The following is a 127,094-nucleotide window of genomic DNA, read 5'->3' as shown; positions in this document are numbered from 1 at the left end:
AAAGCACATGATTTGTGCAGGTTAAAGGTCAGCCTCGTATAGGAAACAATGCCTACACGTGGTACGAACGTGCTTAGGTCGTACGGCAAGGTCATTATGCCTTATAAGGAAGAAACGTAAAAGCAAATGGGAGTAATAGTTACTGAAGGGAACTCCAGGAGAAAGGTTGTTGTAAAAAAGCCACTCCCTGGCGTGGGCCAATGGAGTGGCGGGAAGTAACTCATGAATATGTCACAAAGTTAAGCAACCGGATAGTCGAGATGGGCAAATAATGCTATAAATAAAGGCAAAACGTATCTTCATTGTCTTTGCCCTATACAATAAAGATATAACAAAGGAGAAAGAACTTTACAACAAAACCAATACGATGTTGTTTTCATCATGTCATTCAGAAGTGGGTCAAGATGCAACTATTTATCCTGACACTGCTTATAGAATAAATAATTACCTTGGAAATGTTTGGCCAGCCCTGTCCTTCCCTGCGTATATAACAAAGCAGGGCAGGTCAAGCAGTTCTTCTAGGCATCCTGGGAACCAGCTGTCAGCGTTGTTTTGGCCTTGAACAAATCAAGATAAATAACTTAATAAGAAAACACCTTTTAATAAGAGAAGGGAATTGGCAACACTTCAACACTTCAAAGACTGGGTTTGTCTATCAGGAGTGGCATTTTGGTTATCATTAAAGATTCAAGAAGCTTTAAAAACCAACAACTGTTTCCAAAGCCCTTGATTCAACACATCCAGTGTATGCTGTTAAAAGGAAATTTGCTAAGTTCTAATAAAGGCGAAGTCGATGTCGCTTCCGATTTGCTCTCTGCTTTGTTTCATTAGCAGTAAAATGTTTTTGGCAATAAAATCATGTAGATTAAATCACGCATTTCATTTTCATTTCATTTTATCATATTTATACACAGAAACCCTATCAGCTACTAAGTTAAAAAAAGAAAAAGTAAAGATTAATTTATATATGATGCTGGTCTTCCTAGGGATCGTGCTTCGGGAAAGGCTATGGCAATCCTTCAACATGGCTACGTTTGTTATGAAAATTACTTACAACGAAATGTCTCAAGCATTATTGCTTTTTAATTCGTGTTTATATTATCCCCCACCAAAGTATCGCCAAAGAATACGTTACCTTGAAATCCACAATGTATACACTCTTTTTTTATAAGAACCAGTAAATCTAAGTTCAGACTGATTGACCTTAATTTGTTCTTAATCTAATAAGGTATGAGCATTACCATTGCTAGCTTTATCGCTACAGGGAGGTGTTCAGGCCTCATTTGCCAACAAAGTGAGTGAGACAGCCTTAATTTGCTGATAAATTTGAATATTCACCGAAAAAGCACCCACACATGGCTATATAAAATCTTCGATTTTTAAAAACGTTGTTCAAAATTGCATTTTGCAGAAGCTCACCCTCAGCTTGTTCTTAATTTGTTTTTAACTTTTGAAAAATTTTGAGGCTCGTGTTCTTATAAATTGTTTTTATAAAAAAGAGTGTAATGTACCTTGGCTGGGGGCCTACATGACAGTGGAACAATACCCGAATACAACTAAACGACAAACAAATGACGTCATACCACTTAAACGCCTCCAAGCCCTCATTCTCTCTAGAAAATGATGATCCAGTTCGAAATTGCTCTGCCCATCATCGTATATCACATCAAAGCGATACTGAAATCCAACTCTGTGCGAAGAAACGGTTTGTTTGGAAGTCAAGCAAACAGAATTTTCAACTAAATTGAATTAAACAGAAAATTATACGTAAAAAGTAAAAACAGTGAGTTGGCAAATATGTTACTTAACTACTTTATAAGGAAAAGCCGAAAAACCATCTCATTTCACATGAAGTTTTCAATTAGAAGTTATGTTATGTCCTGCTAGGTCACGTCATGTTACGTCTGACAACATCGCGTTGAGATGTGCAGCAAAAGAGGGTTTTAAGACAAGGCATCATACAACAAAAGTGCAACAAGCAAACAAAATAAAAACGACAATCACTTGTCTCTGGTTTGTTTGATCAAATTGTAACAGTATTTGGCCACGTCCGTGTTCGGTACTCTGATCAGCAACATGTATCCGGATCCGTCCCTCTTCTTGAGCGGAGCTTCAACGATGTCTCTGGTCATTTGAATGGCAGACAGCACACAGTACTGTTCAGCTGGTTTGATTCCGGCTGCGACCATTAGAGCAGCTCGGTACAGGCGGGTCAGCAGAAAACCGTGTACCACATTGTACGGAATATCATTATACCTGCATTTATATATAATTGTCTTTAGTATGTGCAAAAATGGTCTAACTCCTTATGATAAGCTAGTTAGGTACTAAAGAAAAGAAGGTATGAGGAAATACGTTCAAAATCTACTTGTTGTGCCGGGGAAAACTCACTTGGAACGAAATCTAATGGTGTTCCGCTCATCATCGGTCTAACTGAAACCCGGTCTCAATATAACTGCGGAAATAATAACGAATGGCATGGTTGTCAAAGCTTCCACGTGTATGCAATTCTTATGAAGAGCAAGCCTCTGAATGCAGTTTAAGGGTTCATTAGTCCTTGCTAGAAATAAAATTAATGACAAGTTTACATCTAAAAACTGATGCACGCAGCTGTTTGCAACAACGGTTTGCAATCCGCCGTTTGCAGCTATAGAATGTAAATATACAGACGTAGAACTGAGACTGGAAGTGTATTTTTCCAATAGAAGAAGTCCCTTCGGGGGCAGGCCACTTCGACTATCTCAAACATCCATCTCCGACAAAAAGGTTGATCACACTAGTAAGCTAGCAAACACCCGGCGGGTTCACTTTCATATGACCCTATACACCACATGAGTTCCAAAAATCTCTGAGAAAGGGTCATAAATTTGACACACAACTGGGACATAGATTTCCAAAAAAGGGTGTTTCTCAAAAACATATTCAGAGATTTTGGAAAAAAGGGTCAAAAATCTTGAGTAAAATCTACATTTTACTTTTTATCAAATTAATTGCCAAGGTTGATGGGGCTGATTCAATTTAACATTTTTTGTGTCAGAGAAAAGGGTTGTAACATTCCCAAATTTTCAGAGATAGGGGTGTGTTGCGATGCCGGTTATGTCAGAGATAAGGGGGTAGAAATCCATTTTTGAAACTCACATGGTATATATATTCTTATAGAAGTGAACCCGTCGGGAGCAAACCAGAATGAAGCCAAGTTATTTACCTATTTGCTCTTGGAACGCAAAGGTCAAATGTTTCTTCATGCCTTATCAATGGATACTGTTGACACCACTTGGCAGAATCGGCGTACTCCTTGATCCCAAAGTAAATCATTTCCTGGTCGTTTACTTTAATGTATTTGTTTTCAATCACACTAGGTTTGTTTCCTACAAGCAAAAAAACAAACTGAAAGACTTTGATTATCAATGAGTTTGCGATAAATGCTTCAAGAACTTTCTGACGACTCATGAAAATGTTTCTACTTGATTCTATAATCAACGGCTAGCCCCAATACTTTCATCACATCACAAGTGTCAATTGTAAGTTGGTTCATACTTGTCTATTATAAGATGGAACTTATGTAAGATGTGTCTTAAGGTTACGGTGAACGTTTTTGACACAATATTTGGTTTTCTCTCCCTAAAAGCAAAACTATTAATGAAATCAGATTAAACGTTTCATCGTTCGATGCACAAGAAGATTGTGTTTCCAACCCTATAAGAATAATTGGCAAATATTGTAAAATGATACTTTCCAGTCAAATTTATTGCTTAAATGAGTGTACCCTTTGCGTTTGAGGTATCAAATCTGACTTATATCAGCAGAAAGCGCAGCTACCAAAGTGTGTCTCAGAATTTTCAAATTCCTCCTCCCCTTGAAACTATACCCTGTCAAAAATTGGCAAACAACTTTTCTCCCCTCTCATAGCTTCGTTGAAAAAAAATTACCGGCCGGTTGATTAAAAAAAGTTATTAAAGATAATTTATATCCGAACCTATTTAGTCGCAGTAGAAAGAAAACACGTAGTCTTTAAAAAGGTTACAAAAGAGTTGCGTATGCAAGCGTGATAGTTACTTCAAGTTGTTTTTGCACGCGAAGTTGTGTCAGTATGGAATCCCTTCCCATCCCTCCCCTGAGGTCTTTAGAGTAGCTGTACTGTAGAGGCGATTTTTCATTCTACTTTATATAGAGAAGCTTATGATTTAGCTAGAAATGATAGACTTAGCGATCCCTTGCTAGGTTTGACGATATTTTTCGCACTCCTTGTACCTTATCCGTTTTATCTTAATCGATTTATTACATGTTTGCCATGCACACGCTTATTCGCAAAGTGCTAAAGTGATTAGTACTACTGTTATGAAAGACTCTTACAAGTAAATGTAATCAACTTCTAAATAAATGTTGTTATTATCGGTTGAATGAAATGAATTAGAAATTAAGAAGTCGCTATTAAAGAGCCCTTTAATCTAGGGAATTATACTGCCAGTTTTGTCTTGCTACTTTCCCTTTTTAATATGCACAATAAGTCTTGCTGGGTTCTGATCAACAACAGCTTCATAACAAATCCTATATCCCGCAGATATATCATTTGATACAATGATTATCAATGAAAACTTTTTCAAAAATTCAGGAAGAAAATCTCCATGCAAACAAACCTGCAATATTTCGGGCATCGGTCCAATAAACTTCGTTATCCGGGTCAATAAACGATTGCCTTGACTGAAATATGTACGGAACTGCAGTGACAAACAACGGTATGACGTTGATCGATTCAAACACTTCCTTTAGACTCGGCAACACGTCCGGCATTCCCTGTGGTAAGCAGTAGCTTTGAGATTGGTCGAACACCAGCATAAACAGTGTGTGACTTTGCCGCATCACTTTCTTTACAAATGCTTCCCACTTCTTCAAACTTGCTTGCCAATCCGAGTAGGTGAGGACATACTTTTCTCCTACTTCATGATCATCCGAAGCTTCTTCATTTTCTAGCCCAAGGTCAAGAAGAATACCTGATTCACAAAGGCGTTTGATGGTTTGGTGATAAAGTGACATGTTGTGTGGCACAACTATCAGCAGCTCGACGCGCGCGAATGAAGGCAGCTCAAGGATGTCAGTGTTATCTGCGATGTTACAAAGTTGAGACAGCAGTTGCTCAGCCATTGCAGCTTGGTTAGCAAAGATGAATTTCGTGTTAACAGCACGAAAATCTCCTTTGGTTGGCGTGGAGACCCGGGCATTGTCTGCAGAAACCCGCACTTGTGCGTAGGCATAATAGGGTGCAAAGCACTGGCTTCCTAAGTTTTTACTGAAAGCTTTTAGGTGCATATTGAGAGCATCCTCTGTTTGTTTGAACTGAAGAACAAGCTTTTTAAGATCCTCATCGAAAGGCGAGTTCACAATGCCTTGAAGCCCTAGTGCTTCAGCCAAGAGCTTGGCATGCGTAATGCCAGTAACAAGAACACAGAATTCAACACTGCCCTGACTAGGTGTCGATAATATCATGAGGAAGTTCGGAATTGAAATCTTTCTAGCTTTGCCTGATTTGCTTTGCACAAAAGTATCATGAACCCATCGTAAAGCCTTAAATATCCCATTTTGTAACGAATACGTGGAATTTATGACTTTAACTCTGCCTTTAGAGGAGCTCGCCAAGAGATTTGCCATAACATTTAATTGGGAAGTAGCCACCGAGGCGAATTGAGTCAGGGACGTTTGCTGCCGAGACGGCATCATTTCCATTCTCGCTCGCTGTAACAGCGCTTCGATTTCCTCGCGGCATATGTTATTGTATTCATCAAGGCCAGATAGATACTGTATCAATATTAAAACAGACGCTGCAACAGGCAACTTCAGCAATCCACACGTGTCAGATTGTTGATATAATGCGCTACTGGTTGTGGCTTGAAACTGAAGAGTGTGTGGCCTACTTCCTGGCTGAAACATAATCGAAGAGTTCGTCAAGTTGTTCACCGAGGTGGATGTTGATGTTGACGTTGAGGCAGAGCTCATGCTTATTAATGTGCTTGCTGCGTTTTGCTCTACGCGTGAGTGTATGTTTTCGTCATTTTCAATCCGTTTTGATCCGGTAGCCATGATGGAACCTCGATTGACAAAAGTCGACTCAGTGGAGGCGGGTATGTTTTCAATAGGACTAGTGCTATCAAAACATCCATGCAATAAATCGCTTATTATGATGTCATTGATGTTGTTTGGCAATTTGAAGTTGTTGTTTTGGCACAGAAGTAGGACGGGCCTAACCCCACAAATCGCAGAAATTGGCATTTTGAAGGACAAGAATATATCAGGATCAGGCTTTGGTGAAGTTCCCGGCATCATCGCTGTGAAAATAAAAATAAATGTATTTAAACACAGTTCACCATCCTGATGTACAGTGGCCCACAGGTGCACACCGAATTCAAATTTGTGACAAAAAATTCAAATTGCTCCCACCAAATTCAGATTGCTCACATCAAATTCGGATTGCTTACACCAAATTCAAGTTGCTTACACCAAATTCAAGTTGCCCAACCAAATTCAAATTCATAACACCAAATTCAAATTCACATCTCGTTGCTGGAGCGAGTCAGTGTGCCAAGGAGGGTATGTGAGGAATAAATGACGAATCAATAAGCACATTTTTGACCCAAGCAAGTGACATAGACGACACAAAGCCGGTTTATCAAAACACAGGAAATATAAGTTAGTTGAATTACCCACATCTCAATGGAAAAATGCAGTTGAAAATCAATCCCACCGTGAATGTTTAAGAATACTAAGGCACTTTGTATTGTAACTATGTTAGCACTTTTCTGGGCAATTAAAGCGGTTTTAAAAAGGTTCGGACCAACTCTTAGCGATAATCCGGCAATAATGTCTTCAAGACATTCGTGATGCACATAAAGTTTATAAGCGAAGCACATTTATATTGGGTATTTAATCCTTCTTGGAGTAAACTAAAGGTGATTGTAACAGTTTGTTTTCATTTGTTTTCGCTGGCTCTTTCTTACGACGGTTGATCGCACACATTCAAGAAAATTTGATCAAAAGACAAAAATAATATCTAGAAGCTTGATCAAGCGCCTATAAACAAGCTTCTAACATTTTCTCATTTCAGGGCCTGGTTCTATCTAAATCTTGCATGAATCAGCCAGATATTTAAAAAAATTGCTGTTATCGTGAATATATTTTACAAAGGGTCTTTCGTCCCTATGTATGTGATTGTTGTTTGCAATAAAAATGACCACGTTTCTACTATGGCGCTAAATAGAAACGTCACCAAGAAGGCACTCGAGAGGATTTTGCCAGTGTTTTCCGTCTCTAGTACTTCGGAGAGAGAGGCCCTATCAAACAGTCTAGCTTCCTTCGTTTCAGAGCAATATCGAAATGTGGTTCTTAGCCAAAACCTATTTTTAATGTTTATCTCAAACAATTTAAATCAACTTCATTGTACCTTAGGTAGATGGAAAATTTAATATATACAATATTTTCAGCACACCCCAGAACTTGTCATGGGCCCCCCTCTAAAAAGTGTGAGAAATTATTGGACATTGTGGCTCATAAACTTGCCCCCTTCGCGACCTATGTATTCCTTAGATAAAACCCCAAGAACTGCTGGGCATGCTTTTGGTTACCAATTACGTGTATGTTAATATCTGGAACAGTTCAGAATATGAGTCTCCAAGGCCACGTCAACGGCCTAAGTTTGCACAGAATATGATACTCGTGATAACAGCATCATTTAAAAAAAACTGGCTGAATCGTGCATAAACTACATTGCTACAAGTTCCTTTTGGTAACAATTATCTCTTGGAAGGTGCTATATGTCATTAACTTCCTTGGCACACCAACTTCCTTGGCTCTACCTTCTGTGGCACAGTGTGCACCCAACCTGGCTGCAACAACAAGGCTTGAATTTGAATTTGGTGTTGTGAACATAAATTTGGTGTCACAAATTTAAATTTAGATTGAGCAAGTTGAATTTGGTGCAAGCAATTTGAATTATGTATCACAAATTTGAATTTGGTGTGCATTTGTGGGGCACCATACTGATGCATATTACCCGTTTCCAAGTTGGGCAACATTTCAACCTAGATTTGATAGGAGTGAATATCGACAATGTCATTATAAATGTAATCAAAGAGTACAAACCTTGAGCCTGTGTTGCATTGGTGGGATTCAGCACCGTTGCATTGGGATCTGATGATATGTCGACATTTAGGTCCAGGGCCACTCGAGGCTTCTTGGCCATGGGGTATGATGTTGCTTGGAGCAAGACCTGGTCTGACGTCAGCAGCATAGACATCTTGGCATCTTAACAGAAACGACAATACATGTGCAACAAGGATTTTATAACTTGCCTCTCCGTCTTACTTTGATACCAGATACAAATTTGTATTTAAATCAAAATAAAAACTTGCATAAAGTGGTTGTTAGTCCCTTAAGGTAGCAATTTGAAAACCTTACTGAAATGCAAATGATTGCAACTCATACAGAGATACTGATGTGTCACTTAAAAATATCTGAGCACAAAATTCTAGGAGCACATTTGCTTTGTTTTCATGATTCAAACTCCAGGTAGACCAAAGGTAAAATGTTGAGAGCTGGCGAAATAAAGCAGGATCGGGAAAACAGCACAGAACTCAATGCTTACCTTTTCCTGAATACATTGTATATGGTGGTAGAAGCTCTGGAGTTCTCCCAACAGTTGTTATGCTGTTGTATAGGGGTAAGTTTCTCTTTCGTGTTTCTTGAAAATAAATTAACACATATTGAGAAATTTGCAATATCAAAAATAATTAGTAGTATTAATATATTAAAGTATCAAGATAGCATTTACCAACATTATGTCAAATATGATGTTTGACACAACACTGTGCCACAAATGGCAAACATTTTACACTTTGGCTGAATATGCAAATGATTTCTTTGGTTCAGTTCAGGAGGAGGTAAACACAAATTTTCCGTTTAATATAAAGTGTGAATGTCAGCGTGAATTTGCCAGTCCTAGATCCAGATTTTCTTTAAAGAAAAAATGACAGCTATGGTCGCATCAAAGCTAACTGCATGAATTTCCCTCTGAAATTGTTTGAGTTGGTTGAATTTGTGCACTTCAGAATCTAGAGTACTTTGCTCTTACAATTTTATTTTCATCTATCAAAGAAAGTAACACACAACCATAGCGGCTCACCAAACAAAGAGTTATGTTTTCACCTCATAAGATAAACTTTGTTTTTTGGAGTCTGGGGCTCAGGCTACCTAAAACAAGCTTCTTTGCATCTCATTGAAAACCCTTTCTGCATAGGGAAAAGGCCCCTCTTACTGAAAACTGGCCCTAACTAGCCCCCCCAGACTTTTAAGACTAGATTCACCACTGGCTGTCCAGCGTCTGGAGTGGAAGTGACATTAAAGATGACCAATTGTAAAAATGAGCAAAGAGCAAAAGGAAATTGAAGAGCATAAAGAAAAACTTTCAGCGACTGTATTGTAACTGTTCAAGCCTGATACTGAACACCAACAGACTGACCGCAAATATTCCTTGCGTTTGAAAGATTTTGTTACACAAAAGCGAATTTCTGAAATCTTGCCAGATGAGTTTACATTATCTGTAACCTAATAGGCTTAGAAGAATAAACTGGATTCTGGCTCAATTAGCAAATGCTTTCTTTATAGTTTATAGATAATATTGTTAGCTTATGAACCTCCATAAGCTACTGTAAACCTTGCCTTTTCTTTCATTAATTTGTGCTCTACAGATGGCAACAGTAAAGGCAAGGTTTAGGCTTGCACAGCCTTCCATGAAGAACTGCCTACATCCTTCCATGGTGAATTTTCCACTCTCTGAATTTCAAGAACTTTTAACCCCATCCAAAGGCATTTAGTAACCCCCTCTTTTGGTTGATTTTTGCTAATTTGCTTCATCTCCTGTTTGCTAGCCAATAATCAGCTTTTGTGGAGTCTATTTGTTTTCAGGTGCTCATTAAATCACTGTCTGTGGTTATATTGAGGTCTGCTCTGTCTGTTTTCCTGTGCTGCAATGTTAACTTAATGGAAAATGGTGATTAAAATAAAAACCCAGATAAAGGAACAATAGAAAATTAAAAGAACTTTGGCATACCAGTCCCTTTCCACGGTATAAGTGCTCCCTTCGTCCATTTCCCATCTTTGTCTTTCAAAATATAATATTTCAGATGCTTCTGTTTCTTAGGCTGTGTTGCAAGTTTCAGGTTGATGTGAGTTGAGAATTCAGTGAAATACCGGAACCCTGTAGCACCACAGCCAATACAGTTACCACTGAAACCCAACATGGCTACGGAATTTCCTTCACTTGGCAAATAGCGTCTGTCAACAGCAGCAACTAACGTCATGCCTATTAACATGGGAGATTTTGCCCCAACAAGAACAAAACCATCTGGTAACTTTAGATTTTCTAAGTGATCTGCCAAATAAGTCAGTCGCACCTCTCCTCCAGCCTGACACTTTCCTGAAAAATTCAAAAAAGATGAAATTTAAAAATTTAATGTTTTAAAGAAGTGTGAAAAGTTACATAAAATAAAAATACTCTGAAGAGTGTTAGACGAAAAAGCTTTTTGTGAAATGTTTGCTTTTTTCAGAGCCATTTTTAAGTTCTGTACTGCCCAAGATTGTTCAAAAATAAAAATCTAAAAACCAGCAGATTGAAATCAAGATTAGATAAATAATTTTGATGACTTTAAAGACTACCAATCAAGTTGCAAATACTTTTACTCTATGAATAAAAATTACCTGGCTCATTACAAAGAGGCTGCTCTTGCGATGATGGAGATATTCTTGATGATGATGTTGATGTGGTTTTTGTTTCTGTGTCCTCTGGGCCAAGATTACTGTTTTCATCTTCAATCAGAGGAGGGCTATGGGCTGGGCCACTTGGATGATATCTTGGAATGCTGATAAATGGTGAGTACTGAGAAAGTGCATAGATAACACCTGAACCACCGTATTGTACTGCATCACCTCCTAAACAAGATATCAAGGTGAAAACAGCTGGCAAAGAAAGGGAACATATACATAAGTTGTTTCTTGAGTAGCAAATCCGTTGTGAACCTAACATGCATATTTTTTATTATTAAGTATCTCGACTGGGACAAGTCCACATAGAAATTTTCTAAATATAAAAAACAGCATCTGATGTTTTAACCTCGTCATACAAGTGGAAGGAAACAAGGCAAGGAAGACAATCCAGCTCAATTGAAATCTAATTTGTAAGCACATAAATTTAAAAACTAAGCCCAATATGCCAGGTCAAAATAGAAGTTATAAAAACTATTACCATATCATCTCCTGTATTCCTGCAGCAGGTTTATTTATTAAACCTCATAATTTGATGCAGGATTATTAGAGAGGCGGGATTATCAGAGAAGCGGATTAATTTTTCAACATGCTTTTAAAAAGCGGGCTTGAATATCAAACAAGCTCTTTTGTGTTTTCGCATGGAAACTTCGCAAGTAAACTGCAAAGAACGCAGAGGAAAGTTGGTTGGAAAAAATGACACTGATTGGCTAAAACTATTCACCTTGGCTGTCATCAAATAAGAATGTCCACAAATCATTCAAAACTCTAAGCGCATTTGCAATCCATTGATTTTTGTTAAATCAAACCCCGCATGCAGGGTTGTTGGAGAGGCTGGATTAATTTTTCAAAGTAGAGAAAAAAGGTAGGTGTATTAGAGAGGCAGGAATAGTAGAGAGGGTGTGAATACAACAGAGAATGTGGTACTTCATTTCTAATTTTTGGTTTTCCAAATTGGACTCCATTTATATTTGATTAATCCTTGCCATTATGTGTTGTACCTACCTGTCATTCATAATTTACATTGTCGTTAACATTTATATCATTTTGTGGAAGACCTTTATTTGCTTATCCAGCCTGTCTTATTGATTTACTGGCATCATCATTTACCAACACTTTTTAGCAATCATTTCATTGCAACAAGAAATATAAATTACTAGTAACCTCCCATGCCTCTTTATATTAAATTGTATGTTTCAACTCAAGAAATAAATTTCACTGGCATGCTATACTTCTAAAAGACAGGCAGTCAGACAGGTGCTTTTGAAAATTCAAACATAGACAAACCAACAGAGCACATACCATCCAAGATCGGCAGTTGTTGTGCACCCCCAGCAGGTATGACTGCTACAGCAGAATTGGTACCAACTGGGACAGCTGGAACTGCACTCATTGTTGGGAGAAACTTGCTAAGTACAGCAGCACTGGCATTGTTCACCAAAAGTGGCAACTGGTTTTGAGAGACTACAGTGGATGTTACAGTTGATGTTATAACGAACTGCTGGATTGGTAAATTTGTTTTAATTTCATCCCCCATCGTCTGATACCATAATTGTGGATAAAATCTGACTGACTTTTGTTATCTTGAACACTGAAAAGCAACCATTGATGTCAGTGGCAATAGACAGTGCAAATTTATCACTATACACAAGAGCCTTTTCATTCAATTTCTTACACTAAATTTGTTGTCTGCCTGTAAAGTGTGACTTGAAGTTTTATCTTTCCAGTATCAAGAATGACTTTCTCTTTAATCTGCAACAGCTTGAATGAAAAACACCTCTTTAATTGAAGGCTTCTTGATGCTACAAAGTTTAGAACTTAATATTTGACTATGTGATTAATGACCCCCACCCCCTGCCTCCATAGTTAGCATTTTAAAAATAAGCCCTGCCATTTTACATGATTTTCTTGATAAGAACACTTGGCTCCAGTTTAATCCTGGTGTTGAAGATTGTTTTTTCACAAAATTTCAGCGTCATGTTTCCTTTTTGTTATTATTTTTGTAATGGAGCTCCCTGTGGATAGTATTGTCATTACATAACTTATGCTTGATAAAGTAATTAATGTTATTTGCTTATTGCTTCTATCTTTCTGCACCTTTCTTTCATTTTTCAATTTTTCCTGGTATCTTATTGCTTGAGTTTTGTTGAATTTCAGCCTGCCTTGTTTCTTATGTTGTTCTTATTTCTTGGGCAAATTTTAGCCTGATGTTTCTTACAAGACTTGTCCTTATAAAAAATTCAGCTCAATAACCGGCTGTGTAGTGAACAAAACTGGCAAATGGCGAAAGTGGTAGTGATTTACAAAACGTGTAATCTGGAAAATCTAATGCAAATGAGTCTTACTACCCTAACTAATTCTTTAGTCCACTCTGCACACTCAAAAAATCTAGCCAGTCTCGCAAGTCTAAGCTTAACACAATTTAAGTTGGAAGACGAAACTGCGACCTGAAATTATACACGTACAGCAAACAAAGAATCCACAGAATCTCATTAGCAATCTTTAGTCAGCATTTTTGACAGCATTCAGGCCGTTAATCTTCCGCCGACCCTGCAGAAAGGCACCTTCTTCCGAAATACGTTATTAGGGTCTCAGTTTTAACTTTCACAATAGTTGCCGAGCTCGCATTTTGGACTGGCTCCATAACTTAATTTAAGAAAAGAACTAACATCCGCATGGTAACACGATAAATGGTTGGGCAAACAAAATATTTCTACATACATTACTCTTGAGAGGTCGTTCCCCATACTAGCCTTCTTTGGTGTTTGGTTGAACATTGAAAAGGCAGACTAGGTTATGCCTGAAGGATTAGCGGACATCATAATAATCGTGCCATAAAAATTCCCAGATCACAACAATCATATAGAAAGAAGAGGGTTGCAGGGTAAACTTGAATTTTCGTTGGTTCTCGTGTAAGTGTTCAGAATACAGGTATTTTGGTGGCCTAAAAAGAGCATACCGCAGACTCGCGACCGATCAACCCGCCTGTTGGAGGGGCTGCCTTGAAAGTTACCAATTCAAATATGAATATTGTAAAAAGTCGCTTCCAATAAAAGTCAGCAACCCTAGCACAGAAAATAGCATTATGATCAGCTATTAAATTATTCTTGAAAAGTAGTAGCCATAATTCCATTCATGAAGTCCACATGCATTACGCCCTCCTTCAAAAGTTAGCTATAATGTGTGTGTAAGAAAATTATGATTGATGATTAAGACTGACCATAACTATACATCTGTTACACTGGTACAGATACAGACAGTAATATTCTAAAAACTCACCAAACTTTAAAATCTATTTGGACGATGTTATTTGTGACGCAAACCGACTAGCCCTCTTTGAAGAGGACGTCGCAGACCAGACAGCCAGGTTTGACGAGTTTTACTGCGAAGGAAGTGACCTCATGGTAGACCTTTCTGTAGCCAATCAAATCATTAGAAGCGCTGGCAGACCTCAGACCTTTGTGCTATGTCAGCCAATCAAAGTCCATCGCATAATAGGACCATCTGCCATTCACCATGTGACCTCCTGCTAGCCAATGAAGGAAGATTTATAGAGAGGTCTGGGAAGAAAGCGCTTCATTGGCGACTAAACGCCCATCCCAGGAAAATTCCCGGGAAGCTACAGGTTCATAAAATGATGTTAACAATAAAGTCTAGCAAGCTACTTTATACAAATGTTCTAATAATAACTGCTAAAGTTTTTCTTCGAGCAAAACCAAAAAAATTGCAGTCATTTGGTACTTCTTTTGTCACAGGCGTGAGAAAATCACTACAATGCCTCAGTGGCGGCGCCGCGGCGGAGGGAAGGGGGTAGAATTTAAAACCCTTTTCCTTTCATAAAACGCCCTACTGCTAACAGGGAATGTTAATTTTCAAAAAAAGGGAATACCCATCACTACCTTCGGGCTACGTAAAGACTTGAAAAATGATGACGTCAAACGCATATTTTCGATTTTTTTGTAATTTTGAGCAAATCATCTGGAAGTACACCATAAAATTCCCGCAAATGCAAAAATAAATAAGATCTTATACAAATAAGGCAACATGAGAATAGGCTATCTCCACCAAATTCCTGTAATTTGGCCCTGGCTCCTGCGTGGCAACCAAATCTGCGTGGGCCCACTCCAAATTACTTGTTGCATCTGGGTCGTCTATTTTGCATATTTAGCGGAAATGCAACGTGTCTTTTTTGCTCATGCAGTCAAAATTTACGAGTTCAAAGATATTCATCACGTCCAAACTTTTCCACACGATGAACGCTTTCAAGCAGTGGTGGGCTGGCCAACCGGGATACCGGGAAATTTCTCGGTGGGCCCTTGTCAAAATATGACCTTATTATGATCTCTTTAATGGCCCTTAATGAAAATTGCTGTTTCAACTGGCCCAAGCCCGAAGGAATCAATCAAGAATGTTTATAAGAGCCATCTGGTCAAACTGAGAAGTATCAAATCCTGTATCATTGGTACCTGTGGCACTAAATTCCCAATGACACCATGAAAACTCATATTTGCTACGACTGTCGTTTAGTTTCTTTGGCACAGATATCTACTTCAATTTACTCTTCTTCTCCTGATTTCTAAGTATTAACTATCGCTATCTATACGTTTTCTTCATCATCGAGAATATTCGAAAACTTAGTAATGCTTACATAAGTTAGCCAGCATTTGTTCTATTCTAATCATGTTGCATAACATTACGTCACATTCCAAAGTCCCACAATTTTCTACTGAATTCTTAATTCTCAAAACGAGACTGAATTACAGTTCCGGGCTATTTAGGAATTGTCTAGTTTACATACTGCTCGACCTGATAGTCATAAATAAGCATGATTAATTATTTCAAGTAAAGGGTTAGGGTTGGGGTTAGGGTTAGGGTTGTGGTTAGGGTTATGGTAAGGGTTAGGATTAGGGTAAAACTAATTACGTCATCAGATCGAGCAGTATGGAAACTAGACAGCTCCGGTTATTTAGGCCTAATCGATACTCGGATAATAAAATTTGTAAAAGTCAACGATTACTGGAAATTACATGAAGTCGAGGATTAAAATTTATTAAAATCAAGGTGAGTATATCAGCGTTCTCAACATAACAAAGCCCCTCAAGAATGAAATCGAAAAGCTACATATGAAGGCGTAGAAGGTAAAAACGTAACAGAAAACGGAAAGCAGGGCCGGCGAAACCAGGGGGACCGGGGGGCAATGGGAATTAGATTGAAGAAATCGGTCATTGTCTAAGTTTTACAACGAGTAACAGCTTGGCTTAGCAGATAGATCGAGAAACCTAGTCCAGAATAACTTGGTGCTAGCACAAATTGACGGAGTTTCGTTTTTTCCATTGCTTAAACTTGGCACACATGGTCTATTTGTTAACAAAAACTTTCTCAGAAATATAACAAAAAGAGAAAAATCAGCTGTTGAAGGAAAAGAAACAGCTGGAAAGAACATTTTTGAGGATATGAGAAATAAAGTACGGGCGGATTTGTTCTTAAAAAGTATCATCAAGAAAACTTCAGAGTTTGATCGTTTGGATAATCCATTCCTACTAAGAAAGAGAAAATATCGCCGCAATTATAAATTCTACTTAAACTCATTTTGACAAGCCCAGTTTGAAGGTTTTTCAAATTTTTGTTAAAGCGCTTCATTTCCGAAAAAGTTAAGATCAGGTGTTACAAAGCTATATCTTAACTGTACAAAATTGCTTAACTTTTTATTTTTAGTTGATAGTTCTTCTGTTGATCTTTCAACGTTAATGTTTTTTATTTAATTAATCCGTGTTTCATTTATTTTTCTCCCCCATCTTATTTCAGGTAGTTTTAAAATCTAAAAAAGGTTTCATTACGAGCTATATGATAGTGGTTATTCTAAAACTTTGCAAAACTTTTCTATTTCAAGTCAACATCACAATAGACGCGACTATGCGTGACCTTTAGTCAAAATTCACTTTAGATACAAAATAAAAGATGCAACAAAAGGGGAACAAAAGGAAAGGACTCTTATTCTCACATTTTATACTCTGAGGAGTGTCAGACGAAAAAGCTTTTAGCCAATATGATATAAAATGTTTGCTTCTTTCAAAGCCATTTAAAAAGAAAGGAGTAGAAACTACCACCTGGTTACAGCCTCGATCCCAGATAGCGGGTGAGAGTGGGTACCGGGATGTCTTTTGAAAGTTGAAGCAGAAATGGCTTGAATAGGAAAGAAAAACATATGATGGTATATGGAAATAAACAAGTCATAAGCAGAAACCCCCAAAAGAGATTTCGAGGCATTAATTTTGTGTGGCCGTTTCTCATGGGCACCCTACACATTCCTTCATGAAGGAGCATGGTTGAGTTTGTATTATTTTATAAACTTTGTCATCAACATAGGGCACTCATTGCAGCGTTGTTGTGTTATATATTAAGGGCTCTAGATATACTAGATCCATTTTCCGACAATCCCTAGAATGTCTACCGCCAACCGTCTTAAGCTAGACCTCTGAACAATGTTACTTTGTTGTGACCATTGCCGAACGTAATAATGGCTGTTAAAATCTGATTTCTCATCTAACCGAAATGATCTCGATGGTTTTATATACTTTCGAGTTTGGAGATTCAGAATCCAAAAAGGGACAATAAAATTCTGCCTCAGTATCACGTGATTGATGACGTCATCGACAACGGCAAAAAGAGTCATAAATCCGCTATATATTCAGAATAAATTGTACAATTTAGCAATTCTAGGTTTTATGTGAATGCACATTTCAAGAGTTTTTATATGATGTATCATTGATGTATCAGTTTGCTGATGTTTATTTATTTTGTGACGTCATTAGTGGATTTTCCCAAGTTCTGCCGCAACCTTTGTGCTGATTGATAACTAAGTGAGTTGGAATTCACTGCAAATGCGCTAAAACTATGTTGATCTAAATATGCTTGATACTTCTTGGCATTTTTAGACTATGCTTGACGCTAATAAGTCATAATAATCATCATAATGCACTTGTGTGGTGCGATAGCAATGACGAAAAAGCAGTTTATTTTCAAAGCGACTCTACACCTGGTCGTTGCAAGCTTTTTTACAAGCATTGAAACATGATTATCTAGTTAAAATTATTTGAAAGCTAATTTGATTTAAGTGTTGAGCTAAAAGTCTTCTCTTTGCTTCTATACATAATTACATGCGCGTTGGTATTCAAAATTGAAAAGTTCCTAGAGGATTTTGTCTTTAGCAGTATAACTTCTTTATCTTTTACGGACCTCTAAAGTTAGATCCCTTATAAAGTGGCTCCTTATGCCTAAAACTAATGTTTTCCACCCAATTATGAAAACATTCATTAAAGATGCTAAGGAATATCTCTAAATATCTTCTATAGAGCTGTTAAAATCTGAGTAAATCCAAAAATTTCGATTATTGCTTTTTTCGTTGGTCCCTACCCTGTGTCCATAACATTCACAATAAAATGTTTGTTGGTGCCATGAGCCACTGCATACTATATACAGTTGACATCCGCTATCTCGACTGCCCGCTATCTCGAACATTCGCTATTTCGAACCAATTTCTATTTCCCTTGGTTTTGCTATAGGGTTACGTACAGAAAAACCGTTCGCTATCTGGACTGCTCGCTATTTCGAATATTCGCTATGTCGAACCGTTTTCTGTTTCCCCTGGACGAAAAGTGTTCGCTAGCTCGAACTTTTTTGTTTTTGGTTATATGAGAAAATTAAAAATACTAGTAAAAAATCTGTTTCAACGGCAGATGACAGTTACAAGACTTCCAAGCAAGAAATCCAAAGCGCAGAAAAGCAAGAGGTGGAAATCATGAAAACGTAGACAAGGCAATGTTCCAGTGGTTTCTTTCTGTTAGAAGTCAAGACGTACATATTGAGACGCTGTTTTTAAAAGAAAAGGTAAAGTTCTACGCAAAGGAAACGGTGTTATACGACTTTCAAGCGTCAGATGGTTGGATTCGTTGTTGGAAAGAGCGATACAGTGTCACACTCAAGAGGATTCCTGGTGAAGCAAGTTCAGTCACTACAGAAATGGAAGCGCCATGGAATGAGACATCATTGCCCACCCGGCTGTCACAGTACAAACTTGAAGATATTTATAATGCAGATAAGTTTGGACTGTTCTATCAGTGTATGCCTCAGTGGCGGATTCAGGGGGGTGCAAAGGGTGCTTGAGCACCGGTCAGATTTTCAAAGTACTGTTTCTTGTACCTGTTCCTGTGCGTGTTTCCGAAAAAAGCTAAAGATTTCTACTGATTCGATGTTTTCATCTATTTTGCATGAAAAATATCCTCTTATCCAAAGAATTTTCTTTTGTCGCGTTAATGTTTATAATCGTGGCATATTCACCGGAACGAAATTTTGGTAGAATGCAAGTTTTGACCAATTAGATGGCGGATGACAAAATCATCCTCCAATGAAATCACATTATTCTATGCTATTCCGAGCACCGGTGGGTTCGTAAATTAGAATTGTCACGAACAGAGCTAGCCAATCAACTCTTTTCTCACCGGTGCTCAGATCCAGCATTATCCAATCATTTGCTTTTTCACCGGTGCTCAACGTCATCTGAGCACCGGTCAAGACGAAATAGCCAGGGGTGTGGTGCCAGGAGGGCTCGGGGGAGCTCAGGGGAGCTCAGGGGGGGCTCAGGGGGGCTCAGGCCGAAATGTTAATTCTGAAAATTGGCAAATTTCTACTTTTGCTATTGTTTTTCGCAACATTTTTTGCAAGAGCCTCCCTTGTTATTTAGCTAGCACTACACCACTGGAAATAGCCAATAAAAATTCAGGGAAATTGATGGATAGGGAACTGGCATAGACTTTTGGGATTTGCGGCAACTCTCGTTGGTATTACGGGATGCATGAACAGAAACGTTGCTTTAATATTTATGGCAAAAGAAAAGCCTAGCAAAGAAATGATATAGAAGAGGCGTTGCGGAAGTTTTCGAGTTTTATTGGGACGACAATAGCGCTGACTCGTTCACTGATTCACAGCTCTTTTCCGGAAGTGTAGCAAAGCTACGGCCTAAGATACCTATCTATCAGGTAAGTGGTAACATACAAACTTTGTGAAAAATTGCAAGACATCAGAAAGTATTATATGCATCTGGTTGAGGAAAAGGGTGACATGCCAGGTTGCGTTTTATTAGCCATGTTTGTTATTAGTTGATTTGAGTTTCGCAAACGAGAATCAATGTTGTTTGCTTTGAGGTAATTGTGATACTACGACAAAGCGTTAATTGAAGTGTTGAGATATTCGCTTTGTTTTTTACGCGAGTAATGGCATCGCAGCCCCCCTTTGTGATTTTTCTAAAGGAAGAATAGTTCAAAGAGGCGTGTAAATGCCTGTCAAAGTTCTTGCAACATCAACAAAATTTTCAACTTAATATATAAAATGAAAGAGAAGTAAATTTTTTTTTCTTAAGAACACAATTCCAAGCTGCAAAAGATAGCTTTCAACCAGTGTAACGAATTTCGTAAAACATTTTCTAAATTTTCATGAAATAGATTGCCTTATTTTGTACAATACTTTCCTTGCTTCCATAGCCACTCTTGTTTACCGTATTCTATCATATTCTTGGTCCCATTAGAGAGTGGGGCTTATCGAGAAAAAGATAAAGATCCACCAATAAAAAATTGAGCTTTGGAATTTAAACAATGATTATTTTTAGAAAAATCAATCACACCTGTTATGGGTATAATAATTACAAGATTTCAATTTCATCCGAGTCGAAATCCTAGTAGATTTGTTAAAAATACTGGTGTGGCATCTTGAATATTTAAATTGTTTATACCCTCAAATATATTTTTATGTAATTCTGTCAGTAGTTGCAGAAGATTTTCCAAATTTAAACTGATTACTATTGTAAAGATTTGCTGGTCTCTATATGTTTTCAAAATATTTGGGGGGCGCTCATTGGAGAGTGGTTGTTGATTAGAGAAATTTTGCTCAAAAGGGGGGCGTGCATTAGAGAGGGACGCTCAATGGAAAAAATACGCTACTTAGCACCGGTCAAAAAATTTCCTGGATCCGCCCCTGTGCCTGACAAGTCAATGCATTTGAAGTCTGAAAGTTGCATTGGAGGTAAGCATAGCAAAGTCCGCCTGACTGGAATGGCAGCTACCAGTGCTTTTGGAGAAAAGCTTCCCACGTTTGTAATTGGGAAATCAGAAAAGCCAAGATGCTTCAATGGGATTAGGTCGTTGCCATGCCGTTATAGACATCAGAAAAAAGCTGGATGTTTCAGGAATGGGTAGAAGAACTGGACAACAAATTTTTGGCACAGAAACGAAAGGTTGCTCTTGTTGTCGACAACTGTCCAGCACATCCAGAAATAGAAAACCTGAAAGCAATCAAGCTTGTGTTCCTGCCGCCAAACACAACATCTAAGACACAGGAAAGTTGGACACAGCCAATAGATCGAGGGGTAATCCGAAGTACTAAACAGTTTTGGTGCAGAAATACATCAGAGCAATTGATCAACAAATGTCTCTACCAAAAATTAGCATTTTGGATGCAATGGACATATTAGCCGCATCGTGGTCTATGGTATCTGCTTTGCCAAAGCTGGCCTTTCTTCCAAAAATCAACATCAAGCAGCATCAGATGAAGATGACTCTTTTAAAGACTTGGTAGAAGAATTGACGAAACTGCAAAATAAAGATCAGGAAATTACTCCAGCCAACACACAAGTGCAGAGGAATATATTGACTGCAACGACCAAGTCTTAGCAAGAGCAGCATTGTCAACTGAAGATGAAATCATAGCTGAGCTAATTGGTGAAGAAGTTGTTGAAGTTGAGGACAGCCAAGAAGACAGCCAAGAGGACAGCCAAAAAAGCAACGACAACCCTTTGACAAAGCCAACAATGGACTAAATAAAAGATGCGATGGAAGTAATATCAAGATATTGCCTATTCTGAGAGAATGCAGAGGTGCTCCGTGAGAATTTCGTTGAAATGAATGGTGTTATAAAGGAACTGGTTAGAAAGAGAAAACAAATGATATAGATGCTTATTTTTCTTAATGATTTAGTTTGACAGGTAATTTTGTATTAGTGACTACATATCCATTATTGCTCTTTCGCTCTGTTGACAAAATGACCAGAGTCAGGAAAACATTACGGTTGCACGGCCACTGACCGGAGGAAGGTCCACGAAAAACAATAGAAGCTCCTAGGACACACCCAAGCCACGCCCACTTTCTATTGTTTTGTGAGGAAGGTTTGCCTTCTGGGATGTTTTTGTCTGGAGGAAGGTTAACAACTTTTCTGGACTCTGAAAATGACATGAAGGATTTATGGCCCTGTCCTAACCCAACAACGTGTTATGACACAGGGTTCCCTTACAATTGCATTATTGTGCTGTGATTGCATCAGCGTCTGTAAATGTTTTTCTGTATTACGTAATTATTATTTCTAGGTTCTGTTAAGGGTATATAAAAAGTTCTTTCATACGTTTAGTCTTGTCAAGCCTTTGCTGTACTGCTAGAAGCTCTGTCGCTAGTTTTGTCATGCCTGTTAAAGCCGTGCCTTTATTTTCGAACTTGTTGTTTTCCGTCGTTAGTCGAATCATTGCCGTAAAAAGAAGAATTTTGATTTCATCCGCAGTTACCGTATTTTTGAGCTTTTCTGCCTACAACGAACTCACGTTGGTAAAACCTCCTTTTAAGTGGTTTTACATTGGTTACCCCGTGTGAGGTTAGCCGTGCTGAAATAAAAGAAGATGAGCACTTAACCTATCGATACTTGCGAACAGTGGCGGGCTTGCAACCGTTTGACCAACCGGGAAAAGTAGCCAAAGGGGTGCCAATAGGTGCTAAAGTTGCATAACTTTGGGTCTTATAAAACTGGCTCGGAAAAACTTTGCTTTACCTGAGAATCAGTTTGTTGCAAACACTGTCATAGGAAACGAAAGGGGGGGGGGGGGTCAGGGGCTGGCCCTCGGAAATTTTTTTAAATCGCCCAATTTAGAATGTCAGAACATGCCCCATGTCGAAAATCAAAGTTTTTTATTCACAATTGGCATTGGCACGAAAAAGACTCTCTGTCACATTGACTGTATTTGAAACGTCTACACGGCTGGTCAAATTTGTAGGCATCAAGTGACGTATTGTCCTCAATTTCATGTATGAAATGATGTTATCAAATGATAGATTTCGAAAGTTGGACCAAAGCCCAAAGCCATTTTTCAGCTAGCGAGACACCTTTTCCCAAGATTTAACAAAGAAAACAACTTCTCTGGCCTAGGAGACGAGATTTTTTTCGATTAAACTCGATCTCGAAATCTTTCAAAATTTGACGAAATACATGACTTCATTCTCATAAATTTTCGATTTTTTGAAATCAAGTTTTGCAGCATATCTTTGAAAAAAAGTAAAGAGGTGCCTCAACACCTGCTAGCCTAACGACTGTGTTGCTCCTGCCTCCACGCTACAGCTACAAATCATTTACAAAAGATATGATTTATGATCAGGTATTGAACATGTGCTTAAAACCGTAGACTTGTCCGAGAGATATCTGATAACATATCTTGGACAAATGGATTTTAAGAGATCTTGCTGCCATCCGTTTTGCTCAAATTGATGAGTTTGCAGATTGATGGCTCCTTCGGTATGACAAACTGTGCGTAGACATGGTAAAATGGATAAAGAATTTCTTAAGAAAAGACAGAAAAGACTCTATTCCGGAATACTTTAATAATAAAATTTGAAACCAGTATCGAAAAACGGTATTATTTGAAAAATCCCCTTCTCCCTAAATTATTATTTTAACAAGCTTTAAGAAATAGCCTCAATGACTGTTACCGTTTGTGAAAAAACCCCTCCCCAACCCATCTTTGATTATGTAATATGGGAACGTTACCATACTCAATGGCCAACACACCGATAATTTTATCCAGTTATAACTTTTTTGATTGATTTGAAAGAGCACAGGGTAGTGCTCAATTAATTTTTCCAATGTGCGAGCCCTCTCGGTTATTCGATATCAGATACTGGAAATAATTCGCATTAGTCAAAAAACTAATATGGTTAGTCAAAAGTCATGGGTTTCACAAACAGTGTGCTAGTTAGCTGGTGAAAACCCCTACTACCCTCTCAACAGATATCGAATTAGTTCAAGTATTGCGCACTTGCTTGAAAAAATTAAAAGCTAATGAGGGTTGGAAGTGAGAGTAGGCTTTCTGGTACCCTGGGTACCAGACTCACTATATATGAAATAAAATAGAGAGTCTGGTCTAGTGCGCCCCATTCTCGTTCTGGTGTGCTGATATTAACCAATCAGGAGCGAGTATACAGATTTCTGTACGTTCAAAGGTCACAGCGAAACAATAAACTTAGCTCTGGTATAAAACATTGAACAGAACAGAACATAAATAAATGCTAGCGACCGTAACGATTGAGTTTGAAGATGCTGTTAAAACTGTACTCAAAGAATATTTTCCGCATGTTGTGGAACTGAACACAGAACAGTATTGAGAGCCTTGTTTGTAGAGAGAAGAGACACCTTCACCATATTGCCAACTGGCTTTGGAAAGTCTCTGATATTCCAGGCTGTGCCTCTCGTTGCAAAGAAATTAGGCCTTGTAGTGAAATGCAGTAGATAGGAAACACCGCAAGGTGCCGAGAACAAACAACAACAAAAACAGTAAATCAGTTATAGCTAATATTTCGCCCGGCATACGGGGCTTCGCTTGTCATATTGCCCATATTTGCTGTGGTGACCTTCCAACGTGATGATTCTAACCGCCGCGGTGTCCAAGCGCGCTGCCTTCACAGTTAGGAAGTAGACGTTGAAAGTACACACAATTTATGAGGAAAATTACAAAAGACTATGATTAACAATTTGATAATGATTAACATTTAATAATGGTTAACATTTAATAACTGCATTGTGCTAACTTTGATTTCATGCTTCGCACATGTTTTTTGCTGCCAAATGGCGTTTTAAACCTGATTTGATTGTTATCTTGAGGCAGAAAAGTCTATTACCACTGTATTAAAAATTTCGACTTTAAAGAACTAAATAAAACCCATTTGCTTTAAAATTTCTCAAAACTCCTCTGACTACTGAGTTTCTTTGTTATTTATCTGACAGTCTTGTTTTACAGGCCTAGTCTGTTAAATAGACTTCAGTTCTTTCAAGTAAGTTCACCAGAACGAGAATGGGGCGCACTAGACCAGACTCTCTATTATTTTATATAGTGAGTCTGGTACCCAGGGTAGCTTTCTGGCTGCTACCACATTAACTGCTGTCAATAAAAAAGTATGAACAATTTTTTGGCGCTACTAAATTTGAAAATGGCTTTGAAAAAAGCAAAAATTTTAAACATACTAAAAGCTTTTAATCTGAATATCTTAAGAGTAAAAAACGTAAAAATAAGAGTCGGAAAGAACAAGATGGAGAATAAATACCCATTTGTAGATCGAATTCTCCATCTTGTCCTTTGGACCTTTATTCTAACGTTATATGCTCTGAAAAGTTTCAGACTAAAAAGACTTAATATGTTTAAAATTTTTTGCTTTTTTCAAAGCCATTTTCAAAACAAAATATTTTTTCCTCAAGGTTTTCAAAAATCTTGCAGAAACTGCTGATGAAAACATCGTCTTCAATGAATTTTCTAAACTTTTCATGGAAACGTACATTAGATAGGAGGTCAATTTATGATTGTAATCAGTTATAGTTTTATCGGAAGGTTAGTTGCCTTTTGAATGTTTTCAAGTTTTTGAAAAAATAACTTAGGGGCAAAGGGCGCACCGGGAAATTTCCCGGTGTCCGGGTGGGCCAGTCCGCTTCTGCCTGCGAACCAAAGACGACCAGCCGATTTGCAATTATTCAAAAAGAGTGGGCAGGGGCGGTCTGGCGTCAAAATCGCAGGTTGGCTAGAAAACTCAAGGGCCCGGTATAGGGCGTGGTGGGAAAATTGAGCCACACCCACTAAAAATGTAGCTTAGAATACGATTGATTCAATAAAAATTGATAATAAAGTAATACGCTAAACAGCAGCAGTATATCGACTTTAATTCGTAAATTCGGACCCAATTGGATCCATACCATTTCATCTCGTGTAAACAGGCTTAAAAATCCCATGTAGAGTTAAGAATCAAGATCAAAACTTATTAAAATTCTCAAAGTTTCAACTCTTTTCGAAGAAGTGCCAATGAATCAGCAAATTGGCCAATGACTTGCTCGTAATCAAGTGGAAAGTTTTCTTTTCTTTTGAAATTATCAGTAGCGCTGAATAACCTTTCAAAGGAAACTTGGGTGCAGCTAAGTATCATCAAGCATTTATGCGCGTTGTAGAGGGAAGGGTATGCTGCTAGGTGCATGTTGTATTCACTAATATTTTTAAAGAAATCAGTACTCGGGCCGAGTCAGCCCGGGTCGAGCCGAGTCAGCCCGGGACGAGCTATTGCTGCATCAAAAAGTTCCCTTATCTTGCAAGGAGAACATTTTTCTGTGTGCTCAGGATTAATTCCATTTGCACTTTCTTCTCTTCTATTTTTGGACTTTTTGTTAGTGAAAATATTCTGGAAGCGATCTCTCACTGCTTGGTAGGATACATCAAATTTTGGCCTTCCTACCTGCGAAAAGTTATCCAGTTTTTCTCCACCCATCGCTTCTTGGCCTACCAGGACACTTCGAAATTCCCAGTAAGCCCTTGCTTCGAGTTATATTTTTCAAAAAACTTGAAAACTTTCGAAAGGCAATTATCAATATTCGCACAAAACTAAAATTGATTACAACCATCAATTGACCTCTCGAAAGAACGTTTGCATAAAAAGTTCGCCGTGGTTATTGTCTCGGTGTCATAGAATTTACAGTTTAGTTAGCTTCACCATTAAATTGAGAAAAACTGTAGCAATGATGGATCACATTTCTACCAGTTTTTTGCCAATTCCTCATAATTGTATAATTTATTGAACAGTTTTCCGATATCGTCGACAAGAAACAATAACTCCATCAAAAAGCGACAAGAACATAAAAGGACAATAGGGTTAACGAGGTACGATTGGTGCAATTTAAGATCAAGTGGAGACAGCGCTTAACAATAGAAAACGATTATTGGATCGGTTCGCTCCTGTCTATGAATTTTTTTACATCTGGTAAAGACTTTTACATCTAAAATCCCAAAATTCCTTAAGTTTAAAATTCGCAAGTTGTGTCTTAAAAATAAAAAAATTCCAAGTGAACTGTTACGTTTTCCAACTGTAATTGGATTTTCCAACCTTTGGGGGGCGTCACGCCCCCCACGCCCCCCTATTATTTACGTGCCTGCTAATGCGAATTATTTCGAATGCCTGATATCGAATAGCTGAGAGGGTTCTCACTTTGGAAGCATTAACTGAGTACAATCCTATGTTCTTTCCATTCAGAATGGTTGTATCTGGATAAAGATTATCGATGCGTTGGTAGTTGGGTATGGGAATGTTCACATATTACCTAATCAAAGATGGAGGGAGGGGTTCACACAAATATTTACAGTCATAATGATCAATAAATGATGCATTTAGATGATAATTTAGGGGGGAAGAGGATTTTTCCAATATTGCCTATATTTAGATAAATGACTATGTTTCTATTCAGGTTTTGTAGCTTCTGTTTCTTTTGTTGCTGTTTTGAAATGTTATTATTGATTGTGTATATTATCGTCTATCTGTTTGTGATTTCTCCGTCATGGCCTATACACGTGTTCAAAATTCGGACCATTTCCTCGCTCGCTTGCTACTAAGATACCTGGGGTTTGCAGGGGTTTGTGCTGATTGCAACAAAAAAATTCCCTTTAAACAAATATGATTATAAATGTGAAGTATTGAAAATTTCTTAAAAATGTGCAGTATTGAAAATTTCTTAAAATAGGCCCTGCCTCTTTCCTTGGACCATCAAATATCGCTTAATAGTTAAGTCTGCTCTAGGAATGATAAAGGATAAAATTTTTTAAGCGTCTTGTGACAGGCTATTTAATTTTGCATTTCATCTAAGAACTCAAAGGCATCTTGATTTTGCATTTGAAGCGCTAAAACTCCTGCGTTTTGTACTAAAAAGAAATTTTGTCCAACTTTATTCAAAAGTCGTATCTAGTGACAAACGGGGCTTTTTATTCCCTGACTAATGACCAGCCGTACCCCCACCCCCCTTCTCCTTGTTTGGAACATGGCAGAAACACCTCAAACCTGGTATTCTACAGAAAGAGCTTGGAAAGTATGAAACTCCTGCAAGTATTAATGGAAGATTAAGCCGTATGTTTTGAAAATAACCTGTTTAAGTATTCCAATCTTTCCTCAAACTTGTATCATTTTCGTTACTGAATAATATCTGTGTTTTTTCTTAAGATATTCTTTGTTCTTTTTACCATGTCTTTCTCATACAGAAGGAGCCCATCAATCTGCAAAATTATCAATTTGCACAATCGGGTGGCATGAGGATCCCTTAGAACCCATTTTTCCAAATGATGTTGTCAGATATCTTTCTGAAAAGTTAAAAGTTTTACAAGCACATATCCAATGCCTGACCATAATTACGCATAATTGTACGGGCATCATACTAGGCTAGTAGGAGCTAAAGCCCCTCTTTATTTTTTCAAAGAAATGCTTTAAAACTTTCAAAAATTCATAAAATTACCGTTTGATGAGAATGAAGTCATTATTTTGCTAAATTGTAGAAGATTGCGTGTTTAATCAAAAATAATCTCGTCTCCTACGCTGAAAAGAGAAGTTGCTGTCTCTGTAAAATCTTAGAAGATAGTGTCGCACTAACTGAAAAATGGCTTTAGGCTTTGGGCTTTAGTCTAACTTTCAAAATCTGCAAACCACTTTACATCATTTGACACCTAAATATTTTGCAACCCTTTCAGAGTTTCAAATACAGTCAATTTGACTGAGAATCTTCTTCCCAAAGCAAATTGTGAAAAGAAAAGACAATAAATTTCGGCATTTTCTGAATTTCCAAATAGCGTGATTTAAAATATTTTCCAGGGGACAAGCTCCCGTTTTGCTTGCAATACAATTCCCCATTCCGTAATACACTGCATGAGGTTTTAAGAATGAATTATGACATAAATATACTAATTTGATAACGGGCTATGCTCGAAACGTCGTTTATTTATTTGTTGATTTTCCCCAGTATAATTCCTAGTTTAATTGAATTATGAAATAGTTTGCAGTAAACTGATTCCCTGCTACACAAATTTGAGACACACCACACTTTGCTTACCCGACATCTGTCCTGGCCGTGTGCAAATTTTTGAGCCATCCGATTAGTTCCTTGGGTACAAAATAGCTTTTCCGTACCTGTATGTAAAGGAGTTCTAAGTTCGTAGAATTTTGCTGATCGCAGTTGCAAGTACACTCGTAAACCACAGTGAAATCCAGGTCAAGTCACTTGAAGCTTTAAGATAAATAAGCCTGTTTGAATCAACACAGTCATACATTGGATACATGGACCTGCCATGCGATATTGTAAATGAGACATGCGACCACAACCGCAAAGCAATGATAATCGGCTTAACAGGTCAAGAGATTTTCAGACCTCAACTAGTAGCTTTGATAAAGAAGTTGTGGAAAGTTTCGTTTACATCGAATTTTTTGCGTTTTCAAAATTTCTGCTAGTTTCAAACATGGTTATAATTGTTTGCCTTAAAAGTTCAGCTCTAGAAAGTGGAGAAATCAAAAAATGGTTTCGTCCAGAAAACGTTTACCGTAACCTTAAAGTCTAACAGAAAGCAAAAGCTGTGTGAAAAGATGCAGAAAAAATTGGCGAATTTTTCAATTCGCAACCTTATTCCGCATGCGCAGTAGAAAAGTTAACAGAGCTCAACCCTCTTTCGCATTAACAATACATTATTTCAAACCGCCGAGTCAGCCCGGGCCGAGTCAGCCCGGGCCGAGTCAGCCCGGGCCGAGTCAGCCCGGGCCGAGTCAGCCCGGGCCGAGTCAGCCCGGGCCGAGTCAGCCCGGGCCGAGTCAGCCCGGGCCGAGTCAGCCCGGGCCGAGTCAGCCCGGGCCGAGTCAGCCCGGGCCGAGTCAGCCCGGGCCGAGTCAGCCCGGGCCGAGTCAGCCCGGGCCGAGTCAGCCCGGGCCGAGTCAGCCCGGGCCGAGTCAGCCCGGGCCGAGTCAGCCCGGGCCGAGTCAGCCCGGGCCGAGTCAGCCCGGGCCGAGTCAGCCCGGGCCGAGTCAGCCCGGGCCGAGTCAGCCCGGGCCGAGTCAGCCCGGGCCGAGTCAGCCCGGGCCGAGTCAGCCCGGGCCGAGTCAGCCCGGGCCGAGTCAGCCCGGGCCGAGTCAGCCCGGGCCGAGTCAGCCCGGGCCGAGTCAGCCCGGGCCGAGTCAGCCCGGGCCGAGTCAGCCCGGGCCGAGTCAGCCCGGGCCGAGTCAGCCCGGGCCGAGTCAGCCCGGGCCGAGTCAGCCCGGGCCGAGTCAGCCCGGGCCGAGTCAGCCCGGGCCGAGTCAGCCCGGGCCGAGTCAGCCCGGGCCGAGTCAGCCCGGGCCGAGTCAGCCCGGGCCGAGTCAGCCCGGGCCGAGTCAGCCCGGGCCGAGTCAGCCCGGGCCGAGTCAGCCCGGGCCAAGTCAGCCCGGGCCGAGTCAGCCCGGGCCGAGTCAGCCCGGGCCGAGTCAAAAGCTGTAGCAGCCCGGGCCTGGCCGAGTCAACCTTGGCTAGGTAACTTTGTGTTCGCACTACAGAAAATATTACTTGGGTTCACTCTACCCCCTACCCAGGCCGAAACAAGGCTCGATAGTATAGTGTGGACAAGACATTTGACATTCATGACAGGGTCATACATAAATGATATTATCTACAATTTAAAGATTTTTAGGCCCCCTGCTCCCCTGTGTCACCACCTCTCTGAACCCCTCTATGATAATGCCAATGACATCACTTTTCACACTCCCCCCTTCCTTCCAGCCTATCGCTATACATTCATTTGAAAAGGAGAGCAAAGCAAAAATGCATAATTTCTTTTTGATCAAAAAATTTTTGCAGATTTAAAGTTGCGAAAATTATATTTTTAAATAGTTGCGTACATTAAAACAATTCGAAAGGTACCTTCTTATGCCTGCCTAGTTCGGGATTTCTCCAGGCTCCGAATTCCCAGGAATAAAATTTAACTGTATCGAGGAAAAGATTGAATGGTGTAACCTGTTGTTTAGAATGCATTGAGCATATTCTGTCTACGCAAAATTGAACTGATAGAATGACTGATAATACATTTAGAAAACTACAATATGAGTACAAGGAAGAACTATAAATCATCTATATAGATCAAATTAGCTCGGAAAAGTGGAACAAAATTCACTTGAACCCTTCGTCCGACGCTGTATAATGAAAGCAAGTGAAAATATTTCCAATCGAAAGCCCGGTTTACATTACAAAAAGCTACCCGGGTTTAAAATGTGTTGAGTTCACCCTGTTCAACAAGGTAAACTCTGTTCAATTTGTATTCTAAACGGAAAGTGGGTCTAAATTGGTTTCCAAACGCAATTGTGAGTCAGCTTGGATTGAGTCAACTGTCAACTCTGATTCTTTCTTGAATAATTTTGAAAGGTTTTCTGCCGAACGTTACGTTTCTTTTCACTTACATTTTTTACCTCCCCTTCCTTTCTCTTCCTGCTTTATCCGATTGTTTCTGCTGATTTCCTTCTCATTTCTTCAGCTTTTTCCATTTCTGATGTTTGTTTTTCTTTAACTTGCTGGGATGCTGCTTGCTGATCATCAATTGCTGCATCAAAAAGCTCCCTTATCTTGCAAGGAGAACATGTTTTTCTGTGCGCTCAGGATTAATTCCACTTGCACTTTCTTCTCTTCTATTTTTGGACTTTTTGTTGGTGAAAATATTCTGGAAGCGATCTCTCACTGCTCTGTAGGATACATCAAATTTTGGCCTTTCTACCTGCGAAAATTATCCCAGTTTTTCTCCACCAATCGCTTCTTGGCCCACCAGGAAACTTCGATATTTCCCGGTACGCCCTTGCTTCGAGTTATATTTTTAAAAAAAACTTGAAAACTTTTGAAAAGCAATTATTGATAAATTAGTTTCTTCGCTTATGACTAATGCGAATTATTTCAAATGCCTGATATCGAATAGCTGAGAGGGTTCTCACTTTTGAAGCATTAACTGAGTACAATCCTATGTTGTTTCCATTCAGAATGGTTGTATCTGGAAAAAATTATCGATGCGTTGGTAGTTGGGTATGGGAACGTTCACATATTACCTAATCAAAGATGGAGGGTTCACACAAATGTTTTCGGTCATAATGATCAATAAATGATGCAAACTAGATGATAATTTAGGGGGAAGAGGATTTTTCCAATGTTGCCTATATTTGTTATGTAATTTGTGCATGTTCCTTTCTTGAATGATAGTGCTCTTTCCAGGGCCTATTTTAGTGTGCTGTATTACACACTTTGTTCAGTATTAATTTAAAAACGTACAGTATTTATTTCGAAAATGTGCAGTATTGAATTTTGGGATTTGTGAAAATGTCTATTTGCGGCTATCCCAGATTCCTGCTTTGTTCAAAAAATATGAATTTTCCTCGTCACTTCGATAAAGAGTTCATGTATTGTAATTTTCGTATAACCACCGGAAAGACTCTCTTGTCAAAACTTAAAACAAAGCGAAATTCCCAGAACCAAAAACCAAAACATCTCCTGTAAGTGTCAGCATTGCTGTAAATTTCGTAATTTGATCTTGTCGAAGATAAAACATTCAGTAATAATTTATCAGTTGCCTTTGATGCTCTGGGCATCTAGCAGAAGCTCATTTAACTTAACTAAAATAAAGATAAAGAGCCTAATAAAACTTTTTAGTTAATAGATCACCTTTCTTCAAACAGACACAACAACCTCTGTAATGTATCGGTCGTAACAATCGGTATTACAGACCACTATATGACATACAGTATTAGAAAATTAAACGCTAGAGTTCATGTCAATGACGTGAAATTTAAGACAGAATCACGCAGTTTGAAAAAATATGACCGTGACTCTTTCCTTAATGACTTGCGTAGTATTGACTGGGAGATGGCTATGTCATGTAGATCGGATGACCCTAATAGGATGGCTAGCAATTTCTACGATCTTTTTCTCGCTGTCTTGGATGTGCATGCCCCGTTGAAAAAAGGACCGCTAAGACGGGGCATGCACATGTACCATGGATTCCTCCAAGCATCAAGAATTTGGTGTGCGAGAGAGACCATATTAAGAGACGGGCTGAGAGAGATCCAGCACTATGGCCAAGATATAAGCAGCTTCGAAACCAGGGGCGGTCTGGCGTCAAAATCGCAGGGTGGCTAGAAAACTCAAGGGCCTGGTTTAGGGCGTGGCGGGAAAATTGAGCCACACCCACTAAAAATGTAGCTTAGAATACGATTGATTCAATAAAAATTGATAATAAAGCAATACGCTAAACAGCAGCAGTATATCGACTTTAATTCGTAAATTCGGACCCAATTGGATCCATACCATTTCATCTCGTGTAAACAGGCTTTAAAATCCCATGTAGAGTTAAGAATCAAGATCAAAACTTATTTAAATTCTCAAAGTTTTAACTCTTTTTGAAGAAGTGCAAATGAAACAGCAAATTGGCCAATGATTTTCTCTTCTTTTGAAATTATCAGTAGCGCTGAATAATCTTTCAAAGGAAACTTGTTGCGTTAATCGTGGCGCGATAAGCACGATTGTTTTTAAAGATTTCATGTTTCCATTGGCTGATTATGACGATTGTCGCGATAAAAGCGAAAAGTCTGTTGAAGTTGTCGCCTTTATCGCAATAATCGCCCAGTGGACATTAAGTTAAACAATTTTCTCCAACGAGGAAAGGCCTGTAAATTTTTTGTACACAGGGCCCGGGTGGCGATCGCCATTTTGCCACCCGGGCCAGACCGCCCCTGAGAGTGGGACACGTGGTCAAATATTGCAGATGACGCCTGTTGAAGCAACCATTGCAAAAAAAACTTCTATGGCCGTAGACGCAATGAGCCCAGTTTTTGAAGCCAAAATTCAGACGAGAATGACGACACAAAGCACCCCTGACCCCCCTTCGTTGCTCTGTGCAGGTTGTTCCGCCAGTTAGAAGCGCCGATTCTAAAACGAGGAACAAGCGGAACAACCCAGTAACAACCCAATACCAAGCGAAATGTGAAGAGGTCGTCAAACACTTTTGTTGCGTACATTTCTTTTTTGATAGTTCCCAACCATTTCCCCTCCTTTTTAAACAGGGAAATTGTTGTGACAAATTAATAGGATGAGATGAGAAACTCTATCTTGTTTAAAAAATGAATTCCGTTGCACAAATCATGGAACTTTGCAATTTTTGCATGAAAGTGAGCCTCATAGCGCCCAGAACAAAGATCAAAAAGGCCCCAAGCGATAAATGTGCACATTTGGCAAAAATTATTGATTGAAAATACGATACTGCGATGACGTCATCAATAAGTTAAAGTCGTGACACAACTGCTTTGGCCTTCTTTAACCTGTAATTCACAGACCCCAAATTTTTTTCCCTAAAATCTCAGACCCCAAACATTGACATGGACCCCCGTATAGAAAAGTAGGGAGTACCCCCTGGGCTTCCCACATCTAAATACAGCATCAGAACGGAAGCGAGTCCCTTGACTTCCACAATATGCACAATAAAAAAGAATAAATATCAACAGAATAAATAAGCCGTTGCGAATGCTTCAAAAATTACTTTGTGGAAGAATGAAAACTTACATACATTCATTTTTATAAGAAAAAAAGGTTGATGTTAAGTACGCCAATTTCTCAATGTTCTGGAAATTTCAATGCTCACTGTTTCTTAATTATGATATCATGAATGATGTTATGAAATGTTCGTGACCTTTTTCATAACATCAAGAGATTCGCTTACATTCCGATGCTGTATTTAGATGTGGGAAGTATATTTTTATCCCCAATGTCTTAAATTCTAGGCCAACAGGGCAATCTTGTTCTTGGATTTTACAAAATTTCGTTGTTCTCAGTTTTATCACGATTTAATAGTTTCTTAATTTTTTCTTCGAGTACTTAGATTTCTCAATTTTTCTGACTGTCCAGTACTCGTTTCTTCTAGACAGTTTCTTATGAAAAAAAATGAGTGTATTATAAAGAAAACATACTACAGTTTGACAACTACTGGAGGAGCGGGGGAGGGGGTGTGTGCAGCCCGGTTCCGCCGGGCCTGTCTCCAGAGAAAAAGAAAACAGACGATCTCTAGGAAAACGAGGTTAAAATTTTTCCCGGAATGTACACTCTTTTTTTTTATAAGAACCAGTAAATTTCAGTTCAGGCTGACTGTTCTTAATTTTTTCTAAAATCTGAGGCTGGATTGTTCTTAATTTGTTCTTAATCTAATAGGGTGTAAGCAGTGCTATTGCTAGCTTTTTCGCTCTAGGGAGGTGTTCAGGCCTCATTTGCCAATAAAGTGAGTGATACAACCTTCATTTGCCGAAAAGTTTGAATAATCGACGAAAAAGCACCCACTCATCGCTAAAAATCCTCGATTTTGAGAAAAAACGTTGTTCAAGATTGCATTTTGCAGAAGCTCAGCCACAGTGTATAGGCCTACACCAACGTCTTGCTGTTTTTCAAACGTTTAGCAGTGGCGTCGCTTGACTTTCAAGACTAGGGGGAGCGGGGGTTGTGGAGGGTCATCAAATGAAAAATTTACCGACAAAGACATAGATAGAGAAGAATTTAGGTGCTATTTCATCTACTGATAGATGATTTTACCGACAAACTAAGGATTTTGTAGACAAACTGAAGATTTACCGATGAATTCGTGAAGTATTGGGGGGTGCTTCACCCCCTACACCCCCGCTAGCTACGACCCTGACGTTTAGTAAAGGAAAGGTCACAATAGCAGCTGCTCGACGGACAGCTCTGATGAAGCCCCGTTTGCTATATCGTTTATCGTTTGATCTGAAGAAAGACGTTTGAACATTATCATTGCGTCTATTTGTTTCTTTTCTCATGGATGGAAGAACCATTTAGTTTCGAAGATAATGATAGGGTGTATGCATTCGTTTTGACAAAAACAACCCTATGACATGTTAGCAAACTTCAAATCTTCTATCGGCCATAGATCACCCAATTTTTGACAAACATAGCCGATTTTGCATATATGGGCGTATTTTATGGCGTTCTTTCATGTTATATGGTCAAAATTCGAAAATTCTAAAAATATATTTTTTGTGACGTCACACTTGAGAACTTTATCTCACACCATGATAAAATCAAACTTAGCAAAAGTAAGCAAAAATAAAGTAATTATTTGCTCTGCCAATTATTTGAATCATGTCGTCCTTATAGTTTTTGTCTAAAAGTTGTTGCCCGACAGGCCCGTCGGAACCGGGGGCTCCAGCCCCCCCCCCAATAATTGTCAAACTGTAGTATGTTTCCTTTATAACAGTGTACTGAATGAGGAGGAAAACAATGGGCAGCCCCCCCCCCCCCCAATATGAAATTCGTTCCGACGGCACTGTCCGCTGGCAGAATCACAGAACCTCTGTTTAATGCCAAAAAAGAGGACCGACGAAGGATTGACGGCCTCTTGATAGTTGGCCACACGAACTTGAGACAGTTGGTTTGAATTATCAACGCCCCAAGTATTTTTTGCTAAACAATTAATTCACATTTCCGAATGTTACTGGGTTGTTCCGGTGGTTACTGGGTTGTTACTGGGTTGTTCCGCTTGTTATTGGGTTGTTCCGGTTCAAAGGTCAGTTCGGACAGACAATACAAATTGACGAAGCGGAAATATTCCAAACCCCGCTCTCAGCAGTTTTCAAACATCTGACGTCAGTGGCACAGAAACTTCTCACCCCACCATGTCAGTGTGATGCCAAGTCAGGAGATCTGTCTCAGGGTCTTAGGGTCCGGTTTTTACGGTATGCCGTTTACTAAAGAGGACACGATGCAAGAATTGGTTCAAGCTGGGGGGCCTGATTATAAAGGAGGGAGCACTGTTACGACACAGAGTTCCCTTACGGACAAAATCACATGACAATTGCATCATTGTGCTGTGATTGCATCAGCGTCTGTAAATAGATTTTTGCATTACGTAATTATTATTTCTAGGTTCTGCTAAGGGTATAAAAAAAGTTCTTCCATAAGTTAGGTTTAGTCTTGTGGAGCCTTTGCCGTACTGCTAGAAGCTCTGTCTCTAGTTTTGTCGTGCCTGTTGAAGCCGTGCCTTTATTTTCGAACTTGTTGTTTTCCGTCGTTAGTCGAATCATTGCCGTAAAAAGAAGAATTTTGATTTCATCCGCCGTTACCTTATTTTTAAGCTTTTCTGCCTACAACGAACTCACGTTGGTAAAACCTCCTTTTAAGTGGTTTTACAGACCGATTTAAGCAACAATGATTAGGGGGATAGACAATAATTGGATTTTGGTACCACACCCTTCATCCGGTTACTGGAAAAAGATGGAAACGCCCATTTTCGAAATTCGGTTTTCAACTTGAAGGTAAGGAAGGTAGGAAAATGGCGTTATTTTGTAACAAAAATCTTGGCGTTAATTTTTTGCCTACCAAAAAATGATTTTTACCGAATGGAAGCAAAATTTACCGAAAGACACAGAAATATTGGGGGGATCACACCCTTTACACCCCCACTAAATCCGTCCCCTTTTCGCTTTATCACCTTAATTAACTGCGTAATGAGGTGGAATTTTTTGTCACTCCTCTCTCGATATTGTGTAATCTCTGTTTGACTTTTACCTATCGCTTTTTGTTATCCATTATTTTCATTTGATCTCAAATCTTCTCTAATTCTGGTCTCAAATTCTCGCAGTATGCTAAAGCTAAAACATTACATTTATACGATTCATGTGTAGTGCAGCACGCGTAAAACAGCGTCGACTTTTCAACAGATATGCCATCTGTACCTAACTACAGGCGGTAGTAACATCTGTATCTAATGCAGGGGAACTGTTTGCTGCCCCCCTCCCCCCATACTTTGCGTGATGCATTATTGGCCAAATTTACGTGTGTGAAATCGTGAAATCTCGATTTTTTATGCGTGATTTCGTGAATTAAGATTCCTACGTGAAACCTGAAGCTTGTGTTTTCCTTGCGTGATGTCGTGAAAGGTTTTACTATCCGTAAATTCGTGAATGAAATTTTGAATGATAAATTAAAAAATTGCCTCAATTTGGTGCGTACTAAACAAATAATAGTTAAATCTCAAATTAGTATCTTGTTGAGTCATATTATATTACACATGAGTCTCTGTAGTCACTATTAAACTTCCTGTCGTTTCTGCTGGTTTGTAGCGCTAGCAAAGTGTAGACATTTAAAGTTTTTGAAAGTAGTGTTGTAGTCCTTCAAACAGGGCTCTGATGAGCAATAACTGATCTTGCATTTATTGTTCGCGTGAGCATGAAAATTCAATTTCGCAATGCGTGAATGCATGAAAAGTCAGAAAATTGTGCGTGAATCACAACCACCATCATGGGGGGCCCCTTTGCTTATTTTGGCGACATAACTTCCCTCGTCAACCTGTTTATTTTTAGTTGGCAATTTCTTTTATAAACCCCAAGATGCTAGCAAATTTTTTTTCCTCAGAAACCGTCTTATTGTTATCACCATTAAGATTGAAGCCAGTCTAGAAAATCTAGAAGCCAGTGTGTGCAGGAGGCAGTGTATCTCGAACATCCGGCTCTCCCATACTGCGTATACCCCCGTCTATCTGCTATGAAGCCCTAGGTTACCACCGTCCGACGTGGTGAAAGCCAAACACTCCTTCTCTACGCAAAAGACGGCTAGAACTGTTGATAAACTTCTAGCGATGGGAATAAAGTTAGGAGCGCTTGCCTTCAGCCTTCTGATCCTGCTACTGACTGGAATTCCGGCCAATGGGCGTTTGACCTACCAGCAGAAGATACCAAACGGTGACAAGGTTCCTCACCCGTGTAAGAAAAACACAATATGGAATGGAGTGGGACATTTGAATCAAATAGGAGGCGGCAAGCGAAACCCTTTTGGGGTGGCATTCAGTGATGCTGGTTTCAAATGGACCCGTTCGTTGTGCCAAGCGGATTCGGATAAAGACGGTAAAACCAATGGAGAGGAACTAGGCGAGTACTTACACTTAGTTATAACGCCGTTGCAGGTTTGTTTAAAGCTTGATACAGACCAGGGCCTCCGACGAAGGGGGGCCGGGGGCCATGGCTTGCCCCCTCACTTTTTTTGCAAAACAATAGAGCTTTTTTTAAATCTTTTGTCATGATTGTTACATTGTCTCTTGGCCCCTCTACTTTCCAACCTGCGGCGGAGCCCATGCAGACCCTGGTCATTAGATAGCAAAATTAGCACAGATACGCTTCCGTTTCCTACATCGAAAAGACCGGTTTACACGATCATATTCAGGTCACATTTGCATCACATATTATATGTGATCATAGAATGTGATCGTGTAAACGACCTTATAAGCAGTAGCGGCGCCACGGGGGGAACTGATTAAAAAGGCGTGGCTTAAATTTTTTGGTTTGTCTCCCCCCCCCCATAGCTTAGTGGGTGGCGCCGCCATTGCTTATAAGTTGCTTGAAGTTGTACGAAGCTGCATAAATTAATCCTTTTTAATTGCCTGTTAAATCGATGTCACAGATTTTTCATTTGACCAGCGATCAAATGGGAATGTCTGTGATGCAATTTTTTCAAATGCACCGACAAGTCTTTGCTGTCCTGGGTAGATCGGGAACTGTTTCGAGTTCATTTGTATCGACGTATTTGAGAAAAGTGACCTACGTTTCTAGACTCTAGAGAGATAGGCAAAATTGACGTGGAATTCAGGACGTGAAACACCTAGTCTGGTTTAGAACAGCAAACCAGAAATTGGCAGTAGAAACAGACAGATGGGGCAAAATAAGTTATGATCAAAGAATATGTACTTTGTGTTCATCCAACGAAATCGGTGACGAGTTCCCCACACTCTTGAAATGCCCTACTTTTTCGCATGTAAAAAATGATTATATTCCTAGCCATTTTGTTAAACACTCGTCTAGATTAAAATATCTGGTGACAAAGACAGACAACAATAAAAGACTCTGGGCCAATATTGCAAGACTTATAAAGCCCTGTTTACACTACAACATTTAACCTGGGTTAACTCTAAGCTGGGTTGAACCCAGGTTGAACCCACTTTCGTTTACAGTGTAAACGCAAAGTTGGGTTGAACCCAGGTTAGATTTGTCACGCATGCACTTCGTTGTGAAGGACGCTTTCTGGGGGTTTCTGGTACATGAATCTAGCTGTTGCTGGATGTCTTCGTTCGCCCATATTTCGATTAACGACATGACTTTATCGTCGCCCCATAGTTTACCTCTTTCAGCCCTTGCTTCATTCATTTTCAATATATGCTGTTTTAAATTGAAGGACCTTTTTGCACCAGCGTTCCAAGACGAATTTTGTTTTTACTTGCGCATGCGCGACTTAAATCGTTAACCTGGGTTCAACCCAGGTTTGCGTTTACACTGCATTTCGAAGTTCTTAACCTGGGGTCAACCTAGGTTCAACCCACCTCCAAAGTAGGGTTGGCTTAACCCGGAATCAACCCAGGTTAGCTGCGTTTACACTACAAAATTTCTAACCCAGGTTAACGTTAACCCAGTTTCAACCCAGGTAAAAAGTTGTAGTGTAAACGGGGAAATTTTTCAGTACCAAAAGCAAATGCAGGTCACCTCCTGTAAAGCAGACTAAGTTCTTTTTTGTAGTATTGGCTTCTTTTTCCTTGATCAATTATGTCTCATCGTGTTCGGGGTGAAGACCCTTCTGGTGTTAAGGGTCCTTTTTAATATTAGTACTTAAGGGTCCTAGGTCTTAGGGTCTGGTTTTTACTGTATGCCTTATTTGACTGCATGATTCAGCATGATACCTGATACCTCCTTAATTTCTCACATGCAAAAAAATGCCATAAGGTAAACACGGTTGTTACATAATGCAGCTATTTTAAATATTTGGCCTGGTTCATATTACTTCGAGGAGCAAAAATCAGGCACGTGAATAATCGGGGGCGTGGGTGGCGTAACGCCCCTAAAGTTTGGAAAATCCGGTTACAGTTGGAAAACTTAACGGTTGACTTGGATTTTTTTCTTAAGACCAAACCTTTGAATTTTATATTTTAAAGACTCATTGCTAACAATGGGCCTTTGCGAGCGTGGCGAGGATCCCAAATTACCCAAAATTGATTTCAGACTGCCTGAAAATGCATTATGGGATGCTTGCGTAGCGCAATGGCTCATTGTTAGCAATGAGTCTTTAAGAATTGTAGGATTTTAAATGAAAAAAGTTTAAATCTTGTTAAAATTCATAGGCTGGAGCGGACCCATCCACTAATCGTTTTCTATTGTGAAACCCCGTCTCCACTAGCGCCGTTTGATTTCTTTCTGACGGGAGTTAAGTTGAATTTAATTATGAACAGGCCAAATAGATTTCCGGATAAAAAACTTGAAATTTTACAGTTTGGAATAATAATACCTATGTTGATCAGAAAATATTCAAGTGGGATTTTTTAAGAAACTAAGAGTAGTTAATTCAATAAAAAATTAAGAACCTTTTAGTGCTAAAAGTCCTCAACGCTTCTTATGAAAGACGAGTGTATGCTAAGCTCCCCCTGTTGTTTGTACATGTCCTTAATTCATTAACATAAATTGCTATGATAAAGCTGCTGAGAATCAAGAAAACATTACAAAAGCTGCGCTGCAACACAAGTATTTGATCAAAGAAGGGTGTTTCATCTTACGAATCGAGCATATGCACGTGCCCCCAAATCATCATTTTAATTGTAAAGAACGAAAAGGCATTTGGCCTTCTGAAAATTGCTAATAGTTTCCTTCGATCAAAACGATAAAGATAAAGGGCTCAATTCCTTGATGCTTCTATATCGTGCTTCTATATAAAATATATTTTAGATAAAATCGATCTGCATCAAATAGCTTTAGAATGGGCAAATCAGAATAAAGCCTTCTTACAGTAAGTTTAAATGGTTGTTTCATGTTAATCCAAATTTAGAGATTCAAGTTTTTATGCCTTACGCTAATTATTTTGAGTAAAATTTTGGTGATTATAAAGAAACTAGAAATACGGAGTAAAGGCTATTTCCAAATATCTATTTGGTAGGTACAGTAGATTTGCAGGTGGAATGAAAAATTTCTTAAATAAAGTTGGAATTTTCATCCTTCCACGCCCCTTCAAAATTAGCCATTTGTTTTTGTCCGTGGCAAAAAAGGATATAATGATAATCATTTTTAAGCAAGAAACCATTGCTTAGCGATGGTATATGATTTGCATAGCGAAATGGGCCGAACAAAGATGTGATTGACTTCTCTAGCTATGGGATTTTTCGCAGCTTGAAAAATCCTTCTCAGTTTTCACATCATTGAAACATTGTGAAATTTTAAACCCATAGGACAAGTTTAATGCTTCAGCTGGGTGAGAACAATACTCATTCTTGTCAAGGCATCGGCGATTATTTAGTAATTGTCAGGGGCGTGGTGGCCCACCGGGACTCGGGACAAAGTCCCGAATATGTGAGACCAATTCAGTCGAAATGTGTCGTAAGTGAAATAAACTGACGGATCCGATTTTGTTGCGAGCGAATATTCGTGGGTAGGACGATTAGTTTTTTCATAATGCAATCCGATTAACGTAATTTGAGAAAAGAGCGTGGCTGACATTCGATGACAAGCAAGAATGCCTATCTTGCAGTGTCTGTCTTGCCTATGGAAATTCTGCAAGTGCTTTTACGAACGGTTTAAAGTCATTAAGTCACATATACCAAAGAATGAAAGAGCACCACACAATGACTGTCTCAGCGCCCACTTAAGTGGAGAAAACAAAAGGAATCTTGCAACTTAGCTACCCCACCAAAAGAAATAGTGAGGAAGTGCAAAGGAGAAGAGCTGTTTTAGAAAGAGTAATCGATATTATAAAAACCATTAGAAAGCAAGGTCTTGCATATCGTGGAAAAAGAAATGAAAGGGCATCTGAGCTAACTAACGATAATGTTAATCAAGGAGATTTTCTTGAAAAAGTCAAGCTAGTTGCGCGGTATGATTCTGTTTTGATGTCTCATATCACACAAGTTTCTGAGCAAAGCCAAAAACAGAAAGATAAAAGGCTTCAAAAAGCGCAGACGTCCAAATCAACTGATAGAAGCTCATTGGTAAGGTTTTGAGTAATGACACAATAACAACAACAACCACTCAAGTTATTAAACCTCTTATACAAGATTCGGTGGTCAAAGAGGGCGGGATGTTCTCCACTGAGCTTGACTCAACACAAGAAGTATTTGCACAAGAGCAATGTTATTTTGTCCTTCGGTTTGTGAAAGAAGGCGAAGTCAAAGAATGTCTTTTGACAATGGTAATAGCTGAATCAACTTTAGGAAAAGCCTTGTTCGAGCTTATGAGCAATGCATTTGAGAAACATGGGTTGCAAATAAAGGAATGTGTTGGAGATTAATTTGATGGTGCAGCAAACATGAATAGCATACACAAAGGATTGTCATCTCGAATTTCCAGCATCAAAAAAAGTCATGTTCACTCTTGATGCTATGTCCATACCTATTATATTCTTACTCTGTAGAAATGCTTAAAGAAACGACATGTTCTCGAGTCGATAATCCCATTTCAACTAACTATATTTACAGAACTAAGCAGTCCTAGGGTGTCCGTATCACAATACAACATCTCTCCCTTTCTTCGGAATGTCTCTTCTCGGGATAAAATATAAGTAAAAACAAAACAAAGATTATATGATTATGTTGTAGTACTTAATGAGATACAACTGTCCCGTAAAGCTTTGTTATCATCCTGTCTCGTACTGGATATCTAAATTGAGGTTGTTCTTCTTCCTGGTTATGTTCATTGTTTTTTTCATTGAATTCATCTTCAAAATGGCTTTGAAAAAAGCAAACATTTAGTAAACTAAAGCTTTTCGTCTGACACACTTCAGAGTTTAAAACGTCAGAACATAGATCGAAAACTCTACGCTAGGAAATATATAAACCCAGTTGTGGATCGAAATAGGCCAATCAGAAACACGAGCACATGACTGTATAGGTTGACCAATCAGTGCCGCTTGCCTATTGAGGAGATGAGTCCTGTCACACTCGACATAAGCCCCAAAAATTTAGGAGGGTATTTCATGTCACTAGTTAACTGCTCCCAGTGAGAAATGTATGTGGCATCCCTGTCTGATTTAAAATTTGTCCATTCGCAAAAAAGGTAAAATTAACAAATAATAATTAAGATTAAATTAACCACATCCCTTTGTAAGAGCTCACAGAAAACCAAACTGCCAGTTGCGCATGCGCTTGTATCCCATGGGATACCGTAATGACGAAGTTGATTGTAGAAAATTGCTTAACTGTAGAAGATATTTCAACAGCAGGAGCAAAGACAATATTCGAACTGTAAACGCTACATACCTGCTTGTGGATTTTCTGAAAGAATGATGGCTTGCACACACACCCTGAAATGCTTTACTTATTGTCAAAGCCCTTCTTTTAAAACGTTCCAGACTCTTTTGCTAAATCATCTTCCTTCTTCTTTTTATTTAAATCTTATACTTCATATAAGAAAATATAAGAAATGCTTTGTTTCTCTCTTATAGTACCTAAACTTGGCATCCCTGATTCAAAATGTTATTGTTTTAAACATTCGAAATGATATCGTTTCAGGCGACCCTGGCTGCATCTGGTCCGAAGGCAAAACGCCAAGTCGAGTCGTTGACATCACACATCCAGGGATCTGTGAACCAGTAGACAGTCCGAGGTGCAGTTTTCAAACTTGGGTATCTTGCACTGGGAAGAAGGAAAACTGCACTGGAAGGTACGAGGCTGGAGTGAGGACGACGGATGTTAGGTTTCCCCGTACAAAAGTAAGATGATTCTTTGTTTTACAATAATTCATTTTGTTGAAGACGGAATGTTTTTACAAGAAATGCAGAAAAGCGCAAGAAAACTTATTAATAGTTATCGCAAGAAAACAAAATTTCAGATTCTTCCTAAACGAGCTAAGGTATCGTTCTGCAAGCATATTAAATAATACCCAACGATATGAGACCAAAAAGATATGGCAGATAATTCCGAAGAAAAACAACAAAACCATTTTCAAGTGTGTATTCGACAAGACAGAAAAAAGAACATTATTTATATTATTATTTCTGCCAACGATGAAAAAGGCAAAAAAGATTATGTTGATGGTGATTGATAATGATGGCAATTAATGATGATGACGATTGATGATGACGATTAATGATCATGGTTGATAATGATGACGATTAATGATGATGATTGATAATGATGACGATTAATGATGATGATTTATAATGATGATGACGATTAATGATGATGATTGATAATGATGACGATTAATGATGATGACGATTAATGATGACGATTAATGATGATGATTAATGATGATGGTTGATAATGATGACGATTAATGATGACGATTAATGATGATGGTTGATAATGATGACGATTAATGATGACGATTAATGATGATGATTGATAATGATGACGATTAATGATGATGATTAATGATGATAGTTGATAATGATGACGATTAATGATGACGATTAATGATGATGATTGATAATTATGATGATTGATAATGATGACGATTAATGATGATGACGATTAATGATGACGATTAATGATGATGATTAATGATGATGGTTGATAATGATGACGATTAATGATGACGATTAATGATGATGGTTGATAATGATGACGATTAATGATGACGATTAATGATGATGATTGATAATGATGATGATTGATAATGATGACGATTAATGATGATGACGATTAATGATGACGATTAATGATGATGATTGATAATGATGACGATTAATGATGATGATTAATGATGATGATTGATAATGATGACGATTAATGATGACGATTAATGATGATGATTGATAATGATGACGATTAATGATGATGACGATTAATGATGACGATTAATGATGATGATTGATAATGATGACGCTTAATGATGATGGTTGATGTCCATGAGAACAATTATGTGTCTTACAGGTTCCAGCCCAGCTGACTACATACTACTGTAAGACGATGACACTGCCCCACGATCAAGACTACCACATTACTGCAACTGAACCTGTTCTTGACAATACAAAAGTAATCCATCATATGTTGCTGTATGGTTGTGATGGAGACATGGAAATAGAAGAGAAGCCATTCAATTGCGTCATGGGAAGTGATCGATGCAAGGACCTGTTGGCAGGATGGACTGTTGGCAGCGAAGGTAAAAATCTTTACACTAAACACATTAGCTATTTACGAAAAATACGACACATTTGTAATAAAATACTTCAACCAAGCCTTCAAGCTACCAAGAAGTAAAACAAAAACGTGTCTAAATTGAATCTTTTTTCTTCAAACAGTTTCTCATAATCTGAATTTTTGGAAATAATTTCTGAAAATGATTTTTGATGACCTTTATCGCGAACTTAGAATGTTGTAAGGCGATAAACTCACAAATAACTCGAAATAGAAGTTATATATTTCTTTCAAGGTAACAAAACAATAACGAACTGGTTATATACTCTCGTCGCACACTCGCTTTTTTGAATAGTAAAAGTCATGTCTCTGAAGCTCCTCACCCCCACGCGCTCGCTCCTTCCCCGCGGTTAATTATAAGCAGTTTTTATTTTACACACACTCCCCCCGTTTGGACCGAATAGGTACCAAACGTCAATGTTAATCATCTTCCAATTCCTTGTCTTCATATGCGAATGTTTCTTTTACTGAACTCTTGGCAATTTGTGCAGCTCGTCGTTGTGGTCTAAACTCTTTGGCTTGTGGGTTCAAATTCTCGGCCTTCTTTGTCTCCTTTTCCGGTACATCGCAATCTATCTCTAGAGGATATAACAACTGCACTGCCCGTTCTATCTTTGTCTTTCCTGTTCTTAGCCTTGCGCCTCGAACAACTCCATCTTTGCCTTGAATGACTTTATCAACAATGCCTATGTTCCATTCGCCTCTGTTACGTTCGTCGCCTTTTATCAAAACTACTTTTCCTTCTTTTATGCTTTCTCCTCCGTCCTTGCACTTTAAGTTGTGTCTTTCCCTGAGTGATCTCATGTATTCTGACTTCCATCTCTTCCAGAGGTTGTCGCGACATTTCTGCAGATATCTTGCTCTCTTGCGCAAATCCCTGTCCTGCACCCTGCAGACCTCTGACTCTAGAAGAGCGTTCTGATGGCTCAACAGCATCATGTTTGGGGTTAACAGAGGCATTTGCACATCGTCCTCAATATAGCTTAATGGACGATTGTTAAGCGTTATCTCAACATCAAGCATCATTTCTTGTAGCTCATCATAACTCAGCTTTGCTTTTCCTAAAATTCTGTACATTACTTGCTTGGTTAAACCTATGATTCGTTCATACTGGCCACCCCACCAGGGGGCTTTACTCAAGTTGAATTGCCACTTGATGGACTGCTCTCTTAAGAAATCATGGAATTCCTCATCTTTCATTAGTTGTTTTAACCACTTTGCTGCAAATTTAAATGTCTGAGCGTTGTCTGAATAAATCTTTTTAGGCCGTCCACGTCTTGCTGTAAACCTTTTCAGGCATTGGAGGAAAATCTTTGCTGTTGTGTCAGGAACAACTTCCATGTAAACAGCTCTCGTTAGACTGCAAACAAACAATAAGATATGCGCTTTTCCTTCTCCCCTTTTTCTTGTTTTGTGACTAATTGGGCCTGCATAATCAACACCGACTACTTCGAAAGGTCTTGTTCCTTCAGTTCTGTCTTCCGGCAATAAGCCTGGTTTTGGCTTGGAAACTGGTCGCGCATTGAATCTTTTGCAGGTGTTACACTTTTTGATGACTCCTTTTGCTAGCTTTCTCAATCTTGGAATCCAATAGTCCTCTCTAACTTTAGCCATTGTAAGACTTGACCCTCCACAATGAGTGCTCAAATGCGCATAGGAAACCAATTTCTCACTAAATAGAACATCAGTTGGGAGAAAGATTGGGTACTCTCCTTGAATTCTTCCTTTACAAACATAGATTTCTCTCTCATCTTTCTCTAACCCTAGTTGCCTTTGTGTTTCTTTGAACTCTAGCTTTACTTCAAACTCTCCTTGAACTTTTCTAATCCAAAATGCTATTACATCTTGCAGTTCCGCAGTTGTCAATGGACCGACTCTTCTGTCTATTTTCTTTAATCTTGAGTTAATTGCAAACCTTTTCAACCAAGCTGTCACTTTCATTGCTTTAAGAAATGAGTACTTCGCTAGGATCCTTTCAGTTAGTACATCTCTTATCTCTCGTCCAACCTTGAGTATTTCCTTCACTGGCTTTGCCTCTAGCTCTGTATCAGTGTCTGCTGTTGTCTTTATATCTTTTGGCCACTCTACTTGACATTGAATCCAATCTGGTCCTCTGAACCAATCATCTGTCAATTTTTTAATATTGCTTCCTCGACTTGCTATGTCAGCTGGGTTCAGTTCAGATGGTACATGTCTCCAAACTATATAATCTTTCTCCTTAATCTTTGAGACCCGGTTACTCACAAACTGTTTATAACGGTTCTCTCCTCTCACCCAATGAAGGGCAACAGTGCTGTCAAGCCAAGCATAGACATTTTCAATTGGGTGTCCTTCAAGTGCTCTTACTACGTTGTCGACGAGATTAGCTGCCATGTGTGCAGCTACCAACTCAAGCCTTGGAATTGTAAGGTTGTTCTTTGCAAGGCGAGACTTTGCTACCAAAAGTCCTTGACTTTTCTCAGACTCCTGCCTTATGACTGCATAAACTATAGCTGCTACCCCGTCTATACTCGCATCTCCGAACACGTGTAGCTCAATCGAAGTTATTCTCCCCTCTTTCGTTGGAATGCTTCTGGGTATTGCTACTCTTTCTGGCAAATTTTTACTCCACTGCACGAATCTTTCATTGAGGTCTTTTGGTAGTCCTTCATCCCATTTGACACCTTGTTTACATGCATCTCTGAAAATGATCTTTCCAACTAGGGTAATTGGTGAAATAATTCCCAGTGGGTCATATATTGAAGCCAGATGTTGCAATAATTCTCTCTTTGTTGATCCTCTTCCTTTCTCTTTCTTTATTGAGACTGCAATGGTATCCTTCTGTTTGTCCCATGTAAGCCCTAATAGTTTGGACTCTTTGGCCTTTGTTCCCAGCTGCTGTTTGGCAAAACTCTCTTCTATTTCTTCTTGATCACCATCATCTGTCTCTAACTCTTTTCTGTTTGAGTGCAATTTGTGCAATGTAAACTTTGCACTGTCGAATATTTCTATGGCTGACTCTTTCAATTTCTGTACCTCTGTGATGGATGACCCACCTAGCAGAAGGTCATCGACGTAGATGCTTCTTTCAATTTCTGAGACTTCCTCAGGAAACTCTGCTCTACATTCTTCAAGATGTTTCTTTACGGTAGCACAAAGCAAAAATGGCGATTGGCTGCATCCAAACATTACTCGAGTGAATCGATAGACTTCAAGTTTCTCTAAATCTCTGTCTTTCAACCAATGGAACCTTAACACATCTCGGTCCTGCTCTTTAATTCTTATTTGTAGGAAAGCTTGTTTCATATCTGCGCATAGTGTGATGGGTTGTAATCTGTTTCGCGCCAAAATGTCCCAGATCAGGTTTTGCAATGGGGGGCCTGTTTCGAGGCAATCGTTGAGTGATGGTGATTGATCGTTTGCTCTTGCAGATGCATCGAATACAATTCTTACTTTGGTCGACTCTGCTGACTCTCTTACTATGGCTCGGTGTGGCAAATAAAACTTTCTTCCTTCTTTGCTCTGACAGGTAACTTTCTCTATAATTCCTTCTTGCTCCTGTTGCAGTAGTATTTCTTCATACTTATCATAAAGCTCTGGCTGTCTTTCTAACCTTTGCACGAGCCTTTTCAATCTTGACTTGCTTCCTTGTTCATTGTCTGGCAGGTCTGGGATCTCTGATTTCCAAAGAAGACCGGTCCTGTACCAACCTTCTGGGCTCCTTTCCAACTGATCTTTGAAATCTTGGATAACTATGTCTTTCTCTGCTTTGTCCTGTATGCCTAGGACATCTAGTGAACATAATCTATCAAAATCGGCAAGTGCTGACTTTGCGAAAAACATGTTATTTGATTCTATCTCGTATCCAGGTGACATTATAGTCCATCCGAACCCTGTAAGCTCTGCCACTGGCTCCCCTGGCTTCCCTACTCTAGGCTTTGTTGGAGTTTTTATCTTTGCATAGTCACTAGCTCCTATGATAAGATGTATTGGTAACGCTTCTTTGTTTGATCTTTCTTCCATATACACACCTTTAAGGTGTGAAAATTTCTTAGTCATTTCTCCATAGTTTGGGTTAGGCACTGTCAAAAGCTCCTTCCTGTTCACTTTGCTCACATCTAAGTTTAGACTGAAACTCTGGTCTTTGCTCTCCACCCTCAGATTATAGATTTCGATCTTTGCTATCTTGGTGGACATCATCATGTCTATCTGGCGTTGTTCTCTCTTGATTGGCTGCTTGGCGACTTTCTCAATTAACTGTGATGATACATAAGAGCTGCCAGCCCCTGTATCCAACAGGGCTCGACAGAGCACTCCTTCTACCTTCACTATAACAACTGGGTGCACCACACCTTGTTCCCCAGTAACCAGAAGAACATCTCCCTGTTTCTCAACTTTGTCGCAAACTGAAGTGTGGTGCTTTCCCCTACAATTTCGGCAACTTCCTTTGCTTGTACAGACTGATGCTTTGTGTCCACTGCTTGTACAATTAAAACACAATCTTTTTTGCCTTAAAATTTCTCTTCTCTCGCCCACTTTTGCAACCTTTTTGCACTCTGAAGATTTGTGGTTTTCATGCTCGCAGTATACACATGATCTTGGTAGATAATTGGAATTCCTTGTGGTAAACATCCTGTCCCTCCCCTCAGACTGTGTAAGGGGGTTCCTTTCAGTCCATTTACTCAAGGCTTCAATTAGCTGCGGGAATCCCCATTCTTGCCACTGGTCATCTAATCTCACCAAGTCAGCTCGTATCCCTTCTAGCTTATCCAATGTGAGCCTTGTGTAACCTGAAATTGATTTCAGTCTCCCTAATGATTCAAGTGCTTGTACACTTGGCAACAACTTGTTGAAAAAATCATGGATTTTGTGTGGGTTTGACCCCCTTATCACTGGTAACTCAATAATACACTGTACATGTGCATTTATAACTTCACTTGGCCTGCCATATTTAGACTTCAATATTTGTTTAGCCCTCTCGTAGCCCTCACCATTGTGGATCAAATTCTCAATGTTTATACGTACTTTTGGCTCTATGAATTCTTTCAAGTAATTAAACTTAGTGACAGGGTCTAGGTTTTGCTTATCGACTTCAGTCTCGAACTGATTCCAAAAGCGGAACCAGTCTATATGTGTTCCTTTAAATTTGGTGATACTTAGCTTTGGAAGCTTCACTGCGGTTACAGGCTTTTCCCCCACGAGGGATCTCCCCTTCAATTCAACTAATTTTGCCTCTAGTTGTAATCTTTGCTCAAATTTTTGTCTTTCTAGCTCTAAATCTACTTCTTGCTCTTTCTTTTTTGCATCATGTTTAAAACTCTCAATAATTTCTTTCATACCTGCAGCTATGGGCTGAAACTCCTTCAGTCTTTCCTCAATTCCGATTCTCCATTTCTTTACTTCACTGGGGATTTCCCCTTCCTCTAGTTTCAATTCTTGTATTTGAATTTTCAGCTCCTGAATTTCGTCCACTTTCGTTTCGTATACTCTAGACTGTCTCTCGATTTCCTTTTGATCCTTTCTCTGCATAATTTCTTCAGTTTCTTCGTTCAGATACGATAAAAATCCAAGCTTTTTGTCGATTTTCTTGACAAACTCTTCCACGACGGCCATCTTGAATTCACAGTCTCACTTATTATGAAATTTCACTCACTTCTCACTTTCTCCCATCTGGGTGGTGCCACTGTATCGCGAACTTAGAATGTTGTAAGGCGATAAACTCACAAATAACTCGAAATAGAAGTTATATATTTCTTTCAAGGTAACAAAACAATAACGAACTGGTTATATACTCTCGTCGCACACTCGCTTTTTTGAATAGTAAAAGTCATGTCTCTGAAGCTCCTCACCCCCACGCGCTCGCTCCTTCCCCGCGGTTAATTATAAGCAGTTTTTATTTTACACAACCTTTACACTAATGTCATTATCCATCCATATGCAACAACAGGTTCATGCAGCCCAGTTAATGCTGGCTTTCGGTTCGGTAAGTCAGTGTACAAGTATGTACAGCTGCAAGTGCATTGGACGAACGACGCCAAAACTGCTGGCATGTATGACTCATCTGGAATCAGGTTGTACTACACACCGAATCTTAGAAAATACGACCTCGGCAAAATGATGACTGGACAGATGCACCTGGAGCTTCCACCCGGAAAAAAAGAGGTATTGCAGCAATATAATATAATATAATATAATATAATATAATATAATATAATATAATATAATATAATATAATATAATATAATATAATATAATATAAAATAATATAATATAATATAATATAATATAATATAATATAATATAATATAATATAATATAATATAAAATAATATAATATAATATAATATAAAATAATATAATATAATATAATATAATATAATATAATATAATATAATATAATATAATATAATATAATATAATATAATATAATATAATATAAAATAATATAATATAATATAATATAATATAATATAATATAATATAATATAATATAATATAATATAATATAATATAATATAATATAATATAATATAAAATAATATAATATAATATAATATAATATAATATAATATAATATAATATAATATAATATAATATAATATAATATAATATAATATAATATAATATAATATAATATAAAATAATATAATATAATATAATATAATATAATATAATATAATATAATATAATATAATATAATATAATATAATATAATATAATATAATATAATATAATATAATATAATATAATATAATATAATATAATATAATATAAAATAATATAATATAATATAATATAATATAATATAATATAATATAATATAATATAATATAATATAATATAATATAATATAATATAATATAATATAATATAATATAATATAAAATAATATAATATAATATAATATAATATAATATAATATAATATAATATAATATAAAATAATATAATATAATATAATATAATATAATATAATATAATATAATATAATATAATATAATATAATATAATATAATATAATATAATATTTTATAAAATCGAATGATATCATATCATATAAGTTCATTTATCATATCACATTTTATAGTAACGATCTGTTTCTAGAAGTTTAGATTTTTGACCTCATTATTTGAATAAGCATCATGAAATATCTCTTACTAAATATACAATATTAGTTTTTGTGTGAGTCGTTTTTGATTTCGTATGGTTCAGTTTTGAATTTAGGGTTATGATTTTAGTATAGCATACGAAATAGTGGGTGACAGTTATGGGCCAACATAACCATCATACTGAATTCTATGGAACTTTCTCGTTGATAGAGTATCGAATCACGTCATACTCCACTATCATATTATATCATAATACTAATATTAGACGACATTTTGGTTCTGTTAGATAATCACTTCTGGAACATGCAGTCCATCCTGCACAAAGTCGATGCTCGATGGATATGGCTCTATCAACATCACTGGCGCCAGTTTACATGCTCATTTTCTGGGTAGATCCTTGTCCTTAGTTCATATACGCAATGGAAAGCAGTTACGATACCTGGCCAAAGATGACGTATTTAGCTACAACAACCCAACAAGTACCTCTTTCCAGCCTCCTGTGCAATTTCTACCAGGTGATGAGCTTCGAACCACGTGTACTTACGACACAACGAAACGACAGAAAACGACCTATTACGGGGATGGAACTTACGATGAAATGTGTTTCGGCTTTTTTGATTATTACCCAAAGATACCTAGGACACGACAGCGCCTTTGCATTGCCTACGAGAGGTAAGCGCTAGAATTTTAAGTCTCTTATAAACATCTATGTATCTTAGAAAGCTATGAACGGTAATCAAGACCATATGGATAGGCAGCAGAGTGATGTGTGTACAGTGTGGGCGAGAAGTGAAACACTTGTATGCTTTTATTTTGTTTTTCACACCGTACGTTTTAGACCCGGTTTACACGGGAAAATGGGACCGATCCAGTTTGGGATCGATCTCATTTGTGATTTCTAGGCCCTTTTGAAAGGAATGCTCATGCGTATTTTTTCCTCTTTCTTTATCTTAAGTTGGTATAGTTTCTAGCTATATATATTCAAGCTAAATAAAACCAACTAATTTAAATTGCCAACGCTAAATATAATGTAAATGAAATGTAACCGATGTTGCATACGAATTCCTTGCGAAGATATTGCTCATGCCATCGACAACACAAAGAAAATACCGCCAAATTTATAGGAAGGCTGAGAAGAAAATGGCTTCCAATTTGAAAGGTAGCTGCAAAATGTGTATTTGGAGCGATAAAAAGGGCCCTTCTCCTGAATATCACGATGAAGTAAAAACATTATAGGTTGGAGACTGCTCGCTAAATTAATCAATAAACTTGTAATAAAAAAATTCCCCGTCTTGTTTTTTATTATCCATCTTGTGGGCGAAGAGGGCGCGCAAAATCTGACCAAATTTCAAAGCACAGTGCTCAAAGCACCTCAAACTGGATAATTCATTAACCCCGTTGCCTATCCGTGCCAATTTGGGATCCATCCCACCAATTTCGATTGTTTACACGAGACAGGATCGATTCCAAACTGGAACGCTCTCCAAAGCGAACCCGAGTTAGTACGGATAGCGGATCGATCCCGAGCGTTCCCGTGTAAACGGAAGGCTGATCCGTACCAGTTTTGGATCGATCCCGGCCTGGACCGATCCCGTGTACCACACTAAAGAATTCGATCCTGATTTAAATGACGTGTTGCCAAACGTGATCGGGATATTGTAGTTTTGCGGGGCCTACCCTGGGTGCCAGATGCGAGTTAATTTCACGAGGGATGTTGATTTCGCTAGGGGTTCTTATTTTATTTAGCTTATTTGTATAATTCTCATTTGGGTGTCAATTGTCATGCTTCACTTTCGTATTTAAGTCCTTATGCGCTTTTTTGATGCCATTGGGAATAATAGAGAAGAAGGAGTTCTGTAGTTTGGGCATCGGCACAAAAGTGTTAGTCCCTTGACTCAGATGGTTGTATTTGGTTGCTTTGGGTCGGGCAGATCGTGCTTACTTCGTTTGCTGTTTCCACGCTGTTCTCTTCTCCCGTCCCTCCCTCCCTTTTTGATATCTAGCGTAGTGTGTTTCTTCAAATCCTTGTTTATTCTATTGCATTAGGATAGGGCCTGCTTACATCAAGGGATTCATTTCAAAGTTCTGTTACTTTTTCTTTAGGAAAGACTAGGCTCTTAATTTAGCCATGTTTTCCCTTCCCCTCTCATATCTTAGGTATCTATTGTAAATGGTTTTGCATGTTAAAAGACATTTCAAAGTGTTGATGCGTTCAAAATTAAAAATTTAGAAAACAACCTCTATGAAGTCATCATCATGCCTTTCATCTTGGCCAAAATTAAAATAAACAATGTTTTGAAACTATTGAATTTCGAGCACATTGCACATTTTGTGAATATTTATTCTGTAGGTAGTACAAAGTACGTCCTTTTGCTGTGAAACTATCATTTTGAGCATAAAAAATTCCTAATAGAGAGTGCGGGAAAATAACCGACCCGAGCGAGGCTCGAACTCACGACCCCAGACTTTGTACGTACGTACGTCTATAAAAAATTCCCTTTGTTTAGCACGGGGCCCTAAAAACCGCGGGGCCCTAAAAACCGCGGGGCCCTAAAAACCGCGGGGCTCTAAAAACCGCGGGGCCCTAAAAGCCGCGGGGCCCTAAAAGCCGCGGGGCCCTAGGCTATGGCCTAGAAGGCTTTTGCGTTAATCCAGTCCTGATTGTTGATATGATGGAAACATTTCTGTTAGCAGAGCTATGTGTTGACAAAGAAAATTGAAGCGAAATGAAATATATTCAAAAGAAAAAACCTCCGAGAGGTATTTTGTTACCCTTATGAAAAATGTAAGCCACACATGGTAAAAATGGGAAGTCGTGCCCTCATGACAAGAGACCAAGACTGGACCGTTTTCTGCCCGACTTTTAAGGAACATGCTACATAATTTAATGATTAAATTCAATTTTAGATACACATTTTGCGACATGAAAGTTGGAAATGTGTCTCTACACAACCACAAGTTTGGAACTTGCGACTTCAAAGAATTTGAAGAGCAAAACTACCCTGCCAACATCCTTACTTCATGTGGGCCTAAACCAACGTCCTGCTCAAAAGATTGCAAATACTACGTTGACAAAATGACGTCACATCGTTGCATGAAAGGAGGGGAAAGAAATATTTACAACCGAGAGATGAAATCCAAAGCGAACCACACGGCACAAGCGGTATGGAAGGCGATCAATGTATGTGGAAAGTATGTTGGAAGCGCTGCACCGAGGCTCGTTGACGTCAATGCGGGGGTTATTGCAAGTTTGGTTGCCTTTTTGTGCATTATGTTGCACCTTAACGCTTTTCTACCTTAACTGAACAATGAGGTGCGTTAGCAACACTCCTCTCTAGCTATTGTGTAATCCCTGCTTGAACATTTTTTATCGCTGTTTATTTTCCATTTATATCATACATGAATAGAAAAAGTTGATATTTTTCTGCTTAACACTTGAAATCATTTTACTGGCATCACATTTCTCTTTGGAAGAATTGGATATAGCAAAACAAAGTCATGTCAACATTTTTTCAAATACAAAAATGATTAACTTTTACGCAAATACTTGATAATATTTCCTCAATACAAACCAAATACAAAATCCTAAATTGTTAGTTGTCTAACTATATTAAAACTAATACGCTCTCACAGAGTTGTCACAAAGTTTTCTGCGATATTAATCTGATACTGCACCAGTATTCTATCAAATATTTTGCTTCACTTTTTTCTGAGTGCAATCGGGTAGCAAGTTCCAATCTTTCCTGCAGTTTTGTGGCACTTGACTAGAACGTCGTCTCCACCAAGGGTTATGCTCGCAGCTTCATATCCCATCAGAAAAATAACAGTATACAGAGTGATTTCAAACTCAGGCGAAACACCGATTAGAATAGAACCTTTTGGTTTGACTTCCTCTTTCCAAGCAAACTGCACTGTCACCATGTGGGGGTTCTGAAATTGATCAAGGTTGGTTAGAGTCATTAAAATTTAAGATGATTGTTGGATTCAAAGTAAAGAAAAGTATATTAACATATAGACATAAAGTTGTATCACATTTAGAGAAGAAGACATGGTTACAGCCTTTAAAAGATATTTTGTTGGCATCTGACTACAGTTTATGCATACCAAATTGTAAATGTGAACTGTAGTTTCTGCCATGTTGAAAACAAGATTCTTAATTTGGCCAATTCGATATAGCGGTTAATGACATCATATTAAAAAGGACCCAGATCTGGATTCGAATGATTGGAACTTACCTTTCCCCCTGACATAAACCCTTTGTAGTCAATGCTTCCTCTCTTCTCTTGCAAATAAAACTGAATCCAGTTATGAAGTCCAATGACCTCTTTATCACCCCTGGTCTCTCCTACGAAAACGTGCTCAAACCCTGAAGAGTCTTGAGTTCTGCGAAGGAAAGGCAAGAAATTGAGAAGAATTTTATTTTCACTATCTGAATAATTGATATTGATACAACTAACCATGCTCGTAGCAAAAGCACAAAAGCATTATTAAACTATGACTCGTCCCCTTTGTTTCAAAATGGTCAATCTAGAAAAACGCTGAACGTTTTTTCAAACAAACCATTTCTGATTGATTGAGATGTATCTAACTAGAACGTCCGTTTTAGGAGATAGAAAGGAAATAATTTAGAAATATTTCCTTGTCGCTGGCAATCAAGTGACTTAATTAAGTGCCTAACCATAAACTACAATATTCTCTCTCGTATTCCCACCCTCTCCAATATTCCCGCCTCTCTAACAATCCCACCTATCTAATAATCCCGCCTATCTAATAATCCCACTTTTCTGATAATGCCGCATGCAGGTTTGATGAGAGAAAACGAAGATGTTTATGTTGATATTGACGGTGGAATTATCGTAGAAAAAGTAGAAAACGGCATTAGAACTAGAAACTAAAACACAGTAATATGTGTACATGTTCAATTGATCGGTTTCTTTTTTGTTCAGTTAATATTTTAGGTGTTTTATTTTCAACAGCCCACTTTCCAAAAGCACATTAAATTTACCCTGCCTCTCCGCCTCTTCAATAATCCCGCATTAAATCAGGAGGTTTAATCAATAAACCATCAGTGAGAATACAAGAGAGAATACGGCGAATAAATCTTTGCAGGGCCTGCATGATCTCAAACCACACAGAGTAGAACACTCTGCTGGCTCGACAATATCAGGCTCTACTGAGATGGAATACTGCTCACAGCTTAGAATAGCACATCAAGCATAAAAAATTTACTAATATTTCAACAAATGAATGATACATGTTCCATTTTAGGCTTAAGCCAAACAAAGATTTACACACATCAGAGGGTCGGCTGACAGCTAAGAATAAGGTAACAATATTCTTACAAACAACTTCTTAAAACAAAAGCTGTCGTGGTTTTTGTAGCATGTTTCATTATTTCGTTTTTAAAAGCTTCTGCAGTTTGTTATTGTAAAAGTAATAAATTCTACAAAAAAGGCCTATAACAATTTACAAGTGAGAAACTAGTGATGTTACAAACCTTTCTCCCCTTGTCCTTCTATACAAACGAAACCACATGTTGTAGAACTCCTTACGAAAATTGTCAAAGTCAGCATCTGCTTTGCGTTGTTCCTTAAGAAACTTGTATGCTTCTTTCATAACATTGCTTTTCATCACCAGATTAACAAAGGTCCAATTCTCAGCTTCTTCTTGCTTTGTCACAACCTCAGGTACACCTGTCTCTTTCTCATAGTTGTCCAACAAGGCTATGAAGGCTGGAGCAATAAAATTACGCAAATCACAAATCTGTATAAAAAATTCTTCATCTACTAGAAAATCTTAGTAACATGAAATTTACCATTTTTCAGAAATTTATGTGTAAGATCTGGCCAAGACAAGGGTGTAATAAGGCAGTGCAAATACTTTCTGACCAATGGAGGTCTGCTCAGCTGATAGGACTAGTTGCTAATGAAACTATCATGACATGATGTCTGACTTTTTCGACTATTCTTCCTCAGAATTGAAAATTCATTTAAATCTAAAATACTTTGTTTACAATCTGAGAATAGTGACATATTTTGATACCAAAAATTAAGAGATCATAGACGGGCCACTCCATCAAAGGCTTCATTTAAACTTCTTCCTTTATATTTGAAAGAGATAAATCTTTTTTGGCTCACATATGTTGCTTTGGACCTGAAGGGCTTTCGTCACTATGTTTACATAGCTGGGAGGAGGCCACCATCGCAAACTAACAAACAGGGCAGCCTGCCATCCTTTGTGAAAATTTCTTCACAAAAACAGAACTGCAAAGTTTCAGTTTGAAAATGAGTGAGTTTTTTGAAAAGGTAGAGAAAATGTTTGGTATGCCAGGTGCTGGTCTTAACTGGTCCAGAACGAATCCTGACTACCACACAGTCAAAAACAGGGGTGTAGCTTTTCTTTTGCCATGCGCTCTGGTTCATCTGAAAGCCTTCTTTGAGCAAGGACAGCAGAAGTGGTGGGGGGCATGAAGTTATCAAGGGGGCTTTATTTTTCTCTATCTTATTCAGTTTTTATTGAAAAAGAATTTATAACAGCATCTAATCATGAAATGGTGTACTTGCGAAAATGATTGCAAAAGCCCACAGCCCTGTGGACCAGAAATACAGAGGAAAGAATGTAGGCTTAGGAGCAAGCAAAGCGTCATAGTGTAATTGCTACCCCAATATCACTCTCGAGAAAAAGTTACTCTGCTCTGCTTAGCTCTGAATGCATTTCGCTATAGTGAAACTCTAACTTAAGGTAGTTTATGATCCTTGTGTACATTTCCAATCAATTTACAATGTGTCATAGTTGCAATAGAGCTAGCCTGCTATTCGTTTAGGCTTGCCAATAAGTGAAACTTCACTTAACCTGCGCAGATTTGCTGTTATCTAGTGATCTAATTATCTAGTCACTGTTATCATGTTTTCATGTCTTGTTAGGAAAAGAATTTTGCAAGGATTCGAATCAAAATTGAATAATTAAAATAACCAAATAGTTTGTTGCAAAATGTCTGAGAATTCTGCTTTGCTGTGTGTGAGCGTCAGAATGGACTGAAATGCGTTTATCTCACTTAAAATGCATAACCTCATAGGTCTGCAAAAAAGCCTGAATGATTACATTAATTAATTCCAGGGTTTTAATGCGCATATGAGTTCCAAATAAGTCTTGTGTTAACTAAAAGATATATGAATGTTATGCTGATGCAGCAAAAAACCTCAAGCACTACAAGGAATGCAGACAGGGGAATTGAATGCTGAGGCGTAATTTAAATCATAATTTAAATCTAGAAGGGCCAACTAAAAGCTATGTCACATTTCTCCATTATACTCAAGAGAATCTTTGTTTGGGCAGGGTTGTGCTGTGACACTACGGCAATCCACTTGGTAGATTTCTCATTTTGGTGGACTGGCTAAATTAAGAAATCAATGTGGCAATAAACACCCCCTCCCCAAGAAACACTACTATACTAGGAGATTCCTTATTTGAAATTATAATTCCTCACCCCCTATCTATCTAATATTGACAACTTTTCTTCTCAAAATTTTACCCAGAGGCAAATACATGAGCACCAAAATGAAATATTAATTTTTGCACTGCAAGTAAAATCTGTTTTTATTCATTTTGTAAAATATCTGTATGGCAACATACAATGGGAACAATAAGAACCTGTAAGTGGTATTTTACTATCTTTTCACTTTTGTAAAAGTACTGAGAAAAACATTCAATTATCTATTAGATAAAGTCTCAAACCTTTGTATGTATCTCTTTTGAAAACATTTTCATCCACAAACTCAAATAAAGGGTCTTTTGCTCTGTCTGGGCCATCATAAGAATACTTTGCACGTCCTTGCAAGTCTAGTTTGTAGTCTTTGTCTGGTTCAAGCCTGTTCTTGTCCAAGTCCCACAGCTTTTCACACAGGTCTATCAATTTTGGATCTTCTACAGCAGGGTTGCTACAAAATAAAGTGAAACATAAAACTTCTAAAGAGAGCGTTATTTTGTGCAAGAAAAGCTATTTTCTTGAATTCAACGTCAAGAATTACCAATGAACCTCTATCAAAACACTGTTTGTGAACCCCTGAAAGAACTCAAATTTTTGTTTCTTCTAACTGAAAGTTTTTTTCCAATCACAACAGGTTTGACACACTTTTGCCATGACAAAGTTACTGGCAAAGACCAAAGGTTTAAATGTTCCATATGGCAAAATTTTACCTTACTCGGCTATTCTTAAATTTGTTATTCTTACATTGAAAAAAGCTGTCAGACCATCCCTAAAGAAACTGCTTGCTTTTACATCCAGTCGGGTGCTATCTTCTGTTCTAGAAGGTGATAGAATGAAGTTTTCACCCATGGTAAGAATCAATCTTGGCTCATCAGCCACATCTGCAAACTCCTGAGAGTAGTTTTTCCTTCAAGGTTCATCACGCTTCAAACCTCCCTTCTTGCAATTCAAAGTACGTGGGTGATATTTAAGGTATTGTTATAGAGAAATTCACTTGGCAAGCCTTTCGGAGTCAAACTCTATCTTAAGCAGACTGCATGGCAAAAATCCTCTTTATTTAAAACATAGCCTTTTTCTACAAGAGGAATAACAGTTAAAAAATTAACCAAATATAAGGTTCTGTATGCAGCTTGCATTTCAGATATATTCTCTAACCTTTCAACCAGTCGACTGCTTCTCCATTAACATAATGCCTCCTTGAAAGTTGGTGATCCAACAGAGGCTCCCAAATGGCTTCGAATCTAAGTGGTTATTTGAATAGATAGGCCTTCAATCATGCATTTTGCGTCTTCTAGCTTTTTGCTTTCCTTAAACATTAACTATATTTTTTCTCATTCACAATTCAACCAAACCCCCTCAAAAATTTGGAGAAAAACGATTTTATTGGAGAAATTAGAATCATTTTCCTTGAAAGAAAGAAATCCCTGGTAGCCGGGTTAGAACCAAACTATGTTTTTCTGTGTTATTGCAACAAACCTCAGCCAATAAGGTTATTTTTGAAAGCAGGGTTTTTATAATTTTTACAAGATAAAAACTTACCGTTTTCTACCGTTTTTTACCGTTTTATTTTTGAAAACAAAGTACAAAATAGAAAGAGAGCAATCTGTCATTTTATTTTACCTATTTACTAACTTATTTACGTACATTTCTATTATTTGTCTTTTATTTGCTTTTATTCAGTAAATCACTTTTTGTATCATTAAAATGTATTCATTTTTGATGTGTAAACATGGCCTACTGAAATCAGTCAAAATAAGGAAGACGCACATTTCTGTTCAGAAAGTAAATTTCTACCAATCAATACAACAGCGTCCCATATTTCCCCAAAGTCTGTCACTAAGGTTTAAGCATGACTCTTCCCCTCCAAAATTTCACCCAATAAACAATAATCTGTGTTCTTCTGAGAAACGCCGAACTTTATATTCTGAGCGATTCTAGTATTTTATTATATTTAGTCTGGGGGATGCTTTTTTAGCCTTTCTAGAAGGTAAAATTTCAAAAATTTTCTTTCGCGTCAGACCCAACCATGGTGGGTCCTCCTACGACAGTAAACTTGATTTTTAGCTCCCAAGGTTCAATTTCTTGGATCCGTCTCTGAAAAATGTTATCCATCCAATTATCAACACAAGGCAATGTACTAAGGAAAATCTGTAAAAACCTTCTATAGAGCAGAAAGTCTTGAGAAATCCAAAAATATTGACTTTTGTTTTTAAAGTAATTTGCCCCTCAACTGTTTCCATAAAACATAACACATACCCTTGTGGTGCCATGACCCACTGCATACTTTATATTCATTCGCTCTGCTGACCCCCCCAATTCACATGACAGATTTACGGCCCTGCTGCAGAGTATGGCATGTGCACACCGGAGATATATTTGTGCAAAACCTGTTGCACACCCGTATTTTTGGGTGTGGCAAATAGGATGGGTGTGGCTTGGTGTGGTCCCATAGAAAATGTCAGCTGATAAAAACAAGCACAGTTGTGTATGAACAATTTGAGATATCATGAATCTTACTTGACAAATATACAAATAAAAACTTGCGCTATCTTCAACAGTATACTTCACACGCATTTTTACGGTGAAATGCAAATTCACAAATTTTAACCACAACAGGGAAAAATAGTCGGTGCACACCAGCACACCAGACATTTTTGGTGGTGCACACCGTCACACCAGGCTTTTTGCTCGTGCACACCGGAGATCTCGTCGAATAGTGGCATACTCTGCAGACTGGCCCATAGGGCAAGTGAAAACAGAATAAGGGTGTGAACAATAAAAATATAGAAAAGAAAACAAACGAGCAAAAACGCACATCTTCCCGTTATGAAATATTGAAAAATATTATACAAAGACCTTACTTTCTCGACATATTTGTACTGAATTGTTTGGATTCCTTGAAATTTCTGTAAGCCAGAAGTGCTGCAACTGTAACGATGAGAAGCACGACCACACCCCTTTCTCTTTCGACTTCCTGCCACCTCAGCATTACAACAGCAACAACATGCAGCAACAACAACGAGGACTGAGTAGAAAGACTCAAAACGCGCGGGAAATCAATGGACGTTGACAAGGGCTTGCTAGTGAATGGCGAATACAGAAAAAACATGGAAAATTGTGATACTATGAGCAGTAAAGACTATTCCAGGCAAGTATTTTCATCAGTTTTTAATCAAAACACTGCATGCTAGGACTTCCCTTTGTACGTTTCCATTTAGGCCTAAAGCAAACCAACTATTATTATCAGTTCATTTCATTCCATTACATACACATCTTTAAAGTAAATAACAACATACAGGTTACATAAGATGAAAAAGTTACATAAAACGATAACGAAGTACAGATAATTGTAAAAACCAAGGAAATTTGCATGCAGGAATTTCGTACGGCCGGTTAACACGATCATATTCAGGTAAAGTGCCCATCATATTTACCTCACACTTTTATGTGATCATAGAATGTGATCGTGTAAACGACTTAACAAGTTGCTTCAAGTTGCACAAAACAGCAAGAATTAACCCCTTTTAATTTTTTATCAATTGGCCATCACAGATTTTTCGTTTGACCACTGTCCTTCGTACAAGAAGCATAGCCAAGAAGTAGAGTATTAGAACTAAGAGATGCTAGTTCAGAAAGAGTAAAGTACCTTGAATTTATAGATTGAATTAGCTGCTCATCAATATTCATTTAGATAAGGCAATCCCCTGACAACCCAATTCCATTGAAAATTTGACAAATCGATATATGTGGGCATTTCAAGACCTTCTGCTTCTAACATATAATTGTAATTTTTAGGTATGAAATGATTCAATTCTACAAACAAAGATTAACATTCAACACAATTTTATTTTACGAACCAATGAGAGACAATAAGATCCTAAGAAAAGCTTTCATCGAAGCGGCATTATAGAAGAACATTATTATTCTGGCTTGTTAGAGATTATTTACTAAGTTACAGTGGCCCTAAGTTACAGTCGATGGTGGAAATTTTACCTGAATATGATCATGTAAACCTGCCTTTAAAGGAAGAGCTCTCTTAAAGGAGGAGTTTAAACCTGCCAATTTAGTGATGACACTGCAGACTTCCCAGCATGAAGCCATAAGACCAGCGAGAACAACTGCCACACAACCTCTGCTCCCTCTGAAAAAAAAGTCCGCACGACAGCCATCCCTATCCATCCACACAAATCAGCCAATGACAACATCGATATATTCATAGTTCTGAAATGATATTACATAAAGTCTATTCTTGGTATCTGGTGGAGAACAATGCAATTTGAGTTTCTGGCTTACTTGACAAAAATACCTTTGAGTGGGGGGTTTTTTGAAGAGGTGGCTTATTCAAAGGTCCCCCATTATTTGATGATTCACAGTAGCTGTACATTCAGAAAACAAGTTTCTGCAATAATGATCTCCAAGTTGTTGAATTTCTAACCTTTCTTTGGAGTATCTTATAGATAAGGTTTCAGAGTATCCAAAAACCCATAGCCTGTGGTTTTAGTGCATGCAGATGGATGTTGCTTTGTGATGATGTGTTACACTGCCTTGTTATGTTGTGTTATGTTATGTTATGTTATGTTATGTTATGTTATGTTATGTTATGTTATGTTATGTTATGTTATGTTATGTTATGTTATGTTATGTTATGTTATGTTATGTTCTGTTATGTTATGTTATGTTATGTTATGTTATGTTGTGTTATGTTGTGTTGTGTTGTGTTTTGTTATGTTATGCTATGTTATGTTATGTTATGCTATGTTATGTTATGTTATGTTATGTTATGTTTTGTTATGTTATGTTATGTTATTTTATGTTATGTTATGTTATGTTATGTTATGTTATGTTATGTTGTGTTGTGTTATGTTATTTTATGTTATGTTATGTTATGTTATGTTATGTCATGTTATGTTATGTTGTGTTATGTTATGTTTTGTTATGTTATGTTCTGCTGTGTTATGTTATGTTATGTTTTGTTTTGTTATACTATGTTTTGTCATACCCCAGATATTCACTAAGCCAGACCTTTTGCTTACACTCCTTGATGGTCCTACATATCGGGGCAAAACTCCATATATTACATAATTATATATATAAAAAGGATTTACTTAGATCATTATTTGATTTTATTTTGCAATGTTGTTTTGTTGCAGGATGGGGAAGGTCAATAAAATAGCTGACATTGCCGGATTAAGTAGGAGGAAGGGCATGGTACAGTCTTTAACATTCACATCAGATCTCTCTGCAGCTGAGTTCAAACTATTTGAACTTCCAAAAGAATTAGTTGATGTTGTGAAAGAAGGTGAATGGTGGGTGGTTTTCTTTGTTTTAGAAGTTGAAGTTGAAAGTAGAATTTGTTCAAAACTTTTACAAATACTATTCACTGAATGTGAATTATTTTTATACAGAATTATCATACATTACTACTTAACAGATTCTTAAGAATTCAAAAACAAGCTAATTTTCTTTGATCCTTGCAGTCAGTGATTTGAATGAAAAAATATATTTTATGTTCTTTTTCTAACAATGACATCATTTCTTGTTATTATTATCTTACAGCCTGCTGTAACTTTTTTGCACAATTCTTGTTTTATTCTTGATTGCCTATGCATGCCAATTTGTAATGTAGTTATCATCATCATCCTAGTGTGACTCTGCGTGGAGATCCAAATGAAGAAGCAGTTTTGTGTACAAAGAATGCATCATATGAAGTAAGAGCTGCAGATACATCAAATGCCTTGCTTCTGTTGCCCGCCATGATAACCTCAAAATCTCCAGGTAATCAATCCATTTGTTGCTTGGCAAACAGATGACTGCTAAGGTTTTACATCATAGTCAAATGTCCAAGGAATATCAATATTTTTTGTTTTTCTTGTTTCTAAAAACCTTTTCCTTCAGTCCTATGGCATGTAATAAATCACTTTCTTTAATTTTCTATCAACAGTAATATTGACTATCACCGTCCAGCTATAGAAATTTGACAGAAACACTCTTTTCCTTACCGTGAAATTTTGGAAAACTCTCAAATGATGGTAACCATAAAGCCATTCCATGAAATGTGTACATATAAATAAGTTTCTTTGTCATTTGTAATGTTTCCTTTTTGGCTTTTTATAATAGCATGTTTTTGAATTTTTCAAACTTGTCTGAAAAGCATGCTGAATAACTTATCACTCTCTAGCATGATCTTAATGTTTGCCAGCCCATATCCTATTCTCCCTTTGAGAAACAGCCCCAATCATCCCAGTCATCATGTCTCCACTGCTGTACCCTTACAATAATCAGATACAGTCGTCTAAGCAGGCATGATAACTTTTTCTCAGGAGCCATTCATCATCTTAGCCTTAGCTGGTTTCCTGACATTTTCAATTATGATGCTACTTTTTCGTGCTGTAATGAAGCCAAATTTCTTCTAGAATTTTCAAATGAGCCAGAATTAAAAGATGTAGAGGTATGTTTGTGAATGTGATACAAATTGGAATCATTTTGGCTTTAAAATTTTATGCATGACTGTATGTTAGAGGTGAGAAAGTGCATAAAGCCGTGAAGCAGCTTAGCAGGTAGGAGAATAAGAAGGAAAGAGAGAGAGAGAGAGAGAGAGAGAGAGAGAGGGGGGGGGGTAGAAAAGGTAGAAAAGGATGCCTAGGATATAGTTTGGTTGTACCAGCAGTGTACCACGTGCGCAGTGACAGTAAATCGCTAATTTCAGTTTTACTGAAGGAATTTTAAAAGCTAATTTATTCAAAAACATATGGAAGTAACCATAGCTGGGAAAGATGCGACAAGAAAATTATCCTGCTTTAAAATCGGCTTGATTTTTAATAGTTGTTTTGTATCAGGAAAGCACAAGAAAGGGGCTGGGAATTTGCTCTTTTGCTTCCAGTCTTCGGCATCGACATTCTACTGTTTAATTATCTCTTGAATCGTCATTTTTTCAGGTTGTTAGCTCTATTTCGTCGTATTATGAACTTAAGAGGATAAAACCAAAATTAAGCAAGCTGAGAAAGCTTCTGGAAGAATCCAAATTCGAAGGCCTGGAAAAAGAAGAATCAAAAATTGACAATAAGGTAATACTGTGAGTCTTCATTGTGTTTTACCGATTGAACCGTGGATCTACTTCCCAATTTAACTTGGAAGCTTTTATACTACGGTATTAAGTGCAAAATGTTTTAGTGTCTTTGTCTGATGTTTTCTCACAAAATTAACAACAGTTTGTGGATAGAAAATTGGTTTAAAGCTTTCGAGGGATAGTTGCCAATTGGTTAAAGCAATTTTTTGGTATTTGTTTGTATTTTTTTCTATCAAGCATCCGAAGTTAGTTTTGGGGCACTAAGAAGCAACGTATTTCAAGCCATTGCTGCGGTGTTTAAGGGTGCATTTTCAAATCCAGGTCTGGCCCTTGATTTGCAGGCTTTCCCAAGATGAGTTGTAAACGAGACCAGTACCCAATAGCCCCCACTGTGGGAAACATTTTGCTTACACTGTTTTACTTGTGGACTTTGGTTCAATGTATTTGTTGAATTCTACAGGCCTATTTATATTAATTATTTGAACTTACTTGAATTTTTTATTTATCGAAAAGTGGCCCCTGCCCCCCCCTCCAGTAGCGTGGGCCCTGGAGACGAATTAAAGGCTTGACTCTGGTCCAGCCAGCAGCGATCGGGTACCGGGTGGCAACACTGATGAGGCTAAAGCTGGTCATGACAAAGAACAAGTGCCTCCTGCTAGAAGCCTTATCCCTTTGTGTATATTTTATACGGTTCGCCTGTTCCCTTTATATCCTTGTTACCGCAAATGCAAGCTGCATCAGGGACTTTCTGTGAATTCATGACTTAGGTTCTCTACCTAAACCCTTAGCCCCATAACCCAAGTCAAAATACAAAGTTCGAGCAAACACAATGCCCACCCACTGCTTTAAGTTGTAAAAATTTGTCTGAAGTTATTCTTGGTGACAGTCTGTAATCAAAGCATGGATCAGCCTCTTTCTTGTGTGATCAGCCTCAAAGGTGATCAGCCTCTTTCTTGTTCAGTTTTACAAATGTAAGAAATGGACACAGTCCTTGATAACGCAAGGGATGCTGGTAACGAAATTAGAAATCCGAGCAGAAGTACTTTTTCCATATTTTCTGAAATTGTCAAATCATGTATTAACTTTTTTCTTAAGATTTAAATAACTTTTTAAGCTCAACCTCCACGATCTGCTTACCTGTATCCAAGCAAGTGAAGAAGAGATCCACCAAGGATTGGCAGACATTGGCGCCTTTCCATTTAATGGTATTTTTAACACGAAATTATTAATTGTAGATATTGTGAAGTGTGCTTTGTTTTTAAAAGTGTTGCCTTAAGATCAATAAAGGGTACATGTCATACGACCATGTGAGAAACCAGCAGAGGAAAATGAACAGAGGCAGAATAGGAAGGAGACCTGAGATAGTGAAATAGCATTGTCTGGAACAGATGGAACTATTGGAACATAGACCAGATAGGGACATCAGTTGGAGCATTGCAGATAACATAAAGTCGATGATGTGTTTAAAAGGAAATAAGAGCCACGTCGCTAAAATTGAAAGTGTCAAGAAAAAATTACTGTAATGAATCAGTACTTAAACTCTGAATTGTGCTTGTAATATTGGGAAGTTTGGAACACTATTTTAGAACGTTAGCGAAAGGTTTTATTCGAAAAATAATTGGAGATAATGAAAATTATACTGGATAAATATAAAGATAATGATACTGGGCGATTTACATTATAGTTTTGCAATACATTATCATGCCTCTGTAACACTTCACCAGATATTTCATTTCCATTGAAACATCAGAATTATCATCATAATTATATAATATTTATTCAACACAGGCTATTGGCGACTGCTAGATGTGTCGTACAAAGAAAAAGCATTTTCACAGATTTTAAAGCTACTTGATGAAGAAGGTTGGGAGTTTGAAGAGATTCCTCTCGTAAGAACATGTGATATTCTAGAAGAGCTCTATCCGCGGTAACTTTGCGATTCTTGTTTGTACATTTGATAAAACCGAGTATATAGTTCATGTGTGAATAAAGAAAAGGTCACGATAGCAGGCTGCTCGACGGACTCCAAGGAGTTCTTGCCGCGAAAAATCGATGAAAATGTAGCAAATAAGGAACACCGCAATACGACGAGAATGAACAACAACAAATACACGTAAATCAGTGAAGGCTAATATTTCGCCCCGGCATACGGGACTTTATCAGAGCAAAAAAACATTTAATGAAGCCCCGTATGCCGGGCGAAATATTAGCTTTCGCTGATTTACGTGTATTTGTTGTTGTTCATTCTCGTCGCATTGCGGTGTTTCTTATTTGCTGCATTTTTATACATTCCATTTTTTAGCAGCAAATTAGAGAGTATGCCCTATCTGCAGGCCATATTCACTATTCACCTCTAGGCCAAATTTGTATTAGCTCATTCTTGAGAGTTCTCTTGTATCCGGTGTTCTCTTATCGTTGTCTTGGGATTCGTTTCTCCCTTCTCCTAAAAGTCGATTTGCCCTCTTCCCTTCTCGTTTTATTGTGCATTGCTTCTCTTTCTTGATCTTCTAGATTTCTCTCTTCCCTAAAGGAAGTTATTCTCTTCTTCAGGGACGGATTTACCCGGGGTGTGGGAAGTGCGAAACCCCCTCCCCCTAATATCTTTGTCTTATTCGGTAAATTTTGCTTCGATTCGGTAAAAATCATTTTTTGGTAGTCGGTAGTAGCAAAATGATGCAGAAAAGTTGCTTTATCTATCTTCTTACCTTCAGTCGACAGCTGAATTTTAAAAATGGACGTTTCCGTCAGTTTTCAGTCTTTCTTATTTTCAACATTCTTCCTTACCACTCGTCAAAGCACTCGGCCTGAGAAAGTGCAAATTTTCTTTGTTTCTAATGAACAATCCATTTGTTCCTACTGTTTTCAGTCAATGGTGTCCCCTCCCCCACTAATTTTTCACTTCCTATGGTACTGGCACTCCATCGTTGCATATTCCTTCGTTTTGTATTTCTCAGAAAAGTCGTGGATTCTATTTCTGCTATCCTACTTGTTTATTCTTCTATAAGCTCATATTTTTTCAGCTGGAAGTTAAAAAAATGAAAGTATCAAAAATCTGGAGGAGGAGTCTTAAAAATCATGAAAATCATGATCATAAAGCCGCGATTCCTCAAGTTTCACTTGTTTTTCGCATAAGCCTTTATGGTAAAGCTTCACAGAATTTTAATGAACCGCATTCAATTTTTGTTGATAACCAAATTAACGCAAGTTAACCTAAACCTGAAAATAAACCTTGAAAACCCTTGTACAGCAAAAGATTACCATATAAGGTAAACCATTATGGAGACGAAATTTCAGGAGCAAGGCCGTCATAATGTCTTGAAAAGTTTATTGTTTCGTTAATTCATTTGTTAGTTATTGTTTCATTGGATTTGATTGTATTCTTTCAAGTGTTTTGTTTCGTTTCAGTGAGATTCTCAAACACTGCCTTGATCTTTATGGTGAAAAAATTGAATATAGAGGTGAATAATTTTATTTTTGTTTACTATAAATTATATTTCAGTTTACTGGAATTGAATAATGATTATGGAAGAATTTCTTTTCCCTGTTGATATATCTGTAGTAGAAACCAAGCAGGGAACCAAATCTTTCTAGCCACAGCTTCACTACAACGGGAACACAGCAATTTGATTCAAAAGCTCTGAAATCAAAGTTGTTTCTGATTGGTTTAAATCGTTTAATCATCGATCAAGCTCAACGGTGCGTGAATTTCACTCCTGTGAAAATAAAGTTGAGCACAATATGGGACAGACTGCCTTTAACTGATTCAGTTTCCCTACTCACGCAGATAACCCACAAGTGTATTATCGTTTGGTCGAAGATAAAGTTTGCCAGTTCTTTGCAGAATGCATTCTAAGAGGCGCTGAAAGAGTGAGTTTTTTTATTATCGTTTTCATCCTAAAATATGTTATTACTTTCTTCCAAGATTTCTTTGCATATTTTCTCCTGGATTTTTATAAACAAATGTGAAATTAATCGTGGCTGTTCTACCACTTGCGTTGCAGTTTAATCACCATGAGTTTTTCGAGGCATGGCAGCAAAGTGTCCCAGACGGCATGCAAACCAACAAGGAGCAGCTCAAGGTGCCTTTCTTAGTAATCTTTGTTATAAATCACCACGAGAACCCAGCCAAAGTTATTCCAAAGATGACTTTTAGGGAAACCATTCTTGATACCTTCAGTCATTCTCTGTTCTTCAAATTGAAAGTCTTCTAGTGTAAAATAGAAAATAAGCAATTTCCATGTCCGGTATTTGACGTTTCTGATGAGAAAATTATTCGTACAAAGCGAATCTCACCTTCACCATTACAGGCCTACATGTTTCAAAGGACATATGTTTTCAACATTGATTTTGTTAGCGAAATTATTTGCCAATCGACCAAAAAAATTCCTTTTTTAATTTGAAACTGCTTAAAGTATCAATGTATCTGTCCCAAAATGCTAGTAATTTCTATGTAAGGAACCTCTGCTATTGCCCTTCAGAAGAAACTTTTAATATGAGAGTGAACTCAGCCCTGGGTCACTTTTGTATTCCTTCAATTCTGCAAAATAACAAACAAATCTTTTCGTATTTTCAAGGGCCTTGCACTGGAAGATATGACTTCACAGCCTCCTGTCATTTGGTATTTTCCAGTCTCTGATTTACCCGACGAGCCCCTAGCAAGGTATGCTTCATTCTTTATCAAAACGATTTCAAAGTAGCTGTGGATCAATGAGAACATGAAAAGACTGGCCCCATAGTTTTCCTACATGACCACTTTCTTTATGTGAGCAGCTTCTCTATGAAAAACTGCTTTCCTGGCACTTTTTTATTGCTTTTTCATATCTTTTTCTCTTTAAGATTCTTTTTGCTCTGGCCGATAATTTTCAAGAAATCTAAATCTTTCGATCAATAGTTAATTAATTTTTTTGAGAAAACCGTACCTTGAACTGTTAAAAAGTCGAATGCGTAACAGTTCGTCTTCTTCAAATCCTGTCCTTTTGAGCAAAATGTTCTTCAAACTCAGCCAATGGTCCTTCCTTGACATAAGAGCGACTGTAATATAATCTTGTTATTTCCCAGTGCAATTGGTATATTGTATATCAATGTGTTTAATGGCGTGGTATTTTTTATTCAATTTTGAAATGCACAGAAAATTATTACCACAGTCAATTTCCTGCTCTGATATTTTTTCTGCTATGCCAATTAATTAAAATATTTTTAAGAAATTTCGAGTGCTCCGTTTCATAAGATTTTAAGAAAATTTCATTATTTAACTATTTTAGAGTTTAATGAAAAGAGTGTTAAAAGATTCTCCAAAATCACCGCTAATTACAATGCTAATCATTGAACGATGCAACGTCTAGATTGCTTCTTAAAACACCTATTTAATCAGAACAAATTTTTTTGTTAAAACAATACAGTAAGGCTAGTCAAAAAGACCAAATAAAGATTATGTCGAGGTGCTATAAAATAGTTGTTGAACTGGGTATATATATTTCCTAGCGTAGAGTTTTCGATCTATGTTTTCAACTCTGAAGAGTGTCAGACGAGAAGCTTTGGTTTGCTAAATGTTTGCTTTTTTCAAAGCCATTTTCAAGTTTTGTACCACCAAAAGATTGTTAGTTGTTGAACTGTTCAAATACGTTGTTCAATTTTTGTGACCTATTAAAGCGTTGGTAGTAAGAACACTATTATTTAAAAGGCTTAGATATTACTTAGAACATTTATCTGCAAAAAATTTTTATTGAAAATATAAAATATTTTTTCAACATCTAATGTTGTTCTGCAGTAAACTTTCGTTTCTATCTATATTCCTTTAAGCTGAACCCTATTAATTTATGGAAAAATTATGTAATTAACGATCCAGACTTAGAAAATTTGAGAAAATTAAGAACAGGCAGTCTGAACTTAAATTTTACTGGTTGCTATAGAAAAAAAGTAAAATCCCCAAATTAATCAGGAGACATATTTAAATTCTATGATTGATAATTTTAAAATGTTTTTATGTTAGATTCAACAAATTGTTCAAAGTGCGATCGAAATGGACAAGAGAGGATATCGAACCGTACATAAGGTATGGATTTCTTCTTCAAATTTTTTTCTCTCGATGCATCCTGCATAATCAATTCCTGCAATACACGTTTTCCAACTTTCAGATCATTATCTGAGCTCGGTTATTCAAGAAGATGTTTTGTGGCTCAAGCTCCTCACAAACTTTATGACCACTTTACAATAATAGGAGAACCTGGAATTTAGATGAGTATGTTAGGATACAAGGATAAGATACATGTTTATTCCTTAGATTCTCGCGAATTGCGGTTGTAGACGTGGACGTGGACGAAAATGCAAAACTAATAGTTATTACTAAAGCTTTCCGAACATCGTCGTGCTAGGGGATTTCGTGGGCAAAATTTGTTTACAATGATCTTCATAGAAAGTTGAATTTATTTGAATCAAGCATTTTTGAAGCCGAATTCTATTTGAAATTAACTTAGTGCCTCTAGTATTTTTCAGTCATCATTTAGTTTGTTTCCCAGCGCCTTTATATACTTCACCCCTCAATCCCCATTGCCCCCTTGACTCTACCCTGGGTACCAGACTCACTCTATATTAAATACCTTGACTCCCCTTACCCCATATCCCTTTACCCCCTCGAACTTCCTACTACTCCCCGATAATTTCATACCTTTGAACTCTTCATCAACTCAAAGTCACTTTTTTCTCATACTCGCAGTGGCGGATTAAAGCGGGAGGCAACTAGGGGCAGTTGCCCCTCCCTCGACGAGTTGAAGCAAGTCTGGCGCCCCTTTTTTGGAAATTGTGCGCCACTTTTGAAGAATGAGAATCAAATGAAAAAGGTTATTGGAACGATAGGTTAATTTGCTTCAAGGATTACCTCAAAGTTATGTTGTTTATTCTGAAAAGGTATCTGAAATTGTTGTATACAGCGTACTCTCGTAACCAATTTTTGAAAATTTTTCAGCGCCCCAACTACCAACTGCCCCTCCTTCAAACTTGCTCTGGATCTGCCTCTGCATGATACTCGCTCACCCACCTCTAAAACTCTGTCTCCTTCTCTTACTCCCTCAGCCCCTTCATCTCCCCTCACACCCTCACACCCTCTAAACCTTCAACCTTTCGAATGAAACTTTACAGCAAATCGTCAACCAGGTACTCTCGCTCATCCATATTGCGAATTCTAAACCGCTTGGCTTCTTACTTCTAGCGATTTGTGCACACCAACCCAATCTATGAACGCCCTTCTACTCAAGTTCACCCGCTGCTCGACGGACTCGCTCGGTAGCAAGATTTACAACTCAAAGAGACCCATATCGTAGCATATACTGTTCGGTCTGGTGATGACGACACATCCAAGGTTACTTGCCGCAAGTCTTAATAGTCAAGGACCCTGATTGGAAAAATGTCCTAGAAACATGCTGCATTTTCGCCGTCTATTCGGTTCTACAATGTTCACAGGCAATATTTGACTTTTCTTTCTACCTGCAAGTTTAAATGCCAAAATGCCTTCCATATTGATTATTTTATTAAAATGCTGTTTCCCGAAATCCAGCAGCTAGCCGTAGAAAGCAAAGAAGGATTGTGGCAGATTACAAATTTTCCTTTGCAAATCTTATTCACAGAGGAAAGACCAGGGAATTTCGATGCCCTTGAAATTCTTTGTATTACTCTTATATATATTCAATTGTTAACGTCTCATCCAAACCTGAAAGCTTCAAGCAAAAAGGCCATAGCGAATTGTTTTTAAACTGTGAAGCCTTCAGGACTTAGGTAAGGCTACCATTCTTTCAAAGGGTCGCCCTCATCTATAACTTGGACCTTAGTAGCCCAGTAGTTATCAGGAAGTTATTGGCCTGAAGAAGAGTTATGCTCGAGAAACTTGTATCAATGTAGTAAATTGTATTCTCTATTAAAGCGACATACAACACCCTGACTTACATTGATTATCTAGCCCAGCCCGGGCCCAGTCTTCCCGTGTCCACCGTAACCTTGACGATTTTCGTTTGATCTGGGCTGTAAGCTGTGTCCAGGCTAGAGCATTCATCTTTCCTCCGGACAGTACTCGTTAGCAGTGAAACCTGTCTAGGAAAAACAGAGAGAATAAGGCAGAGTTTTGGCGTGGCACGCTGGTACCTTATGTTTACAGTACCAACCCTCTTGGTCAGTGATAGCGCGACCGCCATGTTGCTTGGATTCTGTTAAATGGAGTGCATTCCTAACGACATGCTGTATTGATAGTTTTATTCTTAACTGATCCAGTCGAGATCTGGCCTCGGCAGATGTTGCAAAACTGAACTTTGAATGAGGTACACGTGATTCACGCAAGATAAGATACCGTGTGTGTATACAATGATAATTCATCAATGGCAGTTACCCTGAGGCTTGTAGGCAGTTATTCATTTGTAAAAAGCTCAAACGTGACTTAATTATCCATGGGCTCCGACAAAGGTTGAAAAGTGGGGGGCCAAGGGAAAATTTAACACCCATAACAAAAGATTTTGAAAAAAACTCTATTGTTTTGCAAAAATGTGGCCCCCCCCCCCTTCGTCGGAGGCCCTGTTATCATTAGAATCTTTTGACGAGCTTGATGACCCAACGGACGAAGAAAGATGAAGTTTTCTTGACTACCATACTTTACAGAATTGCAATTCGATACTAACTATTATGTGTTTTTTCTGCTTTGTTGAAACTCTGTTTTAGTTTATTTTGCTAATTTTTTGTATTCTGTGCTATTTGAAAGGACTGCCAACGCAGAATTGGTCAATGTTTGTTCCATAGCGATAGTCTTTTAAACTGTAGTACCGGCCTGTGAAAAATTTCAATGTTTTTTAATCGTTTTTAAGTGACTAGCCAAGACTAGCGCCCCCTCCCCCCAAAGGACCCCATTTTTTTACAGATAAACCCATAGATTAAGATATATGCATTGATGCATTGAAAAAATCCCCAGGTAGAACGACCTTGAAAAATTTTGCCACCATGGGGCTAGACTGGGTAAATGAAGTACTTACTTACATCTCTGGCCTCTCTTTTTGGAATCGATGGCGCAGGCACTGCATGCTACTTTTGCATTTTACTCGTGTTGTGTTGCTTTGGTTATTTACAGAATGGTTATTTACAGAATGCCAATCAAGGTGAAACTGGGCTAGTCATAAAAATATTACATCCAATGTGATTGTTTCAAACCATTTTTTTAAATCAAGATTGATTTTTTTAAAAAAAAGATGCATTTTGAGTGTTTATCAGATAAAATGTTTCCGTTTATAAAAGGAGCACCATTAATATAGGTTTTGAAAGCAATAATTGCTTCATTTTATGGTGTTTTGAAATTTGTCGAGGAAAGGTTTAGGGAACGAACATATATCGTAACGGAATTTGCATCTCCCGTCACCTTTGTTTTGGGAGTAGTTAATTGTATTTCTGCATCATTTTTTGCAGAGAAGATATTTTGTCAACGAAAAATTCAAACGTAAAGAATTGAATTTGCAAAACGAATTTATTCAGCTGACGAGTCAAAAAGATGTCAACTTAACCAGCTCCTTGCCAAACAAATTTATCTTGCATTCCGTAAACATAAGAAATTTACATAAAGACACAGGGATATTTTTAGAATACGTGACAAATTTTGGACAAAGATTTGTACGAAGATTTAGTTGTACAAAATTAAGAGTTCCCGAAAATTTGTGACGCAAAAACTTTGTTCAAACTGCGCTTGCGCAAGGTAAAATTGACTGAAGTATATGATCATATGATCTCTGAATCTGTTTTCCCGATGCAAAATGAAACGAAAAGAAAGGCCACAATCTTTAAACATGAGTAGGTTTGCAAAAATTTTGAATACTCTTCCAAGCTAAGGGAAATATCAGTCCAAACAAAAAATAACATCATCGTTCTATGTCGGATATCGGATAGCATCGTTCATTGTTCTATAATTTTATTTTCACAATATATGATAAACTTGTGACTACCCGTGGGTGGGTATCTGATTCTTCTCAAACTTGTCATAATCAACATCGATGTTGGTCACATGACATGTGACTGCCTATCACATGACAATGCTTCATGTGATATACCACAGAATACACTCAGTGACCACAATTGTTTTCATTTGCTCTGATAAAACCTTGGGTAAAGTAGGAAGTTTGGTTGATCTTCTACGAGAGCAAAGATGGAAAAATTCGTATTTCTCTTGGCCTTTGCATTTTTTGCAAATGGCGCGTTGATAAAGAAGGGATACATTCCAACAGAGTTCCAGCCCCTCTCGCAAGAAATAATCGATTTTGTAAACACATTGCCACACTCCACTTGGAAGGCTGGACACAATTTCGAGGGGATCTCTGTACAATATCTTAAAGGATTAATGGGAGTTATTGAAGACCCTAATGGACCAAGACTCAAGGGTAAGAGAAATTTTCATTGCAGGCCTTTTTAAATCTTTTCGGTAGCTAAATGATGACATTTTAAAAGTCCTTCCGCCTATAAACGCTAGTCAACATTGCACATCTAGATCGATTAAACTGCTTTTCTAACAAAACAGTTGTGGAATGTTCAGATAATTTTATTATTTTTCCTTACAGTGAAGAAGCCATCGTTGGAAGGTGTTAGCATCCCGACAAGTTTTGACTCCAGGACAAATTGGCCTAACTGTCCTTCAATCAAGGAAGTTAGAGACCAGGGCTCTTGTGGAAGCTGTTGGGTAATTATTTCTTGTGAAACATACTTTTCAGGATATGAAAAACGGCGGGTTTTCGTTTCATACGAAAAAAAAGAGATCCTATTGTAATAGAGATATTTTGATACTTATTATTTTAACTACATAAACATTGCAAAAAGTTTTGATGGTTCCTCTTTCGATAATGGGCATTAACTACAGTCAACTCTTGACACTGCTGTTTTACCTGGCAAAACCCCCAGACGTGTCAGTCAGGATGTTGTTAGGATGTGATATTTTCAGGATGTGATTATTTTTGCATGCAGAAGATTTCCTAGCCACATATTAAGGTAATCAGAGCAATTACTGCTGGATCATTTCCTGTCCTATCATCCTTGGTTCCACTTTCATCATCCTCATCTTCATTACTGTTAATCTCTTTGTGTAAACGAGGTTGTTGCAGCTCAATCATAATACCAACTTTCTTTACTATATCTGTTATTTGGAGAGAAACTTCAAAGTTTTTCTTTTAGAATACCCAAAATGACTCCTTGCATAGTGTTGCATAATATTGCCCATTCCAACTTGAATACATATAGAAAAAAGGGTCGTTGAAGTGTTTAGAGAATGAACAGGGGACACAAATTAAAACGGGAGTGTATGGTTAAGGGTTGGTTAATTCTATAACTTAGATCCGGAATCCCTGTGCATGAAAGGGACAATATCAGAACAAAAGACCCTCAAGTTTTTTAAGTTTGTAGTTCTCCTTTAGAAATCCAAAAAGAATTCAAAATTGCTGCCACAAGCCAATTTTGATAAATTTTGATCAGTTCCAAACCTTTATAACTTTTCATGATTTTGAAATTTTTAAAAGAAAGTAAATATATGCTTGTGACATCTTGTGACATCATGGTCATGCAAAAGATTACCCAATTCTAAGATGCTGTTGTCATACCCTAGTTGAGTTTACATTAAATGTTTCATCTGTTCTTATTTGCTAAAAGGCATTCGGTGCAGTAGAAGCAATGTCAGATCGTATTTGTATTGCATCTGGAGGCAGCAACAAGTTTCACATTTCTGCAGAAGATTTGCTTTCTTGTTGCTGGACTTGCGGTATGGGTTGCAATGGTGGATTCCCTGAGGCAGCATGGCAGTATTTTGAAAACCATGGTCTTGTCACGGGTGGACAGTATGGAACAAAAGAGGGATGTAGACCATACTCAATTCCACACTGTGAGCACCATGTTGATACTGGAAAATATCCAAAATGCCAAGGAATTCTGCCCACCCCACATTGCACCAAGAAGTGTGAAGCAGGTGATGGTTATATTTGAGTTGTATTTATTATAGTTGCTAGGCATTAATATCATAAACATTGTTTTTTAGTATCTAGAATTTGGAAGAGCAACATTAAATATACATCCAAATAAAAAACATTGTATGTTGTGTTACTATTTTTTAGTCTGATTCATCATAAGCTACATCATGTTTCGACCACAGTCAAAGTGATAGCTTCAACCCTTTTCTGGATTTCAAATTCCTTCGTAGCTGCCTTAAGGTCACTGGTTTGAAGTCCTGAGTCAGGACTGACAGTATCAGAAAATGATAGTTTACAATGACGCCTGCCATCAGTGTTTATTGGCTTCCAGAGAACTAAGGATGAAATTTGAGGTAGCCCTGTGGCTATGACCTGCAAACAGTCATTTACATTCCCTGAAAAGAGAGGATGCTAGGCTACGGCCTCAATGAATTTAGTTAAGTGTAGAGTGGCTTTTCCTGGATACGTTTTCAACTGATGATGAGTCTGATTCAAGGCCCTTGATGCTAGGGGGCCAGGGTGGCAATCCCCTTCCTCCTACTTAATAACTGGAAATTTAATTTCATAGAATCTTAAGTCTTGAAACTGTTTGAATTTGAGATGAGTGGGCATATAAGTTCCAACCACATGCAGACATTTAAGCAAACTTGCAGGAGGAGGCAGCACCTAGCAATTGAGTTGTACCAGTGTATATTCTTAAGGATACCCTGCTTTACTTGAAGGCAATTTTGATAATTGTTTTAATGTCACATCTATATCTATGTCACAACTAAATATTTCAATGAAGTACATCCCAAAACTCCATCGTGTCTCTTAAGTTAGTAACTCAGCAAGACTGCCTTTGTTCATTTGAAAGTCTTCCTTATTAGATATTATCTCTAGTCTCTCTTGTCAAATCACTTCTAGATCAATCTGCTGTTTGACCTTTCCAATAAATTTGCTTTGATTATTTTTCAAGGATACAATGCTTCATATGCTGATGACAAGCACCATGGAGTGTCTGCATATGCTGTCCACAGCTCAGTAGAAGCTATTCAGACTGAGATCATGACCTATGGACCAGTTGAGGCAGCATTCACCGTCTATGCTGATTTCCCATCCTACAAATCAGGCAAGTTTAAGTTTATGTAAAAAAAACCTAACTGCTGTCCCCCGCCTCTTTATAGGAGGGGGAAAAGGGGTACCAAAGTGCCCTTTCATAGAAGTGTCCAGTCAATGACATTAGCCTTTTGGTATTATTTAAAAGATTCATTATGAAATCCTGACTGTAGTGCCTTATTCATGACAAAATTTCTCAATGCTTATGAAAAATTTCTCAATGACAACATTTAGCCAATTTACAAATGCCTATAGAACATTTAAATGAAATGACAGTTACGAAAGAAGTAGTCGAAGCTATGAATATTTTTTCAAATACCCTTTACTGAAGCCTGCCCCCTTTGCCATTCAGATGTTCTTAGTCCCTGGTGTGATATTTTAAATAAATATATATATTTGATTTTTGTTAAAACCAAGAATACCTTCTTTTTTCTAAAAGAAGCTTGTGATTTTCAGGAGTTTACCAACACACATCTGGATCTGCTCTTGGTGGTCATGCTATTAAGATTCTTGGTTGGGGAGTGGAAAACAGCACTCCATACTGGTATGTCATCATGATATACTATTTATATAGGAAGGTCTGAAATATAACCTGATTTGTTCATAGGAGGCCTTTTTGTTTATGAAGGCAGGGTGATTCCTTGCTATTATTGTAACTTTTTTGCCAAATGATCCTTTTTCCTATTTGCATTAAGACAATATTGAAGAATTCAAAGAAACACACTATTCTTATTCCAAATGGTAGAAAACAATGCAAGAAGAGAAAAACACGGGAAAACATCCAAAATATACATGATTAGCTCTACCTTAATCATTAAAATACACACATCTGAGTCAAGGGACATACTTCCATTCAAAAACCCTAACTACAGAACTCCTACTTCTCAATTCTTCCCAAAGGCATTGAAATCAGGACAAAAAAGCATTGACAGAGTGGGCCTTAACATCCAAATGTGAACAGAACAATTAAAATAATATAAGAACCCCCAGAGAGATTAAATTCTGCAGCATCCCTGGTTAAATTTATGTCTTCATTTGATTGACATGTTATTGCAGAAAATTAATTGAAAACCCTCTCTTGCAGGTTGGTTGCAAACTCATGGAACGAAGATTGGGGAGATAAAGGTACGTTGTTCCAAATTACGTTTTCAATGTCTTTGCTAATTTATGTGGAATCAAATAAAATTTGGTTAACCAGTTAAAATTTTGGCAGCTATATACATTTTTAAAGCAAGTCTCAAAGGAAAAGAATTAAGATAATGCATATGGTATTAGACTCGTAATGAAAGGTTAGACATTGGATAATTCTTTGGACTTATTGCATTTTATCTCTTTGCCAAATATTTATTTCTTAATAGAAACAATTGCGGCACCTCTTTTAGCAGATTAACAGTGGACTATTTGCTAACTTGACAGTTTTAAGACGACAATCTCAATTGACAATCGACAATCTTACCAAAAATGCACTATTTTTGAAGAGGAATACCCATCTATTTTCACAATTGATTACAAGGTTGTTTATTTTTTCTGTTTCTTATCAAAGTCATTTTTATTTTAGGTTTTTTCAAAATTCTACGTGGAGAAGACCATTGTGGAATTGAATCTGGAGTGGTTGGAGGACATATCAAATGATAAAACCACAGGGCCATGGCAGCATAGCAGTGGACATAAATATTTGCAATCAGAGCTAACAGACAAAATTTAGATTATTTTCTTTCTTTATAAGCTTCAAAATAAAAAATGTCAATATAAGGTTTTTGCTACAGTGTTGATAATGATTTGTATAAAGGGATATTGTGAATTTTCCATGTTTCAAGAAATACTTTGCTACAGAACAATTCTTATTCTACAGAAATTGTAGACCTCACAAATAGTTTGTCTTATTGTCCTGAATTCTGCGTATCTTTGAAAAGTTCTTGTTGCCCTGGTGCAAGGATTTCATGGTGAGAAATTTTCATGGAAATTAACTTTAAATAAGGGATGTCTTTAAAGAATCAACGAAGAAAAAATGCATTTTCCACAAACCAGATTAAATTTTAACCTGAGTAAAGAACTCCCAATTTCCAAAGTATGCAAACAATTGAAACCTGAACATTCAACGAGAACACAGGCTAACTGATTAAACTGGAGAATTGGAAATGTGACACCAGTGGCAACCTTTTTGAGCAAAACACGCAAAAAGAAAAAAATTGTACTTTCTTCAATTGGTATGTTTCGTTATCAAAGCTGCTCTCGTTAACTGCTCTCGACAGACATTCTAATACATAATTGACGTCTCTGTGAACTCTCCTATACCTCTTTGACTCCGGCAATCACACAAGCATTATTTTCTGAATTCTGCTTTATTTTGGCAGCTTCGAAGACGAATTTTTCACAAAAATTCACATTTTGTCCTAAGGCAATTCCGTTTGCATTGTAGACTCTATTCCTGACACTGTTATGGAAGTTATCAAGATCCTTCATTAGCAGATTGGCATCGGTATTTTTTGCTTGAAAATAAGCATTTACTTTTTCAACTCTGCAACAACCAGCTACATGAAAGCAAAATATCTGTTAGGGTTAGATACAAGACGTGCTGTATAGGGTACGCTGGCTTCACCTTCTTGCTCAACCATTGCAAAATATGTCTTCAACTCATCCCAGGTAATTACAATCAGTGGCGTACCCAGAGCTGCAGCAGTGGGGGGTTCTGGGGCCTAGCCCCCAGAAATTTTTTTGGGACCATGCCCTTCAAATCGCCTTTTTTGCAAAATTTCCCCCAATTATTTGATTCATGTTAGCTACGGTAAATAGCAAAGTATTTTACAATTGTTATCGACACAAGCATTCAGTATACTGCACCCCCTCCCCCCAATGCGTTTTACATCGTTTTTGGACATATCTCGAGGATCATATTTTAGAAAAGTGGGGGGGGTCCGGACCCCCCTATTCCCCCCTTGGGTACGCCACTGATTACAATGCTGTAAATTATTTTGCCTCTGTCCAACCAATGTGTCTGGGAGGACTTTGAAATTGGCATGGCAAAGTTGAACTGTCTGAGCCAGCATTGATAATATCAAAGACCTTCTATATAAGCATCTGTTCTGATGATGCTCTTTGAAAACAAATTTGGTATGTGCTTCAGCAAGGAATCAAGATGTGATGGCAACATGTCGAAGGCATGTTTAATACACAGTGTTGAAGAGTGACAAATGCATTTCATTCGAACACAATTTGGTGCCCCCTGTCCAATACTTAACCAAACGCAGTCTTGCTCTCCAAACATCTTTGAAGCACCTCCACTTGCAGAGCCAACACCAACACAGTCTTCCAGCTTCACTTTTAGTATCTCCAGACAATCTTTCATTGCAGTAAAAAGATCATTTCCAGAGGCGTTAACTACATCTATCAGAAGCTTAACCAAGAATGATGCAAAATTTTTGACCAGGCTTATCCTGATAAAGCTCTTCATGTAATGCTGGATAAATTACAAGATATAGCTCTTCATGTAATGCATATTTGCTACCAGTGCCATAATCAGGGGCGGACTGGCCGGTCGGGCTACCGGGCGATCGCCCGGTGGGCCCTCCCAAAATTTTTGCAATTTTCTCTTAATTTTGCTATTAAATAAAAACTCGTTTTGTTTGGTAGGGGCCCTATTTTGTCTCGTCTTCTGTTGCCATAACACCGAGACTCTCTTAAGATTATTGGATACAGAATGAATAAAAAGATCATTTTGCAGTAATTAAGTGCTGAAAAAGCACTTTCCATAATTTTGGGCCCATGAAAACAGGGAGAATCCTGGGCCCAGGGCTCACTGTCCCTAATGCAATGAATTTATATCTAAACATAAAAAGGAATGACTCGCTACTCTTGAAAGTTTCTTACTGAGAACATTTATTTACTGTCTTCAATAGACAAGACAGAGTTTTTTATAATTGCATTTAGAAATTTGTTCAAAGTTATGTGTGTCGAAAATGCTGGGCTTGTCGCTAAAAGTTGGCTTTTTGGTAATTGAGAACTATTAGGGGATGAGGAATTATTGTAAGTGAAAGCTTACATGTATTGCCTAGGATCTTCCTTTCGACAAACTTGATATGGCAAGTATTCTAGATGCATTTCTGGCCATCCCTATAAAGTCATGTTGCGAAAAATTTTCTTGAATTCGGCCAGAATTCCAAATCATGGTGGTGGCCTTTATTTAACCCCTGAACAATCTAAACATATCGCCCCTTCCCCCACTTCCATTAAAGATTCGTCAGCCCTGTCTATGCCACTGATGTTACCATATTGGTAGCTGCGCAACATTGGCGGGGTGGCTATGTTTCCCCTGGGGTGGCCAAGACGATTTTTGCGCCCTATCTATATATCGTGGTTATATCAAAGCATGTGTTTCTAGAAGGGAAATCGATTTTTGCAACTTGAATCCAAAATTTCATAAATAGGTTTTTACTCAAAATGAATGGAAAAGTTATGTAATCCTAACATTTGACATTCTCGATCGTAGTTCGGTAAAATATCAAGCTATTTTGAATCGGCTTATTTTTGAGAGTCGGCCTATTTTCAAGGAAATACGAAAAGGCAAAACATAAAATACTAATGAAAACACATTCTATTCAATTACACTGATGTTTCATACAGGCTGGCGGCCCCTTTAACTCGTTTATTATATCCAGAATACCAGATTCAGAGTAAAATACGGAGAGCTAATTTTTGTTTCGGACCCCTTCGTTTTTTAACTAAATGTAACCTTAGTTCATTTCGCCACTGCTTATGGGCGATTTTATCAGCCTTGTGTCATCGTATATATGATGTATGATATACAAACATGGTTCAAGTTTGTTATTCTTTAGTAGTTTTTAAATAGTAGTTTTTCAACAACTTGAAAGTTTCAAGCATTGAATCGCACAATTGAATCGGACAGAGACAGCAGCGCACGAAATTGAATCTAGGGGGGGGGGGGGGTGGTGTGCTAAGGATCAAGTTCAGTGACAAAGGAGTTGGGGTCCGACGCGCAAGAAATTTTTGAAATCAAGCCTTCTAGAATGGCTAAAAATGCATCTCCCAGGCTAAAATTTAACAAATTACTACCCCGCTCAGAATAGACAGTTCGACGATCCTCAGAAAAACATTGATTTTTGATTTTTAGAAAAAAATTTGAGAGCGAAGGATTCATGTGTTGGATAAAGAAAGACCTTTGGTTCACATCGATGTTAATAACAAGAAGCTGCTGCATTGATTGCCAGGGTGCATTCAGTGTACGTAGAACTTAGGCCCGAAGATCTTTGGCGTACACTCAGGCTTTTGGCGTTTCGAGTGCAAACTAACGCAAAACATTTTTGGCATGCGTAAAATCTTCGTTAGTTGGCGTGCTAAACATGAAGCCACGTACATAGTTAACACGAAAAAATATCACACAAATGTTGATTGGGTCATGGCAACGCAACGTGCTTCGATTGTAGAATCACACGTTTTATTAGACTGTTCACAGCAAGTTACAGCGAAGTGTTCGATCAATTTTGATGTTTCTAGCAAAATATTACAAGCAAACAATTTTGGCGCCCCCTTACCTCCATTTGCGCCCCTATACAGGGGCCATGGCCCCCTGCCCCCCTACCACCACGCCACTGCTGAGCAAACAATCAATTAACCTGGCTGCTCAACCAATGATCGGAAAAACATCGACCCCTAGTATGTTTCGAATGAAAAATTACATATCAAGACTTTTTTAAATAGCTTAGATATTTCTTGAATAACTTAGATAATTTATTAAGTTCTACCCTAGGTACCAGGGCCTCAGTGATCGAAAAAGGTAACCCCTCTAAATACCATTCGCCATTTTTATCACTGAGGTCCCCCTTTAAAAGTCCTCCAGATAGAAAACAATAATTGTTTCCCTTGCAATGTCATGATTTTCTCTTATCTCTTATTCTACGTCAGAATTGAATTTCCAGTGAAAATGATGCTGACCTGGACTAAGGATTGTAGATCCCCCTTGTAAATCTTTTACATTTACGCCTACATCCCTGATGGTTACTAATTTGAATTAATAGCAAAATTTCAACAACGTTTTAAGCCAGTTTAAAAAAGTGATGCAATAAACAACTTCGGGGCCCTTTCTCGACGACTTGGCCCGGGCCCTAAATCAAGAGCCAGTCCGCTCCTGGCCATCTTACCCTTCTTATTTGCCAACGGTTTTTGTTTGGTTAAAAAATTAGAGACGTTGCAGCCTCGTTTCCATAAAGAGCAACAATCTGCAACCTCATTTTCGCTATTCACATGACCTGAAGAAAACGAAACATTATTGAAACTGGAAACGCCGACATTTATTAAACCACAACTTAAAGAAAATTCATCACACAAGATCTGATATATTAAATGATGCCAGCTACTGTAAACAAATATTTTTGAAAGGGGCAGGTAGGACAAATAACCGGCTTCCGGTTTGGCAAACTGAGAAGTCGTCAAACGTCGCATATAAGATGGCATTGCAGAGCAATTGGAACTTCAATAATTCAGATTTGCAGTGGTTGTTGACATGCGAAAGTAAGATAACTTTTTAATACTTAGAAAGCTTGTTGACTTGCAAAACAGTGTTTCCACCCGAAATTTGCTTATTTATGACTTTATCATTTAATAAATGAATTATACAACTTATCATTTTATCTAAATTAATGCTTCAATTCAAACAAAAATTTTCTCTAGTGGTTTCTGGGATGATGAAGTATGTTGCTTTGTAATTTTTAGTTCCTGCTTTTGTTTACAGTATATTTACACCCAATGATACATCAATATAGTTTCAATGAGATTTTACTGTAAGCATATGATCCTTTCCTCATTTCTTATAAAAATGAGAAAAATCCTTTTTGCAAATATTTTATTTTGCGACATTTTATTTTTCTTTCTTTATTTAAAGTTGGGACAATTTCTAGCTATGCATACAAGCTAATTAAAACCAACTAATTTAAATTACCAATGCTAAATATGATATAAATCAAATATAACTGATGTTGCTAACATATTCCTTGCAAAGATTACAAGTACAATTAAACGATGTAAATTCTGAGATTTTTTTCTTGAATATTGATAAAGTAGGGGAGTACTTTATCTCATTTGGAAATGAGTTCCATATTTGGCTACATCTGTATGATACGGTATTAAATCCATATATTTTGTAATGTGGCTCCGCTGTTTTGAATTAGGAGTTTCTTAAGTAATATGGGCATTCATTTATGGAAAATGTTTCATCCATAAAAGGTGGATTCAATCCGTTAAATGTTCTGTAAATTTCTATCGCAAGATATTGTAAATTTTTCTTATGAGAAGTTATTGTTTTATTCTTTATTAAAAGTTGTTCAAAAGTTGATTCATAATCATCATTAGCTATTCTCATTGCTCTTTCATGAATCGGGTTTATTCGATTATTACTTTTCCTACTGCAAAACATCCAAATAAGAGGACAATAATTAAAATATGATAATATGAACGTTTTCATTAAAAGAATTCGCTTAGATTTGTCCATATTGGAGGCAATCCGGGCTAGAGCGTATACCTTTTTCCCAGCTTCTTTACAAAAACTCTAATATATTCTTCTAATTTAAGTTGTTGGTCCAGTGTTACTCTCAATAGCTTAACATTCTTACTTACTATTATAGGAGAACCATTTATTTGAATTTTAGATTCCTCTAAATTGGATCGATTGGCTTTAAATGTTATAAGCTTGCTTTTATCGCCATTGAGCACCAAATAATTTTCATAAAACCATTTATTAAGAATAGCGGCTTCTGATTCTAAGTCGTCAGTTAGTTCATTCATATCAGAACTTGACAGCAAAATTGTATTATCATCTGCATAGTTGCATAAGTTGCTTTTGTTCAAATGCAGAAAAATATCATTTATGTAAATATTGAAAAGCAAAGGGCCTAAGATTGATCCTTGAGGAACTCCTTACTTTGTTTCCATCCAATCACTAAAATCTGAGTTTATTTTTACTCGTTGTACTCTTCTATCTAGATAACTATACATAAATTCCATTGCGTTGTCGCTGAAGCCATAAGATTTCAATTTGGCTAGTAGAAGTATATGGGATAACAATCAAATGCTCTTGATAAATCCATAAGCACTGCACCAGCCATATCTTTTTTATCCAGGCACTTTTTCAGACCTTCAATAAGTCGTAATAAAGTGTGTTGTGTGCTATAACATTTTCTGAATCAACAAAGCAAAGGAAACAGTTTAACAATGATGTAATTGTTGATTTGATTGAACATTATTCTCTCAAATACCTTTGAAGCTGAGGGGAGCACACTTATGGGTCTATATTTACTAGATGAATCTCCTTTTTTGAAAATAGGGCACACATTAGCCATTTTCACAAGAAAGGGAAACGTTTTATCAGAAATAGATTGATTGAATATTTCAGCTAGTGGTCCAGAGACAACGTCTATTGCAATTCTAAGAACCTTTGGGGGGATGTTATCGGCTCCTGTTGATTTGTCTTCCTTTAGGTTGTAAATTATCTCTCTTACCTCCTTGGAAGTTACATTTTCAAAGTTAAACTTAGGAAATTGATTAAACGTTTCCTTGATTTTTAAAATACTACGGTGGTTTTCAAAGCATTTCAATTGATCTAATAGTGACGAGGCTGTCCTTTCGTCAGACGTCTGTTGCACATTATCAGATAAAGGTTGGGCTATATTTAGGCTTTCAGTAATATTTACGAAGTGACTGTTCAACGTCTGTGCAACTATTTTGCTGTCAGACAGGATTTTGTTGTTCTCTATTAGTATGATTTTATTTGCTTTTGCATTTTTATCATTTAATAAAGGCTGGATAGTTTTCCAGAATCTTTTATTATCGTTGAAAAATTTAACATCTAAATTTCTCGAAATATCTTCTTTTAGTGCATCTAATTAATTTAACACATCTATTTCTGACTTTTTTGTACCTCTCCCTATTAGAAACTGTTTTATTTTTGTTGAGCTCTTTTTTGCCTTAGATCTCAGCATTATCAATTTTCTTATATCTTTATTCATGAAAGGCGCATTGTTTGCTCTTACTAATTTTTTCTTCGGAGGGGCATGTTTATCGAGAATTGAGATCAGAGTTTGATTGAAAACATTGTACGATACATTTTCTTTAGGTATTTTAGCTAAATTAAATTGAAGATCCTCGTTAAATTGATCGGTAGAAAAAGTTTTACAGCATCTGTATGAAATAGAAGTGGGTTCAGATTTTACGAATTTAGTTTTTAGTACAGTATAGGTTAGCTTATGGTGGTCAGACAAACCTGTCTCATATGTACCTGTATTTATATAGCTGTATTTCTTGTTTGTTAAAATCAAGTCATAGCATTTTGGCCGATCACTTTTGTAGCTATGTTAGAAGAACCAGGTTCCATTTTAAAGTCCACAAGTATTATAATTCTTTCATAGCTTTGTGAATAGAAATCCAATAACTTACCTAATTCATCAAGAAAGTAGATGCCATTTTGGTTTGGAGGGTGATAGATTCCAATAATTATCCATTTTTGTTTTTTAAAATTAACTTCAACAGAAATAGTTTCTATATCATTTGCTGGGCTGAGGTTTCTTAATTCTTTAGCTGGAATATTTTCATTCACATAAAGTAGTAATCCTCCAGCTCCAATTTTTCTGTCACGTCTAAAGGGCTTCCTAAGCCCCTCAACAGAAAACTGAGATGTTGGGAAGGATTCGTCTATTTTTGTTTCTGAGATAAGAAAAATATCTAATTTTCCTTTTATGATTTCCGTAATACTAGAAAGTTTATTAGGAACAGAATTTATGTTAAGGTGTCCTATAATTATTTTTTTAGGATTTTTTATTCTTATTGAACTGAAATTAGTTATTTCATTTAAAGCGCTATCTATTATTTCGATAGAGGTCTGTTTATTTTGAATTTTTTCGTTTAAATCATATTTTCTCTGTGGGTTATAAATGAATGATTAGCTTTTTGACTATAAGGGCATGAAGGCTTAATCATGGTTAAACTGTGCATTATCTTACCCACTTGTCATGTTTGCTGCAGATGATAAATAATGTTTCTCGCAAGAAGTATGTTCCCTTGTCTGATTTGATCTTGACATGGTTTGATCCTGTGCAAAGCATAGCCACAAGAAGAGCATTCTTTTTGCATAAAATTTTTTGTGATATCTGCCCCTCAGAGATTCAAAATTTGCAGCTCAGTTTTATAAAATCTTAATCTCAACCATATTTTCCAGGTATTTTAGAAGATTCTGCATCATTCACTTACTTATTGGATATTTATTTACTTTATTGATTGTAATGGATGTTTCAGTTGATTATTAATTCCCATGATCACAAAATCACCTTTTAGAATCAAAGGAACACAGCATTACATCTTGGGTTTATGCTGCTCAAGCTATCATTGCTTGCTCGAGTGGTTTAATTATATTTGCCAAGTACAACAGGTGATTAATTCTAATCATGTTACCCTTTTTAAAGCAGTTCATGTTTACTGTATGACACTTTAATTTCTCCCTGAAGGTCAAGACTTTTGGTAAATTTAAACTTTTGATAAATGGTATCTGTTCATAAAATTATGGTTATACTGGATCTCCCCTAGAGACCAGGCTGCAGAATTCCAGTCAAAATTGTAACCCAGACTGCAGAGTATGGCAATTCTTAATGATACCATGTGCGTGCACAGTTATTTCAACCATATTTTCCACATGCAAACTTCTTTTTATCATTCATATAGCAAAAAGAAGGTTTCATAATTAAGTATTTTGATAAATTCTGTGTGTACAGTTTCAAATTTCTATGTGAAGCAATACACATGCCAATGATACTATGAGTCAAAACATGATAATAGTAAATGTCTTGTCATCTATCATATTATGCAGACAGAAAATGAAAAGGGAAAAGCTTGCTCCCTCGTCATAATGCCCCTGATATTCTCCTTGAAATAATTTTTCCCTGGAAACATTATTTTTGGTAATTTGTATGCCCTTTTTGCCTTTTCTAGCATCAGTGTTCTAAACCTAAATGTTCATATTGATGCGATATCAAATACATGGTGGATAATCTACTGCATAATTGGGACTTTGAGGTAATTGACTGTTTTTTGTTAAGAACTCGTTATTAGTATTTGTTATGATGATCACTCTATAGACATTAACCGCTGCGTAGTAGCCTTACGTAATCATCTTATATCGTATGATTGTAGCGTGATAGCTAACTGTTGTTGTTGTTAACTCATTCTTCTTATTTTGTTCTGCTGAAGCGGCCTAGCTCTTTTTTGTTTGTGCTTGTACTCAACATTTCTAACATTTTTGTAGTTTATAGAAGTAATATCGTAGTTTTGAAAAACTTGCAACTTAAATTCAAACAACTTTAAGTTATGAGAAAATCATTTATTTAGCTACAGCTGAGCCTTACACAAATTTGAAAGCATTGATAATGGCAAAGTAATTTGGCTATGATAGCTTTGTTGAGTTATGGATAATCTTAGATGTGTAGATTGGAGATTTGTTTTAGAATTTTTATGCATGAAAAATTAACCTGCAGCAAACTGGCTTTGTTGCAACTCTTTTTAGTCAACAGGAATTTACCTTGTTTGAATGTATCTTGCAGGCCTTGCCTCTTGTTGGAATCAAATATATTGGAATCATTATATTTTAGAGCTATCCTGAATTCGATAAATTTCTGGCTCTATGACAAGGAAAATCGCACAGAGACAGAGAAAACTATAGAGCACTTGATAACTGCAGGTTTGGTTTTCTTGTGTTTCAAGTATTCTCTAGACTTATTAGGAGTGTCAGATGACAAGTACTTTGGTATGCCATATTTCTGATTTTCCTATCTTAAAATTGCATTGGATGGAAAGCATGAGAGGGTATTTAGTACAATCTATGTTTTGATTGTCTATGCTGTTCTATTTGTTTCAATTCTTGAATCTGGTTTGTGTTTTGTTACCTAAAATTGTGATAGTAATGCTATGGGAATCACCTTGGGGGCTATTGGTTGTAATAATTTTCACAGGTCAGTGGTGGCACCAGGGGAGGGCTAGGGATGCTACAGCCCCTCCCTCGGAAGCATCTAGTCCCCAAATTTGACAAAATAACATACCAAAACTTCATATTTTAGTCATTTTAGCCCCCCCCCCTGTCGGAAGCTTCAACCCCTCTGTCGGAAGATTTCTGGTGCCACCTCTTTCACAGGTTATCCAATATATCCTTTAAAGTTTTATAAGATTTCAATTTGTCTTTTCCACAGATTGGAGCTCTAAAGCTTTAGAGGTAATGTATAATTGGATAAATTTTGTCTAAAACTCTTTTTAGAAAAGGGCCAAGCACTAAATTGATAAGCACTTAACCTGATGATCACATTTAAATAAATTGTCAATATTTCTCCCCTAGAAATTGATTTTGGATTTGCGCAAAAATCCTGGGGGCCTCCTAAACAATGATTTCAGGATTTTAGGTCTTGATGATATTTGCAGATATAATGGATAAGTCTTGTTGATTTAGTTTCAGACTGCTAACAAAAATATTTGAGGAAGTAACTGTGTGTATGAGTATCTTTTTGCTGAGCCATCCCCCAAAAAATTTGCCTCTCCACTTTTCTTAAACCAATCTCTCCTCTTTGGGTTTAGATTTTTTTTGGACTTCCCATTTGTTGGAAATTTCAGATTTTGCTATTTTTCATCTTTCTGATTTGGATTCATCTTTCATGTTCAACTGGTTTTTTAATAGAGTGCTGTTTGCAGCTGAGGTTTGCCTTTAAATATACTTTGCACAAGCTTACAGAATTTGCACAAATAAACCTATTAAGACTTTCATTTCCTTCTACATCATTCCAATTGCAGACCCTCATTCTGTGTTTCGCATTGAATTATCAAAGGAAGTATCGGTCCAGTGGTAGGTATCTGAAATAATCACCCACTTATATAATATCTTTAGAAGTTGTTGTATGGACTAAGGACCATACACCAGTCTAAATATGGGAGGGCTGAAAAAGTGTGGCCGGAAACTTTTTGAGGCCACGCCCTCTAGAACGCTGAAAAACGCCCTTTTTAGAAAATACTTGCTTATTGCTACGGAAGCTTTATAATTACTCTACATATAAGTAAATATTCTGGTCCATATATATCAAAAGCTATAGAAATAGATAAAATTAGCTTGGAGATAATAAAACATCAAGAAAAACACATAGAAAATGAACAAAAAGGGTTCCCAGTGAAGAATAACTGCTGCTACTTAGGAGTATACTATCCATAATTGCGCTAAAGCATAGTTAGAGTAAACTTTCCAAAAACATTTCTTATCTATTATTGCAAAAAAGTGGAGGGGCTATAGCCCCTGCTAGCCCAATGGCTGCGCGGTGCCTGGTATGGACCTAATTTTGGAATTACAGACTAATTTTTTGATCTACAATCCAAAGAAACATGCCTAGGAGATTTAAGATGTTGAAAGATATTGAGTGCAGGAACACCTTGTTATCCTTGGAGCCAAATGATTGCTATCAGTTGTGCGAGAAGATGTATCATTCCTCTTCCACCAATAGCTGGCTTATATTGTAATGAACATTGTTCTTATGTAGTCCAAGAGGCGTCCAGAAGGTGGTTAGGAGGGGTAAAAGGTCCAGGGCCTGTGCTCCGATGGGGCCCGTATTAATGTATTAAGATCTATTTACAATGCAAAAAGTTACTATTTCAGCTACTTATATAGAATCAACGCCGGTAAATTTATCGCAGAGAAAACATGTCCTTGATTCATGTTTTCAGATTTTCAAAAATTTTTAAAATTATTTTTCAACAATTGTAACTAAAAAGTTGTTTCACTAGTTCCCCGGTGATGGAAGGGCGTGGACATAGGACTTTTTCTCAAGGGGTCCAGCTTTGTGAATCACCCCTGGGCCCGAGCTGGCTTTCCACGGCCCTGTGTAGTCCCAATCAATTAGATGCACAAATTTCACTTAAAATGGTTTTGCATCATCATTTAATTGTTATGGGCTGAGATAAGAATTTACCCAACTTGCTAGTGGGTTCACTTCATTAGGTAGAGCCTCCCAATCCCACCAACCCCTCAAATTCCCCCATTCAACTTACCCAGTCAAGGTCAGTACAGAGACTTTATGAATTGCTGGTAAATTATTGCTGATAACACAGGCACAATATGCTGTTTGATCGCTTGAAACCTTTGCAGTTTGTTCAATACAGCTGTGAATAATTTCTTTGGATATTTAGGTTATAATGGAAGTTAAATGTCTGATGGCTTTGTAAAATAAAATTGCAACTGATAAATTAGTGTTGCAGATTTTTAAAACGAGTTCCAACATTTTACTTTGTTGGAGAAAGTCAAATTGAATTTTCATTGTTTAGGAATGTAATGAATTCACTAGATATTTGAAAGGAAATGAACATTTTATTCGATGTTCTGTAAAAAAGTAAGAATTAATTTCATTTCATTGGATGCAAAAAATTTGATTGATGAACACTGTTTTAACAATAAAGGAAGGCACGGATGAAGGCAAAAAGTGTTAGATTTAACGTGAATATGAAAACTGTTTTAGTCTACTAAAAAATAATTATTCACCTTTCTATTTAGTTTGTGTTTCAGAATACTTCTTTAGACTAAACATAATGGCTTATGATAAGGCGTTTATGTCTCTCAACACACTACGATGCATGTGTTCCAAATTTCAGCACAAATAAATGAAGAGGTTGACAGTTATAGCAAATCTGGGAAGGCTAGAAGCCAATTCTCATTTCGGCGATATTTAATGAAGGTCAGTTTCTATCTTTTAGTTTCAACTATATTTTTACTGTATATAATTTGGTATAATATTATACTGTATATACTTTATATGATTTGGTATAATACTGTATAATATTAACTGTATATAATTTGCCGATAAGATATTTTCTATACCGAGTATAAGACAAAATCTTAATGTGTACAATACACTGATATTAAAAGTTGTAAAATCGAGTAAAATTTTGATTAAAAGAACGCGTATGTTATGCTGTGTCTGAGGGTTAACTTAAATGGACACTTGTCTACGTTGTTGTATTGTTCGCTCCTATTTTCATATCTGACTTACCGTGCAGAATACACGGGCCAGTAAAGACTTGTGTGTGACCGTTGTCACGCACCATGCATCAATTTAAAAGGAGGGGGGGCTGAAGAAGGCGTGGTCGAGGTTTTTTAAGCCACTTGAAAATGTCCCTTTTGAAAATACTTTGCTCTCTCCACTAATTGTTCATACGCAGTCCGATTTAGAAAGATGTTAATTAATATAAAAATAGACATTGAGAAATTGAGCAAAACAGGGTTCCCAGTCAAAAAAGAACTGCTACTACTTAGAATCCGTAGGAGTAAGCCTCCAAAGTTGCGTTAGAGTAGACAAAAATTTCGCTGTAGCCCAGTGCCAACTCAATGGTTGCGCAGTGCCTGACTGTTGCGTCTAGCTTTGTACTGACTAGTACAAATTATAGCACAGAAAACGAGTGTTCCGTTATTGTGGATACGAAGACCATGCTTGTAAATGACAGTGTAACAATGGTGGCCATTATTACGCACAGACATAAGTCCCTACAATTTCTCATCTTTAACTTTATTTTTTAGTTCTTGGCTTTGTAGAATATTTAAGCCCTAGTGAGTGGAAAATTCTTGCATGTGAATCAAAAAGGAGATCTGTTGCTAAACTTCTCCGAAAAGTCTTTCACAAATCGCCACTACTTGAAGCTTAAATTATGCATTAACTTTAATATAAAAGCTTTAGCAAATATCTACACACAAAAAGCATATAATATTTTGAAAGTATACACTTAAGTGCTAGATGTCAAAAAATAAGAAACGATTGAATTTTGAGAAAGATGAAAACTCAGAGATTCTTTCAAAACCCACCAATGTTATTGGCTGGTTGGCATAGAAATGTAGACACAAAAGATGAAAATATGGTCCGTCCGTCAAATGTCACGAACACTTGAAAGCAATAGAAACATCAAAACTGTCTTTGTTTGCAGCTGCGAAACTCTCCCAAACGCTCCCAAATAATTTTTTTTAAAGATTTTCTAGCACGGAAAATGTGTTCAGATTAATGACATCATAAATTAGTTAGAGTTTCCTTTAGTGTTAAGAAAATAGAGTACGGAACATCGACCTTTGTTTCTTTTAAACAATGAGTTTTCACCGTAGAGATCTTCTTGCTGGAGTTTTTGCTTAATTACGACCAATTCGTTATACAAATATTAACAATAATGTGCTAATGCAGATTTCATTGTATGGTGATAAAAGCTTTCCCGATGAACTAAATAAAAATATACTCCTGTCATCTCTAGAGTTCATCCAAAAATCTGGTCGATTTGATTTTAAAATTTAAACTCTCCGTAATAAACCACACAGATGCAACCAACTACCCTGTCCCATTTCGTAAAAGTGTTCTTCTTTTCTTATATTTTTTTCTTTGTTTTTCTTTTAGGTCGTGTATTTAACAACTAAGTGTTGATTTTAATATTTGTGTCCAAATGGCCCCGGGGTAGTCATAGCCTTCTGCTCCCCCGGGTATCGTCAAAGTAGTATTGCATAGTTGTATAGTAATTTTGCAAAGTAGCGTAGCTTGCAAATCTTTTAGTAATCTAATTTAGTAATTTAGTAATGTAAATGTTATGTAATCTTTTAGTGGAATATAAAAAAGTTTACACCGTAATCTATAGATTTTTGGGAGGCCTAGTCCCTATATCTGCTTTACCCTGTTTGGTACCGAAATGATTTTTGTTCGTAACCCTTTTTTGACCGTATAGCCTAGTTTGCGTTGCCTAAAATCCTCATGGCTTCAACCGTTAAGAAGATTGCTTTTTTCTCGTAGGCAATGGCATCTAGTGGAGCTGTCTTACTGGCATTAGCCTTAGTGACATGGATCGGCATTATCCTTCTATTTGTGAATTATAGGTTTTTATGAATTGTTTTATTTTGCGGGCTAATTTCTCATTGATCATATTCACTATTTAGCTTTAAAGACCAAAATGATTGAATACTTTTAGTTTTTCTTCATGAAATACCGGTTTTTATATGCTCTTCCGTTTTGCCATTGCCTTTTACTCCTTTTATATTTTAAACAACATACTTCACATTTACTTCCTACTTCTTTTTATGTTTGTGTATCTCGTCTTTTATCAACAACCAACGATCTTGTCTTCCTCATTGCAGTAAACCCAACCCCACACCTTATTTCTGGATTTACGTTGGATGTTGTGGATTATTGCATTTGGCTGCACTATGGCTTACGATACTCATTATTGTAAAGTCGCTAACCGAAGGGCCTAGCATCTTTACCAAGGCAGGTGTCAGTATTTTCTCTATACTCTATTTATCCTATTTTTTGCTAATTTTAGACCTTATCGCTTATTGTTTGTCATATTTTTTTCGTCCACAAAAGATCTTTTTCCTGCTGTCATGAATTTTTTTTTATTATATAAAATTTTTTTACAAAGCATGCTTACGTCTACATCCTACTATACGTCCTAATTACTTTACAAAGTGTACAACACTACAGGGACGGGACCACAGGGAACAAAAGACAATGACCACCCTGTAGCCATTAACATGAAAAACATTTAACAAGTAACAGCTAAATGAAACAATTACAGACACCTACAAATACTATTAATTACTGATAACTATTAGAACCCGTTTCACATTGGATGTTCGGTCAGCATATGGGAAAGATGTTTGAGAACAGGAACCAAAGGCGACAGACATCAGTTACTGCAGCCGCTGATTCTCCTCCAGAGTCAGAACCAGTAAACATGTGGCCATATCTCTGCCATTTCGTAATACATTTGCCTGATTTTGCACATTTAGAGGTATTTCATGATGATCTTTCAGGTTATGGAGTCAGGTTATAAAAATTCTAAAAATAGATTTTTGTGACGTCATCACTTTAGAACACTATTACCCAGCAAACTGTACATAAGCTGCTGTGCTCCGTCAGTTAACATAAATGTCCACCTTTAATAAAACGGCAACCAGAACTTCCTTGCATTGAGACTTTAGATTCAAGTCGATCTTTCTCGAATGCTAGAGAATAGAAGTTTCTGTATTTTCATACATTATTAAACCCTTATTTTCTGTCTATTTTACTTTTTAGTGGCTTCTCCGCCATTTACGGCCATTTTAAGCATCAACAGTTTATCATTCGTTTTTTTGAGTTTTTTTCTTGTCACTAAACTAAAAGTTTGTTTATTCATTTTGATAGTCTATAGTCTAATGTACAGTCTAAGCAGTCCGATAGTCTAAGCATATCGTGGAAATTTAGCTTTTCAGATACATATGTTCCTGTCTGTACTCGAAACTTCCACCGTCAATCTGTTTAGTTTTTACATTTAACCATATGCATCAATACCTCGAAACTAATGTACAGTTGATCGCCAACAGATACTGCTTCTCCTGGCTGTGCTTTTAGCCATGCCTATCGATATACCTGGATTCATATGGCAAAATGTTTTCACGAGTAGCAAATGTAAGTAATCAGAAAAAATTACAAATCAGTATTGCTATTTTTTGAATATTTGTATAATCGGCCGTGCTTTTGGTCAGTAATTGCATTTTGCAAATGAGTCTAACCAAGGTGAAGCAAGCTTCTGTTCTTTCTTGACTTACATTCAATTAAGTTAAAGCATACTATTATTTTAATCTTTGCAATTTTCGTGACAATCAGGCTGAAATTTCGAGGGTATTTACACGTGATATCTAAAGGCAGCTGATCTTGTGATTTTTTGTCGCCATTTTGATACCAAAAATTTGCTCCGTGATTTTCAGGTGATCTTGTCACGTGTTTCTAGCCTTGGATTGTTATTTAATTGTGTTTAATCTTTGTGTTTAATCGTGTTTAACAAACCTCTGGAATGCGCAGTTTGGAATCTATCTACATAAGCACGAAAAAACCGCTATGGATTGTACACAAAAGGATTTCGTTTTCACCTTAGGACTCCATTTGTAACATTCTCAATAGGCAAGCAGCACTGATTGGTCAACATCTACAGTCATGTGCTCGCGTTTCTGATTGAGCTATTTCTGTCTTAAATGATTACAACATAACGACGTCTTCATATTAACAAATCAAATTCTAACTGCAACATTGTTGATTAAATTTGTCGTGCGTCAAGCTTTGTGTATATGCAACTTCTTGTATGCTCACTTGTGTCACCTTGCATCCTCCGTTGATCACCAGCAATCATTATTAATTTGATCCAGATGTTCTTTATTAGCCAGAAGAAGACACTTTCGAGCCTCCATTTGATATTACCTCGTTTCAGGCTACATACATTACTTCTCCATCCTTGACATATTCGGTGTGCTCAAGTGCCTCTCTTATTTCTTCTTCGTTTTGGCGGTGAGAGCGGAGTATTTGAGATTAAAGCAGGTGGGTTTATTTGCTTTCCGTTTTCCATGATTTTACTGTCTGTCATGTCAGTGCAAAATGATTGTCGCGTAGATAGAGTGCTTTCACACATAAGTAAATTGTCCATTCTACACTACACTAGCATAGTTAATGGTCACATGGCTAGCTTCTCCATAGCCACTCATTTAAAGCCATGAAAAGCCATTTCATATTTCTGCTCCCGCTACTTTTTTACATGACGTCATACATGACATAACACAACAGGTCTTTGCCGTTTTATCTGTATTATCTGCCAAGGGGCAATTTAGAAGTGGTCAATTTATTTAGATATGAACAGCATGTCACATGGCAAAATGTAGGTAAAATGTTTGTATTGTCGAAGGTAAACGGCCCCTGAAAGTGTCGAAAAAATACATACATTAGTCATTGTATAACGTCTTTGAACACAATGTTTTAAAACGGTCATAATCAATTTACAGGAATGTCAGTGGGCAATGCTAAGTGAGGTGCAGAGGTTCAGCTTCTGAACAATGATTTATCAACAAGAATGCTTTAATCGATCAAAGATTTTAATCAGTGTTTGTTAGTGATCAATCATATCTGATATGATTTGTTGTATGTAATTGTATTTAGCTTGTAAACTAATGCGTTGTTAAAGGAAATCTGTCACGACGTTGATTGGTTACAAGAACAATGGGATTTTAATAGTTTCCAGTCCCCCTTTGATTTATCGCATTGTAAAAAATATGGCGGAGCGCTGAAATCGTGTTTAGGCTATTGTTCCAGCTATTGTTCTTGTTAACCAATCCACAACAAGACAGATTGCCTTTAAATGGTTGTTGAATATGCTTTGTTATTGATTTTACGTAGTAGATTTAGTGCACGTAGATACTTGCTCTGTAAGTTTTATGTTTTATATTTTGATTCTTAATATTTATGAAGTGACCATTATGAAATCGTAAGTAGCTGCCTGGTGTCTTGTGGAACTGTTAATTACCAGCAAGAGAAGATTTTATGGAGCTCACGGTCCTTCATTTGTTGGGTTGGGTATTTTCTTGGTAAGAGGAAAATGTTTTGCAATTTGTCAAACTTTAATATCTTGACAGAGCTGAGCTGCGGTAACGCAACAGCTAAAATGAGCGACCACCAAATTGGCAATGCGGAAACCAAGGACAACTTTTGTTCGAGCAGTGGCCCAAAGTAGAAAGAGCGAAAACGTTTTATTTTGTAATTATTTCAACAGAAAAGGTAGCCCAGGCAAGACCTTACAAAGAAGACGGCTTTTTGACAAAGGCATTGAAAAGCATTGTATTGATTTATGAAATGATCTCGGTTTCCCTTGCTATTTTTTCGATCACATCAGGTACCAATAAATATTACCTTATACTGGGGGGACGGGCACTTACAAAGGGTCTTGAATGTGACTTTAATCTACTTTTTGGTCTCAGTATTTTCTGCGACCTTGCTTATATTGAATAGTAAAACATTGAACAACGTTTTCTTTTATGTAAGAATTGAACACGGAAAGTTTTACCAATATTGTAATTTTACTTTTGTGAATTTTGAAATTTGTATCTCTAACCCTTACACGATTTAAATTTAAGTTAGATAATAATGTAAATTATATTTTATTAAAATGCCGCAAAATTCGGAATACTTCGGCTTGACACCCAGGACTTTGGCGGTCTCCCTGGTTTCGAATGAAGCTTTTATTGGTGTTAATCGTCAGACGTTCGTTTTATAGTTCGCTTCGTAGTTTTAGGTTGAGTTAATAATCGGTGAATTCTTGCTTTGTTTTGCTCCTGGTCGTTTGTTTTTGCAATTTATTGATGAATACTTACAAAAACTGAATTTTTCTATGAAAATCTTTCTTTTAAGGATGAAACTCTGTGGTGTAAGAAGACATATAAAAATTTGATCAAGAAGATCGAGTTTTAAAAGTCAATTGTTGCACTGAAGTTTATCGATCGATAGTTACCAAATGTTAACCGAAAACAAAAATCACAGCTTGCTGTTACACAAACGGACTTTAGATGAAATGATAAGGTGCTGGTTACGGGTTTCCTGGCATTTCAATCCAAAATGGAATAGCGGAGGAGCAGATTACGTCATCAATACATGGTGGATTTTCATTGGTTGACTTTCCTTTAAAATGAAAAAAGAATTAAGCTTTTGGAGACCACAAAAACCGTTCTTTTTAGCAAGACTTATTCTCTAGCTCTCTTTTTATCACATTTATTTTTTCACGTTTTGCTTACAGCGTTGAAACAAAAGTGATTCATGTTTACTTCAACGCTTTAGGGAAGTAGCATATTGAAATTTGCCTTAAAAAGCACTTATAGTTTTTGCGGGGAGCTGTCCAGTTCCCCTGACTCCAGTTTCACAGTTAAATGACAAAATAAGGTGCTTTTGGGCCTTTCTTGTATTTCAATTCATCGAATTCTCCAAACGTCGCCAAATCTTTCGCTCAATTCATTAGCATTTGCTTGCTAACATTTGACCTTATTTCTCAAAATAATTTAGTCGAGGTTTCCAGACCCGTCATCAAAATCCTTTGTTTTCTTTTCCTGACTGCAATTCGCCTTGTAAACACATTCCTGTTGCACTACTGAGTGTTGCTGTTGAATCCATAGTCTGGTTGAAGGGCAATTCACGCTTGTAAATAGCGTGAGAATATCAAAACAAAGGAATTTATCAATATGATTTCCACCAATTGTGACAAGATTTCCGTCGAGTAAATTGCCTGTCACTCAGAACAAGTTGAATTGTGATTACCCTGGGTGCCAGACCCCCAGTAAAAGAGTGGGTACCAAGACGAGAAGCGAGGAATGAGGCTCTGGAACCTAGTGTAAGTTGTTACAAACTTTGAGGAAACCTACGCGTACGTGATTGATTTCAGCTGTCCCCTAATATGCTACAACCCGCTTTATAATGGCCGTCTGGGGGCAGTTATGTCTTTCTTAATTTGTTTAGCAGCGGAACTTGTAGTTTTTTGATTGCAACTTTAGATAACCTTGAGGGACAGAAGGTGTCAAATTTTTCTTCGTTATCTACATCACGAAACCAGGCTAGACCCATTCATTCGTTTTTCTTGAGTTTTCTAACACCGAAACGAGTCATGATTCATAAAGAATCATTGGTTTCAACATACTATGCCAGAAGTCTGTTCTACTGAGAATGTAAGTAGCGGAGAAGCAAGTAACTCACATAAATTTATAAGTTTGTTCTTAGTTAATATGGTTTGCTGACGCAAAAATACGAGGTAATATCTTTTTGTGCGTGATTGTGAAGGAGGAAATGGGTGGTTTTATACAGCCTCGTTGAAATGCAACCTCGTGTGCAAGTTTCGATATTAGTGAGGAAGGAGGTGCAAATCAGAGCTAAGAGATCCTCACAAACAACTGCACGGAAACGTAGATCAGTTGGCCTCACGCTTGTTTAATTGACATTTGTAGTGCTGAAATTAATAGCCAAATATCAAGGAAGACCTTAAGGTTGTTTTCAATTGTTCTTCAGTAACCGATGGTAGGAAGCTGCAATTATGCCGAAACCGAGCTCTTCATCTGGAGCTATGTCCCCAAGTACAAAACAGCCAAATCAAGAGATTGGAGTTAGTGTGCCGGACTCAGAGACTGTCACTGAGGACAAAAAGAAACAATTTACAGTAAGAATACTATTTATACATATTATTAATAAGTTATGACCATTTTGTTCGTCAAATAGTGATTATACTGAATGTTCACCTGGATAACGACCGACCTCGTGTTATTACTACTTTGAATCTAAAAACGCTTATTTAATTCCCCGTTTACCCCATCCTTGTTGTCGCAGGATAAGTCAAGAGAAGCATAGCACAAGTGCCCATTAATATCTTTGAAAGAGTCGTGGCGCGGCCAGAGTTTTCAAAGTACGCCTAGTTGTGTGTATCAACAGAGCTGTAATTTTCTTTGTTGTTTTTCCCGTTCAGTTCGGGAATTCGTTCAGTTCCAAGGCGTATCTTGTCATGACGGCCAACCTTCCGTTGATCTTGCAATGACAATAAACAGATCATAGATAATGAATAAGTTTAGTGTCTCTGTTTTCCTGATACGCCTGTTTCTGGGTGTATCCCGCACAAATAAGAAACTGGTCGCGTATCATAATTCTGTAAACAATATTTAATCCTATAGTCACGTCGAAGCACAAAATAACTTTAAGTCTAAGCTTCAGAAATAACACGATTTTATCTTTATATTTTTACATTAATGAGATGTATGCTAGTGATTGAATTTTGATGCAAGCACTTTTCTTGTTTTGATGTCTACGGTTGTTTGAAGTTTACATGCACCTGTCACCTACAACGCATGTTGCTCATCTTTTTCTTACAAGGAAAAACAAACTTCAAAACGAAGCAGTTGCTAGTAGGGACAACAAATGACAAAGTTATATTTGCTCTGAGACTTCTCATCTTATGAATATCAACATTTAGTTAAATTATTAACATTCAGTTTCCTTAATTTTTGTTTCAAAAGCAAATTCCAATAGCATATACCAAAGATAAGTATGTTGCATGTCATTTTAGCATAAAAAGAGGCATCAACTTTTAAGGCAATTTCTGTAATTAGCCAGAAAAATGCATTTTTTTCATGTAGGTATAGCCAATTTAATCCTATATAAATTTCGAATTTTATATATGTTTTCTTTTGACATCACAAAACAGTAATTTTAGTCAAAATCCTACTAACATTGCAAATAATAATTGTTTAGTCCTTATTGACATTAATAGGTTTGAAAAATCTATGGTGAATATGAAGTCTATGTTTTGGATTAGTTGTAGTTTGGATTAGTTAGAGTCCCTGGCATGACCAAACTTTCACCCAGAGTGGGGAGAGTTGCCAGTTCCTGTAATTCCAGGCGTAGGAATCACGAGGTGTGATCACATTGAGAGGAAGGACCAGGACACTGCTCGATAAGTATAGCTTCTCAGTGTCCTTATTGACATTAATAGGTTTGAAAAATCTATGGTGAATATGAAGTCTATGTTTTGGATTAGTTGTAGTTTTCAGGTTAAGTTAACTGTTACAGCAATATTATATAGAACTTATACAAATCACAATAGCTTGTAACGTTTCACTAATTCTGTTGATAAACTTGCCCCACCCGTTGTTTTTTAATTGAAAAGCAACAGCCATTTTTTCAATTTTTTCAATTAAAAGCAAACAGCAGCCTTTAGTCTGTTTTTCTTCCACAAACATGTTCCTATCAATTTTTAATCAGCCATATGACTTAGAGATCTGAGTATGGGGCAGATGCTCACTCAGCCAGCCATCGTTGGCTGATATTATGTAATGACTTATCCATTACAATATGAAATCTCTGGCTTTTATTTCCTCTGTTACACACCACAAATCCATCATATTATTCTAACATTCTTCCCTACTAAAACCGTTTTTTAAGCTTAAAACCCATTCCTTTTCCTATGTCCATTCATTACCCATATTGGTTAAAGTCAATGATTTTCAAACTTGACTTAGACCTGGTTTCTTTTCTTTGAGTATGTTGACAGAAAGTGCAATGCAACTTGAAACCTGAGTTGATAAAAAAGTAAACAACATTGAAGGTTTAATCTAGCATTTAGCGGTCTAAGTGGGTCCAGTTACGCATCAAAAAAATTTTGTAAGGATAAACTTAACTGAAGACATCCTAGTCGAAATCACATATTGAAGCTGACCAGGTAGCCAACCGTCAGGGCAAATCTTAATGTCTTTCTTTACATTTATTTAGTTTTGTTGTTTTTGTGAATAGGAATGAAAATATTTTTCAATTAGCATTAACACATCTGTTTAATAAGCTTTCAGTTTATGTTTTATTTAAATTGGAATACTTAAGCAAATATTAGTCATTAGATTGAGACTCCATTTTGATAACTTCTCCACAAATAATGAGATAATTTGACTTATTAGACAATTACATGGTAACACACTTAAGTTGCAACCCAGAACCAACAACTTGTCTTGTGCACCAAACTTGCACAATGTTGTTTTTTAAAATAAAACACTAAACAAGAATATAGCAAAGTATGATCCCATTTATGAATTTATGACATTGTTCATCCTTCTGTTTAGGTTTACAAAGTATTGGTGCAAGTTCCTGGTAAATCCTGGTTCATTTTCAGACGCTATAATGAATTCAACACTCTTCAAGACAAAGTAAGTGATAATAGTCAGGTCCTTTAACACTATGAAGCTTTTATTCATTTTATGCAAAGTTAATGAATTAATAAAGCTCAAATCAATTATTTTGGTGATACATTGTCATCTCTATCCTTTCAGTTGAAGAAAATTTATCCTGATCTTAACATCAAGCTTCCTGGCAAAAATATATTTGAAACAAGGTTTTTGAAGAAAAACCTCAACCCAGGTTGGTTTTGATTACATTTATACAGAATTTTGTGTCATTATGGAATTGATTTGCTTTGTATGGTGAAACAATTTTTGCCTCTCTTTGGCAATTTTCAGTGACTTTGTTGACTTATGTTTCCAATTTTGATATTACAGAGCTCCACTTTCCGATATATTCTAACAAATCAAATCCTCTGTTTTTTTGTAACAATAAATGTTTTTTTATTGAGAGTGTCCATGTATGCCCATCGAAAAGTTATAATTCTCTACTTGTTTTCTTCAAAATAAGAATTATTCAAAATAATATTCTATTATGCTAATTTCAGTCAATTTACTCAATTCAGCTTCTTTCAATTTTAATGCTATTCACATCAGAATATCAGAATTAAAGAAATTTTCTTAAAGTTTGAATTGATTGCCTCAAGCTTTCACCAATGTCAAACCAGATATATTTTTTCCATGTTGTTTTGATTGAAATTGAGTCTACCTAATTGTTTGCACTGCAACAAAAACATCTCTGATCAAACATTTGTCATATTCATATTTCCTAACAAGCTATTCCAAGTGATACAAAGGTTCATGAAAAAATTAAATACAATTATACACCTTTACAGAAGTTTAAAGTCACTTGTCCCACAACAGAAACCTTTCTGATCAAACATTTTTGATACACATCTTCCCATATTGAATATTTCTTTTGACTTTATAACCTTAAAATTTGAAGAATAAAGCTCAAACTTTTAGGTTTAGAACCTGTTGTTTTCAATAAAGGATTTCTCATTGACGCCCAAAATACAACATAAGAAACAAAACTGTATGGGTTTATTTTCATGGTCAAGGCATGGGATAAGGTCTTGGCAAAAACATCATACTTCATTTTATTCTTGTCTCTTTATTATATGTAACAATACAAACTAGACAACATAACCCCATGGAAAAGGTGCCATAAATTTATCAACCTAATATTCTCAGTATTGACAAATCTTTTTATTTTTAAAAATAGCTGTTTTCATAATTAATTAACTTTATTATAAAAAGTTGTTGTTTAAAAATTTAATATCACAACCAGATCCAGGAGAGCTGCTAAAAAGAGTTATTTTATATCATGCCTGTGCTAATTTTTGTTAACTTTCAGATTTTATTAAAGCACGAAGAGAAGGACTACACGAGTTTATAACGCAACTGTTATCAGTTCCAGATATCACCAGGAAGTATGCTGCACGTTTCATGACTTAGTTTTGCCTAATTGTTGTGAAAATGAATAGTTGTTAGAATGGGCATTGAATAGTAAGGAATTGGTGAAGGCTATTAATCATAGAAGATAAATTGTGAGACAGCTTGCGATTTAAGGTTGATTTGCCTATTTTTCTTTTAGGAGTTTGTGGTTGTATAGTTTTTAGATATGATAGTTTTCTGACCTTGGAAAAGAAGGTTGAAGTATCACTTTAAAGAAACAAGAAGCAGATTATTTACCATAGCAATACATTTTTACCAATCGAAATTGTTATTGCCCCTATATCCATATATAAAATTACACGATGCCACAAATGGTTGATTGTTTTTGCTAAAAGATGTGCCAACTTCCCTTTTGGCAATGAGACAATATTTTTTTGGATCGTTTGCTTGCTGATGACGATGAGTCATCATCATTTTATGGCCGCAAGCAATGGAAATTGGTACACTAATTACAAGAAAACAAGCATGCCTTGCATATCAAAAAGTTACGGAAAAGCGTCTATATATATATATATATGTGTGTACATACATACATACATGTATGCGTTCCCCTCAACCCACCACATAGTGTACTCAATTCTTTGTACACAAAAAGAAGCAGATTCATCTCAATACCTTGAAAATATCATCATTAGAAATATTGGTCTCTAAAAATCTGTTTAAATTTCTTATTTTCTATTTCTCTGCACACAAAATACCATTGATAGGTATACTAAAAATTAAGAAGACTACCAAAACAGTAAGAATTATTACCGAAAATTGATACATCCTCAAATAAATTAATACAGTATATAATTGAATAACAAAACAGCAAGCAAGTACAAAGAAAATTATATCTACTTTATCAGCAGTTCTATCAGTAGTTAACTTGGTCAAGAAGAGTGTACCCAATATTCAAAGTTAGATAAATTTGATTTCTTTGAGAAATGCCTAAGGGAGTAAGACTTATTATGGATGTGATAGTTATATATGTGCAAACTTCTGTATGATGAATAACGATAATTGCCCTCACAAAGGATGTTTGAGTTGATGTCAATGGATGTCAACAAAAATCATAACAGTGGGTTATCTTTTAATATTCACAGGAGTGCTATTACAGCAAATATCTTCATTATTTTACTCCGACCTAAGACCATACTGCAGTGTTAAATATTTTTACACAGCCACTCAATTTTTTAATCCAACTTCCATGACAAACAACTTCAGATGTTTATTTATCATTCCTACAAGTTTTTTGAGTGATGCAAAAGTGCAAAGCAAAGTCAATATGACATGTTGACTGATTATATGATAAAACTATTAACATTTTTATTCAATTTTAACCCCATCAAACTAAGTCAAGTGCTTTTCATTTGAAGCACGTTATTTTAAGTCCATTATTTCTCCACTGTGATATATTTCTGCCCATTTCCTACACAAAGCTAGTTGTTTAATATGATGAATATCTAGTAACAGTTTGGGTTGTAACTAGATTTGTATTTCTTCATCCAAATCAATTTTTGCTCATAGTCCTGATGTCAGAGAATTTCTCTCCCTTGACAATCCAAAAAATGCTCCAGTCCAAGATGACGACATGGATGACACAGACGAGAAGGTTGATGAAATGGTATGTTTTGGATAGGATTACCAAACTTGATACTTGACACAAATTTTATATCAACTGTTGTTCCATTGTGGTGCCATTTCATTGGCTACTGAAGTTTGGTGTGTTTGCTTCATTTCAATAGCATGACATACAATTGATTTTGGTCCATGTTTAACGAAGATTTTCTGGGATAGAATTTATAAGTGCATCAAGAATGAAAATAGCATGAGTACTTATTTGATCAAAAATAAGTTTCTTCTATGTTCAATTAGTAGATTTTTCAAGTGTTTGGCTGGCTATGTTGTTATTAGGAAATCACAAAGCTATTCTTATCTCTTTGATATGGCATTCTTAAGCAGCCTCCCTGATGTCGTACCTGAAACAAGCTTTAGATAAATCTGCTTAACTAAGCTACGGAAAGCCATTTTGCTTTATTTCTAAAGATTTACTGCTTAATTCAATTGAACAAGGCTTTGTGCTTTCACGAATAATGCTAGCAAAACATTTCTGCTCTGTGGTTTCAAATGTTGGCCTAAGATTTCAGAACACCAACAATGAAGTGCTGCCCGCGTAGTTTTGTTCTTAGAAACTTGGTAAGCTTACTAGCTTCTATTGCAACTGTGTCTTAATGAAAAAGGAGTTTTATCTTGCCAATAAACTGGTTTTTTGCGATTTTTTTGAAGGCAGTGTTTTGTGAAGCGGATTTGACTTTTTATTCGCGAGTTGATCTTGCTCTTAGGGACCTATGAGTTTTATTTAAAACTTTAATAATGAATTTTTTTTTATCTCCACTAATTCGAATTTGGGTTATTGTTTTATACAAGTCTTTGTTTACTTTGCAGACGAAGGATATGGAGAAAGTAGACCTCGGTGAATCCCACAATCCCAAGTATGTAATTCAAAAAATATATTACAAGATCCGAGGGTTGTTTTTAATAAAACTGTTTTTATTGATGTTCAACGAAATTGTTTAATACTTGCGTTCTTTTGAGAATTTTATGATATCCATTGTCCATCTAGACGTCGGGTCTCAAATTGATTTAATTACTGTTTGGAGTCCACAAATTGGTTGCGTCTGACTTGACGTAGAAATTTTCCTCTGCAATATTTTTGCCTTTCTCTCATTTCTGCCATACTGCCTTCCCGTTTTGATAAATTTTTCTCTCTTGTTTGTCAGGGCAAAACCAAGTGACTTTGAGTTCTTGAAGGTCATCGGAAAGGGCAGTTTTGGCAAGGTTTGTAGCCCCTCTCTTGACCTGTTATACTTTCATGTCCCGACCCTGTAGGTGGAGAGCCTAAACAGTAGTATGAGCTGAATCTGGTCCATGTCTTGGCCATTCAATTACAACCTGTTATCATTTGGGCTACAAGTGTTTGAAAACACGACCTGTAAATTCGACCAATGTTCTTGATTTGTGATACGTCCAAGCTAGTTGATATAATGCATGCATTATGTCGAAAGAGTGAAGTTAAAGTATTGTTTCTCCTAGCAAATGTATCTTGCTGATATTGCACTGTCTATCGTTAAATTTGGAGTTGGAAGATTCAGTACTTATATTCAGTCAAAACAGCGTTTGTTTACGCTCTATTTGTCTTGGCAAACATAACGAAGTGGTGGATTCAGCGCCGTTATGGCCCCTGTAAAGTTGCCTCATTCTGTATCCATTCTCTTCTCTAGGTTTTACTAGCGAAGCACAAGCAAGATGGCCGACACTACGCCATCAAAGTGCTCAGGAAGGCCGCAATTCGAAAGCGCAATGAGGTATGCTGCTTCTCACATTAGTGTTACTTTTGAAATACTTTGTAGCTTGCTCATGCATAACTGCAGGTGAGTAGGATCTCGCAGCTCCTATTTTGGTGCAGCTACTCAATTCCATGAAAAACGGTGCATAGACAACTAGTTAGGAAACCGACTAAGTCGCTCTTATGTCATGAAACTTTGTGAAATTCGATCTATCAACTTGTAGTTGCTGTCTGTGTTTACTAGTCTGCGTTTTTAGCAACCATGTTTTGTGTGCACGTTTGCATTGTGGAAATAGTTACAAACACCCTTGTCAGGTACGACCGTGACATGACATTAGTCAGGTACGACTTAGTCTTTGCCTGGCAGCAGTGAATAATGCCAATTGGGTGTTGCTGCTGACATGAAATAGTCCGATACAACACGCAGATGCTGTCCATGATCGTAACGATAAAGTTGTTTCATATTTTTTAGGCTCGGCATATAATGGCAGAGAGGAACGTTCTTCTTAAGAATGTGAAACATCCTTTCCTAGTGGTAAGCGTGTTACATAGTCACATTTCAACATTTTGTTTATAAAAAAAGACTCCTTTCATAATTGCTTAGTTCCTTGTAATCATATCTGTTTTGATGGCGTGAACTTAGACTCGGGTTGCCTGCTAATCGCACTTGACTTAGTACCCGCCAAGAATTAAACTGCACATTTACTGATTAATTTTGTCATTTTTTCTAGATTTAAACATTTGACTTGAATTTTTCAGGGTCTGCATTATTCATTCCAAACAAGCGACAAGCTTTACTTTGTTTTGGACTACGTCAATGGTGGAGAGGTATTCTTGCTTTTTTTTACATCTCAAAATAGCCTGTTTCGCTGGCCTAGGCAATGATTCGAGCGTCCTTTTGAAGTTTTTGCTTCCCTCAAAGACGTGATTACATCATAGAATCTCCATGACCTGATCCAGCTAGTTGGTGTTATAAACATGCATATGTCTTGTAACGTCCTACAGCTTTTGCGATTAGATGTAGCAGTGAATCGTAGAGAACTAGCAGTCTCTTCATAAGATTTCTTGAACGAATCGACTGTCTCAATCTAATAAGACATTAATTCCCGAGGAACGAGACCCTGATCAACTGAATCTTTATTTGCACCGTCTCGATGCTCCTCGTTCCCCTGTGCTGTATGCAGCCATGCTGTCCATTCTCTCTATTCTGTTTCTACTAAATCTCTCTTTTAGAACGGAATTTTCACTTCCTTATCTTTTTTCTTTAGGTAGCGAAGCAAGCATAGATTAAAGGCAATCTGTCACGACGTTGATTGGTTATAAGAACAAAGGGATTTTTATTGTTTCCAGTCCCCCTTTAATTTATCGCATTGTAAAAAATTTGGCGGAGCGCTGGAATCGTGTTTAGGCCATTGTTCCAGCTATTGTTCTCGTTAAACAATCTACAACGAGACAGATTGCCTTTAAATAAGTATTTGGTAGTATTACTGCTAGATTCAAATCCAGACAATGAATTATAATAGTCTGTTTATCCGTCAGCCTTCTGCTAATTGGCTAAGTATGCAATATCCACGGGATCTGTTTAATCCTGGCTCTACTTTTGCTTTTATTGCTGTTGTTTTCTTTCAGCTTTTCTTCCATTTACAAAGAGAAAGGTACTTTCCGGAGCACCGGTATGTATAATAATAATAATCTACCATATTTATACAGGATAGTCTTTTCAGTAAAGATAATACTGCTATCACTAAGGGTCCTGTTAAAATAAAAGTTTGTCAAGTAAAAGGTTCAAAATTATAAGAGATTGAAGGTAAAGCTTAAAAAAAATTAAAAGGTTAAAAAAGTTACACTACAGAAGTTAAAAAAGTTACACTAAAAATCTAGGTTTGTATCTAGATAGTATCTCATAACTAAAGCTGAAATGAATTGTAAGAAGCTGGTAGCCGCAAGAATGCAATGGGGGGGGGGGGGAAGGTTGCATTGGGGAGGGGGGCTGAGGAGTAGGCAACAGGCATACCATAACAAATAGGTCCTATACCGCAAAGCCTAAGGTAGTGCGAGAAGGGGGAGACTCGGAAGAAAAGGAGTGTCGGAAAAAAATTAATTCCGTTAACTATGTTTCCACATTTTCACGCTAATGTATTTTGTTATGCTATGTTTCCACATTTTCTTGTTATCTTAAGTCATACCAATACCCTTAAGTAATTAGACTTTGACTACATTCCTGCGAACACATGTTAGGAAACGAGAGTATCTGTAACATATATAAATAGATGGGTTTTTTCATATTTGCCGCGTTCACACGTGCCATTACCAGCAGGAATGCTCGCTTTCATTAATATCCAGTTCTAGCCAATTATTTCGTGAAGGCAAATGGCCTGAAGTGCAATTTTCAGCTGGTGTTCATGAGAATGTGTAGCTTAGAAGCCCAACATAATTATCATTGCATAACTTGGCAAAAACATAGAGGGCGCCGACATTTTAGTTTAGCTTTCGGCATTTCATGTGCGCTGTCACCCACTTTATCAATTTCATTAGTATCATTTCATTTGTATCTAAAAGTTTCATTGAATGATCGTGTTTATCTTTGAAGAAAACAAATGATTGGCACCTGGCCCACATTTTTGTGTAGCTCAAGCTAATATCGCCTCCGCGTTTATTTTCTAGAGCACGATTTTACGCAGCCGAAATTGCATCAGCAATAGGATATTTGCACAGCCTCGGTATCATTTACAGGTACGGCTAGTTGCCACGTTACGATTCAGCCACCTGAAGCCCCTCTATTTAGCTATATGAAGTCCCCATGCCTTGCTATTTTGCTATGCAATAGTTAATGATGATATCAATTGAGTTGCCAGTATCAAATCAAAACACACTTTGAAGAAATGGACGAAGAACTAGAACGAACTTGGACAGAACAAATTAATTGTCTCACCATAAGTGCTCAATGAGTGCAAAATGAGTGAGAACATTGAGAAACTAAACAAGCCTCATTTCCTTTTTGCTAATATCACCTTTCAATTTTCGACACCGTCAAAGCTTTTAATTAATCGTTTTCAATATTTACACATTGTTTTCCTGCTTTTGTTAGCTTTATCGTGAAATTATCACGAAGTTATTGATTGTGATCACAATATACATTATGTTGTTGACAAGACGCAAGGAACACGGAAGGAAATTGTAATGGCTTTGGTTCCTCCTTTGGGTTTTTCGGCTTGCGTCAGTGGGGTTTGATGGCTTGCTCACGTCCTGTTTCATATTCTTAGAAATTAATTTTATGCACTTAATGTTAAAAAAACTTTTAGACATCTGTTGAAGTTAATTGTGACCATCAGCAATCAAGGGATCACACACACAATGGCGAACAAGAAGCACTTTTGCCATATTGAAGAATGCGTTTTGCATTTCTGGGTGTCGTTGCTATGTTGCTCTCATTATACCAGCAGTCCATTCTGCCAAACAAACTTGTTAGACAACTTTGTGCGTACTAGACTGGTTACTTCATAATGAATGGACATGAATTGAATTGAATCACCGTTTAGATATTTGTGCCTAGTAATCTCATTGTTTTTAGGGAATTTCATTTGATCATTAAAGGATCTGAAAAGAATCCCATAACAAGCTGAGTTATTGCTTTTTATCATAGGGACTTGAAACCGGAAAACATTTTGCTGAGTTCTGAGGTACCTTTTCAATCTTTTATCTTAACGAAACTTAACGAATTGAGATGTTATGTTTTCGTAGAATTATGTTGTTGTTCAGTCTGCTAGACCTTAACTGAATACACCGCTGTTGGAAACCGCAATCGCCGCTCACCATCTTTTTTTAACAGGAGATCAAAACAGTTATGTTTCCAGATTCTTTATATTTGATCAACAACATTCACGCAAACTTATTTTTACGCACGTTCTCTTCCTGTTTTGTGTGTATTTTTTTTTTCTTCATGGTCATACACAAACCATCCTTTCAGTATTCGTATCCACAATGTACCTAAATATGCAACAAAGTGGTGTCTTTTACGCAATAAAGTGGTGTCTTTTTATTGTGCCCTGGTTTTATTTTTGCAGTCTAAGCAAAAGTAAACATTTGTAGAACTGACCTATGAACTTAAATTGCCAGGAGAAAAAAGCAACTTAAGCTCCCATTGATTATACCTCACATTTTCACAATCACATTGTCATTTTTCTTATCAATAGTTTTTTAATCAAGATACTGTAAAAGTTTGACTTAAGTTGCATGCTACGTGGGTCACTTAAAATCCAAATAATCCGACCATAAGTTGAATAATGTTGTGATAAATTGTTAACACCCTTTGACCTGTACAAATCCTTTCTATAATTACAATCGAAGCTTAAAGCGTCGTTATTATGAAGCAGATTAGGGTCTCCTTCACCGGGCATTGTCTTTAGCTGCTACGAATGTTATCAAGATAAAATAATGTTGATGTTACGAAAGGTTTGGTGACGATGCAACAGCATATGAATGCAGAAAACTGTTTTGTAATTACGAAAAGCAGTGCACGACGGGATTCCACAACAGCTGGCTTTCGGGTTAACTTGCCCTAGTTGCTTAAGTTTTTATGGATTCTTATCTCGAACTCGATCTTGAGCTATATGTTTTTCGGCATAGTCTAGAAACCCTATCACAGACCATTGACTTTATAACATGATTCGGAATGCCAATGAGAAGATTCGTTATAATAAAGCGGTTTTGAGTATCCATAGGAGGTGGAGCCGAGGGGAAATTGAGAAAACTCTAGTAAATGCTCGTACCCCTTATAGAGTAGATGGTTTATTTTCGCACCCGAAATAAAAGTTTTCACAATTTCAATAATATGAATTCACAATAATTTCACATCCCTAAAATCATATTTGATGTTTACCGTGCTCAGGTTATGAATATTCCTTTGCGTACATAATTAATTTGTATTCAGATATTTTCAAGTTGGTAACCAATCTGTTAGATTGTATATAAAGTGTTAGTTATGAAACTTTATATTCCTCATACTGTGAAATGTCATATCCTTTTACCCTACGCCCCCATTTTCCCATAGCCTCTTCTCTAATATTCCCTTCGCCCCCATAATTAGATACACTATTTTTATTGTTCGATTTTGCTTAACTGTTGCTTATAGATGCAATTTCTTGATACATAGGGTCATATTATCCTCACTGATTTTGGTCTTTGTAAAGAAGGAATTGAAGCTCTTGGAACGACTTCAACATTTTGTGGAACTCCAGAGGTAGGAGATTACTGATTTGGAAAATCTACACATTGTCTACTTCCAGCTTACTGTTTTTGCCATGTAAACGATAATGCCTAAAACTAATCCCTTTTTCTTACTCCAAATTAAATGGAAATCATTTATTGAACATTAATGCAATTTTTTTAGCTATCAATGTAGAGAAATTTAGTATGAATGTATTGAATTTTACCCTTTTTCTTTCTCTATACCCTGACCACGCCATTAATGGTGTTCTGACTCTATTGATCCATGCCATTCTGTTTCTTCTATGTTCCGCCCTTTTCTTCTATGTTCCGCCTTTTTTCTTCTTTGTTCCGCCATTTTTCTTCTATGTTCCGCCCTTTTCTTCTATGTTCCGCCGTTTTCTTATATGTTCCGCCCTTTTTCTTATATGTTCCGCCCTTTTTCTTCTTTGTTCCGCCGTTTTCTTATATGTTCCGCCTTTTTCTTCTATGTTCCGCCTTTTTTCTTCTTTGTTCCACCGTTTTCTTATATGTTCCGCCGTTTTCTTCTATGTTCCGCCGTTTTCTTCTATGTTCCGCCCTTTTCTTATATGTTCCGCCTTTTTTCTTCTATGTTCCGCCGTTTCTTTCTATGTTCCGCCCTTTTCTTCTATGTTCCGCCTTTTTTCTTCTATGTTCCGCCTTTTTTCTTCTTTGTTCCACCGTTTTCTTATATGTTCCGCCGTTTTCTTCTATGTTCCGCCGTTTTCTTCTATTTTCCGCCCTTTTCTTATATGTTCCGCCGTTTTCTTCTATGTTCCGCCGTTTTCTTCTATGTTCCGCCCTTTTCTTCTATGTTCCGCCCTTTTCTTCTATGTTCCGCCGTTTTCTTATATGTTCCGCCCTTTTTCTTATATGTTCCGCCCTTTTTCTTCTTTGTTCCGCCGTTTTCTTATATGTTCCGCCTTTTTCTTCTATGTTCCGCCTTTTTTCTTCTTTGTTCCACCGTTTTCTTATATGTTCCGCCGTTTTCTTCTATGTTCCGCCGTTTTCTTCTATGTTCCGCCCTTTTCTTATATGTTCCGCCTTTTTTCTTCTATGTTCCGCCGTTTTCTTCTATGTTCCGCCCTTTTCTTCTATGTTCCGCCTTTTTTCTTCTATGTTCCGCCTTTTTTCTTCTTTGTTCCACCGTTTTCTTATATGTTCCGCCGTTTTCTTCTATGTTCCGCCGTTTTCTTCTATGTTCCGCCCTTTTCTTATATGTTCCGCCGTTTTCTTCTATGTTCCGCCGTTTTCTTCTATGTTCCGCCCTTTTCTTATATGTTCCGCCTTTTTTCTTCTATGTTCCGCCGTTTTCTTCTATGTTCCGCCCTTTTCTTCTATGTTCCGCCTTTTTTCTTCTATGTTCCGCCGTTTTCTTCTATGTTCCGCCCTTTTCTTATATGTTCCGCCTTTTTTCTTCTATGTTCCGCCGTTTTCTTCTATGTTCCGCCCTTTTCTTCTATGTTCCGCCCTTTTCTTATATGTTCCGCCCTTTTCTTATATGTTCCGCCTTTTTTCTTCCTATGTTCCGCCCTTTTCTTCTATGTTCCGCCCTTTTTTCTTCTATGTTCCGCCCTTTTTTCTTCTATGTTCCGCCCCTTTTTTCTTCTATGTTCCGCCCTTTTCTTATATGTTCCGCCCTTTTCTTATATGTTCCGCCTTTTTTCTTCCTATGTTCCGCCCTTTTCTTCTATGTTCCGCCCTTTTTTCTTCTATGTTCCGCCCTTTTTTCTTCTATGTTCCGCCCCTTTTTTCTTCTATGTTCCGCTCTATTCTGTTTTGTCCTCTTTGTTTTTTCCATCGTACCTGCTCCATTCTGACTCTTTTTCTACTATTCTTTTCTGTTCTATTTTTTCTGCTCTATTCTGTTCAGCTCAGCTCCACCTCTGGATTTTTCTGTTTTATCCTGTTCTGTTCTCTTTTTTCGGATCTGAGCTGTACTTTCAAGAAGTGTTTTCTGTTATTTTTGTGTTCTATTTTGCCATTTTTTTATCACTTTCAATTTTTTCTCTACTAATTTTTCTTCTCTTTTTCTTTCTGTTTTTTGCTGTTTCCTCTTGACTTTGGTGTTCATCCTTTCTCGTTCAATATTTCTTTCAATAAACATTTCGTTAATCTCTTTCTGTTTTGTACATCGGCCCGACACGCTAGAAGGCACACATTTAGTATTTGCGTTTAATGTTTCCGGGTTCTTTTTACGACGTTGATTATACGCCCAATAAGCGTTCCGGTAGTGCAGGCCAATAGGCCTAGGCAACGAGCATCTGACACTAAGAAAATGGTGGCTGTGTGAAGTTACACATATTGTTCTAGCATACGGAATGAACCACAACTTGATCAAAATATCTAACGATCGAAACGGAAGCTAACAAACAATGTGATACCCCACACTTTTCTTTGATTCTCATGAGTTTTTGTTCAACCAGGACATAGCACGACATGTACTTTTAAACCCGCTACGAAACATCACTAAGCTGTAAAATACACAAGCCAACTCATTACTAGCAGCAATTATTTACATTTTCGAATCCTTCTATTTCTATCGAGGTGATTTGTTTTGATTTTAGTACCTGGCTCCAGAGGTGCTGCGAAAGCAGGAGTACGACAAATCTGTGGACTGGTGGTGCCTGGGTGCTGTGACGTATGAAATGATGTATGGCTTGCCTCCATTCTACAGTCGAGACACAGCTGAGATGTATGACCAGATTTTGCATAAACCATTGAGATTAAGGACAAATATTTCTCATAGTGGCAGAGATCTACTTCAAGGGGTATGCTCTCATCTTTGTCTGTTCTAATTATTTCTAGTTTTCTCTTTATAAAAGAACTTAATTAAAGCCATAGAAAACAATTTTTTGTATTGCTTTATAAACTGTTGCTTTCGCAGTGTCGCAGTTTAGTTGATTTTTAACTTTCCTTTTGCTTGAAAGCAACTTTCCCAACTGATCTTTATGTTGTTACTAGCTATTGGCATGTGAAAAAGCTAGGAAGTAGCCGATTGGTCCATGCTAAAGAATAGGCAATCAAACATCGCTAGGCAACAGACAGTTGAAGAATCCTAAAAATTGGACATAATTGCTAGGCATGCTAACTATGTAAGGCGATGTTATAAGTCGGTCTTTTATTTTTTCTCCTCAGCTATTGCAGAAGGATCGAACAAAGCGCCTTGGCTCCTCAGAAAGAGATTTTGTAAGACGATCTTTCCTTAAACTTTTAATATTCACATAAATGTATCTCAAATTTTATCATGTTTCACGATCCAGTTACACATCTGTTTATTGTTGCTAGATGCATTATGGGTTTCATCGACTATTTGATATTCCGTTACTCAGAGTTTGATGATTGCGCACCCGCCAGACAAACTATAATCTTTATCTTTATATATTTAAATGTTCCAATTCTATTTTTTTACATTTTGCGTGTCAACTTTCTTGTATCTTTAATAATTTTCATTTGTTGGTTATCATTTTACCGTATGTGTCAACACTTCTTTTGCCATTTTAAATATGTTACATTTTTGTTGATCTTAATATCATAGTCTAGGCGGGTTTCCGTGTTTTACTAGTTCAGATTTTCTTAATTTAGCCAAAATAGCTTTCCGACAGTTGTTGGCAACAAAAATCCTGTCTCATATATTATGCAGTTCTCATTCTTTATGGCCTAATACACCATCTCTAGTCTTCTAAAAAGCAAAATAATAAAATTCTTCCTGAATAAAACCCTTTGCGATAGGAAACTAACGTTTTAAGCCTCTCGACCTTACAACTGTTTAATGAAAACTGCTGAAAAAAAGGTTTTCTCATTTTTAACAAATTTTTTGCCACTGACATTCAGCATTTATCACCAAACTTCGTGCCAGCAGTCAGTGTTGTCCGGCTTTATCAGACTCCTATGTTTGTTGCTTTTCAGAGAACGTCATTCACGCCGTTTTTGTCTTAGCTAAGAACCTTTTTTAACATTCTTCAATGAAATTTAATTATGGTGTATTTTAAATGATATTTTGATGCAGACCTGTATTTAGTTTGGTTTTACATCCGCTGAATCTGACCGAATCGCAAACTATGTCTTTTTCTCCCTCGGTATACCTTTTGAAACTCTTGTGATGACGTCATCCTTGAAGCCGTAGTAGCTTCTGTTTATTTAATTCTGAAATTCAAGAAGCAACAGCAGGCTGGAAATGACTTTTAAAGCATAGCTTGTAACGATGGCGAGTAGCGTAATTGGCACTTAAGTTCCTGTTGTGACATAGGCACATAGGCACATAGGCACATAGTCCCATCCAAAGAAACTTAGACCCATGGAGTAGTGTTATAAGCAAATCCGATTATTAGTTTTGATTTTGATATTTTCTTTCTTTTTTAGAATGATATTAAGGTGCATCCATTTTTCCGCACCATCAATTGGCAAGACCTTTACGACAAGAAGATCGAGCCACCATACAACCCCAATGTTGTGAGTCAATTGAATTCGATTTATTTATATTTATTCACAGATGTTTATTTATTTGTTTTTCTGCGGTAGATTTACCAATTACTGTATCTTCCTGCTAACCATGTTGCCAATGTGAAAGAGTGTTTTTTTTTCTGTAAAGCGCCTACCAGAATGTCTCCATTCAATCTGTTGTTTTTCTTCCATTGCAGAAAGACCAGATGGACTTGAAGCACTTTGATCCTGAGTTTGTTAGAGAGTCTGTCCCAGGTAAGCGACAAGTAATTTTATCTCTGTAAATGCCTCTAATTATAATGAGTTTTGTTAGGTTGGTGATGCGTTGTTTTTGAAATTTTTATTTCGACGAGCTATTCCTTGATTCCTTGATTGATACTCAGTTAACAGATGAATTATTGATCAAGTAATCAGGCGATTAAGTAGTCAGGTGATCAAGTAATCTAGTGATCAAGTAATCAAGCGATCAAGTTATCAGGCGATCAAGTTATCAGGCGATCAAGTAATCAGGTGATCAAGTAATCAGGTGATCAAGTAATCAGGTGATCAAGTAATCAGGCGATCAAGTAATCAGGTGATCAAGTAATCAGGTGATCAAGTAATCAGGTGATCAAGTAATCAAGCGATCGAGTAATCAGGGGATCAAGTAATCAGGCGATCAAGTAATCAGGTGATCAAGTAATCAGGTGATCAAGTAATCAGGTGATCAAGTAATCAAGCGATCGAGTAATCAGGGGATCAAGTAATCAGGTGATCAAGTAATCAGGCGATCAAGTAATCAGGTGATCAAGTAATCAGGTGATCAAGTAATCAGGTGATCAAGTAATCAGGTGATCAAGCAATCAGGCGATCAAGTAATCAGGTGATCAAGTAATCGGGTGATCAAGTAATCGGGTTATCAAGTAATCAGGTGATCAAGTTATCGGGTGATCAAGTAATCAGGTGATCAAGTAATCAGGTGATCAAGTAATCAGGTGATCAAGTAATCAGGTGATCAAGTAATCAGGCGAATAAGTAATCAGGTGATCAAGTAATCGAGTGATCAAGTAATCAGGCGATCAAGAAATCAGATGATCAAGTAATCTAGTGATCAAGTAATCAGGTTATCAAGTAATCAGGTGATCAAGTAATCAGGCGATCGAGTAATCAGGTGATCAATAATCAGGCGATCAAGTAATCAGGTGATAAAGTCACAGGTTGATCAAGTAATCAGGTGATCAAGTAATCAGGTGATCAAGTAATCAAGCGATCGAGTAATCAGGGGATCAAGTAATCAGGTGATCAAGTAATCAGGCGATTAAGTAGTCAGGTGATCAAGTAATCTAGTGATCAAGTAATCAGGTGATCAAGTAATCAGGTGATCAAGTAATCAGGTGATCAAGTAATCAGGTGATCAAGTAATCAGGTGATCAAGTAATCAGGCGATCAAGTAATCAGGTGATCAAGTAATCAGGTGATCAAGTAATCAGGTGATCAAGTAATCAGGCGATCAAGTAATCAGGTGATCAAGTAATCAGGTGATCAAGTAATCAGGTGATCAAGTAATCAAGCGATCGAGTAATCAGGGGATCAAGTAATCAGGTGATCAAGTAATCAGGCGATCAAGTAATCAGGTGATCAAGTAATCAGGTGATCAAGTAATCAGGTGATCAAGTAATCAGGTGATCAAGCAATCAGGCGATCAAGTAATCAGGTGATCAAGTAATCGGGTGATCAAGTAATCGGGTTATCAAGTAATCAGGTGATCAAGTTATCGGGTGATCAAGTAATCAGGTGATCAAGTAATCAGGTGATCAAGTAATCAGGTGATCAAGTAATCAGGCGAATAAGTAATCAGGTGATCAAGTAATCGAGTGATCAAGTAATCAGGCGATCAAGAAATCAGATGATCAAGTAATCTAGTGATCAAGTAATCAGGTTATCAAGTAATCAGGTGATCAAGTAATCAGGCGATCGATTAATCAGGTGATCAATAATCAGGCGATCAAGTAATCAGGTGATAAAGTCACAGGTTGATCAAGTAATCAGGTGATCAAGTAATCGAGTGATCAAGTAATCGAGTGATCAAGTAATCAGGTTATTAAGTAATCATATATTTTCAATGATTGTGTTCTTTGCTCCAGCAGCCGTTACGTATTGCTGTTTACCTTTCAGAATCATTAAAGAAATACGCTGATCATCAAATCAGTGCTAGTGTTGGTGATCCTGATGATGCATTTGTCGGTTTTACGTATGTCCCACCAACCGACGAATTGAATGAATGAAGAGTTTTGCAGAAAGTTGCACTGATTACCTCCTGGTATTGCGTTTACGCTACTAATGGTATTTAGAATTGATCTGAACAATGATTTAACGTATTGTTGATAAGAGGAATATTACTTGGAACTGTTTGGCAGGGCAACCCGCGCAATTAACGCGGCCCGCGCTTTTCCTTTGTCCTTTGTAAAGCGAACCCTTAGCTCTTTCGATTCCAGTCAACTAGGAACCTTGTTTTTTAACATGTGAATCGGCAAAAGGTATTTTTTGTCAATCCAAAATTAATTGACAGCTAGAAGCCTTTTATGAATGCAACTGTTAGTCATTAAGTTTATAATGATAGATAGCCATTTTTACTTGCTTCCATATAAATGCACGATTTTACCTAGCTCGGATTCGTGTGATTTTGTTTTAGTTATGAATTGGAAGGCAATCGCTTATGCTAGCTGACTGATTTGAAAGTCGTCGGTCATTAAGTCTCTCATTTCGAAACATGCCTTTTTTTAAGTAGAATCCGTTGTCTAAAATGTTGTTATGAAAGTTTCGAGGCCATAATTCCTCATAACGAGTGGGTTGTTTAGATTAACACACAAAGTAGGACGCACAAGATGATTTTCTAAACACATACGTCATATGATCATTAGATAATGTAGTTATGAAATCTGGGGATAATCTTTTAACATCATTCTTTTCTTTTCTCATAAAAAGTCTTGCTTGATATCAAATAACTGTTTCATACTATTTCATTTTTTAAGAAATAATTATTGCTGTAAAATGAAGAAAATATTCCAGAAAGTGATTTGAAAATGGTTTACTTCTATGCTTCATTTTCTTTATAATTAAATGTTTGTGAAAGGGGAAATGTTTCTCCGTTTTCGTTTGCTAATTTTTTCATTTTATTTTTCATTTTTATTCTCACCTTTTATTCATTTTTAACAGCGTCAGTGTCGTTTTTATCATTTGCTCGTGAAAAATTATTAAACTAGTTTATTCGAAATTTGAATCTCAAAAGTACCCACAAATGTCTAGAGTACACTAAATCTGAAAAAAAAGCAGAAAAGGAAACGAAAACATCGTCGTTCGAAATCCTTGTAACTTTTCAGTCTCGACTCGAAGCAATGAAACGAAGATGCAAATTTTTTCTAAATGTTGATCGTTCCAAACATTGGCACGGGGATAGGTGAAAAAATTTTTGTCCACGAAAACATTTGGGCAATTTCATATGAGTTTCAGAGTTGCAAAAAATACGAGTGTGCTAATCCGAAAACTCAGAAAAGCAATCAGTTGATTATGCCGTACCCCCGATAACTAAAATGGGGACCTACCAGTGGTATAGTGCTATCAAAATAACAAGGAGGGTTCTTGCACAATATTTTGCGAAAAAATAGCAAGTAGAAATTTTCCAATTTTCGGCATTAACAATAGGCGGGCTCAACCCCCTGAGCCCCCTAGCACTACACCCCTGGGTCCTACTATGCCCTTATACGTGCTTGTCAACCTGATCAATGGAGTTTATCCTTATGTATATTCCAACAGGTGGAGTGACTGTGAAACTTCTTCAATGAGCAGATAAAGATTTGGTTTAGAGTCAATTGTTTTAGCCTGAATTAAAACAGAAGAGGTCCGTAGAATGAACCTTGTGGGACTCTAATTTCTAAAGGCCCACTTCCCCAACCCGTTTGTTTTCAAAGTTGAGTGAATATTCGAATGCCTCCGCAGGCAAATATCTCCGTCGCAGGTCAGGGTCGCCTTCCCAAACTGAATAGTTAGTGCCGTAGGCTTGAGTTTAGGCCTTTCATAAGTATTTGGGAAAATCTCTCGCAAATAGGTTATATTTGCTAAAAGAATGGAAAATGTATCAGAATTGGTATTCTGCATGTGCAAAAAAGAATAGAATCCTGTTTCACTTTAATTGCTTTAGGCAGATAATTTGACTTTTTAAGCAAATGTTTAGGTTTCGCAGCGTTGTTGCTCCATATCAGTGGCGGAAATTGCGGAGTGTGAAGGGGGCAACCGCCCCCCCCAGGTTTTGCCAAATTTTTGGTTTTGTCGGCAAAATGATGTCATTTGTCGGCAAATTTGCTTGCTTTTGTAGGCATTGCCCCCCCCCCCCCCACTTGGAAAATGAATTTCCGCCACTGCTTCATATAGCAGTTTATAAGACAACACAAGATTCTGTACATATTGAAATTGCTCTTTTAATGCCCCCCCTTCCATTCAATGCCAAAGAATTGGGACACCACGTAGAATATGCATGTGTTGCTATACAAAAGATTTGAGACAACATAAATATTCTGGATTATTCTTTCCCATCATTCCATCTCCAATCGAAACATGCCTCATGGCTACACGATAACCAACCCATGGCGATGGCAGGCTTATTTTTGTTGTTTTTGTAAATTCATGGGTCCTTAATGAGTACACGGCGAAGAAAGGATTCCGTTCGATTACTATGGAACAGCAGCCGTGAGAACTATCAGTTGGCTTAGACGTAATCGCCAATGTGTCTGAGAAAAACTTCTGCCTCTGCAAGCAAAACACCGTATCCTTTCTTTTTGATTCGATTGCAAGAAGCCCAATTCCAAATAAGTCTCTAAATGAGTCTAATGCAGGCGATCGACTCTCGATGTATGTCGGCCGTTAATGACTCGGCAGCTGGGGCTTATACGAAATTCGTTGCAATTTTTTAAAATTTGAAATTCTTGATATTACGTAAAAGTTTATTTTCTCAAAGAGTTTAATAGTTAAATGGTGGAAAATACAATATAACTCAGTTTTACCCCATATTTCTCTTCTTATAGCAGACTTAAAAGCCGAGTATGAAACTAAAAAGGATTGGCGTGCCAATGTATTACCTCGAGCTGCTTGCCTTTTGCAAGGGTAAAGCGAGCTCCTTCTGTCTCACAATAGAGGTTTTTAATGTTTATGTAAATATATTCTAAAAACGCTAGATGGAACGACGACCGGGTTTTATCAATGATCTAAAACATGGCACCATTATACCTTTGTTGGGACAATCTGGTTTTTCCAGTAAATGCTGACTTGTAGCAGAAACGCATGTTTTAGTTGCTTTTTTTAACTGCAAGATCGATGATAATGTTTACTTTAGAGGTAGTGTTCTGCGACATGGTTCGGTTTATAGGTACTTTCCTAATACTAAATTCCGAGTGAATATTACCTCAAGGGTCACAGTTGAACACGTTTGCTCGATTTGCTAATTTCCAATATCCAGGGTGACCTAATTTCTACCTAAAGTTTGGGGTTTAGGGAAGGGTCAAAGTTTGTTGAAAAACTCTGAACGTTGATCCTGAAGGTACTGGAAGCCACTGTTAACAGGGAAAGGGGGCAAAGTGCCTCAGGGCCTTGAGGTCGAGGGGGCCTTAAGTAGCAATGGACTCCATTTTAAGAATAAAATCTATGAAACTTAGGTATGCCTAAAAATAGTTAAAAGTTCTAAACGATTGCAAGAAATGACTGCAAGAAATATTCTGAAATGCATCTTAAGACAATCTAAAGGGCGTGGTCGCAAAAACTTCCTGCTCGCTCCGCTCGCAGGGGAACCTCGTCTTTCGGTTTTGTTTCAAGGCCTTCAAAACCTAAGTACCCACAGTCACTCGAAAATTGAAGCGATGATGACTAACGAGAACATTCTTTTTGATAAACAAAATCAATTGCGTCTGTGGGGGATCAAGTGAATGACCCTGCGCTGTACAAACGCCTCGTCCCTTTAATAGAGACGAAACTCCAGAAAGGTTCCCGGTTCCTTGTTAATAATGTAAAAAAAGACAAAAGCGAAAAAGCACTGCGAATGATCTATTTATTTACTTATGAAAAGACTCCTTGATACTGCGAACTTTACATTAAAACAACATATTCCATGAGTGAGATCATTTCTAGCGTAGCGTTCATCTTGCGAGTCGTGTCTCTTACTTGTCTGTCTGTTTCTTCGAATGAGTTGAATTGCATGTCATCAATCACATGACCAATCGATTTCCTTCAGCGTCAAAATGCCACACCCCCACATTGAAATATCTTAGGCCACGCCCTATTTTGTCGGCA

At 37.1% G+C, this 127,094-nt stretch overlaps 7 protein-coding genes and 1 long non-coding RNA gene across 10 annotated transcripts in view; 5 read left to right on the top strand and 3 right to left on the bottom strand.

Annotated features, from left to right (window-relative positions):
• Window positions 1-14,241, bottom strand: part of LOC135688859 (GREB1-like protein) — a 23,357-nt gene extending 9,116 nt beyond the window's left edge. The window contains exons 1-11 of one of the 3 annotated variants that reach the window (XM_065205894.2): window positions 14,086-14,241; window positions 12,109-12,397; window positions 10,744-10,974; window positions 10,097-10,462; window positions 8,633-8,728; window positions 8,131-8,292; window positions 4,638-6,320; window positions 3,206-3,368; window positions 2,005-2,256; window positions 1,584-1,690; window positions 449-557 (exon numbers count right to left, since the gene is read on the bottom strand). In XM_065205894.2, coding sequence (XP_065061966.2) covers window positions 449-557; window positions 1,584-1,690; window positions 2,005-2,256; window positions 3,206-3,368; window positions 4,638-6,320; window positions 8,131-8,292; window positions 8,633-8,728; window positions 10,097-10,462; window positions 10,744-10,974; window positions 12,109-12,343 — 3,404 coding nt within the window. In that variant the 5' untranslated portion in view covers window positions 12,344-12,397; window positions 14,086-14,241. The other 2 variants (XM_065205895.2, XM_065205897.2) reach the window with 2 other exon arrangements.
• A 24,276-nt stretch (window positions 14,242-38,517) lies between these two features.
• Window positions 38,518-56,618, top strand: LOC135688852 (DBH-like monooxygenase protein 2). Its single transcript, XM_065205886.2, has 6 exons — window positions 38,518-38,867; window positions 44,471-44,670; window positions 45,836-46,064; window positions 52,026-52,240; window positions 53,473-53,858; window positions 56,094-56,618. Exons 1-6 carry the CDS (start codon window positions 38,579-38,581, stop codon window positions 56,485-56,487), a joined length of 1,713 nt encoding a protein of 570 aa, XP_065061958.2. The 5' UTR covers window positions 38,518-38,578; the 3' UTR covers window positions 56,488-56,618.
• LOC148959591 (uncharacterized) lies at window positions 45,917-52,115 on the bottom strand. The gene is made up of 2 exons (XR_016143995.1): window positions 51,986-52,115; window positions 45,917-46,256 (listed from the first exon to the last, which is right to left on the bottom strand). It is a non-coding gene; the product is annotated as an uncharacterized LOC148959591 (long non-coding RNA).
• A 67-nt stretch (window positions 56,619-56,685) lies between the features above and the next one.
• Window positions 56,686-63,689, bottom strand: LOC135688854 (uridylate-specific endoribonuclease B). Its single transcript, XM_065205889.2, has 5 exons — window positions 63,534-63,689; window positions 60,921-61,123; window positions 58,684-58,918; window positions 57,422-57,569; window positions 56,686-57,116 (listed from the first exon to the last, which is right to left on the bottom strand). The coding sequence occupies exons 1-5, from the start codon at window positions 63,659-63,661 to the stop codon at window positions 56,886-56,888; spliced, it is 945 nt and encodes a 314-aa protein (XP_065061961.2). The 5' UTR covers window positions 63,662-63,689; the 3' UTR covers window positions 56,686-56,885.
• A 2,133-nt stretch (window positions 63,690-65,822) lies between these two features.
• On the top strand, window positions 65,823-76,494 carry LOC135688853 (sister chromatid cohesion protein DCC1). The gene is made up of 12 exons (XM_089109941.1): window positions 65,823-65,978; window positions 66,317-66,447; window positions 67,086-67,120; window positions 67,608-67,736; window positions 68,853-68,943; window positions 69,527-69,665; window positions 71,144-71,196; window positions 71,523-71,605; window positions 71,740-71,817; window positions 72,313-72,398; window positions 73,728-73,790; window positions 74,943-76,494. Exons 1-12 carry the CDS (start codon window positions 65,824-65,826, stop codon window positions 75,052-75,054), a joined length of 1,155 nt encoding a protein of 384 aa, XP_088966067.1. The 5' UTR covers window position 65,823; the 3' UTR covers window positions 75,055-76,494.
• Window positions 76,495-77,823: 1,329 nt separating this feature from the next.
• LOC135688855 (cathepsin B) lies at window positions 77,824-82,670 on the top strand. Its single transcript, XM_065205890.2, has 7 exons — window positions 77,824-78,132; window positions 78,310-78,428; window positions 79,388-79,700; window positions 80,660-80,812; window positions 81,256-81,343; window positions 81,884-81,924; window positions 82,358-82,670. The coding sequence occupies exons 1-7, from the start codon at window positions 77,901-77,903 to the stop codon at window positions 82,429-82,431; spliced, it is 1,020 nt and encodes a 339-aa protein (XP_065061962.1). The 5' UTR covers window positions 77,824-77,900; the 3' UTR covers window positions 82,432-82,670.
• Window positions 82,671-87,053: 4,383 nt separating this feature from the next.
• Window positions 87,054-101,969, top strand: LOC135688858 (uncharacterized). Its single transcript, XM_065205892.2, has 12 exons — window positions 87,054-87,324; window positions 91,135-91,228; window positions 91,786-91,869; window positions 92,442-92,530; window positions 93,036-93,058; window positions 93,628-93,679; window positions 95,467-95,549; window positions 97,632-97,714; window positions 97,973-98,102; window positions 99,200-99,284; window positions 100,081-100,187; window positions 100,646-101,969. Exons 1-12 carry the CDS (start codon window positions 87,261-87,263, stop codon window positions 100,691-100,693), a joined length of 942 nt encoding a protein of 313 aa, XP_065061964.2. The 5' UTR covers window positions 87,054-87,260; the 3' UTR covers window positions 100,694-101,969.
• Window positions 101,970-103,490: 1,521 nt separating this feature from the next.
• LOC135688856 (serine/threonine-protein kinase Sgk2) lies at window positions 103,491-123,842 on the top strand. The gene is made up of 19 exons (XM_065205891.2): window positions 103,491-103,830; window positions 106,271-106,354; window positions 106,478-106,565; window positions 107,682-107,757; window positions 109,292-109,388; window positions 110,210-110,256; window positions 110,545-110,602; window positions 111,046-111,129; window positions 111,583-111,645; window positions 111,870-111,938; window positions 112,740-112,783; window positions 113,775-113,843; window positions 114,754-114,790; window positions 116,263-116,349; window positions 118,904-119,107; window positions 119,475-119,525; window positions 120,699-120,788; window positions 120,977-121,034; window positions 122,934-123,842. Exons 1-19 carry the CDS (start codon window positions 103,708-103,710, stop codon window positions 123,041-123,043), a joined length of 1,539 nt encoding a protein of 512 aa, XP_065061963.1. The 5' UTR covers window positions 103,491-103,707; the 3' UTR covers window positions 123,044-123,842.
• The last annotated feature ends 3,252 nt before the right edge of the window (window positions 123,843-127,094 follow it).

Source organism: Rhopilema esculentum, chromosome 9, assembly GCF_057945365.1.
Source record: "Rhopilema esculentum isolate cy_ngs chromosome 9, ASM5794536v1, whole genome shotgun sequence".
In the NCBI taxonomy this organism is placed as follows: Eukaryota; Metazoa; Cnidaria; class Scyphozoa; order Rhizostomeae; family Rhizostomatidae; genus Rhopilema; species Rhopilema esculentum.
The sequence above is the reverse complement of the archived record's forward strand: the minus strand, read 5'-3'. Positions and strand labels throughout refer to the sequence as shown.

What these genes read in the sequence shown, in the direction of transcription:
- LOC135688852 (XM_065205886.2), top strand. Translation starts at nt 38,579, where the DNA reads ATGGGAATAAAGTTAGGAGCGCTTGCCTTCAGCCTTCTGATCCTGCTA. An exon ending in AACCAATGGAGAGGAACTAG is followed by an intron (nt 38,868 to 44,470) that starts GCGAGTACTTAC and finishes ATATCGTTTCAG; the next exon opens with GCGACCCTGGCTGCATCTGG. An exon ending in TTAGGTTTCCCCGTACAAAA is followed by an intron (nt 44,671 to 45,835) that starts GTAAGATGATTC and finishes TGTGTCTTACAG; the next exon opens with GTTCCAGCCCAGCTGACTAC.
- LOC135688854 (XM_065205889.2), bottom strand. Translation starts at nt 63,661, where the DNA reads ATGCTGAGGTGGCAGGAAGTCGAAAGAGAAAGGGGTGTGGTCGTGCTT. An exon ending in AGTACAAATATGTCGAGAAA is followed by an intron (nt 61,124 to 63,533) that starts GTAAGGTCTTTG and finishes TTTATTTTGTAG; the next exon opens with CAACCCTGCTGTAGAAGATC. An exon ending in CAAAAGAGATACATACAAAG is followed by an intron (nt 58,919 to 60,920) that starts GTTTGAGACTTT and finishes TTATTGCTCCAG; the next exon opens with CCTTCATAGCCTTGTTGGAC.
- LOC135688853 (XM_089109941.1), top strand. Translation starts at nt 65,824, where the DNA reads ATGGGGAAGGTCAATAAAATAGCTGACATTGCCGGATTAAGTAGGAGG. An exon ending in CTAGAAGAGCTCTATCCGCG is followed by an intron (nt 69,666 to 71,143) that starts GTAACTTTGCGA and finishes GTTTCGTTTCAG; the next exon opens with TGAGATTCTCAAACACTGCC. An exon ending in TGAAAAAATTGAATATAGAG is followed by an intron (nt 71,197 to 71,522) that starts GTGAATAATTTT and finishes CTACTCACGCAG; the next exon opens with ATAACCCACAAGTGTATTAT.
- LOC135688855 (XM_065205890.2), top strand. Translation starts at nt 77,901, where the DNA reads ATGGAAAAATTCGTATTTCTCTTGGCCTTTGCATTTTTTGCAAATGGC. An exon ending in GAAAACAGCACTCCATACTG is followed by an intron (nt 81,344 to 81,883) that starts GTATGTCATCAT and finishes CCTCTCTTGCAG; the next exon opens with GTTGGTTGCAAACTCATGGA. An exon ending in CGAAGATTGGGGAGATAAAG is followed by an intron (nt 81,925 to 82,357) that starts GTACGTTGTTCC and finishes TTTTTATTTTAG; the next exon opens with GTTTTTTCAAAATTCTACGT.
- LOC135688858 (XM_065205892.2), top strand. Translation starts at nt 87,261, where the DNA reads ATGGCATTGCAGAGCAATTGGAACTTCAATAATTCAGATTTGCAGTGG. An exon ending in ATATTTGCCAAGTACAACAG is followed by an intron (nt 91,229 to 91,785) that starts GTGATTAATTCT and finishes TGCCTTTTCTAG; the next exon opens with CATCAGTGTTCTAAACCTAA. An exon ending in GGCCTAGCATCTTTACCAAG is followed by an intron (nt 98,103 to 99,199) that starts GCAGGTGTCAGT and finishes GATCGCCAACAG; the next exon opens with ATACTGCTTCTCCTGGCTGT.
- LOC135688856 (XM_065205891.2), top strand. Translation starts at nt 103,708, where the DNA reads ATGCCGAAACCGAGCTCTTCATCTGGAGCTATGTCCCCAAGTACAAAA. An exon ending in ACAAAAAGAAACAATTTACA is followed by an intron (nt 103,831 to 106,270) that starts GTAAGAATACTA and finishes CCTTCTGTTTAG; the next exon opens with GTTTACAAAGTATTGGTGCA. An exon ending in GTTCCAGATATCACCAGGAA is followed by an intron (nt 107,758 to 109,291) that starts GTATGCTGCACG and finishes TTTTGCTCATAG; the next exon opens with TCCTGATGTCAGAGAATTTC.